A 144,179-nucleotide genomic window follows, 5' to 3' on the forward strand; every position below is an offset into this window, starting at 1 on the left:
AACGGGAATCTGAACCATAAAATAAATATCTCGCAGAAGTAGCTGAAAATCGTGGCAATCCAAGGTTTCCTCGAGCTGGATCCAACGAGCCCAACCTCATGACGATCCCACGCCCGTAGCTCCCACAACGAACAAAACAGTAAATCCTCATGAAGAGGATTTTGGGTTTTACTCTCCAACTTTCCAATTTGAAAGTGAGAAGTGAGGAATTAAATTCCTCTTTGGATACTTATTCACTTTTCGGGTGAATAATCAATTAGGGCATTTAACCAGCCAATCTAGTTAAACCTCGAATCGACCCAAACGAAAACAAGCTATTCCTATAAATAGAAATTCATCTATGGCAAAGCTGCCAGAAATTAAAATAAATCAAATAAAAAGCCCGAAAATCCAAAAATACAAAAATCACCTTAAACAACTTTCGCGACAATGCGAACCTCTAAATGCACAGACATGCTTACTGGTCTAATCACATAATGCAATGAGTTCGGATTTAATAATCACTGAAAGGTTTAAATTAAACATTTTAATAAAGGATACGTCGACCATACAAGGACGACATTGGTAAAATATGAAAGGTTGAATCACTAACTCCATGTGCCACTGCCAGGGATATAATCCTGTACACTAAACAACACAATCAAGTGCAATTGCATATAATAACATAACCGAAGCAATAAATGCATTAAATCACCTAATTTAACCATTTATTTAATTATATTAAAATAATCTATTTACATCACTCACGTTCGCATAAAGCATAACAATGCAGGAATGAAGTAAATAACCATAACATTAAATCCATCACATAACAAAATCAGAGGTATGTCCAAATACCAGATAACCAGATATCATCATAAAACACACTGTCATCTCAAAATGGCATCATAATGCAATATGATTTACTGAACAGCATAGTAGTCTAAAATCTATGATACTAGAATCAAGATGTAACATCTGACCCTCAGGTCCTCTCAATTATAAACATAACATGAGTAACAAATATCTCTCTAATCAGAAATGTAACAAGGTAAATGTCTGCAGCACATAACCAAATAATCTCACATGAACAATCCATTTAATTACTTACGCATTTAATAATGATTGATTACATTGCATTAAAAAAATAAAAAAAACACTTAAAACACATAAGCAAACACAGTCATAAACATGACTAACCACTGCTACAGGAACCTAGTCCCGTGTAGCATGCTAATAGAACATAGTGCAATCTCTACACGCATCTCAAGGTAATCACGGAACAACCTCATGATACCACATCGATCCTGGTAACCACTGGCACAAACCTCAGTGAACCAAAAATCACATCATAATCTCAAAGATCAGTCAAAAGCATAAACAAAGCAACTGATACAGAAACATAAACCCAAATACCTCAACGGTGTAGACCACTCAGGGTCACAATCATGATCCCATCACAACAAAAGATCATCAAAGTTGCATCCATCAGGACGACTTACAAAAATCAAATGGGAGAGGCACTACAGAGTAATGATCAAGGACTGATTAATCCCTTATTGTAGATTGGTGACTTATCATGTCTATTGGTCAAGTAATTACCATCTCTAATATTGATTAGGATTAGGGGTTACTTGAATAATATTTTTTTAATATTTATTGAGGCATGTCATGAGTCGATGTGGCTCCACTTTGTGGAGACATGTCCCCTCATGACAGGACTCTCAATTTAATATTTATACCCAAACCAGTCAGGTAGAAGAGTATCAAAATCAATCAATGCTCTGCCCTTTGGAGTTTGATCTCTGTCATTCATATTCATAAACCTTTCTAACTTCAACATGGTATCAGAATCATGTTAAGGAAGATCTGTGTAGATTTGAGAGTAGAGCTGATCTCAGAAACACATGGGCAGCAGAGAAGATAGAGGTCATCAAATAGAATGGAGGAGTATGTCATCAACTAGGGATTGCTCTCACAATCATGGCAATGGACACCTTACTGCATCCTTTAGAATGGTCACCTCACAAAACAAGGATATTTAGAATACATTCGTCAATCTTATTCGACTAGGTAGATAGGCAGAGATTTAATAAATCAATCACAATAAAAGACTGCTAGATAAGGAGTTCATCCCCAGGCCCAAAGCCTTTAGTCGAAGGCAACCTTGCACCAATAAATGAATTGCAGAGCTTAAAAGTAATCTATGGGAATTGTTCAAGCTTTGCAAATTCGACCCAAGCTCCAACACAAGTTGGGATATGATTCCAAACAATAAAACTCACAAACATAGCTATGTTCACGACACCAAGAGTATTGCCCTACCGTGCTCAAAAGAAAGTACATTGCTATTATATCAGTCTGTGTACATGATTGAGGAACCACATGGCATATACCATACACATAAGTCTTGGAAATTGGAGATACAAAGAAAAGGAAGCATCAATATTATTCAATACGAGTCAACCTAACCTTTGACTACAATACGTCAACTCAAAGATGAATCACTGAGTATGGAGACAAGCTCAACACTTGCCAGGTCATCCATAGTAATGATGGAACCTTCAGAAACAAAAATTGGTAAATACAGAAACAATGACTTCAAGTTACTGCATAGCACCCAGTGTGTAATGTTTTTAAAATTGCGCATGATTGGATCTAGTTCGGGATTTAAATCAGATGTTACCTTTAATCAAGCATGGAGGAACACAAATGAATGAGAACATTGTGGAATTCCTGATGCAAACTAAGTATTGAACTATATGTACACACTACTAGTGACCTCAGGAATAACAGAAGAATTGATCTACAAACCAAGTGACATATTTTTCGAGTCATCAGCAATTGGTTGATTCGTTAAAAACTTATGGATTGTCATGAATATATTGACATCATGAAGAGATTCTTGATGTGGAAGAATTGATTGTTGACAATGTGAAGAGTTGATAATTAGTGCACCAAATGCAAATAATGTTGGGTGATGCGACGCGCTCCCCTGCCCACAGGTGGTTAATTATGTGGTGTTCCATGTTCACTAACAGTCATGGCTTTTGGTGCAACGGCAAATGGGCCCAACAATTGGTATCATACCAGGTGCTTACACGGGTCGGGATGGCACCGGGGAGATTTGAACCCATGACCAAGCCAAAACCAAGATCTGATACCAATTGTAGGGCCCATTTGCCGTTGCACCAAAAGCCATGACTATTAGTGAACATGGAACACCGCATAATTAACCACCTGTGGGCAGGGGAGCGCGTCGCATCACCCAACAAATAATATGGGTGTGGAACAACCAGAGATGGGTCTAGAAGTTGCTTCATCGCTCTTCTCGCATTAGACGAGGAGGATGATTTACAGACCGATTTTGATCATACACTATAATGGTCATCGGGGAGAAGATTAGAGAGCAATCAATACTATGGGAGGATTAGTTTACTTACACTACATTAATCAATGGACACTGTAGAGAAGGAAACATATAGAAGGCATTTTCAGTTACATAATGAAATGGTGCAAAAAGGTTTGTCCACAAAGATAGGCAGTCGCGGTGCACCAATTCATGGACTTCATTAGCAATCTAGGACAAGGAAGCAAATCAACTCTTGTTCAAAATAATGTATGATGATCTGATTCCAAATGAAATCACCTATGATACTCTAGTGAACTATTGCTTAGACAAGAATTTGAAGAGTAATGTGGCACTTACTAAAGAATTATACATGGAAGGCAAAATTATTGGAGCGGGAAAAGTATTTGATGCAATGCTAGAGAAAAACTCAACTCCTGACGATGTTGCATACAATATCATGATCCATGGGCATTGTAAAGATGGAAATATGCACAAAAAAAAGGCTTATGGGTTAGGCAATGCAATGGTGCAGCTAGAAATTATACCTAACATTGTTATCATTGTGCTTATTAAAAGCCATTGCAATGAGGGAATGAGTAAGGAATCAAATCAGATTTTGCGAGGAGTCAGAAAAGGGTGTCTGGCTCCCGACGATATTTCACAAACAATAATAACTAATGTTTCATTCCAATTATTTGACAAATGCTTATATGGAGGCATTTTCTAATTTAATGCGTATGGACCTTCATTGGAGAAACTTGTAATCAAAAATGTTGACATGCAGATAAGTATTTATCTACTCACTGTAGTCTCTTTTATTTCTATATGTAGTATACGAGTTATTTTACCTCAAGTGATCTTTTCTTTTGTCTCTAGGGAAGTTCTTGTGGGAAATAAAGATTGGTGCATTAGGCATGCTACCAAATATTATGCAGGACTAAACCTTTTGTTCGAGGATTCATCAGTCATCGTATGATCATGCTAAGATAAAGAGACTCTTGAACCAAGATATCTTTGATGATTGAGATTATGAGTACCCTTCTATATCAAGAGGGAGACTGACATTTCATTAGAGGCAACTTTGGACGAAGAGTTCAAGTGGTTGATACATGTACTTAAGAGGACCACATTATCTTAATATTTGATGTTGTTGAGCATGACGATAAATCCATACTTGATTACATTCACTCATGTTACTATAAAATCAGCCAAGTACATTTGTGTACGAGAAACTAGTCCTACGAATAATGTTGTGATCAAAACAAAGAGAGTTGTCAGAAGATCTACCAAGTGGACCTTTGATCATAATGATTCAAAGGGAGTAGATCATGGAGATGGTTTTTAGAGAAATTGTATTATCACTGAAGTATAAATGGTTGATATTATTACAAATATCATGCCAAAGTAAAGTTTGTGCATCTGGAGACTAGCTTGGAGTTGTGAAGAATAAAGCCCTTGCTAAGAGGGAGCCTTAGCATGACTAATTTCTTGGAATGCATTATATTGATTTTTTCTCTATGAGATAGAGGCTTAAAGGAAAACCCTTGTTCCACCTCCTGGGAATAGTTATATTGGATTCACCTTTGATATGGTTCATGTAGGATGGCATGTGTGTGATGCCATGACAACACCACGTGAGAGAATCCATAGTGACTTCAATGTAAACTTTTGATGTCATGTGCGTGCCTCCATGACTTTAATGGGCCTGGCCCCCTGTGAACATTATTGAAAGGTGACGACTTTTCAAATAATCAACACTTCTATCTAATATTGTAAGTTGACAACTTTACAATGATTAGTTCACTATCATGGTGAATATAATGTGACTTGATATTCGTGGACATGTCATGATAGTCAATATCTCTTGAACGTATTGATAGATATCATGAGAATTGATATCGGTTGAAGATCATTATACTCCTTTAAGAGATAATCATGGTGGGTATTATGTGATGTAATATCCATGGATATGCCATGATTTGTTATGGTAGACATCATGAGACTTGGAGTCAGTGCAAATATCATAACTTGGATATATATATAAGAAGAATGTCACGTGACTTGATGTTCTTGAGCATATTATATCCTCTAATATCAAGAGCTAGGTGATATCTCTATTGTAATATAAACTTGATTATCTTCCCTAGCGAAGAGGGAGTGTTGAATAAATAGCAGCTTTGGTTAGATATAAGAATGATGATTGATTTAGCTCTGTATATATGCATGTGTCTGTGTGACAGTTCCTTGTATGCATTGGCATACGTACATCCATATTTCTTGTATTCACTAGAATCACTATTTCATATGTTTTCGAAATCAATATCGTTCTTGTATCAAATTGAACTCTATACATGCATGATCATTTTGAAGATAGATTGGCATCTATATCAAATCGAAACAAATCCAACTATATTGTAATTTGCACTAGCAGATTCTACTCTTGATTATTGTTTCTTCCCTTTCCAAGATCGTGTAAGGATTGAATGCATTAAAATTGATCAAGTCATGGTATAGATCAAGTAATTATCAAAGACTAATTAATCTCTTATTGCAAATTGGCAACTTATCATATATATTAGTCAAGTAATTACCATCTCTAATCCTGATTAGGATCGAGGGTTACTTGGATAACAATTTGTTTATATTTAAAGAGAGGTGTCATGAGGGGACTGTTAAGAATTCAACTTCACAAACTTCAAATTTCACTTGGGAAACAAGGAAACCAAGTAACAATTTTGCTCGACACAAGAGGGTGCCGAGTGACAAGCAGATGGTGTCGAGTGACTCGACACACGAAGAAGCCGAATAAGCTCGGCAATAAGGGCAACTCAACACAAGAGGATGCCAAGTGAGCTCGGTCACCGAAGGGAAGGTGGAGCTCGGCACAGTGGTTGCCAAGTGAGCTTGATCAACAAAGGGAAGGTGGAGCTCGGTAGGGTCAACACTCAACCAACACCATGAACCAAGTGGACTCAGTCAACGAAGGAACCGAGTGAACTCGGTAGGGACTACATAGTAGCTTGGTGGACTCATTAGAGACAACACATCTTACACAAAACGAGTTGACAAAAGAAGAACACGGCTGAGAAGTGAACCAAGTGAGATATTTAACAGACTTACAGTCTAAGCATTTCTACCATTAAAACACAGAGAGGACAACTACGAAACTTGCAAGTATGAACTTCTCAAATACTAAACATGTAATAGCGAATAGAAGGGGAACAACAATGAGCCAAGTGTACCTGCTTGCTTGCTTTCTATTCAACTAGGTTAAACTATTACAAAATCTAGGAGCATTCGGCTTCAACCAGAAATTACATAAAAACTTCAACTGATAAAACTTAAACTTAAACTTACAGCACTAAAGACTACATACAATATGCCTGGAGCAATCACTGATTCTCAAGACAAACAAAAATGAACTTACAGAATGACAGAGAGATTCAACACGTGTTGTGATACTGAACCTTCCTTTTGTCCTCTGAACTCTGAATATTCCTCTGACTTGATCTGTTGATCTTCTTCCTTCTTTGCTCTACTTGTCTCCTTTGTCTGCTCTCCTTCTTAACTCATCAAATGAATGAGATCATTCCTTTTGTCTCACACCAAAATGTTTCCCTCTCATTTTTGGATTTGAACTCACCAACCTACATTTATTGAATCTGATTGTTGCCTGCAGAACATCAGAGTTGGTAGGTGGGCATTTGGCTCAAGGGGCAACCATTCACACTTCAAATATTTAAACAGGGACATCTCAGTGGAGACATGTCCCCTCGTGACACAACTCTCAATTTAATATTTATATCCAAACCAATCGGGCAAGAAGGGTATCAAAATCACTTAATGCTCTGCCCTTCAGAGCTCAATCTATGCCATTCATATTCATAAATCTAACTAACTTTAACATCAATGATGGTGAGAATTTGTGTTTAGGTTTAGAAGTTTTATAGCTTCTAAAAAAAATTTGACATCCATCAACTTCTTGCAATAGATTTTGTGCAAAGATTACACAAATGCTTCGACACGGCGATAGGAAGAGTTGGGTTGAAGGCAATAAAGCTAACATGGAAAAACTTTTGCAGGCCAAGGGAAAAAGCAAATAACAAAACAGGCTAACATTTCTCCAGGCAAAAATAGCTTTGGGGTTTAAAAGCCTGCATAAAAAGCCTCTCAGCTAATTGACAGTTTGTTCTAATTGAAAACACACAAATTAAGTTCAAATTAAACTAAAGAATATTTGTAAACTCAAATATTTGTAAATTATCTCACAAAGCATAGGGATTTGAAACAACATTAATAATAACTACTCATAAATGAGGAAAATTCTATACTTATATAATCTGAAATGTGTTATTCAATTTCCAAAGGTCAACCTAATATATACAAAAGATAATAGAATTAGCATAAGAATTAGATGAGATAGTAAAGATTGATTGTGAGTTCTTCCCCCCTATTTTCATTTGATCAAAGTGTCTTTCTATTAATTTGAAGTGTTACCTTCCGTTTTTTATCCCATTCTCCACCTCCTCCATCTTTTCATTTTATATGCAGATTTTCTAAAAATAATTAAAAAACATATCCATGTTATAGATAAAACAAATTATCATTTTTTTTTATATAAACTATATATCCAACATTAGGAAGTCAAACCAAAATAAAACAATTTGCTCTAAACTAGTGGCCTTACACAATGTGTGAATGCATAAGAATTATATGAAATAGTAAAGATTGATTGTGAGTTCTTCCCTCCTATTTTCAGTTGATCAAAATATCTTTTTACCTCTGTTTTTTTATCCCATTCTGAACCTCCATCTTTTCATTTTATATGTAATTCCTAAAAATAATTCAAAAACATACCCACGTTATAAAAAACAAATGATCATTATATCTACATTATATTCTATATATGCAACATTAGAAAGTCAAACCAAAATAAAAGAACTTGTTCTAAACTGAAAATAGAACCTTGTCCCTCATTACTAGTGGCCTGACACATTGTGCGAATTGTAGTACAAGACTGTTCTACAAATTGTTTAATTTAGCATCGCCAATATTCTCGGGAGGAACATTATCCTTCTTTAAATTGATGGAAACAGTTAACATCTCACACAATGCACGAATTGTAGAGCAAGCCTGTTCTACAGATTGCTTCATTTAGCATCACCAATTGTCTCAGCAAGGGCGCTGCCCTTCTTTAAAATGATAGAAACTGTTTGCATCTTACATAATGCACTAAATGTAGTGCAAGCGTGTTCTACAAATTACTGCATTTAGCATCACCAGTAATCTTGGCAAGAACATTGTCCTCCTTTAAAATGATGGAAACGGTTTGCATCTCTCACAACAATTTCTCTTCCAACAATCTTAGTGATAAATTTTGTTGCAGTATGGCAATCAGCACATACTCTAAGGTTCTTAACAACTCTAATAGTTGTTCCAGAGGGTGTGTTTAACAAACCAAATGCAATAGCCAACTTCTCACTGTGGTGGCAGAGAAATAATTCTTTTTCCTCCTCCTCCACATCATTCAATGATTGTTTTGAATCTGGACAATAGCCTGCTGCCTTCATCTCCCATGACAATTTGTCCAGCTTTGCATAGATCTCCTGTGTCTGCGGGTGTGACCTATCTCCTACACAAAATGCATGTACCATTTTATGGCATTCGATCCAACTGCATCCAGGGATCTTCTTGATTACTCTTTCTCTCATCAATCTTCTTACCGTTTGAGCCTCACCCCATCTACCCACTTCTGCATAGATGTTTGAGAGAAGAACATAAGTTGCAGGATTCTTAGGATCCAAATCAAAAAGAAGCATCGCTGTAAATACTCCTAAGCCTACATTCAAATGTGATCTGCAGGCACCAAGTAAACACATCCACACAACCGCCACAGGTTTAACTGGCATTTTAACGATAAATTTTAAAGTATCCTCAATATGGCCAGCACGGGCAAGAAGGTCCACTACGCACACATAATGATCAACTGTAGGTGTAATGCAATAAAGATTACTCATATGATTGAAGTATGCACAGCCCTCATCCACCAAACTTGCATGGCTACATGCAAATAGAACACAACCAAAGCTTATAATGTCAGGATATGTTCCAGAGAGCCTCATTAATTCAAAGAATTTGAGAGCATCCTCGCAACATCCATTTTGTGCATATCCTCCAATCATAACATTCCATGAGACTACGTTTTTATGAGGCATTTTGTCAAATACACCACGTGCCTTGTCGATGCTTCCACATTTTGCATACATGTCTATCAGGGCATTCAGAATTTCCGCATCTGACAACTTTCCATTTTCAATTATGTTCAGATGGATGCCCATACCCTTTCTCAAAGCTCCCATTTTGGCACAGGCTGGAAGGACACTTGTGAAAGTTGTAGAATCTGGCTTTAGACCTGCCGACTGCATTTCTTTGAAAGTTTCTAAAGCCTTTTCAACAAACCCATTTTGTGCATATCCCACAATCATTGCAGTCCATGAGATCACATCTCTTTTAGGCATTCTGTAAAACAGTTTCCGCGCCTTGTATATGCTTCCGCATTTCGCGTACATGTCTAGCAGGGCACTTGCAACAACGACATCTGTCAAAAATCCACCCTCAATCAAGCTTTGATGGATGCTCATACCTGGTTCCAAAGCTCCAAATTGAGCACAGGCAGTGAGAATGCAGGCAAAGTTTGAGGAGTCTGACTTTACACTAGCCAGTTGCATGTGCCTAAAAGTTTCTAGTGCCTTTCCAAAAAATCCACTTTCCGCATAACCTACTATCATTGCTGTCCATGAGACCACATTTCTTTGAGGCATTTTGTCAAACAGTTCACGTGCCTTGTCTATCCTTCCACATTTTGCATACATGTCTACCAGGGCACTTGCAACTACAACATCCGACGAAAATCCCCCTTCCATTACGCTTTGATGAATGAGTATACCCTGTTCCAAAGCTCCCATTTTAGCACAGGCTGCGAGGACGCTGGCAAATGTGAACTGATCGAGTTGAAACCCTCTCTGTTGCATATGGTGGAAGAGTGTGACTGCCTCGCGAGGAAACCCATGTCTTCTGTACGCTGCAATGATCGTATTCCACGAGACGCTATCTCGTTCTCTCATACGATCAAACACTTTACGCGCATCTACCAAACTTCGGCACTTGACATACATGTTGATAAGGTTATTCTGAAAAGTTGTGCGTGTAGCAAATGCAAACCGCCTGTGAGCGATGAAAGAGTGGATTTTTTTCCCACGTGAAAGCGCGTTCTTGAAAATGCAGGTCTGCAATAATTGTAGATATATGGAGAAGTCTTCAGGGGGGTTGAGTGTCGTAAGCAGAATTTGCATAACCTCCTTCAACTGCCCTTCTTTACATAATGATGTAAGATTGAAATGAAAAGTGGATGGCACTGCCATTTTGTGATTGTGATTGTGATTGTGATTGGAACGAGGAAAATTGTGCAGTGATATTCAGTCCACAGATACCGAGATGAAATTGCCATTGGTAAGCTTGTGTGCATTTTCAGCAGAGAGAAAACATTGCTTGAGCAAGCGTATGATCTTCTCCACATTTGCCTCACACCAAACAAGAATTATTGAAGTTTCAGAAGGCTAATTGCTCGTCACCTCCCCTCACAATTGAGAGAATCTTCGCAATCGTATCTGAGCTCCCAGTTTGGTGTCATCTCTCTTTCCTTTTACGTGTGTTAATGTAGCGCAGGTTCCCACTATGTTTCATATATGCATGTTATATTTGTCTGCTCGTGATTCCTTTCGTCGGTTCAAACTCATTGACCCATGTTTCATGAGCAGTGATTCAACATGAATCCATCTCGAGAATAAATAGAACACTTAGCACTCATTGAATCTAAGTGATGCTCAGAAAGGTGAAGCATTGGGACTTCCCAGGAGGTCACCCATCCCAGTACTACTCCAACCTAAGCATTCTTAACTACAAAGTTTGTTCCATGGTTAAACCCAAAGCTTGCAACCCCATTTGTAAAACCTTCACCAAGTGTTGTGCCTTAGGAACCATTCATTGGAAAGCCCCTTAAGCTCATCAATTGATAAGTAGGAGATAATTTCCACAGCAAGTCAAATTGCAATATTACTATCAGGGTTTAACTGTGTGATTTTGAGTCAAACTCATTGACCCATGTTTCATGACTAGTGATTCAACATGAATCCATCTCTCATGAGAATAAATGGAACACTTAGCACTCATTGGATCTAGGTGATGCTCATAGGGGTGAAGCACCGGGACTTCTCGGGAGGTCACCCATCTCAATACTATTCCAGCTTGAGCGCACTTAACTACGAAGTTTCCTCCATGGTTAAACCCAAAGCTTGCAACCCCATAGCAATATCACAATTTGACTTGCTGTGGAAATTGTCTCCTACTTATCAATTGATGAGCTTAAGGGGCTTTCTAATGAATGGTGCATAAGGCACAACACTTAGTGAAGGTTTTGCAAATGGGGTTGCAAGTTTTGGGTTTAACCATGGAGGAAATTTCATAGTTAAGTGCACTCAGGCTGGAGTAGTATTGGGATGGGTGACCTCCCGGGAAGTCCCAGTGCTTCACCCCTGTGAGCATCACCTATATCCAATGAGTGCTAAGTGTTCCATTTATTCTCATGAGAGATGGATTCATGTTGAATCACTACTCATGAAACATGGGTCAATGAGTTTGACTCAAAATCACACAGTTAAATCCTGATAGCAATATCACAATTTGACTTGCTGTGGAAATTATCTCCTACTTATCAAGAATCTATCTATTTTCATATAATTTCATTTTTATGGATACACATTATATACTCACATTTTTATCTAGGTAGACTATCTACAATTTTGATTTCTCTCACATATGTGTGACACTAATATGTTGGGATCATATCATTCATTGATCATATATTGTGTGTGGTTCTTATGTTGTGATTACATCATTCATTGATAATATATTGATCATATATTGTGTTTGCCTCCTATGTTGGAATTATATCATTCATTGATCATACATTACATTTGTCCCCTGTACTTAGTTTATGTGTATGATGGGTAGGGAAATGGGGAAGGTGGGATAGGGAGTGAAGGGACTAGAGAAGGGGTATAGTACTATTGATCATTTCACATATTATATTTTAGGATCATATGTTTTTTTTTGCCCCCACACCACCTATATTTCATGGTTACATATCTTGGCTAGACTGGTCACCTTGGATCATACATTGCATATTACATTTCTTGTTTCTCATAGCTAAAGTGATCCCTTCTGATTGTAACCTGTGTAACATGACACTTTTATTACATTTTTTTTAAATGTCAATGCTTCATTTTGATTAAGATTTACGATTATGATTATGCTTACGAATATTAGCACCCTTTTTCAACTACTTTTACTATTTACTTGTTTCATCCTTTCTTGTTTTCCCATCCTCTTCATCATGATACAAAATATGCAAGATATGTAGGGTGGGGTTGCATATAATGTATAAGTTATGACTGATGATGAGAGTTAAAGTATATTTTCCTCTATTACGAGTTCTTTGTTCATTTTCTATATAGTTTGTTTGATGTAATTAAAACTCAATCTTGTATAATTCATGTAGATTTGCATTTAATCTCCTCATTTACAAGTTTCTCATGCTTTACACTTGATATTGCCTTTTTTGGGTGGCAACTTATTCAGAGAGGAAATTAAGTATTACTAATGAGTTTAAATGGTTAAGAGGAGCGACACAACACTTTGAGATATCATGTTTAATAAGTCACCCAGCTTGGTCCTAACCATCTTTCATCAATAGGACCACTCTTATGTAGTAAGTTTTCAATGTTGAGGTTTTTAAACCATTGTCACTAATTGTGGGTATTATTGAGTTGTATTTAATTAAATTGATTGAAGTTGTCTCTATTGCTTGTTAGAAGTAAAATACAAAGATTCAAATGATGAGATACTAAAACGTGATTTTCAATGAAGAAATGCTTTAAAAGTTTTAAAATTTTACTTGATAAAAGTTAAAAGATTCAACATTAGTAAAGTAATTTTAAAAGGGAGGTTTTGGAAAGTTCTCTAAAATAGATAACTAGGCATGCATTTGATATGTTGATTTTATTATATTTCTCTAATTGAAACCCTTTTGGTTGTAGAGTCTATACTTGATTCATTTCAACCCATAGATAATTAAGAGAATTTTAGAAGATTAGTTTTAGTGGTGAAAGATCAATCTCTAACTGGTGTTGTGTTCCACAACTCACCCCACACTTGGTCAATTAAACCATTAGGGCCCCCAATTTTGTCATTTTTTCTCTTATTTTATCTCTTCTCTTATTTTCCCTTCATGTTTCCTTTTTCCCTTGGTCTTTTTCTTTTTCTTGGTGTCCTTTAAATCTTTAAAATCATGGGCAATTAGGAAGGTCAAATAGAAGAGTAATCCCCAATACTTTGACTCGCCATGTTTGAGGCCCACCTTTATTGCTTTATTTATGGTTTCAAAGCATCAAGCATTTTGGATATTCAAAGACTCAAAATCATAAAAACCAAACACCTAAGACTTATGCCCTCTTTTGTGTTTTAGGAATCAAATCATTGGGCCATTGGGGGTGCCACACTAATAAAACACCCCTAATCCCCAACAATCTTCCCCCTGAAGACCAACCTTATACATGGAAACCTAAATAAGTGACGCGTTGCTAGAGTCACATGACCTTTTGGTTATAAATAAGGGCTTTCACCCCTCGTTTTATTACATTTCCTTTGATCAGCAATAAAGACTCCAACTTGTTGAGTTCTTCAATTCCAATAGTTTCTATCTTGTTGAAGAATATGTATGTTGTGTTAATCTAGGTAAATTTTATCGTCAGATGGATTTTTTTCTTTGTTATATGTGTTATGTCACTTTTTAGTTTTTTTTTTGTTGTTATAATTATTTAGCTTTTATTAATAATATAAGAAGTTGAATAGATTGGGAAATCCTTGTGTATGCTAGCTCTACATGTGAGTTTTTGTAATCAAGTGGAAACATTAATAAAATTAATGGTTATGGGGGTTTGGGAATTCACATTAATTAATATAATAAGGATTTATTATTGGAGTACTCGGAGAGAAGATATTCTATGTAGTAGGACAGTCTTAGACTCAGGGGAATCATCCCAACATTGCATGATCGTACATATCCTATTGGAGTACTCAAGGAGAAGACATTTTGTGTGAGAGGATGGTCTTTGGCTCAAGGGAAGGATCCCAACACTATAGGAATGTACTATGACACTAACCTAGATGTGGTTGAACTCCTCACTCCATTTTTGCCTCTGGTTGTTCATTTGCTTTATGATTTCATTTTGGGAATTTTGTTTTATGTGGCCTTATGTTACCTCTATACTTTGATTTTTGGTTATAAGCCTTAGATTACCTTAGAACCTATGCGGATCATGGTCTTATCTCCTAGCTTAGGGGAGTGGACTATTTATGGCTCCATATGGTTGAGTGGCAAAATATTTTGAAGTACTATTCGAGTGTTCATGGATGGCTTTATATGGATCCTTGTGGGGTAGCAGTCAAAGATCATTTCTTGAAGTCTATATGTTACATTTCTTTGAAAGAAACCTATGTGATATTGTAATGTAAACCCTTGAAGAAAGTAAAAGCTCATATGTGTATACCATGAAATGAAAAGCTACGTGAAAAGGGTAAAGGGTATCTCTAGGAGAAATAAAGGGAAATGTGAACATATTGTATTTTTTCAAGTGATGAATGAGGTTATGATGATGCCATGACATTATATATTTTGTTGTATTTAGATGAATGAATGATGAACACAAGAACCATGTACTCTTCATAATGTTATCAAATGAACAATCTATGATTTGGTTTACATGTGTAGTTGATAGTTTAAATCTATTTCATGTATCTTTATTGCATGTTAAGTAGATATATTTGATTATAATGATCAGGGAATTAGTTCCTTATTTGTAAATGGATGTTAGGATGGATAATGTATCAAATGATGAGTAGACATGAAAATAATAAATGGTTTACCTTAAGTAGTAAGGATAAAATATTAGGAAGAAAATAAAGTAATGTTATTTAAAGATGGTATTAGGGAACCTGTTAGGACCATTAGATATATGATATAGTAAGTGATGTTAAAGTATAGCTTCTGTAGAAGTGAAGTACACATCATGTTAAGTATATGTATGTATGTATGTATGTATATAGTACAATCCCTTAAAGTATATCAAAGTCATCATTTGTGTCAAGCTTTCTTTTATTTAACCGTCAGCTAGTCCCTATTTTAGTTAGGGTCATGATCCATGTAGGGACGTGAACTCCTCTATTAATACTAAGACCGTCGGCTGAGACAATCATCAATCATATCAATAATGTACTAATCTTTGACAATGGTTCACACTCAATATTAGTTATATCAGTTTCAAGATACATTTCAAAATACATAGTAAATATAATATACTATTATATATACAAGCACACACATTCAGTCTGAATTGAATTACACACAAACACACACACACAGATATATCATATTCGAATCATTAGTAATTTGTATTTACTGTAATATTCCCTATCAGGGATCCATATACCTGTACATGGAATCATATCTAGGTTGATAGAGAATTTTAGTTGGTTCTACATATATTTAAATATAGTAAACTATCTTGATATCTTCAATTTAAAATTATGGTGAATCATGTAAGACTATAAGATTGACTTGAAGGGGCCTCCAATTTTGCATCATGGAAGATACAAGGAATGATCATACTTTAAGAAATGGAATTAGAAGGGTACATAGAGGAAAATAAGTCTACACTTGAGAATGACTAGACAAAACAACCTGGGAAAGACATAACAATAAAGATATGGAGATCATTATAAATTTTGCCAAAGATCACATTCTGCCATCAATATCAAGCCTAAAAACAACTTATGAGATGTTCACCACTATTAAGAATACATTCAAAATTAATAATATCAGTAAAAAAATGACATTGAAGAAACAACTACTATACATCAAAATGAATAATGGAGAGTCTATTACATCTTATTTTTTAAGGATCTCAAAGTTAAAATATCAACTTGTGACTATCGGAAATCTTGTGGATGACAAAGAACTTTGTATCATAGCTCTAAAAGGATTACACTTATCTTGGGAGACATTTATTCATGGACTAGACTCTCGACCTAAACTTCCAAAGTTTGAGCAAAACAAAAAGAATGTACTCAATTAAAGTCAAGACTAATTTCAAGAGGAATCAATCTAAATCAAGAGGAAGATATTCAAGCCCTTCAAACCAATACCAACAATAAGGGAAAGAAAGGTAAATTCAAATGAAAAAGAAAGAAATTTAATAAAAGATACAAGAAAAGAGATTGGTCAAGAGTACAATGCTTCAAATGTGACAAATTTGGTCATACTCATAACGTCTATCTAGAACGGAAGAAAATTCAAGCAACCTTAACAGAAGTAAAAAATGAAAAGGATGAAAACTTTTCATTTTACTTAGCTCTCTCAAATGAACTCAACTCCAACAAAAATTCATGGATAATATAGTGTGGATCATCTCATCATATAAAGGCTTTAAAGATAAATTTGAAAGTTTTGAAGGATATTCCTCTGAAGAAGTAACTATTGGGTATAATTCTACATATTCGGTAAAAGGAATAGGGTCATGTTCAATACAACTGAAAACAGGTATCACACTTCAACTAAAGAATGTATTGTTTGTACCTGGCATATAAAGAAACTTGGTTTTCATCTTTGGACTTGTAGACCAAGGGTATCAAATCACATTCCAAGAAGATAAAGTTCTATCCTGACCCAAGAACTCCAACATTAAGAATGCAATAACCATCGGATTCAAAGATGGAAGCCTATACAAACTTTGTAACCATCAAAATCTTGCACTAAATCATGAAATCTCAAATACTAATGAAATGCAACATAGAAGACTTGGTCATCTTCATTTTAGTGCCTTACTGTCCATAGCAAAAATAGTAACTAGGTTGCCTAGTTTAAAACCTAATCATTCTGGAACTTGCAAATGATGTGCTTTAGGCAAAAATACAAAAGGGTCTTTTCCTAAGAGTGAACATAAATCCAAAACCACACTCAAAATTATTCACACTGACCTGTGTGGTCCAATGTTTGTGCCTTGTTTAAACAAATGTCTATACTATGTAATTTTTGTAGGCAACTTCTCTAGGAAAACTTGGATTTACTTTCTTAAACTTAAAATTGAAGTATTATAAAAATTTGAAGAGTTTAAATCCCTAGTTGAAAACTAAATTGGAAAGAAAATCAAGATTCAAAGGTCTGACAATGGGGGTGAATACATTTTGAAAAACTTTAGAGAGTATTGCATCTCTGTTGGGATTAAGAGAGAGTTTTATGTACCATATAATCCTAAATAAAATAGAGTTACAGAAAGAAAAAATAGATCTATTATGGATGTAATGCCCCGCCCTGAGATCCTTGGAAACAAGGATGAAATACAACCCAAGATTTTTTTTTTCACATCAACAAAACACCAAGCTAGGGTAAAATGCAAAATCCTAAAATTTGGCTAAGCCTAAAATCTTGAAGCCCTGAAAATTGGCTAAGTTTGGATTTCTGAAGCCCTGAAATTTCTTAGAATCTTTATCTTATCTCTGAGAGGTCTGAAACCTATCTCAAAGGATTCCTCGCATATATTAAAATATATCTTAAGTATAAGGAATTAAGGAATTAAGGAATTAAATATATGTCAACTTATACTTAAATGATATATTTTAAACCCCAAAGGACGAACTACGAAAAAGACACAATTGAAATTCAAATTGTGTCACCAAGGGATTGAAGAACACCTAAGAGGGTACCTCGAACCATCTCTAAAAAGTTTGGATCAGACCGAAAAGTGCCTGTTACCCACTCGCACAGGTTTCATAAAACCGTACAACACTTTATCAGCACCGTGCGATACTTTACCAATATCACACGACATTTCTCCAGAAGGAGGGCGACACAATCAGGGGTTGGGCGATACTTCTCTAAAGGGCGTGCGATACTGGAAGTGTATCATATGACATTTCTTCTAAGGGAGTCCAATACTGTGAAGTATCGCACGACAAAACTCCAAGAGGCGTGTGACACATTCAGGGTGTGCACGACAGAGTTCAAATGGGCATGCGACACTTTATTGTATCACACCATGTTGACACATGGTCACCCAGGAAAAGAAAAGAAGACTACAAAGGAAGAATGTTAAGCCAAATAGAGTTAGAACCTCCACACCGAGGAGTACCGGAACCACAATTCGAGGCAAGAACACAAGATAAAAGCTGAAAGATAGAAACTTGGAATCTAACCATCTAAACAAACATCAAAGGAAATGACATAATGAAACATCATAGTGAACTGAAAGCAACATCATAGTGTATAGAGATAATATCACGATAACAAAACAACCAAATTAAGTATGCGATTCCTCCCAACCGTTAATAGCATCATAAGACCATCATGGATCCTAGTTATCCCCCACGCGTAACATCCCAAACCACCGACCAAATTGTCAGTATTGTCGTAATAGGGACGTCACTACTAAAACATGCAACAATATAAGCATAAGGAAATCTAACATGCTAGTAGAAAAGCATAAGATAATCCTACAGTAGATAACATCACCTATCACATGCTAAACATCAATGAGCGATAGATATGCTACTACAGCAATTCACATCATCTAATCATATGCTAAACATCATAATATGGGAATGCATCAAATAAATTAACATCATCTAAACATGATATCCAAGCATTCCAATGGAAGCATAAATCACAAGAAAGCATACTCCGAAACCCAAAGTACTAAGTGAAAACATCCAAAAACGGTCGCACTAAGACAAAAGATAGTCTCTGTACACCGATCCCTAGTAGTGGTGAAGGTAGCTATGCCTCCCAACCACGTGGAACCTATAGGTCCACACCCGCTATGCTAATGGAGATAATGATCCAACCACAAACACACAAAAATAACATCCATGGCTAACACTCACGCCAGACAATATGATGGTTGTAACCAAGAACCTAAGACAATGCAAGGAGTACAGGTCCTGGTCAGACACTCAAAAGGCTACTAAGTAGGGGTTAACATCATGGAGAGTCGCTTGGCATCAAAAGGCCCAAGATCGGATCTGTGTAGATCAATTCCCTCAATGGAAGGCCAATACACAATAGTACCATTTTATTATCTTAAGTTTTATTACCATTCACACATTTTATTTAGTTATCACTTAATCAAAGCTCCTCTCAGCCATACCCATGGCATCATGATTGTTGGGCTATGAGATAGAAGCCCCCTCCATATGCTACCCTACCTTACCCATGCTCATCCTACGACAAGTGCCTATGGGCATGCATACATGCATACTCCCATCCCAAGCCTAATGATCATAACTTCCAGAAGTACCACGGAAGATCGAGCCTCGCAAGTCACCCGACAAATGTACGTGCACGTACTTGTGTATGGCGCACCACCATCACAAAGATCAAAGCACAAGGACATGATGAGAACACAATGCAGAAGAAAACACCCAATTGAAAGCAATAGAGAAAGGATGGATTCTACACGAATCCCAAAGCCAATAAAATCATACATCATGAAATCACTCAACTGGCCTCAATCCAATAGTATGGATTCTACACGAATCCCAGTGATGTAACAACACCAAAAGTCATGAACTCACTCCACTAGCCTCAATTCAAGAGTATGGATTCTACACGAATCCTAGTGTCCATGAAACAAAGCAAAGGTCCAAAAGAAACCATAGCAATAGGCATAAAATCACTCAACCGAACACAACATTAGGATTACAGATGCAACACGCATCCCAATGCAACATAAAAATGCAATAGTGGTTTGACTGATATCCAAACGGATCATCAAGGTCCACGACCCACATTATGCCAAGAAAACTTGAGAAAATAGGGCAGCACGCAAAATGAGGTAAAAACCTCAAATTTTGGAAAAATTGCAAAATTAAAACCCATTCGGCCTTTGGGCATAAAAACTCCCAAAAACCAAAAATAATCAAATTCGAACACCGTATGCAAAAACGGCCAGCATAACGGCGTAAAACCCCAAACCCTCATCTCGAAAAATAAGGAAATGTTTATACCTGCCCAACCGGGTAGAACTAACATACAAAAATAGAGGGGAACACTAATTCTCAACCTCCAAACAAATGACTACAAAAAACAGAAGCAGAAATAGAGTCAAAACAATAAAATGAGAAAGCCCTACCTCATAGCCAAAAGGGCAAAACGGGAATCTGAACCAAAAAATAAAACGCCTGCAGAAGTGGTCAAAAATCGCGGCAATCCAAGGTTTCCCCGAGCTGGATCCAACGAGCTCAACCTCACGATGATCCCACAACGAACAAAACAGTAAATCCTCATGAAGAGGATTTTGGGTTTTACTCTCCAACTTTCTAATTCAAAAGTGAGAAGTGAGGAATTAAATTCCTTTTTGGATACTTATTCACTTTTCGAGTGAATAATCGATTAGGGCAAATAAAAAGCCAACCTAGTTAAACCCTGAATTGACCCAAACAAAAACATGCTATTCCTATAAATAGAAATTCATCTATGGCAAAGCTGCCAGAAATTAAAATAAATCGATTAAAAAGCCCGAAAACCCAAAAACACATAAATTTCTTAATAACTTTCGTGACAATGCGAACCTCTAAATGCACAGACACGCGTACTGGTCTAATCATATAATGCAAATGAGTTCAAATTTAATAATCATGAAAAGGTTTAATTTAAACATTTAATTAAGGATACATCGACCATATAAGGACGACATTGGTAAAATATGAATGGTTGAATCACTAACTCCATGTGCCACTACCCGGGATATAAATCTTGCACACTAAACAACACGATCAAGTGCAATTGCATATAATAACATAATTGAAACAATAAATGCATTAAATCACCTAATTTAACCATTTATTTAATTATATTAAAATAATCTATTTACATCACTCACGTTCGCATAAAGCATAACAACATAGGAATGAAGTAAATAACCATAGCATTGAATCCATCGCCTAACATAATCAGAGGTATGTCCAAATACCAGATAACCAGATATCGTCATAAAACACACTGTCATCTCAAAATGGCATCATCATGCAATATGATTAACTGAACAACATAGAAGTCTAATATCTATGATACTGAAATCAAGGTATAACATTTGACCCTTAGGTCATCTCAAATGTAAATCATCACAAAGTAACACATAACTCTCAGATCAAAATATCACAAGGTAAATGTCCGCAACACATAACCAAATAATCCAATATGAATAATATATTTCTAATTACTTAATCATTAAATAATGATTGTTTAAAGAATCAACAAAAAAGCACTTTAAACACATAAGCAAACACAATCATAAACATGACTAATCACTGCTACATGAACCTAGTCTAGTGTAGCATGGTAAAAAGTACACAATGAAATCTCTGCACACATCTCAAGGTAATCACGAAACAACCTCATGATACCACATCGATCTTGGTAACCACTGGCACAAACCTCAGTGAACCAAAAATCACATCATAATCTCATAGACTAGTTAAAAGCATAATTAAAGCAATTGATATAGAAACATAAATCCAAACACCTCGACGATGTAGACCACTCAGGGTCACAATCATGATCCCATCACAATAAAAGATCAGCAAGGTTGCATCCATAAGGATGACTTACAAAAGTCAAATGGGAGAGGCACTACAATGGAATCTACCAAAGCCATGATGCATGACTAGAATCTCCACACCTCATTTTGGGCTGAAGCTTCTAATACCACAGTGTAAATCCAAAATAGATGCCCTCATTCAATATTAGAGAACATAACCCCTGAAGAAGTATTCGTAGGAAACAAACTAGACTCAAGTCATCTAAGAATATTTGGATGTCCTATACACTCATATACCCAAGGAGAAGAGAACTAAACTTGAACCATCGAGAAAGAAAGACAAATTAGAGGATACAATGAATCATTGAAAGGTTACAAAATTTATGTTCCTAGTCAAAGAACCATTGAAATCAATATAGATGTAAAATTTGAAGAAGATGTTGCTTTTAATCTCTCGAAGAACATTGATGAATCATACATAGAACCAACTAGTGAATTGGATGAGAATCTCACAATAGAGAATTTGAGGGAGAGTGATTCTGGAAGTCATACACTTCCAAATTCAAATACTGAAAAACCTAACAATAAAAAAGGTTACTCTGGGCAAGAAAAATGATATAAGAAAATCAAATAGAACATAATGAAGTATTCAAAGAAAGCAAGAGAACAAGGAGTCATTTATGCTATGGTGCACACATATTTGAACTCATCAAAATAGAACCTATAAGTGTTGAAGAAGCATTATCATGCTAACCTTGGAAAGATGCGATGGTTGAAGAATATCAATCCATATTAAAAAAATGATGTATGGGATCTTGTATCTACACCTAAAGATAAATCATTTGTCTCATCCAAATGGCTATTCAAAATAAAACATGAACCAGATGATAATATTGAAAAATACAAAGCTAGATTCGTAGCTCGCAGACTTTTGCAAAAGGAAGGAATAGATGTTAAAATTGCATTTCTAAACGGTGTAATTGAAGAAGAAGTATACATCAAATAACTAGAAGGATTTATTACCCATGATGAAAATTCCTATGTATGTAAACTGAACAAATCACTATATGATATTAAACAAGCTCCTAGGGCATGGTACAAAAGGATAGACAAGTACCTTTCAAAATTATGGTATTCCAAAAATGAAGCTAATCCTAATATATATCTCTAAATAATCAATGCTTATATGATTATTCTTCTACTGTATGTTGATGATTTACCAATAACAAGTGAAGAACATCTTACAGAAAAATGCAAACAATATTTGACAATAGAATTCAACATGAAAGATCTAGGGCTTCTCCATTATTTTCCAAGTCTAGAAGTATGGCAAAAGAAAAACTACATCTTTCTAAATCAAGGAAAATATACTATTGACATTTTGACTAAGTTTGGAATGGTGAACTACAAACCCTTAACTACTCCTATGGAACCAAATCTACATAAACTAAAGAGTGACATATTTGAATTAGAACCCATCGATCCCACTTACTATCAAGAAATTATTGGATCATTGATGTACTTGGTGAACACTCATCCTGATATTTGTTATGCAACCAATGCCTTAAGTCAATTCATGTGTGAACCGAAGAAGATCTATCTCATAGCAACCAAGCACATTTTATGATATTTACGTGGTACAATTGACATCAGCCTCAAATATGATCAAATTGAGATCAATCTTCATAGATATTCAAATTCTAATTGGGCATGCAACACTAATAATTGTAAGAGTACTACAAGATGTTGTTTCAGTCTCAGTTTAGCAATGATCTCTTGGTTTAGTAGAAAATAATCTTCAATTGCTTTAAGTTCTATTGAGGCAGAATACATAGTGTCATGTCCCCTTTTCAAATAATTAAAAAAATAATAATTTTTGCTAAGGCAGGCAGGCCCAAGAAAGTGAAGTTTCGGAAAAAAGGGGTTAATCTTTGAAAACCGTTGGACTAATAAATGAAAATTATTATTAAAATATGTTTCATTAACCTCTCTTGGACGTGATTTACAATTATGCCCTCTTTTAAGGGGTTTTGGAGGCATTTTGGGCGCATTCCAAAACTTGATTTTTGCTCATTCTTTGTTATTCTTCAGAGGCTGCCAAACCTGTGGAGAAGGAGACCCAAGAACGGGAGTTTGCAGGTTTCCAGGGAGACCCAAGAACGGGAGTTTGCAGGTTTCCAGGAAGGCTAAGGACGGGAGTTTGAAGCCATTCCATGTGCATGCTCATACAGAGTTTGCCTTTGTGCTGAACAGTGCAGATTTGTGAGTTTTCGGGTGTGTTTTTGTATGAGTTTGGTGTTTACAGTTGAGTATTTCATTTCAGTTTGGGTTGCTACTGTATATCAGACTTTTAAATGTTAAAATAGAGCTGAATATATATATTGGGACGTGATTAAACTTCTGAGATATATTATTAGTGTTTTTGTGGTGTTTTCGGGCATATTTTGTGCTATTTCGGGAGCCCGATGAGCATAGTTTTGGTCCTACATTTTCGAGCTGTTGTGTAAAGGCTATACGGATTTGGAAATGTCAATTTGTAGGCTGTTATGCTGCTGAAAGTTCTGTAAAAATTTCCATTTTCACATTTATTAATAATTTGTGAAGTTGTGAAGCTTTTAGCACTATTTTGAGCATACCCGATTTGGGGTTTCTTGAGGAATTTGGTGGATCTTTGGGATATTAGTTGTTTGATCTTAAAGATCTGATTAAAGGTTGGAAATATCATGCAAAAATAAGAAAAGGGACATTACAGTGGTATCAGAGCCATGATCTTGCCAGCCTGAGGGTTTGTAGAAGTTGCAGGTCAATTTTGACAACTACCCAGATCTTGCATGTCAATTTTGACAACTACCCAGATTTTGCATGTCATAATTTATGGTTGCATGTTTCTTCTAATCAGATGCATGTTAAAATTTATGGTTACATTCTACTTCTAATCATTTTCATGTTAGTTCTTGGTGAATTTGGTGGTTGTAGAAGTTTGCATTTCAGTTTTGACAAGTACCTAGATCTTGCATGTCAGTTTTGACAACTACCCAGATCTTGCATGTCATAATTTGGTGGTTGCATGTTGCTTATAATCAGTTGCATGTCCAAATCTATGGTTTCATGCTACTTCTAATCATTTGCATGTTAGTTCTTGGTGAATTTGGTGGTTGTAGAAGTTTGCATGTCAGTTTTGACAAGTACCCAAATCTTGCATGTTAGTTTTGACAACTACCTAGATCTTGCATGTCATAATTTGGTGGTTGCATGTTGCTTCTAATCAGTTGCATGTCCAAATCTATGGTTGCATGCTAATTCTAATCATTTGCATGTTAGTTCTTGGTGCTTGAAGAAGTTATATCCTATTGGGGTTACACTCTACTTTATCCAGAATGGACAAGTATAGTACAGAGTCTCAGAGGGAACGATCTTGGACAATTGATAGCCAGAGTCAAAATAGTAGAAAGGATGGTTATTTATACATTCGAGATAAACTTATGAAAATAAGCCATGACATGTCTAAACAGTTGGTTGAGCACCACCGTATAAATGACATGTTATCTGACCCAGCTAAGGTGGATAAGTTGACTGGATTTCTATTTGGCAGATTTTCTCACAGGACAGATGACACAATTCCCAAGAACTTGCATGAGGAGTTTGAGAAACTAGCTGATAGCCAGGTAGAGGTCTCAGATTCCACTCTGCTACAGGAGGTGTTGGGAAAGGATATCACACAGATTGATAGTAACAGTCAACTTGATACTCAAATTGAGACAATTGTTTACAGGTCGTCAAAGGGTGATGCCACAGGTATTCAAGATGGTATAGTTACAACAGGCAGTGACTACAGTGTAGTGGGTTCAAATGATGATTATGAGGATGTTGTTGTGCAGGATGGTAAGATACCTGGTAGAGATGAGCAGACATTGAGCATTCATGACTTTGCTGAGAAAGAGTACCAGGCACAGTTAGATGCTTCATCACATGAGGTTGAGGCTGGTAGTACTTCACATGATTTGTCCAGCCAGCTGAAGGTGAACCAAGATAGTATTGTGACTTCATTATCTCATCATGACAGGTATGTGGAGTTAGTTGGTATTGGTCATATTACTCAGGTGAGGAGTTTGCTTGAGTTACCAGTTGATTCTAGTTTACGGATATGGACTCGAGATTGTTATATTGGCATTTGGGATTCAGTTGACTGGAGATCTTTAACACTTTTTGGTAGCAGTGTTTGTTTGGGTGCTATCATGGATTTGATTAGCAGATTACACGGTGTTGTCTTTTCTTGTGCCAGTATCTTGTTTGATGTTGGTATTATTTTTTATACACCAATGTTGGGCTTTGTTCATATATCCAGTCGACCATACTTGCTGGAATGTGTTGATGATATTTCATATTTGGCAGTGTGTATAGATGAGTCCCAGGATCATATTGGCATTGATGACATCCAGGAGGATGTAGTGGGCAGTTTTGAAGACTTAGTTTCCTTGGGTACAGAGGAGTTGGACAGCAATGCTAATGTTTTTGATACTCCGTATGTTGATATGATCTTTAGATTTGATTCACAGGATATGGATGGTAATACTCTAGAGACTAGTAACTTTGAGGACACTCCTTCAGACAGTGCATCAGAGGAGGTTTGTAGGAGACAGTCAAACCAGTGCCATCATGTGTCTAATCAATTGAGAGTTAGTGACCAAGACATTGCTATCACTTGCCAACATTTCGATGCTGCTCGTCAGTTGTTAGCAGTTTATGGATGGGGTTTTCCTACTAGTGATGAATACGGAGGAAGTTATCTTTCCTTGACAGAGATCCACTCTTTATGGGAGGCTATTCGGATTTTGAGACAAAATTATATGCAGTTGGTAGCTGACAGAGATTATCTTATGGAGTGGGGCAGTACAACATATGATGCATTGTTGGCCAAGGAAGATGAGGTGAGTGAGCTTACTGAGCAGCTTGAGGTGACTTCTGAGATTCTTGAGAGTACACAGTTGGCTTTCAAGGAGTCATAGTTTCATTTTGCTAAGGTGACCATGGAGTTAGAGCGACTACAGTCTTTACCTAATTCTATACAGTCACAAGCTGTGGTGTTTGGTGATCCGAGGATGTCCATGGCCGAGATTGTTAGAGACAGTGGAGATGGGGATGCATCCATCCTTGATACTAACATTGGCATATCAGGTTCATTCCCACTAGAGTCAGGTTCAATTGAGTTGGGTGCTGTAGCATATTTTTGTGGTGTGCCTGACATGGTGGTGACCTCTAGTACTAATGGCACGAAGACTAGAGATGTTGTATCAAAGACCATGTGTGACGTTGGTGAGCTGATAGTTGGCATGGTTCCTACTAGTAATACTACTCCCTTCGCAATGTCTTCAGAGGTAGTAGTCAGTTCCAATTTGGTTAATGATCGATTGCAGTTAGTTACATCTGGATTGCAGTCTGAGCCACTGACTGAGATTGGTGCATTCTATCGGAATTACACTGTGAGGTATGCTCATCTATCTACCTTTGATGACCATGTTGATGAGCTGATGATACAGAGATGTACTTTGGTTCCTAGTGCTTATCATCAGTTATGGGATAGTTTGATGGCTCGAGATGAGAGTTGTGATGGGCATGACATGGTGATAGGTCCTGCAATTGACAGGTTGATAATACATGACTTAGAGCAGGAGTTTTGGAGTGATGCTTCAGCAGGTGTTGTTATTGATTCTACTCCTTTGGCTATGACATCTCTTGACTTAGTTGGTGATCAGTCACAGTGGGTTGTATCACTTCTTCATGGTGAGTTGTTGACTGAGGTTGGTTTTTTTTATCAACATTATATTGCAGGGTATGTACATCAGTTAGCATTTGATCCTTGTGCTGAGGAGTTGATGGCAGACAAATTTGGTTTGGATTCCATTTCTTACTCTTTATCTTGTAATGTCTATTCACCATCAGCAGTGTATGGGATTTATGGTTATGAGATAGTGGCCGATGATTTGCAGAGTTGTGTTGACTGCAAGAGTTGTACAGTGTGTGGATTCTCCATACTTGGTACAGTTTCATTCGAGACGGTTCACCATTGTTGCAGAGTTGGATTGTACATTCCATATAGGCCAGTGGGATGCGCTGATGGTATTTACTGTGTTGGTAGTTTGAATTGTCCACTTTACTTGGGTTCTGATGTTCTAAGAGTTTGTGTCTCATGGGTTTTTGACTGTGGTAGTGGTGATTTTGGAGTTTGGTTGAGCTATAATTGTTAGTTTGATTATGGATTCATCTTGGTCATATTGCAGAGGATATTGCAGGAGCCTGTGTTAATTGGTAGTAGTATAGTTCATGACTACATTTGGGATCTAGGTGGATTGATTGGTTTATTGTTCAGCCATTGCTTGAGGACAAGAAATGTTTGGGAGGGGAGGACTTGTCATGTCCCCTTTTCAAATAATTAAAAAAATAATAATTTTTGCTAAGGCAGGCAGGCCCAAGAAAGTGAAGTTTTAGAAAAAGGGGGTTAATCTTTGAAAACCGTTGGACTAATAAATGAAAATTATTATTAAAATATGTTTCATTAACCTCTCTTGGACGTGAGTTACAATTATGCCCTCTTTTAAGGGGTTTTGGAGGCATTTTGGGCGCATTCCAAAACTTGATTTTTGCTCATTCTTTGTTATTCTTCAGAGGCTGCCAAACCTGTGGAGAAGGAGACCCAAGAACGAGAGTTTGCAGGTTTCCAGGGAGACCCAAGAACGGGAGTTTGCAGGTTTCCAGGAAGGCTAAGGACGGGAGTTTGAAGCCATTCCATGTGCATGCTCATACAGAGTTTGCCTTTGTGCTGAACAGTGCAGATTTGTGAGTTTTCGGGTGTGTTTTTGTATGAGTTTGGTGTTTACAGTTGAGTATTTCATTTCAGTTTGGGTTGCTACTGTATATCAGACTTTTAAATGTTAAAATAGAGCTAAATATATATATTGGGACGTGATTAAACTTCTGAGATATATTATTAGTGTTTTTGTGGTATTTTCGGGCATATTTTGTGCTATTTCGGGAGCCCGATGAGCATAGTTTTGGTCCTACATTTTCGAGCTGTTGTGTAAAGGCTATACGGATTTGGAAATGTCAATTTGTAGGCTGTTATGCTGCTGAAAGTTCTGTAAAAATTTCCATTTTCAGATTTATTAATAATTTGTGAAGTTGTGAAGCTTTTAGCACTATTTTGAGCATACCCGATTTGGGGTTTCTTGAGGAATTTGGTGGATCTTTGGGATATTAGTTGTTTGATCTTAAAGATCTGATTAAAGGTTGGAAATATCATGCAAAAATAAGAAAAGGGACATTACACATAGCTTCCTCCATGGGAACCAAAGAAGTAGTATGGTTAAGAAAATTGCTACTTATATTGTTGGGAAACCTTGAAGCCTACAGTCATCCATCGTGACAATCAAAGTTGCATCAAGTTATCACTGAATCTAGTTTTTCACAATCAATCTAAGCATATTGAAATACCTTATCACTATATTAGAGATATGGTAGATCAGGATGTTCTCAAGCTAGAATACATAAGTACAAATGAACACACAACTAATGTACTCACTAAAGCTCTCTCCAAGTCCAAATTAGAATATTTCAAAGGTAAATTGGGTACATATTTTAAATCATGATTGTAAACATTGATTTCAGTTTTTGAAATATTTGTGTATTTTCATTATTGATTAAAATGCTACTATCTTATAGTTGCATATGATATGTAATGAAAGGTGACGATCTTTTATTGACATATATAAACAGATGTTAACCTTTCTAAGATGACAATTTTACAAGTGGTAGACTTGTTATCACAATAAGATTATATTGTTATTTTGGATAATTGGAAGTCATGATAACAAACATATTATGATCAAACTTCATTAAATTATTGTCTTGGAGTGCTAGAGATCATGATATTTGTCATGATAGAGTTCATGACATTGTGTTTTTGGTTATTTGATAGATTATTATTTCAAGTGTCTGAATCTAGTAACCTATTCTCCTGATAGGTATCATTGAGGTTGATACCAGTGCACATATCAATAGAATATGAGAAAATTTGATGTATCACTTCTCTCATGCCAAGAGGGAGTGTTAAAGTATAGCTTCTATAGAAGTGAAGTACACATCATGCTAAGTGTATGATATTGTGTTTTTCACACACACACTATTGACATTAAGGTCAAGTTTGTTTATTAGTGACTCACACTTAGTCAATTGGTTAACTTGCTATTGAGATTATATTTCAGTTTGTAGTGTTAACCGAGTGCTATAGTTACTATCGAGTAATATAGTTGTTACCAAGTTCTACAATTGCTACTGAGTTTTAGAATCTACATTCAGTTCACATTTAGTATCTATCGAGTTGATCAATGACAGTGCAAACTGAGCTTCACAGTATTGACCAAGTTGCACAATGTCAATCGTAGTCTCCAGTGTCTACCGAGCTCGCAGTTTCAATGATGTGAATCTAGTATTGACTGATCCAAAGAGTTTCAACCAAGTGATTCAGTTTATATTGAGCTTGTAGTGTTAGTGTTGACCGAGCCTTAAGTGTCAACCAAGTGATTCAATTTATATGTCGAGTTTCACAGTATTCACCGAGTCACCAATGTTGACCGAGTTCAAACTACTTTGAAGTGATTAGTATGACCTAAGCTTCTACGTCTACTAAGTGCATGATGATACTGAGTTTTGACATTGGTTGTTGAGTATTAGAACCTCACCAAGTTTGTCTTCAGAACCCTAGTGCTAGCAATTAAGCCGACTTTGTGATCTTATTAGAAATCTATATTGTAGCTGACTTTGATGTATTATGATTTGGATTGATATTTATATATATATATGTAGTGTATTATATCACATCCAAGTATGAGTAAGAAATGAAAATGATGTGAATATAAAGAACAAAAGTGCGAAGTGAAAAGGCTACAAGCAGTATAAGGAGCAACAAAGATTTATCTATCATAGCAAGGTGATCTTCATATTTCAAAGGAATCTCAACCAACAAATCAAAGTTGCAGATCAAAGATCAGCCATTGGTTCATCCTAATAGGTGTATCAGTTAAATCCTTTAACAAGGTAGACTTAACAATATTTTGCAAATCTCTTTACCAAGTGCATACTTCATTGTATGCTTTGTAAATCCTTTAACAAGGTGGACCTAGCAGTCCTTATTGCTTCTAACATGACAGATAATCAGAAGTGATCATTTGTAAGCCTTAACCAACCAACTTTATACTGAAGTACTAAAGTTTGTGGGTATCATCCCCACCATAATTTTACTTTCTATTTGGAAGGTTTCTGGGTCACAATATCTTGTGTGAAAGTGTTATGAATGTTTTACTACTTTTAGTTTTTTATGCATGCAATTAGATCATAATATATATGAAGGATTAATTGGTGAAATAGGATTAAGTTTTATTGGTTCCTAATTCACCCCTCCCCTCTTAGTAACCTAGCCTCTCCTATATTTCCAACAATTGGTATTAGAGATTTTGTGGTTCTCAGAGAAGAAGTTTAACAACTTGAGCAAAGATCAGAAGCAATGAAGGTATACAGGCTAGATAAGGCTATTGACAATGAAAAGATAGATTTGGAATTGGTTATTGGGCAACTAAAGAAAACAAAGGAGCAACTCTCTCAATCATTGAAAAGAAGAAAAGATCTTGCAGTACAAATAAATGACAATCTCTACACTGAAGAAAAAATTGAAGACATCTATCTAGAGAGAAATTCAAATAAAGTTGATGAAGCAATCAAAGATCTATTAGAAAAGAATTCCAATCTTCAAGAAGAAGTTAGAAAGTTGAAAAGAGAACAAGAAATTTAGTCAGTAAGATTATGTGAAGTCATGAAAGATAAAGACAAGGCCAAAGAAGAGATAGAAGAAAAGAATAATGAAATTTAGCATCTATCCCTTCAACAAGAAGACTTCATTGATCAACTTACTAATGCAAATGAAAAAATAATGAATCTAAGGTAAGAGAATGAAAGATTGCAGAATGATCCAAACACTGAAAAGCAAACCAATGAGAGAATGTTGAAATCTCAAGCAGACATGAATTAGTTGAATGAGCAAAGCCAATATAGACAGAAAAAGCAAAGTAGGAATAGGATACATAGAAGAAGGTGAATCATCCAAGCAAGGAGCTTAAAAGAACCAAAGGCCTACTTGCAATCATTGTGGTAAGTTAGGTCATACATTAAACAAATGTTGGAGTAATGGTAAAGAAAAATTCAATGGAAAGTGTTACAATTGTAATAAGCATGGTCATAGAGCAAGTGAATGAAAGGAGAAACCTAAGTTTGAAGGTAAATGTCACAAGTGCAAGAAACAAGGACACAAATATTCTGAACGCAAAACCAAGATATTGAACCCAGCAGAACAGATTGTGAAAGCTATATTTGGATGGGACTACAACACATGGTGTAGATGCCACTACTATGGAGAATTTGGGTGCATTGGAGAAAATTGTGTAAAACATCATATGAGGAAAAGAGACACCATTAGAAGATGTTTCATCTGTACAAAACTTGGACATCTTGCCAAGAACTGCATGAACATTGAAAGAATTGAAGACCAAAAGAAAGCAAGGGCTGATAATATTAGAAAGCAGCAATGGATTCTGAAATCTTCTGAGAATGCAAGTTCGAGTCATGAAGCAGATGTCACTCAAGAATTGGGTGACTCAAGCATTTCAACTTGATCTCCCACAGGATAATTGGAACCGAGACTCTAAAGCAAACATCTCACATTAGTTCCAGCCAGTAAGAAGGAAAGATCCATATCAACATTTAAGATGCAAAGGGATCACCAAGTAATTACAGAAATTCAAGACCTTACTGAGCTAGGTCGGGTTGCAAGACCTTGCTGAGAAAGGTCAGGATACATTGAGACATTGTGTGGACGCTGAGTAATGATAAGTTCACTGAGCTATGAATGACTCTACCGGTCATTAGGGTTGAACCAAGTGGAAGACAATTTGTCACTGAATGAGCGAATGTACCAAGCATTTATGGCAATTGAAAAGTGAAAATTTGTTAAAAGGAAGGAAATTGAATTCATTAATCATCGTGAATTTTTTAAGACCTGTTTCTAAAGAGTGATTTCTATGCTTCCAAGTGATTTGTGTGTCTGTTGTTGAAGATTTTCATGTTTTCATAAACCCTATTGAGCATGGCATCTTCTAACAACAAAACTAGGAAAGGATCTAAGACGTTGGTTTGAGGAGTAAATTGGAAGGCACCAAACTTCAAATTGAGTCCGACAATTGCAAAAATACTTGATCCAATTGGAGCTCAATCACAAATTCCACCCAAGGTATTACTCATTAACGATATCCATTCACATTTTTGTTGTTTGATATAATAAATTGGAACCCTAGAGATGGATGAGACTCTGGAAAAGTTATGTGTAAATGGTGTGTTGAAACCTGAGCATCAACATTTGGAGACCAAGGGTTTAACACATATTCCGCATATGCCCCAAGACTTTTAGATCAAATGGGTAAAGGTTATCCTCAGCTATGTACACAATGGGCACTTATAGTTGGAGCAAGCTATTCAAATCACAAAGAAAATGATTCATCAAATCACAAGGCTCCCAATGTTGAACAAAGCAAAGACTACCAAAATCCCGAGTTAGGTAGAACTAGAAACCAAGACTCTTGCCAGAATGGGAAAATGCTAAGAAAACTACAAAAGATATATTTGAACAGATTCTGAGGTAACTCATGCCAAATCTTAGTGACAAAGAGGTGAATGAATCCATGAAAAAAAATGAGGAAAAGCTCACTTTGAAATTTAACACTATCGTGATATTTGTAAATGACATTGAACATGTGGTGAAGACATCTACAACTACATGGAAGAATGTTTACAAACTTCATCAACTAGGTGATTTTGTTGTTCATGTTAGTGACATAGATGATGATGATGACAAGGAATATAATGATAATAATGATGAAGAAGATACAAAAATAGAAGATGTAGATATGGATGATGAGGAAGAAGAACAAGAAGCTACAGTAGAGAATCTCCCTAAGATTTAGAATATTGAGGAAACCGATGTAGAAAAGATTGCAGCAACAATAATGGCCTCATTTCGTCATTCTCCAAGAAAAGCTTTAATGCCATCAAGCTTAGAGAAAGCTTCTATTGAGTTGGTTGTCGCAACCACTACAACACCATGCACCCAACCAATCTTTGCACCTGTTCAGTTGAGTACCATATTAACTGAAGTGATCAACACTTCATTTATCGAGCTGCAAGTGCCACCATCATCAAATTTGGCTATACGACAACAAGGTATTTCTATTGTCAGTGCAATATCTACTTTTGTTGCTAGCCATTCTATTTCTACTATTATTACAATTCCAAATGTGTTAGTAACAAGTACAAGGATAGTTGGGAACAAGTCTCAACCGAGTACTAAAGTTTCAAATAAGGTTAAAGGTAAAGAAAAAAAAACATTGATCTAGATGAGGATATAGTTATCCTGAATTGGGATATCTCTACTCTAAATCCTGATCAAATGAACATTATGGGTGAATTATTGCAAAAGATAGCTAAGAAACAAAAGCTTAGAGAAGAAAAGAGCAGAGAAAACCAAGTGCTTGAAGATGTAAAGAACATATTTGTAGATGCACTAAGTATTGAGGTTGATAGTACACAACCTATTTTGGTTCAATTAGCAGAAGTTAGATCTAGAAATTCAATGAAGATCTGAATGGACAAGACAAGTTGCTACAAAGGGCAGAGAGGAAATTTGAGAAAAAATTATTAGAATAGGTAGCACTAAAAATTGCAATCAATCAAGTAGAATTGTCTACTACTCTCAGTTCATTGGAAACATCTGCAAATAATGTAACTTCATTATTTAGCAAGTTGTGTGATACATTTATCTTCACCTAGGGAATCAAAGATAAACTATCTAAGATAGATGAAGACTTTAAGGCAAGTGCACACCAATTGTCACTTGACCCGAGCTACAATTCTGCTCACTAATCAAAGATCAAATTTTTGATTAATTTGCAAGCACAATTATTAAGGGAAGAAGCCAAGATTAGGGCCACACTTGGAGACACCTAAGAAATGATTATTCTAAACATGGATGCATTGCAAAAACACATTGCACATGCCAAGACACTCATCCACGACGATAACTTCTACATAGTTGATCACATGATGGAGTTATTGATAGAAGTATAGATTGCATTGCATGCAACCAAGGTGTTACAGGAAAATTGGGACAAAATAATGGCATGAATTTTGAAGGTACATTATGACAGTTCGTCACTTTTTGGGATTAACATGTAGTATACACCTTTGGCATTTATGTCAAAAAGGGGGAGAAGATGACACACACACACACACACAAAAGAGGGAGATATATATATATATATATATATATATATATATATATATATATATATATATATATATATATATATATATATATATATATATATATATATATATATATATATATATATATATATATAGAAGAAAAGTATAATATGTGATATATGTATGGGAGAGCAGCATAATATTATACAAATACATGTATAGATGATCATAAAACATCTTTTACAAAAGCAAAATTTGAAAAATCTCAAAAATATAGTATGTTATTGAGTTGAAGACACATGATGGATATAAAAGAATGTTTTGGACTTGAAATTTTGAGCATTCAATTTTGGATTGACAAGTTTTTTTTATCACTAATGCCAAAGGGGGAGATTGTTAACATTAGGTTAAAGTTGGTTTATTAGTGACTCACACTTAGTTAATTGGTTAAGCTGCTACCGAGCTTATCTTTCAGTTTGCAGTCTTAACCGAGTGCTACAATTACTACAAAGTAATACAGTTGTTACCAAGTTCTACAGTTACTACCGAGTTGATTAGTGACACTGCAAACCAAGCTTCACAGTATTGACTGAGTTGTACAATGTCAACTGTAGTCTCTAGTGTCTACCAAGCTCATAGTTTCAGTGATGTGAATCTAGTGTTGACTGAGCCAAGGAGTGTCAACCAAGTGATTCAATTTATATTGAGCTCGCAGTGTTAGTGTTGACTGAGCCATTAAGTGTCAACCAAGTGATTCAATTTATATACCGAGTTTCACAGTGTTCACCGAGTCACCAATGCTGACCAACTTCAGACTACTTTGAAGTGATTAGTATGAACTAAGCTTCTATGTCTACCAAGTGCATGATGATGCTGAGCGTTGACATTGGTTGTCAAGTATTAAAACCTCACCAATTTTGTCTTTAGAGCCTAAGTGCCACCAGCTGAGCCAACTTTGTGATCTTATTGGAAATCTATGTTGTAATTGACTTTGATGTATTATGATTTGGATTGGATTGATATATGTAATTTATTATATCACATCCAAGTATGAGTAAGAAATGAAAGTGATGCAAATATAAAGAGTAGAAGTACAAAGTGAAAAGTGTATGAGCAGTATAACCTAAGCAACAAAGATTTATCTATCACATCAAGGTGATCTTCACATTTCAAAGGAATCTCAACTAGTAAATTAGAGTTGTAGATCAAAGATCAACCATTGGTTCATCCTAACAGTTGTATCAGTTAAATCCTTTAATAGGGTAGACTTGACAGTCTTTTGCAAATCTCTTTATCGAGTGCATACTTTCTTGTATGTTTTGTAAATCCTTTAACAAGGCGGACCTTAGCAATCCTTATTGCTCCTAATAGGGCAGATCATCAGAAGTGATCATTTGTAAGCCTTAACTGACAAACTTTACACGTATCATCCCCACCCCAGTTTTACTTTCTATTTGGAAGGTTTCAGGGTCACCATATCTTGTGTCAAAGTCTTATGAATGTTTTACTGCTTTCAGTCTTTCATGCATGCAATTATATCAAAATATATATGAAGGATTAATTGGTGAAATAAGATTAAGTTTTATTGGTTCCTGATTCACCCCTCCCCTCTTAGTAACCTAGCCTATCCTATATTTCCAACACACACACACACACACACACACACACACACCCTTAATCACTCTAAATATGATTCTAATGTATTTCATATACCTACAAATGGTTGTCTCAAAAGTTTATGCTTATACATACATACATATATAATAATAAAACATATTATAATCCCTTTAAGTATATCAAAGTCCTCATTTGTGTTAGGCTTGATTTTAATCAATCGTCGACTAGTTCCCATTTTAGTTAGGGTCATGATCCACATAGGGACATGTCCCTATGAGGACATGAACTCCTCTTTTAATACTAAGACTGCTGATTGAGTCAATCATCAATCAAATCGACAATGTAACGATCTTCAACAATGGTTCGCACTCAATATCAGTTATATTAGTTTCAAGATACATTTCAAAATACACAGTAAATATAATATACTATTACACACACACACACACACACATTCAGCCTGAACTGAATTATATATATAATATCTGAATCATTAGTAATTTGTATCCATTGTAATATTCTCTATCAGGGATCCATATGCTTTTACAAGTGAAAGTAATTCAAACAAAATAAAAAAATATTCACCAAAATTTGTATCAATTTGTCTTATCTTTTTGGTTTCATGTCTTCTCAAGACCCCATGATTTATGAGGAAATTATATTTTTAGACATTATACTTATGTCCTGGGCAACACTGAGGGTTTCCTTCCCCAATTTTCTTCCCCTGGTACCCACACTTTGACTGGGGTTAAAATTATAAAAATATAATTATTTGAAAATTATTAAAACAGGGCATTTGCCTTTTATCAATCAAAAAATTAAATAAAAAACATTCAATGGCATATTTACAAGAAGTATTGCATTGAGAATAGAGAGATGAATATGTAATATTTTCCATTCTACATATTTTGTATACTGAATCACAAGACATTATAGTAATAAATTATCTAAAGAAGGTTGTGTGTGCGTGTTTGCTTGGCTTAACTATGTAGTATAGACATTTGATTTTTGGATTGCATTCATATAGTTATTTCTTCACAATTTTTGCATGTCTTGAAGATAAATCAATGTAAATAAACAAAAGACAAAATAAAAGCAATTTTAAAAAAATGCTAAATTTTTAAATTCATTTTAATAAAGGTATATGTACAACTAAACATTAAGGTGACAAATGTAACATAAATGATTGCTTAAAAAATCATGCAAAAGATTAAAGCCGATCCAAATATAAAAGCTAATCAGATAAAAATAAACAATGTGCAATACCCATACAAGAATCAGTAACATGGTGTACAATATCAATCACGCTAATGTATCTCTGTACATATAAACATAAACCTTTTTAAGTCATTGATTATAAACGTTATACACAATCACCTATTGAATATTGAATAGGCATCCCATTTTACAAAGTCCAATACAATTTCTTATAATTAGAGGGTAATACTCTCCTTACAACTTTAGAAGATTGGGAATGACTTGCATTTAGTAGTTTTAAATTTTCTTCAATTTATAGCAAGTTAAGTGTTAATATTTGTTAGTATTTGGAATATGTTTATGGATAATGTAGTGGGATGGAATGTAATTAATTTTGTGTCTTAGTTTGAAATTCTGTTGGGTTATGTTAAATATTTGAATTATAAATATAATTTTTTTTGGTTGAGTTTATCTATTAGAATTTTGTAGTTTTTGTTGAAAAGGAGAAATGAACATAATTATTGAGTCAAGAATATGATCCTTTTTGAATTCATTTATTGTCTCACACTTTGAAATAGGTTACAATAGCACTAAAAATGTAAGTAGATCGATTCATGAAAATTATGGAAGAAGGATCTTCCCATATATTAAAGACAATATTCAAATTGTAGACTATTGGCCTCAAGACCTAAGAAAGATTCACAAGAAATTTCTTAATGATCTTTTGGATTTTGTAACGCCTCGCCAAGGGATCCAAAAGAATTAACCTAAAGTTTCACTAAGTTTGCTAAACATTTTTTTTTAAAAGTAAGAAAGTATAACATACACATCAAACACATAGTAGCGGAAGCAATAACATGTAATCATCGACAAACATACATTGCAAGTTACATTTCTTAAAGATCCCAAGACGTTGAGTCACGTTTAAATTTAATTAATTCTAAGTCTAACAAATACCACATAAATATGAAAGAATAATCAGAAGTCCCATGTCCATATTATACATTTGTTTCGAATGCCTCTTGGCAAATTAATTCGGAATGCTCAATCATCCACTGTACAAGTCACAGGGTATGAAAGGCTTAAAAGAATATACATATGTAAAGATCAAGATACAACATCCTCAAATCCATGATACAAAGTAAAGTAAAGTATATGAAACTATTCACCATACATGATACATCCATAATGATAAAACATCTATCATAAAATCTAACCCATCCATCATAATAATCCAAGAACATAGTGAAGGTAAATGCCAATCACGAAATCTCCAGCCACGGTGATCACGGAACGGATCTCAATGGTAAGAGTAAAAGCACACCACTCGACCGCGTGGAACCTAAATGGTCCACTCCCACTGCGCTGAGGAGATAGTCTCAAGTCCCAAATAGGATAACAAAACCTATAATCATAAATACTCTCTAAGTCCAGGAAATCCTATAAGTATGCTAACTCAAGGGTTCCTAAAAAGATCGACATCTAAATCCCAGAGGTACCACAAGACACGTAGGAAACCTAATATGCAAGCGGGAAAGTGTCATCGCAAAAGTCACGTAGAAGTTACCCGAGCAATCCCTTAGGAATCTCGGGTCCCTACTGATCCTGCGACCACTAGTATCCTCTCGTACTGATGAGGCCTACTATGGAATGCAAGGTCGTAACCAAGCGTCCTCTCTACCCCATCCTAGTATGTACTAGCACTCATGGTATGGGAGAGAACATACAATTATCTTGTTAGGTTCATTTTCTCTCATTTAGTGTAAATGTTTTCACTTATTAAAAATGACTTACAATGGGTTTCTCAAGGCAGCCTCTTAGGGCTCCGACCCCCATTGCAAGCCACTTCCCGACTCTTACACATAGATAACCTACCCTAGCTCATGAAATCATAAATCAAAGAATCATAATAAAACCACCTCAGTCCTATACAAGCAACTAAAAAACATCATAAAAGATAATCCACAAAATTACATCAGTTCTTCATGAGCAATAGATAATATCAAATAGTAATTATATGATCACGACAGTTCTTTATCAGCAACTGAAGGCATCAATGATAAGTCACAAAAACCAATGGTTCTCCAGTGAGCAACCAGAAAGTATCTCAATAGTAAATTATAATACTGATCGAAGACTCCAAATGGTCAAGTCAACACATGACATCATCAAGAATATAACAAACATTTCAGTCTAAGCAACCAGAAGGTAATACAAGTATAACTGATCGAGACTCAGAAATGGTTATCAAATATAACTAATCGAGACTCAAAAATGGTTAAGTTAGGTATCTCAAATACATACACCTCAGCTTCACACAAGGAAATTGGAAAGCAATAACAAACAGTAAATACATCCATCATAGAGCATACTATCACATTACCTTGGTTGGTTTGAAAAGATCGAGAACAAATCATCCTAGCCTCACATTCACAAACCCCGAGCCTCTGGTAACATCCTAAACTGGTCAAAGCTAAACCAACCCCATAACACTAAAAGCATAGACAATATATAGAAAACATCATAGTCTCTCAATTGGTGTTGATTTGAAAACATACAGATGAGTTTAACAATAAGGTTTCAGTTTTCAGTGTTTATATTCAAGTAGAAAGTTTTATAGTTCAATTTGATTGATAATATACTATTGAGTTAATGTGAGATTTCCATTTCCAGTTGAACGTATGTTTTAAACAGATAGAATCCATAGTTCACTTTTACAAATTATCCCGTTCCTAACTCCAAATGAAACACTTAATTACCCCTAGTTGATTTAAGTCAAAGTCCTAAAACAATCTAAGGGTAATATTTAAATTAATAATAATACTTGTTGATCTTTGATTATAATGATCTACACTTTTATTAAAAATAGTATTATAATATTAAACTTGCTTAAACAAATTTTTGATTTAATTAAATCTTAATTTAAATCAAACTTTAAATAAAGATTAATTAATAATACATAAAGGACCATATTACATTTATTAATAATTTATTTATTTATAAAATTATTAATAAATATTAATAAAATTTCAATATAATTTAAAATTTAATAAAGTTTAAATTAAATAATAATTATATTAATTAAAACAATTTTAAAACGTTTTAAAAAAAAATGATTAATAACAATTAAATCATTTTTATTTTTTTTTAAATAAAATATTCGCGTGTTTAAAGGCCCGCCGACCTGCCATACCCTGCGGCCGCAGGTGTTACTGCTGCCGCAGGCAGCAGTACCACCTGCCGCGGCAGCGTGGGTGTGGGGCGTGGGAAGTGGTGGCCCCGCCCCACTCCAATATATATATTTTTGTTTTAAATTTTCATCATTATTTAAAAAAACAAATTAAGTTTTATTTTTAATTAGTTTTGTTTAATTTTATATAAGAAAAACAATTTCCTCCAAAGGATATATATATATATATATATATATATATATATATATATATATATATATATGTTAATCTATAATTTTCAATTTCAAAACAAAACCCTTACCAAATTAAGTCTTAATTTCTTAATCTAGAAAACAAGGGTTTCTAATAACTCATCCAGTCTCCATGGATATAGAAATTGTTGAAGAGCAATTAATAAATTCACAATATTGAAAAGTTAAAACTTTCATCATAGAGAATTCAGATCTACAAACCCCAAACACGAAGAAGGCAGGAAAGGACAATTGCGTATTTAATGGATAATAAAAAACACAAGACCCTACCTGATCCTGATGCTATTATGCAATCTCTAGGAACTGTATGAGAATTCGCTCTTCTCAATAACCTTCCTCTAGAAAACTTTCTTGGTATCAACTTTCTGAAATTCGCTTCCAAAAATTATCTTCCAAAAATTTCCGTCCAACTTCGTATATCTCAAAAATGAACCCCCAAAGTTGTGATAAGCAATTTCTCCTCAAATCGGGGCACTAATTGTGCGTTTACCCGAGAAGACTCTTTGCACAACTCAGTTAACTCCAAATTAACCTTTATTATCTTTTCTTATTCTTTTGCATTCAACTTTCATGCACATTAAGTAGAATTATTAAATAACTTTATTTAATATTCCACTTGACTTCTATTCTTAATTAATTTATTACTTTAATCTTATGTGCACTTTTAAGAAATTAAAATAACATTATTAATTTTTATAATTTAATCTTTTAATTTAATTCTCATATTTAAACTCATGTTTAGATCATGCGATCTAGAATTCTTAATAATTTAATATCTTTCAACTTTTAATTTATTTTAGAACTTAATTGATAACATATTTAATTAATTTAAATAACAATAATATTTAGCATTTATTTAAAAATGAACTCCAAATATATTATTATTAAATTAAATAAATATTATCCTGTTCTAAATTTATCTTTGAACTTTAATCTCCAACTTTAATTCTTTTATTTAATTAATTAATTAATTAAATATAAAAATATCATAATAATTCTCTATTAAATTAAATCATTAATTAATCTTTTTAATTAGACTTAATTAATAGAAAATACACCAAGGACTCATAAAGCAACATACGAAAACCCATCATAGAAAAATACATACCATATCAAACAAAAGGGTTATAATCACGAAATTACATCATTTGATGCATTCGGAGGGTACTTAACTCAGATACTTGTCCTAATTATCAATTAGGACAATTGGCTAAAGGGTTTAGGATTTGGACTTAAGAGTTTATCTCCCCTCCCTTACCATTGAGACAGTGCGATAGGGTACGCTCATCCTGACAATTCAGGGAAGTCGATACCCGGTACCTGCAACCTGCATAAAATCCACGCATGTACAAACACAATATTCTAAGCTAAACAGACAATGGTAGGAAGTGGTGCATCGTGTAGATCCCGACTAGCAGGTGACTACGACTCCCTTTCTTAACCACATCAGAAACACCATACATAAATAAAACAAACGCACACCATACACATGTAGTATGGGGTAAGTATCCATAAGAAGCACATGGAATAATAAACCATCTAACTAATCATCATCGATAGCTGAAACCATTGAATAATCATCATACATGCATGAAATATAGAGTACCAAGTAATCTCATCATATAATAAACTGAGTGTAAAACAACATCTGATAGTATCTAAAATAATAATACTAATCATCAAACATAAATTGGCCTAAAAGAGTTTGGCAATGATATCAGAAATGTAGCTTGAAAATGTAAACTAGGGGCAGGCACTACAGATTTTTAGGTTGAATATTGTAAGGCACATCAATACTAGTTGAAAAAGGAACCAGTTAAAGAAGATTATGAAGATTATCTCCTACTTATCAAGATTATGAGCATCAAGTTAGCACAAACATTATTAAGGAAATGGGCATAATACGTCAAAGAAGATTATGAGCATAATGAATTAAGAGTAAAAAATATAATAACAATGAAAATATGTTTTTTCACTAATGTTTTTGCTATTATTTTATGATAAACTCTTTAGATCTCGGGTGATATAAACCCCACGATTAATTAATTAAGTCAGAGGCTTTCTACAACGACAACAATCTTTAATGTAAACATTTTCCATTTTGAAAAAAATTGACGTTCATTTACATGTCAAAAAAACAAAATAGAAATAAACTAAATATAATTATAATTAAAATCGTGAAAATTACAAAGAAGAAATGAAAGTAAAAATGAAGAAAATGTTTACATTGAAAAACAATTACTTAAAACAATCATATTTCTTAAAACTTAATTATGGATAAAAAAAACAATTACTTAAAACCTTAAAAAACACAACTTCAAAATTACGACGCAACTATTAGACCCTATCGGCTATGCATGTTCTTATAATTGTTGTTCTTTATAATAAGCTGAAGTCGTCCCTCCCAATTTCTTTATTTGTACCCGTCCTTTCCACATGTAATGTAACCCTAGGCGGGCGGATTTAGACTTTCGCGCCCGGGAAAATTACATTAACTAGGGTTTAGTTTATTTTAACCTTACGCCACGAAGAAACCCTGCTTAATTTTTTTCTGTATTATATTAGAAGCTTAAGAAAAAAAATATTCGAATTTCCTCACGACAAGCTGCGAATTCACGACTAGTATACAAAACAACGAAAATTATGATACTCATTTGAAAAATAAAAGAAATAAATTTGTGCTCCATGCTATTTAGGATTTGAATACGAGCGAAATCAAAGAATCCTGGTCGGCACTTGAAGGTAAGGGTTTCTACTGCTGTTTTGGTTAGTTTTTTCGTGACAATGTAGCACAGTAATATATTCTTTTGGTGATTCTTTGTGCAAATTCAGGCTAGGATTTTTTTATTTGAAAATAAATAAATTTTGTTTTGAATTCATAGTAAGATTTATTAATTTTTGTTTTGGAATTTAATAAAACAAAGAGAAATTCAATGTTTGGAGGCTTCCGTTTGGTGTTCATATTGTGCACTTGTACTTCTCGGATCACAGTGTGCTAGTTTTTTAAAACTCTGAAGGTCCGGAAATGAGCGAAAATGAAATGTATGCGATTTTAAAAATGTTTAAAGTTTTGATTGCTCGTTTGTGAGGTCACTGTGCACCGTGTTAGGATCTTTAATGTTCGAACTTCAAAACAGAAGAGAAATTTGGCAAGTGAGACACAAATGCACGGTGCTTCCATGAGTTTTATCAAGGACCGAGCCAATAATATATACTTATCTCATGCTCATTAACACCAATTTTGGGGAAAAAAGATTCCTTTATTTTGTTTATAAGGGGCTTCATGGTTCAACATTTCAAGACGCCATTTTTCTGGACTAATCTTGTTGAAATGTTTAGTAATTGGCATTCCTTTATGTCCTATCTTTCATGAGCAGATATTCAAAAGAGTGTAACATTTTTTATTATTTAGTGTTTTTTGACATCAAACTCTGGGTAAAGAATCATGTGTATTTTTTTTATGAAATAGCGAGGGACCTTCTGGGGCTTCCCCCTACAACAAAACGTAAATCCTTTGAATAGGAATGTTTTATTTGTTTAAAAATCACGTCAAATACAGATCATCAAAAAGACCAAGAGTAGAAGATTACTTAGAAGGCTTCCATTCATTAACACCAAAGCCAGAAGGAACATCCCAGCCAGGCACTTACTACATCACCAACCCATCTTGCTCTTAAGAGATTTTACCAGTCCCATCATCCCTTCCAATTACAGAGTGCAAGGAAGTTTATGCCCTGGAAAACCTCCCCACTTCTTTCATCTTGACAATGTTTCGGAATCCAAGGTCAGCATAGTCAGTATGTTAGATACTTGCAGACGCACCTCAGCATCAGTCACCATCAAGTTCACTGCAATTTTACCCAAATCAGAGCAGTTTGTTTATAACTCGTGTAGCTTCCTGTAAATTTTTATTTTTTCTATCTGTCCAGACTAATGTCCACCATAGTTGTCACCAAGGAGGGTCCAACCACGCACCTCAGCATCAGTCACCATCAAGTTCACTGCAATTTTACCCAAATCAGAGCAGTCCGTTTGTAACTCGTGTAGCTTCCTGTAAATTTTAATTTTATCTATCCGTCCAGACTAATGTCCACTATAGTTGTCACCAACCAAGGAGGGTCCAACCTCCTTTTCATCTTTCTCCTTTTGCTCCTTCATCACCAGTCCTGAATCAGAAGATTATTCTGGTAGAAAAAAAGTCTCGACCACCATGCCTATATCATCAGAGGTTTATTCCTGAACAAAATTCTCCAAGTGGAGATCTTTGACCTCAGACAGCAAGAATCACCCGCACTATCATTCCTCATCGCTGCTTTAACAAGCCTGAGGGCAGCCAAATCCTTGCACAGGAAGATATTTTTATGCATCTATCAGAGACCCTTCCGTCTAAATAAATGGGTACTCAAAATGGGTCTTGAGCGTCACCCTTTCACAACAATCACAAAATCTGCCAAGGACAACTCTAAAAGCCACCATGTGGCTTATGCAAGAATCAAAAGATTGCCTATGGTGTGGCTTTAAGGCTAACTATTCTCTGTTCTCTAAGGTCTGACCATCTAATGCCATCAAATCCATTCCCCTTACCAATGGGGGAAGACAATGACATATAAGAAGGACAAATGTCCTCGCCCCTCCCCAATAATGTGGAAGTTTCTAATTAGGATTATTGACTCTAGGGAGACCATTAATAACATTAAAAGAGTGTTTTTCAACCGGGAATTTTTTAAATCCAAGCGAAGAGGCCAAAGAAAACCTAAAATTTATAGCATCCCTCTCTGCTCCATTATTTGTTCAACAACCAAGATTAAGAAAACCACTGCTCATATCTAATTACTACCCGTCTCCAGCAAGATTTGGTTGCCTCTGCTGGCTCCATCAAAAGTTAATCCTTGGAAACCCTTCCGAAGGTCTCAACCATACAGAACTCTTTCTGCAAACTGTTTTGTCTCTCACCTAATTAACTGTGCAGAATCTCGTGTATTTTGCGGAAGAGATTTCTACAATTTGAATATGAACTGATATCATTTTTAACTTTTAAGTATTGACTATATTAAAGTATTTGGTATTGTTATTCTGTTAATGGCCCTTATTTCATGAATATTGATTTTTGAACAGTTTGGCATTGTTATATAGCTGATTTTTGAAAATTTCTTGCATCAGAGTCAATTCATCCTTTATCCAATGCATTTGATCTATCTTCTTGATCCCTTCTTGGTTTGTAACTTGTTTGATGTTGTGATAATTAAACATTTTTTGACCTAGCTATTTAGATTATATAATATGAGAGTTGTTTATTCATTGACCTAACTTTTATGATTAGTGATTCAGAAGAGTTTAACATTTTAAATATCATAATTTTGATCAAGTGCAAAGAGTATCTAGTACTTTGAGTGATTTCTTCAGTCATCGAGCTTTTATAGTTATATACAGGTGCTAGATCAATTGGGACTTATTGCATCAGGTGATGGCATTAGCTTTGGATGATTTGGACAGTCATCTTGATTTTCATAAAATTCCAGTCATAGATTTGCGATATTTGTCTCAAGATGAAATCAATTGTGCGGCACAATGTTCAGATGAGTATTTGGACCTGCGGGTTGATGATATTGTGATCCCTAAGATAGACCGGTCTATTTTTCATGAGAGTGCTGGTAGTCGGAAGCAAACTTATTCAAGGCTGCGTCTATCTCAGAGAAGAAAGCAGCAACTTGGTGGCATTACAAGACGGAGAGCAGGGCTTCTCAGTGTGTCGAGACCCTCAATTGGAGGTGGAAGGAACCATGAAGGTGCATCTGATCTAAATGCTAGTAATCATATTTTGCAGCTGCTGAGGCAGTTTTTAATGAAAGGAGAGCGTCCTTCTGTTTTTAAAATTACTGGACACCAAATCCAAGAAGATGCATTTGCTTTGCAGTCAACTCATCTTCCTTCCCTTAACTCAGCAAGTGCCAGCAATCCCTCTTCAAATAGTACTCTTGACCATGAATCTGATAATATATGCCCACCCAAAGTAGAGGACAGTTTACTGCTAGTTGAAAGTAACAATACCATTCAGGATATGCAGATTGAGAGTTCTATTGAAAGGATAGAAGATAAAATCTGTGATGATGCTAGTGTTATTTCGGATGCAAAGATGCAGCAGGCATCAAAGGCGACATGTCTGGATATGGACAGAAATAAGGTTATATTGGATGAATGTTTGGATAGACCCAAAAAGAAGCTGAGAACAAAAGAGGATGCAAGACGGAAGGGACAGCAAGTTAATGCAGAATACAAACTTGTGCTCAAAAAACCAGGGGATACACAGGATATTTCAATGAAAAACTGCAGCCCGATTACAACCATTTGGAATGTAACTTTTGAGAATGATAGAACAGCTGATGTCACCTCTGATACTATTAAAACAGTTGTGAGATGTATACAGGATGAAACTACAAGTAACTGCTCGCAGAGTGACCAAATATCAACAGATATGAATAATTGTGTGACACAAAATTCTGCTTATTGTAGTGACATTAAGCTTTTGGGTATGCGAGAACCATTTGTACCTCAACTGAAGAGAAGATTTCGAACCTTAGAAACAGAGGCAGATCTACAAGTGTTTTTTGAGAATCTGGGTGGGGAATGGGCATCCAAAAGAAAGAAACGTAAGATTGTGGAAGCTGAAGACTTTGTTCAAGGATTCCCTAAAGGTTGGAAGGTTCTGTTGGGTGTTAGAAAGAAAGATAGTCGTTTCATAATCGAATGCCGGAAGTATATAAGGTATCATTCTTCTTTCTCCTCACTATTCAGAGCTTGTGAAAAAAGTGAAGTACAAATGTGTATGCATAGGATGGAGTGGCATTTTAAAGATTTTTGAGTCTGGTATCTATGATTTTCTCCCTTTTTTGTCATAGGCAAACCTTACTTTACAAGCATGGTAATGTTTGCCTTTGTGAGAAGAGGCATTGCATAGTGGTATTATGATTTTAGCTGTATTTAAAAGGAGGCCCGACTCTGAAGTGCAATCTGTATGCCATATGTATTAGATTGGAATGCTAATTTAAATAATGTTTTTGCAAACAGATCTGCTGATTGCCATATAATTATTTTCTTTTAACAAATAATGTTCAATTAGATGAAAATTCATTGTGCTTCCTATAGTTTTCATTTTTGAAGATAAATTCTCTTGGTCTTTAAACAGCACCTTGAAAGACTTGCATCCACACAAATGTGTTTGACAGTAATAATGATAGATATCAGATTACAATATTGAATATTGATTTATAAATTGTCTGCGGCTAGTGTTGCTTCCACAGTTGGAGCAAAATACCTAAATAAGCAGTTGAATTAGATTGTTTCCACAGCTAATTTTGTTTTACAAGGATACACATATGGTGTGATTTTTAAAAGTAAAGGATATTTATCATATAACAGAATAAAATATTGTCTATGTTGGATGATAAATGGAGTGCCATGTGAAAGCACAAATTATCCAGTTGTAGGAAATATAACTCACATCAAGTGTAAACATCTATGATATATTAAGTTTGTCGGATAGAGATGGGAGGAGACAAGAGGATGTTCCTTGGGATGAATTTTTTATAAGGGTTTTTTTTAGGGCATGGCAGTTGATGACTGAAAAAATAGGGAAGATTGAAAGATTTAGGAAATTTGAAATATTCATATGACAATGATAAAGCATTTATCAGATATATTATAGAATTTTAAACATAAGATTAAGGCTGAATTGAGATTTCACATGAAAGTTGACAAGCAAATTAACAAAATTTAATTGTGCTCATTGCCAATGTGCATGTACTATATGAAAAATAAATAAAATGCCCGAAAGCTGCAAGTTTAAACTACAAATGACAAAGCAATAAAACATATGCTGCTCCTAATCAACACCTGCTAACACTGCATTGAAATTGGACTTTGGATCCGATTTACACCTATGGACATGTATTGAAGCATTATATCAATACTTTTCAAGATAAAGCCACTAAATCCATGTTATTTGATACCTGAGATGGTGTCTGAAATATCTTTCAATCCATATATTCACAATATTTATTTTCATATTGTTTAAGGTTGATAGCTATTGCTAGGAGTCAAGTTTGTGCTTGCAATCAACAAAGCTCTTGTTGAAACAAGCTAAGGAATTTATTATCCCTATCAATGATAATGAAATTTTAGGCAACCCACGAAGGCTAAATACCTCTCGGAAAAAGTCACACGTGGTGTCATATTCTTGGAAGATATAGCATAAAAATGAGCATACTTAGTGATTTTGTCAACTGTCACAAAGATACAATTCTTTTGGTGTGCATGTGGAAGGCTGATGATAATATCCATGAAAATACTCTCCTATTTCTAATGAGGAATGGGTAGGGGATGCATTATCTTGCTGGGAATGTTTATTTTCTTTTCTTTTGCTTGCATACCATATACTTTCTAATGTGCTTAACAACATCTTCCTGTAGTCCTTTTGTTCACAATCTCTTTTTGATTAGAACTGAGTAAGGGCTTTAATAGTTTTGTTGGCATAATATATTCTCCCTAATGTGCCTAAAAAACAGCTTAAATATCCTTTGGTCCATTTGTTCACAATCTGTTTTTGCTGATTTGTTTGACGATGATAGCTAGCGGTAGGAGTTTGTAATGTCCCCATCTTTCTAGCAACTCAGTGGAGTTCTTAGCCTTTACATTCTCTGAAGGCTAAGTGAAGAAATAAGGAGAAATTGATTAAATTAATTTCTTATAAAGTCATTAAAAAAAATTAAAATTAAAATTAAAATTGACTTTATATTTAATTAATTTAATTTTCTTGAAGCACAATTAATTATTGTATTGCAAGGGAGAAGTTTCTAGAGAGTGCATTTTCTAGAAATACAATTAATGATTGTATTGGAAAGGGGGAAGCTTCTAGAGAATGCAATTAAATAATATTTTATTTCCTTCTAGAAGGGTGAAGGAAAAGAATAAATAGAGGTGAGAGCTTCATTGTTAATCATCCGATTATTGTTAATTGCATTTGATATAAAGTTGGGAGAAGAAACTAAGGTTTCTGATTTCAATCAGCCATTGGAGAACGACAACTCGTCAGTGTTGCAGCCATTTGAGGTGGTGAAATATCCACTGAATTTGGTATTCAGGAGAGCTTCAATTTAGGAGTTCTATTTGTGCTTAAATTGAAGCATAATTTATTATTGGCTGCTACAGTATGCAAGAACGATGACGCGCTACAGTACTTATGCTTGATTCATCTCCATCCTTGGTCATCACTATTATCAGGTTCCTCTTGCAACTATTAGCAGTCAGCATTGTAATTTTTTAGGCATATGATTTTGCTGTGATAATTTAGAATCAGATTTTGGCATTACTGTAGTCATTATTGTAAAAGCCCATTTATCTTGGCAAACTCATAGCAACATTGTACATGAGAATGAATTCAATAAAGGAGATACATGTTGCATACCATTTGTTTGAGGAAATGTCCGATTAATAGCATATATGATCAGCGTAATAGTTGTATGTCAATTGTTTGTCAAAATGTCAGTTGGCTGTAGGTATGCATTCCATATCTAGTTTCCATGTATATGCATTGAAAGTACCAAAAGAATTGCACTTGCATATTAGTTCATTGTAAGAGGCATTGTAATATCCTTTGCAAATTTCTTAGCATTAAAAGGCAACATACAAGTGTTGGACAATATTCCTTGAGCGCAAGGGATATTACATTGGTATCAGAGCTAAATCCCGCCATCTCGAGGGTTTGGCAATCACAAACCACCTGGGGTTGGCTCTCACAGATTTTTCACTACTAGGCGAGCTTTGTTTGATAGGGAACAAGATTTTATCAGGCAACTAGATACCATGGGTGACAGATAAGAGCGTAGCCCACCAAGAGACAATAGGAATGAGGATCAGGAAATAAGGAAATTTTTTAGACCAATGGTTACAGGACAAGAGCGAATGGCTTAGGCTTTGCAGGCACTCACCACCATGGTTGAGTGCATGAACCCACAGGATAGACGGAAGTTGGAACAAGGGGATAACAAGAGTGCAGTGGGATCACTTAGAACTCATAGAACTCTTTCCAGAACAGCAGACAGACCCACTTTTGTTAGAGAGGAACCAATATAGGAACCATCAGAGGGAGTTGAGGATGAGACATTTACAAATATCCTTATGGCTGCAAATGATGAATGAGAATTATTGGCACTGTAGGTTCAAGAGAGGATGATCTTTGAACGCTTTGTAAATCAGAGGAGAGAACATTACAGGTCACTTAGACAGGATAGGAGGCCTAGGGGTCAAAATAGTGAGCTGAAGAGGGCTACAGGCAAGCTTACTATGCCTACATTTGATGGGAGTGGTAAGATGACAGCTCAAGCTTGGATTCATAAGTTTGACACATTCTTGGCACTGAGGCCAGTGATAGAGATTAAGCTATCAAATACACCACTTTGCATTTGGAGGGAGTAGCACATGACTAGTGGTACCATGGTATGGTAACACTTCAGCATAATCAGGTGACAGCATACTAGGACTTCGTGGATAGGTTGGTTGAAAGATTTGACAAGAAAGATCTGGAGGTTTACTTCCGGGAATCAGCACAACTAAAACAAACGTGCAACTTGGAGTATTTCATTGGTGAATTTCACCGGTTGGCAGTCATGGTGCCAAACATTTCAGAGCACAGATTGATAGTTTTTTTCATTAAGGGCCTATCCGAACCATTGAGAGGTTGGATAAAGGCATTTGATCCCATTTCTTTACAAGAAGCTATGAAAAAGGAAAGAAGTATGGAATATGCAGTCCCAACAAACAAATTTCAGTCCAAAGGAGCATCTTCCACAAAGGATAACAAACCATTTTATAAAAAACCAGAGGACTGATTTTAAAAAATGATTTTAAAGATAAAACTCTAGTACCTTTTGACAGGCAAATATTAAATGATTTGAGGAAGAAAAAATTATGTTTCTACTGTAAGGGACATTATGATGCAAACCATGACTGTCCTCTTAGACCAAAGGGCAAAGCTAACATAATTATGTGGGCATACTATGAGGAATCAGAATCAAATAATTCAGACCAGCAGTCTGATATAGAGGAAATAGATGGTGAAAAAAAGGAAGATAAGGCTGAAAACTTGTCTAAAATGGAGTCCGTAGATGGGGAAGGAGATGAGCAACTTAGGGAAGCTTGTCTCACTAGTATTAAGCAGGAAGGATCATTTCGAATGAGAGGAGTACTGGCTGGACAGCGAGTTATAACTTTGGTTGATATCGGTGCCACCCATAATTTCATTGATGCTAGGTTGGTGGAGAAGTGTGGCATACAAACAGAGGAGTTTGGGGGAATTATAGTGAGGTTAGCTGATGACTACATCCTCAATTGTGATCGTAAGATCACTGGACTCCCTTTGGAAGTTAATAATTATGCCTTTAAGGCAGATTTCTATGTTGTGCCTATGGGAGATACAGATATAGTCTTTGCGATGAGTTGGTTGCATGATATTGGTAAGTTCACTCTAAATCTCAAGGAGATGGAGATGAGGTTTAAAGTGAATGGGAATACACAGATTCTCAAGGCAATTAGGGACAATGATTTCAGAATGGTCTCGTTCTGGTGGATGGCTAGATTGATTCGACACGATCAGATAGAGTGGGCAGTAGAGTGTATGTTAATGCCATCACAGGAGGGACAACAGAAGATTGAATATCCTGTTGATATTCAAGAGCTTAGAGTTAAACACTCTAAGGTGTTCAGTGATATTCCACCAGGTAGACCACCAGACAGGGGTATTGAGCACATCATTGAGTTAGAGGAGGGGGCTAAGCCCATCATGATTACACCTTACAGGCATCCGAAGAGGTTGAAGGATGAAATTGAAAAAACCATAAAGGAGTTACTTGCTATGGGCCACATTAGACCAAGTAAGTCTCTTTTCGCTTCTTCAGTGGTGTTGGTGAAAAAGAAGGATGGGACATTGAGGATGTGCATTGATTATAAGGTGCTTAATAGGAAGAAAATTAAAAATAGGTACCCTATTTCCAGGATCGATGAGTTGATAGATGAGCTTCATGGAGCTTGCTTCTTCTCAAAGATAGATTTGAGATCAGGTTATCACCAGATCAGAGTTAGAGAGTAGGACATTGAGAAGACAACTTTTAGATGTCATTGTGGCCATTTTGAGTTTATAGTTATGCCAGTTGGGCTAACTAACACACTTGCTACTTTTTAGGCAACAATGAGTAGGGTTTTCCATCCTCAGTTGAGGAAATTCGTACTTGTCTTCTTCAATGATATCTTGGTGTACAGTAGATCTTGGAAGGAGCACTTGGTTTACCTTGATACGGTGTTGGATATATTGCGCAGAGAGTCCTTGTATGCAAAGGAGTCGAAATGTGATTTGGGTATGACAGAGTTTTATTTGGGTCACATCATCAGTGCAGAAGGTGTACACATGGACCTTGAAAAGATTCGTGCCACTGTGGAGTGGCCCTCACCAGTAAACCTTACACAGTTGAGGGACTTTCTAGGATTATGCGGTTTCTACAGGAGGTTTGTAGATGGATATTCCAGGCATGCATCACCCTTGACAAATTTGATGAGAAAGGGAGCTTTCTTGTAGATTCCTAAGGCATAGGAGTGTTTTGAGAAATTTAAGGAGTTGATGACTTCCTGTCCAGTGTTAACGTTACTTGATTTCAACAAACCTTTTGAGCTGCATTGTGATGCTTCCGAAGAGAGCATTAGAGTGGTGCTTATGCAGGAGAAGCACCCTATTGCTTATGAGAGCAGGGAATGAAGAGGGCCAGAGCGGAGCTTCAGCATATATGATAAGGAGATGTTAGCCATAATGCATGCTTTGGCTAAATTCAGGCAATATTTGGTAGGTAGCAAAATTTGTATTAAAATCGACTATAATAGCCTAAAACACTTCTTGGGGCAGCGAGATCTCAATGATAGGCAACAGAAGTGGGTGAGCAAGTTACAATCCTATGACTTTGATATTACATATTTTAAGGTGACATAGAATCTAGTTGCTGATTTTTTATCATGTAGGCCCCATTTGAGCTTATTGACAAATATATCGGAGGATTGGAGACACTTAATCCTTGCAGAGTATGCAAAGGATGCGTGGACAATCGGATTCATAGATGGAACTATTCATTACAACAGATACACCCTTGTGAATGAGCCCATCATTTATAAAGGGCGAATATTTTTGGTTCCAAGCTCAGCAGTGAGGAGGATGGTTCTGAAATTTTTTCATGATTCACCTATGGCAGGACATCCTGGTTTCTACAAGACATATTGGCAGATTAGATAGGGCTTCACATGGAAAGGGCTCAAAGCAGAAGTACTTCAGTATGTTATGGAATGTCCCTCTTGCCAACAGAATAAGGAGGAACACTTTACTACAACCACTTCCGATTCACGATTGGAAGTGATATTGTTTATCTATGGACTTCATCACAGGACTGCCTAGAGCCCAGGGCAGGGACTTCATATATGTGGTTGTGGATTGCCTTACGAAGTTTGGACACTTCTTTTCGATTACTCGTACATACACTGCTACACAGGTGGTAGAGTTGTTCTTCAGGGAGATATTTAGATTACATGGCTTACTTCGGAGCATTGTAAGTGATAGAGACAATAGGTTTATGAGTCACTTTTGATAGGAGCTATTTAGGTTGTGTGCGACAGAGCTCACTTCGAGTACTAGCCACCACCCTCAAACAGATTGTCAGACGGAGATGGTGAATAACTGGGTGGAGGGATATCTCATAAATTATATAGTAGGACAACAAAAGGCATGGGTAAAGTGGATTTATCTTTGTGAGTATTGCTACAATACCACTTATCACATGTCTATTCAGATGTCACCCTTTATGGCCCTGTATGGGTATGAGGCACCCAATTTTATGGATCTACTTTTGAGTGATAGTAGAGTGCCTAGTGTAGGTGATTTGTTACAGGAGAGTGAAGACATTGTTGAGACTCTCAAGGATAATATAACTAAGGCACAAAATCAACAAAAGCAGTATGTAGACCGGAAGAGGACTGAGCGGACTTTTGAGGTTGGAGATATGGTGTATCTTATGTTGCAGCCTTATCGTCAATCCACCCTCAAGAAGAGTGGTGCCGAGAAACTTAAGCCACTATACTATGGTCCATTCAGGATTATCAAGAAAGTGGGAAAGGGGGCTTATGAGTTAGATTTGCCGGCGGAGAGTAAGGTGCACAATGTTTTTCATGTGTCACGCCTCAAGAAGGTGCTAGGACATCATATTGTTCCTTTTGCAGTGCTTCCACCCTTGGATGATGAGGGAAAATTGGTATTGGTGCCGGAGGCTATCATTGATTTCAGGGAAAGAAACTTGAGGCGGCGTGCTATGAGGGAGTATTTGGTGAAATGGAAGGACTTGCCAGTAGACGATGCGACATGGGAGAATGAGGAGATTTTGCAATATTCGGACTTGAAGTTGCTCGATGACAAGCAATTTCGGGGAGGGCGGACTGTACTGTCTACATCTTTTTAGCAACTCAGTGGAGTTCTTAGCCTTTACATTCTCCAAAGGCTAAGTGAAGAAATAAGGAGAAATTGATTAAATTAATTTCTTATAAAGTCTTTTAAAAAAATTAAAATTCAAAGGTGACTTTATATTTAATTAATCTGATTTTCTAGAAGCACAAGTAATTATTGTATTGCAAGGGAGAAGCTTCTAGAGAGTGCATTTTCTAGAACTACAATTAATTATTGTATTGGAAAGGAGGAAGCTTCTAGAGAATGCAATTAAATAATATTTTATTTCTTTCTAGAAGGGTGAAGGAAAAGAATAAATAGAGGTGAGAGCTTCATTGTTAATCATCTGATTATTGTGAATTGCATTTGATATAAAGTTGGGAGAAGAGACTAAGGTTTCCAATTTCAGTCAGCCATTGGAGAATGGCAACTCTTTAGTGTTGCAAACATTTGAGGTGGTGAAATATCCACTGAATTTGGTATTCAGGAAAGCTTCAGTTCAGGAGTTCTATTTGTGCTTAAATTGGAGCATACATTTATTATTGGCTGCTACAGTATGCAAGAACGATGCCGCGCTACAATACTTATGCTTGATTCATCTCCATCCTTGGGCATCACTATCATCAGGTTCCTCTTGCAACTAAATAGTAGTTAGCATTGTAATTTTTTAGGCATATGATTTTGCTGTGATAATTCAGAATTAGATTTTGGCATTACTGTAGTCATTATTGTAAGCCCATTTGTCTTGGCAAACTCATAGCAACATTGTACATGAGAATGAATTCAATAAAGGAGATACATGTTGCATATCATTTGTTTGACGAAATGTCCAACTAATAGCATATATGATCAGCATAATAGTTGTATGTCAATTGTTTGTCAAAATGTTAGTTGGTTGTAGGTATGCATTCCATATCTAGTTTCCATGTATATGCATTGAAAGTACCAAAAGAATTGCACTAGCATATTAGTTCATTGTAAGAGGCATTGTAATATCATTTGCAAATTTCTTAGCATTAAAAGGCAGCATACAAGTGTTGGACAATATTCCTTGAGTGAAAGGGATATTACAGAGTCAATTTTCTGCTTGCCAATCAAAAGTGCTCTTGCTAAAACAAACTAAGGAACCTGTTGTCCATATCACCAGTAATGAATTTTTAGGCAACCCATAACGTCTAAACACCACTTCTAAATAAAAATTAAAGACTTGTGATGGTTTATACTTTGAACATATAGAATAAAAATGAGCATACTTAGTGAGCCTATTAACTACTATAAAATTGCAATTGTTGCCATGCACTTGTGGAAGAGCGATGATAAAATCCATGGAAGTCCTCTTCTATTGATAATTAGGATGTTGAGGGCTACAATAATCTTGTTGGAAATTCTTGTCTTTTTTTGTTTTGATGGTATCCCATACATTCCCTAATATACTTAAGAAATGTCTCTTGTTAGCAAATTTTCTTGCTACCTTTAGCACTAAGGAGAAACACAATACCAGAACATGGGATTGGAGATCCAGAACATGTAATCTGTGACTATCAACAAACTGAAGATAAGAAAGTGCAGAGAATAAGGTATGAAAAGCTTCTACACTCTGAGCTCCACCAAACTCTAGAGGGTAGTCCTAATTCACAGATCTGTAATACAAGATAAAATCATTTTAAAGAGCAATTTGCAGACCCCAGAGGTGGATGGTTCTCAAACTTAATGTAATGGGTGTTCATATTGCACCAATTCAATGCACAAGCCCTGTTAACTTTAAAATTACCGAGAACAATACTAATCTACACTTACACCTAACAACATGAAATTAAAATGATTTTGATTCCCCACTTAACTGTATCCCTTAAAAGTTAAAACATTCAAGACCATTGGCTATTCCATTGGGCAATAGAGTCAAATAAGATAAATCACATTCATTTTCCCCCAACAATGTAAAAACAATTCAAAATCAGATTACCATATAATGCCTTGCATTTACTTTAAATCCATATTGTCATAAATTCTTCTTACAGATCAAACTACATTGCCACACTCATTGTTAATTATTTTAAGCATTTAGTCCTTTCATGGAAAGAAAGCTAAATGGTTGACACAAATCCATAAACAACAGATAGATGAACTCAGATATTGAGCTCAAATGAAATGTTTGAGCATTATGACATATAACACCCCTTTGATGCAGACTTGTCTTTGTATTTGAAAATTCATACATTAGAATGCTTTAACTGTAACAGTCTAATTATAACCTCTATTCTATTTTGCTCTCTATAGATTACATTTTCAAAAGAAATAAACAGGGTCTGTGGATTTTCTTTAGAGGATAGAGAATGCAACAAGCTTCAAACCCTTTACAAGTCAAATCATAGCAGTAAAGGTTCTATCTCTATTTTAACTAATCTCCAGTGAGCGAAAGATACCTGCAGGATTGTTAATCCTGGATGCTTAAAAAAATAGAGAATCAAACACTGTACTAGTTGAAGAAGAAGTGGGAAATCCTGGTGATGTTTCGACAAACTGGATGAAGAACTTGAACAGGAAAACAAAGAAAGGCAGTTGGGAAATAGACAAAGGTACTGATCATATCGTGTCACCTTCAAACTGCTTTACAATTTGGCATAACCGAGTCTGGGCAAGGTATCCAATGTCAATAATTGTTCAACTGATTGAAGTATGTTAATAGCCTTGTCATCACAGATACAACCAATATAGCAAAGTCGAAATTTAAAAAATGTAATGCCATATTCAACTAACTTTTCTTCGTCAGAAACTCATTCTCCAATTCATCTACATCAAATTTATGGGACCATTAAAAACTCTATAGCTGTTCAACTTGACTAACAACCTCCCTCCATCTGGTATTAGTCACTACTCAATCATCTGAAATAAACATAGAATACCCAATTTCAAAGCTCACTATCCTTATCATTAATATTGTTAAACTGATCAATTTTAATCTCCCTATCACCAATAATTAAGGTCTGAACCATTGGGACAATAAGATCAAATTCATCTGTCCATCTCTCTCGACTCTTATTCTTCACCTTATCCACTAAAGCTGGTATAAGTGGCTGCTCTAGTTTTATCAATGTCTGGATTTCAGCTTTAACTGGTTGTTCTATTCCCTCATAAAAGGTAAGCAATGACACAACAATCTGTACTTTTGCCTTTATGCATGTGACAGTAAGGGGGCAAATCCCTAAATTAAGTCAGTCGCAATCAGTCTTTCATCACTGAATTTGGTTAAAGGAGCTTCCTTGAATATATTCATCTTGTCCTTAGTGATATCATTTAACTGCCACTGAAGTTTTCTTGTGGGTTGATCAATGTCATTATCATTGCCCTCACCTTTTACTGTCAGCAATTTTCTCTTCTGGAACAGAGTAACCTTTCTGTCGCTTGGCTTCAAGCTCATGTGTAGGGCTAGCCCTATGCATTGATATGGTATCATCTCTCTTCTCTTTAATAACAATCCCTTTTAGTTTTTGTTGCTATGGAGGGGATGGAGGTGAAGGTCTTCCCTCTTACCTGTGGGAGCTTTCTGCAACTCGTCATAATTCTGCATCATAGCTTCAATTCATTGAAGGGGATTCAAATTTGGAAAGAAACCAAGGAAGATGGGATCAAGATCCCTCATTAATTTTTCTCCTCAGATTAAATCTCTCCACTTCTTCCTTCTGGTCTGAACATGTGTCTTTGAGGATCAATCCCTGACAACATCCTCTTCATATAGCACATCATGTGGATAGGTAATTATTTTGTTAAGCAATCTAAACCATACAAGGCCAATGCAGACCTTTGGATCACAAAACCTATTTGCACTAGTCTCCAATTTATACTGTTTCAGAACAGTATTAATAGATTTGATGGCCTTGTGATCAATGCGACCTCATATATATTGATAAGTCAAGGCAAGAAAGCGCCTCTCTTCTGCTCTGCTAGATATTCTTTTAAAATGAACAACAATTGCCAAAACAACTCCATGACAACAACTCTCTGTGGAACAAATAGAGGCAGTTAATGGGGAGGCTGTGGGCATCGGGCATCCATAAATTCTGATGACAGCCTCATCATTGTAGAACCAATCCCCCCAGTTATGATAAAATTGCTGGTTGGGGACCTGTGCCTTTGGTCTCAGTATAGTCTTCACCAATACGGGCAACATATAAGAAATCTTCTACCCCTAAGCGCTTTAAAAGCACATAAACACACATTTTTTCAAACAAAACATAACTTAGCCTCAAACAATTCATATCCCACATGTGTCCAACACTGAATGGGAGCACTATTACCTGTGTCATAAATCTTTTGCAGCTTCCATCTTGGGTCTACATGTTCAGAATTGAAATATAAAATCAAATGACACAATAGTGAATAGTGCCTGAAACTAGCAACCCATGACTTGTTCTGGATTCTGACGAATCCCTCATATATCTCCTAAAAAAGATAGTCCACAAAATCATAATCAATGTTCACATCAAGGTTTTGAATTGTCACGGTCATACACATCAATCCAATAGGTATCCGTTTCTGCACATCAAAACCGTGGTATGTGCATTTAAAATAGAACTCAAATGAATCAATTTCCAGTGGCTCTTGTTCCATACCTGTGAGGGGAATCAGCTCAAGCTCACGGTTGTGTTGCTTAGGCCTATATCTAGGCTCTTCAGCTCGCCTAAGAGTAACACTACAAGTTTTGGAATTTTTTTTTCTCTATCTTCAGATCAATATCATTACATGTTGCACCAAAAACCATAAAGGCCTCTGATATGCTCTTCCTACAAATTTTGACCAAAGCCTTTCCATCTCCTCCTCTAGTGCTTCAAGATGTAGGGTGATATGCTTTTGCCAGTAATCTCAAGAATTCCACATCCATAAGACATCAATTACAATCAATTTGGCAAGGTTCAGGTTCCATGGATTACATACTGGTGTCGGCTTTATGCAGTTTTGATAGAAGAAGGGAAATAAAGCCCAACCTTTATTTATAGCTGTTGCTAGTATTGGCCTTGCTACAATCATGACAACCATCATTCCATGCAAACTCATTTACAAACTGCGTTGAGGTAGACCTTGCGAGAAATCTAAAAAATCTTGATGTTTGGCCCTTTTTTTGGTTTCTGATTAGTGCTAGAGGCAGCTGGTTTTTCCCCACTCATTTTTGATATACCCCAAACCCTCCAAAACTAGGGCAACAAGTTAAGTTTCCACAATTACCCTAGGAATAACCCTTAAACTTTCAATTTTTCGTGAACATTTCAAAGAAAAGTTCAAACTCGCTATTTTTGTGCTGATTCAAAACCCTTGAAAGCCTCTGAGAGTACTTCACCTACCACTAGTTCTTGTTCTTGCTTGGTTTGTGAGAATGCGAATGTAACATTTATGGCAAAAATCTTGTACTTATTCATCACCAACTTGCATTCCTTTGCACCATGTTTTCAAAATAAATTCACATGAATTGAACACTTCGTCATTGATTGTGCTATATCTCCTTTTAAATCTCAGCTGTTGATCCTTCTAGTGTGGTTTGCATGATGGATTCAAAATTCTTAGACTTCTTGTTAACATGGCATTCTGCCTAGCATGGCATTGATGTGGTAATAGTCCATTCATTTAACCCTTTTAAATTAGATAACAACTCAAAATACCTTGAGGTTGAAAAACCTTTTCTTTCATGTGTCCACTTAACACATCTCACCCAATTGCATATTGTGGGTACTTCCATCTATTGGATCCTTCACCTTGTGGTGCTATGAAATTTCATCTTCTCAACACATGATAGCATGTCACGACATCGCACCATCTCTACCTACTCACTCACCTTTTAGTATTGCGGAGGTGTCATCTTATGAAACCTGTCCCTAAACCACTTTCATTCTGTCAGACACATGTTATCCTTTGCGATATCACATTTACCTTCCATCATACGTTGTCAACCCCTACGATCATGCAATTTGAGTCTCTCTTGTAATCTTCCTCGACTACCTACAACATCTCACCAATCACCTTTTCCTTACTTTCGTTTGTTGGCCCACTTTACACACATGGTGTTCAATCACACCCTCACAGCTTGACAACTCCATTTGTTAGCATTACTTACGAATCTGAGATCATGTGACCTCCATTCTATTCCTTTAAAATGTGGGGCTGAAAGTGACGTGTTGCAAATCTTCGCATAATTACACCCTTTTTGTGTTGACATCATTCTTTGCTCTAATGGTGTGATCTTCATTCTTGACATGACACTTGGCAGCATCTCACAACATCTCAAGCAAACTGCAGATTGCTATTTTTAGTTGTGACCATGGGATTAGCATTTGTTATAACTTCTAATGATTTATTGCATAATTGCAGCCTCCTTTGACAGTTTCCTTTGTCATTTGCGATGATGTGATTTGACTTCTGTTAAGCAGTTAACAGTCCATCACAAGATTGGAAGCCTCTGCAATAGTTATGAGGGCTAATTGCACCTCCCCAAGGCTATTAACATGTCTAGGAGCTTCACATCTGGTGATGTTATCCAACGCATCAAAACTTGTAATTTGCACATCTCATTGGTTAAAAGGTGGTTGTCGTTAAGAAATGAGATTTACCTAACAAATTTGAACCATGCAACATTGAATTGACACTTAGGTTTTCGACCAATTAACCATGATCAAAGGCATAGACATAAAATGATTGATGAAAAAGGTAACTAATAAGAAAGAATGCATAAGACTCTAGGGAAAAATAAGATTGACAATTCAAAGAACCTAAAACTCTAATGTGAAATGTCTAAACAAAAGGTGCAAACTCTAGAAGCCATGACATTCAAACGAGTAATGGAAAGGTCTTCTAACACCCTAGACAAGATGTGGGAGGTACTTAGACTCAAGACCCTCCTTAAAGTTTCCTATGTCCTATGGTCTTTTAACACCTAAGACAAGATACATGAGGTACTTTGACTTATGCAAGACCCTCGCTACAATTTCTTGGGTCCTAGGTGTCATTGACGAGCTCTATCAAATAACGACTTGGACTCTAATGCCATAAACACCATCCAAAACTAACTCCAAATCTTTCAAAAGTTTCTTCAAGGGTTTTGTGACTCATCAAGCTTTGCAATGCAACTGTTATGAAGTCAAACAGATGCTTTGGACTTCCAGGATCCTCTCAAGACTAAACTGGAGTTAAGTTCACACAATTGCAAGGGATTGGCACCTTTGTTCACAGAAAAGAGTGCTTTGTTCACCAGAAAAGTTCTTTTGTTTAGGGCAGAAATGTGCTTTTTAAAGCATAGCCAACTCAAGCTAAACTTCTTGAATTCAAACATAACACACTCAACTACATTCCAATTGACAAAAAGACCAATTTGAGCACTATACAATGCTTGTTGGGTGTCTAGAATGAACCCATAATGACACCAAAACTTATGAATCCTTTCTAGATTCACTTGAACTCAACCAAGTTCACATGATAATAGTGAGAGGGAAACAAGACATGCAATGAAACTACAAGGCAACACCTATGATCATTTTATGCACAAAATGAAGTGTTCTTATGATAGCCTTCAAGGTACAACATGTGCATATTATGAAAGATTGCATAACAAGCGTGCTTAGTAGTAACACCGGTACACATGCATGTGTGACATGCTGAACCTTAACCAATTATATTCTTAATCAAATATTGATCATTTCATAGGAAATAAAGCTTTTCTATCAATTAACTTTTAACAAAAGTAACTATTTCCCTTTCACATTAATATGAAAAACTCTCATTGTTGAGGTTTACCGGGTCGCTGCAAATGTATTGACATTGCCTCTTCAGTATATGTTTTCCAGTAGTAGCGATCTCTCTTTTATATTGTGGAAAACACATGCAGAGACATGTCCTTTCATGGGACATATCTATTCAATATTATTTAATTAATATAACAAGTAATTATTTAACTATATATATATATATATATATATATATATATATATATATATATATATATATATATATATACATTTTTACTTTAGTCCTAGGGATTATGCAACTGAAGCTATCAAACATGAACACTCCCTCTTAGCTAGGGAGGATAAACACATATTATGCCATTGGTAATCTATGAAATAGCAAATTTTATGGAAATCTTTGACTAGAAGATTTCCACCCTTTTGATATCACATTTGATATCATGAGTATTGGCCTATTAGAATATGAACACATGATATTCACCCAATATTGTGAGTATTAGACTATCAGAATATCAACATATGATATTCATCAAGTACTCAATAAGGTAATGGCCTGCAAAATATCAACACATGATATTCACCAAGCACCTATCGTATATCTATACAAACAACTTATAGACTGTCAAGTGAATGACATCTAACACTTAGTTGTTGATTTACAAGAAATAATTTATCATGATCTATTTCAATATTTACATAAATTGTATCACAATTAAAGTTATTGTAAGATCGTCACCTTCCAATAACTTTTGCAAATACAAGTGATGATCATTCAGAAGTTGTCACTTCGCACAGGTGGTAGACCCATTAAAGTAATATAGTCACACACAATGACTTTCAAACTCCCTTTGAATACAATCATTTGAGCTCCTCATCCAAAGTTGCCTTTGAAGAAGTGTTAGCCTCCCTCTAAGTTTGATATCAATCTTCCCCTTTTTTTTCTATAGTAACATTCTCAGTGGAAAAGATCAAGACAAATAGCGTTTATAGTATGTATTGAAAATACAAATAAGAATATTAACATTAATTAAGATGTTTGTAATTTAACTCATGCTTATTACTAACAATAACATAAATAATTTTAACGAAACTCTATTTTATATTTCCAATAATAGAAGTAAGATAACATAATACTTAATCTTTACCTTTCATACACCCATAATGAATCTCTTTATATTTAACAAACTTCATGTCAAATTATTAAATATCATTTTGAATGAATGTATATAATTCATATGGCACATAGATTCTCAATTATAATATCTCATATAATATTTATTAAACATAAAAGAATATAAAATAAACATTGCCCATAAAACATACCTTACTATTTGCCATTATTGGCTCGGTAAACTCCCAATATTTTGTCCTCCCCACTAAAGCGGTTATCAATAATAATATTAATTCATTTCAATCTCTTATGGGGGGTGGCATTGGTTCGAGGCCCTTCCATTTGGTGAAAGTGTACCTTGTGGATATAGGGCTCTGAATATTATATGTTGAACATATAAACTTATTATTGCTAATATTTTCTATGGTCATTGAATGATCGAATCCCAACATTCCTTATTGAAATCTGTGCTAAAGACTTCTATCGGTCGGATGCTAAGTTGTCTCCATTTATGATAGTACATACTCCACAAGCCGATCTCTTCCTTCTAATGCTGAATAGCTATACACAATGTTGCAGGAGAACCAATCCTTTTCGGACGAGCTCTGTTTGGGTGCTAACTAAATTGTGTCATAGTTGGCAGCATATTCTTTGAATTTTATTAGGTTTCCACAATCCATTTTTGACATACATGATCTGTTTCTGGATTCAATTGTGTATATAATTATTGGTATTGATGTTTTAGATCACACTTTGTGATCCATCATTTCTTTGCAATCCATGTTAGATTAATAAAGTATTTTCTTATTTATTAAATCATATTGATTTAATTATTAAGTCACTTATTATCTCGAGTTTACTAAAGGTAAACTTTGAGTATATAATAATTAATTCTTTTATTAATTTTTATCATGCAACCTAGGTTAGATCCCTGTTAGGGTTTTGATCTCCTTTATAAGGATTGATCTCTCTTTGTAATTCATTCACATTCACTTTTGATAATAGCAATTTCTTTTTTCTCATTAGGAATGTCTCATCTATGGCTATGGGAATTCCAACCTCCATAGATTTTGCTTCTCTCTTTCTGTGACAAGTGTTTGCATGCAGGTGATTCTTGGGAGCTGTGGGGTTGATCTTTCATCAACTTCAACATGGTATCTGAGCTCTAGATCTTCATGCCCCTATTCTATTTATGAGAAGTTCGGCTTGACTTTTAGATCTGTCCTTTTTTTAGAGGCTTTCAGTTCTTCAGAGTAATTTTTTTGGGATTTGGGGGTTCATTGATTTTTAGGTCACTTTGAGCTCAAACGGACACCATCGTTGAGCTCAGAGCGCCCAAAAACCCCTATTGTCATAGAAAATTTGTCCAATTTGGATACAATTAAAATCTAAGGCAAAAAAAAATTGCTCCTAGATTGGGCACGTTTTTTGAGGCGGTGATTTTATGACTTTTTGGCACGGATCCTGAGGTGGTAATTTTTTTTTACTTTGCCCTTCCAACTCTTCTTTGACTTACATGTGGTTTTTTGGTCGTAACTTGCTCATTTAGACTCCATTTTTCGCAAACAAGATATCCGGACTTGAACTGTTGTGTATTCACTAATTTGCATCAAATTTGGGTCAGCCCTCTTTGCTCACGTAGACCCCCCTTAATTAGGCCCCAAATGCGCGTTATATTTTTGCAAACTTGCCTCCAATTATCACATGAATTGTTGCTCGATCCTAACCATGGGCTTCTTAGCTAGCCCCGTGACATGGTAGATAGATGTCCCCTATGCAAGTCATGAACAACTTGCATCCACCTTTGCGAAACATTGAAAACATGTGCTCCTTGTTGCTACGTTGAAACAATGCCCAAAATGTTTGAGTCAAACTGACTGTCATTGTCAACATGGCACATGCTAATCGAGCACATATTGCTTCATTTTTAAACTGCCCCTTCTTCAATTTGTTGGTGGCTTTCAAGACATTGTTTCATCCTTTTGTATCTACATTCATTGTTGTAAAAATTCTACATTTATATTATTCATAAAACTTCATAGGGTTGGTTGTATGTTAATCACGAGACATGTTTCCATGTTGAATTTTCTACCATGTTGAGGTTTTCAAGTTCGCTGCAAATGTAATGACATTGCCTCTTCAGTATATGATTTCCAAGTGCAATGATCTCTCTCTCTATTCAATATTATTTAATTAATATAATAATTTATTATTTAGCTATATATATATATATATCTCACATGTATAATATATATATCTTCAATTTAGTCTCAAGGTTTATCCAACTGAAGCTACCAAACATTAACATCCATAACTATTTAAACCAATATTAACGTAAAGGAAATTCAATATTTGAAAGAAATTTCTTTCATGTGACAATAGATAGCCAATAATATAAAACTGTTTCATTTGGAAAGAGGGAGAGCATTTTTAGAGGCTTTACCTCCCATCCATTGACATTTTGGTCTCCTGTGCAACTTCCTTTCAAAAGCGGTTTGGCCCTACACAAAAGATGTAAAACTGGGTTCGGACCTTATCATTGCCATCCAAGTCTTTGACATTTAAACACACAACAATCTTAGTTAGTCACAACCTATAGACTCCTCGCCTATGAGAGTCACCCCCCATGACTAGACGTGCACTTCTTGTCCATGTGGCTGATGGTCACTATACCATTGCATAGTGCCACCTTTGCCGAGGTTTACAAATGCAAGCACTGTATTTTGTGCTGTCCAACTTTGGCAATAATGGTCCAATGACCTTAGAGTGGCAATTCTTTGAGAAAATAGAACTTATATTGATGTAATACCCTATCACCCTTCCTTAGAGTGGTCTAGACCCATCCTTTTGCTATCATTATAGATTTCTTTGTTAAACCCTATCAGGGTCTTCTGTGAACACATGAGTTTTAGTGATCTTTGAAACGCAATACTTTGATATGTAGAGTAATTGATTATATCCGATAGTGATGATTACTTGCAACAATGATACTTTATATGTTCTTAGTGAGTGATTATAGTTACTTTCATGATGATGTCATATGATATGTCCTAAGATGATGCTTATTGTATCTTCATGATGATGATTTGCTTAAAGATCAAATATAATTAATAAAACTTTCATACATGTTATTCAACTTGAAGGAACCCTTGAGAAATGGAAACTGTATTTGTATGGCTTAAGGTGTATTTGATGTGTTTGTGTTATATTACTTCCACATTGTTATCTTGATGTTGCATACACTTTAGAAGAAAAGGTTCAGTCAAGGACTACTTAAGTGTAATGGGCACCCCTGGATGTCCCAAAAAACTAAACCAATTTGCTGAAAGGAATTTTGTCAAACAGTTTGCATTCAACCTCTTATTTCTCCGTTTAATGTTTTAAACCCCTTATAACTCCGGAAATCAAACGTTTATTTGTTTGTTGTGTTTTGTGCATGGAATTGGTATCATACAACATAAACAAGAAAGAAACTACAATTATATGCAAAGTGGAAATGAACTGCTGCTAATAAAATGTTATTTTCAGAATTCATAAAACCAAATACATGGCAGATTTATCAACTCACTAATTACTTCAGCAGTATTGACATAATACTTCAGCCCATGCTTTTGAACTTGCTGCTACAGTGCTTTGTCCTTCAATCAGTCCACTCCCTTCGTAATATCATTCCCTCAAAGCGGCATAAGCGTCGGAAAAGTAGTGAAGAAGATATGAGCAAAATACCAAATCTGCCTGTAGTTGGAAATGCAACTAAATTGCTTGATAATGAAGGTAGTAACAAAGAATTTCAAAGGCCAAACCCCAAGGGAATGACGTTTAGAATGTTACAAGAGAGGATAGACATCCTCAAATGCCAAAAACGGAGCTGCAACTCACACACCAATTTTTTCTCATATTCAATTTGGCTAATGAAGCCACAAATGCTTTCTTTTATTCTATTTCCAAGGGTCTGCTCAACTCATATGGGCAATGTGGGATAAAAGATGTGTAGTATATAAAACATATATTAAAATACCCCTTATGTCTCCCTTGGGTACACATCCCCATAAAATAAATATTAAAGTAACACTTTAATATTTTACAATTAAATTAGACGTTACTTTAATAAAACTTCAGGCATTAAAATGTATTAGCAATCGGACTCCGAATAATGCGAGTGATAGCTCATCGAAAAGCTCTCACTGAGGAGTATCAAATCCAATTACCAAAATTGACCTGCACTGTGTCTTGCCGACTTACTAAAAATGTAAGTATGCCTGAAACTGAGTAAATCAACTTTGTTTTGGCCCAAACTGGAAATGACTAGGCCAAAACACTCCAGGATCACATTAAACCCTTCGTTAGCCCTCGGGACCATGTAGAACAAGGCTAACGCACACACACTTGGTCAACTGCTAAAATGGGGACATTACAGTCCACCCCCCTTGAAATTGCTTGTCCTCAAGCAATCTCAGTCCAGCTTGTTGAATAATCTGCTCGCTCTCTCATGTAGAATCTTCCTCCGGCAGGTCTCTCCATCTGACCAAATACTCCTTCACTATCTTGTTTCTAAGCTTCCTCTCTCTGGTGTCCAGAATAGCCCCGGGTACTAACACAAGCTTCCCCTCCTCATCCAAAGGGGGTAAATCTGCAGAAGGCACTACATTCTAACCAATGGCTTTCTTAAGCCTAGACACATGAAACACATTGTGCACTCGATTGCCCTCTGGAAGCTCAAGCTCATAGGCGACTTTGCCCACTTTGTGAATCACCCTGTAGGGACCATAAAATCTAGGTTTCAACTTTTCAGCTCTGCTCTTCTTGAGCGATGACTCTCTATATGGTTGTAGCCTCAAATAAACCATATCCCCTACCTTGAAGCTATGCTCTATTCGGTGTTGATCAGCATACAATTTCTGTTGATTTTGGGCTTGTTGTATATTCTCTTTGAGCATTTTCAGGATGTCCTGACTATCCTGCAATAAGTTTTTGGCTTTGGGCACTCCACTGTCTCCCAAAACTAAATCCATGAAGCTAGGTGCTTCATAACCATAGAGTGCCATGAAAGGAGTCATCTTGATGGACATATGATAAGTTGTGTTAAAACAATACTCTCCCATATGCAACCATCTGATCCGAGCCTTTTGTTGTGTAGTTACATAGTTCCTCAAATATCCTTCCACCCATTTATTCACAATCTCTGTTTGCCCATCTGTTTGTGGATGATAACTAGTGCTAGGTGTAAGATCTGTACCACGCAACCTAAACAACTCTTTCCAAAAAACACTCATAAACTTACTATCCCGGTCGCTGATAATGAATCTGGGCAACCCATGTAACCTGAATATCTCTCTAAAGAAAAGATCTGTCACCTGTGCTGCTGTGTAAGTGGACGGAATAGCAAAGAAGTGAGCAAACTTCGTCAAGCGGTCCACCACCACATAGATGCAATCTCTTCCCTGCACTCGTGGTAAACCAGTGATGAAGTCCATCGAAATACTTTCCCATTTCCTATCAGGAATGGGCAAGGGCTGTAATAAACGTGCAGGAAATGTGTGCTCTCCCTTATTCTGTTGACAAACCACACACTCCCTGACATACCTCTGAACATCATCCTTGAGCCCTTTCCATGAAAACCGCTCTTGGATCTGCCTGTAGGTCTTGAAGACCCTCGGATGTCCAGCTGTGGGTGCATCATGAAATGCCTTCAGTATCGCCTCTCTCAAATGTGATGACGGAATCAAATAAATCTTGTCCTGAACTCTGATCAATCCATCTATCACCTCATAGTGATCATCCTGTATGGTACCTGAAATCAATCCAGAAGCCCAAGCATCTCCGACATACTCTGCTATAATCCGATCTCTCCAATCTCTTGAAATTTGTGCCAGAGCACGCAAGTGAGGTCTCCGAGATAAGGCATCAGCCACCACATTTTTCTTACCTTTGACAAACTTTATGTCAAAGTCATAAGCTTGCAATTTAGTCACCCATTTTTGTTGCCGGTCATTAAGATCATGCTGGCTCATGAAGTATTTAATACTGTTGTGATCAGTCTTAATCACAAAACGTCCACCTACCAAATATGATCGAAATTTGGCCAATGCATGCATTATGGCCAACATCTTCCGGTCATAGACAGAATAACTCTTCTCAACTCCCCGGAGCTTCCTACTCTCGAATGCAATGGGATGCTTCTCCTGCATCAATACTGCTCCAATCCCATCACCTGATGCATCACAATGAAGCTCAAAAGGCTTCGTGAAATCCGGTAGAGCCAGAACTGGACATGAAGACATTACCTGCTTGAAATGCTCAAAACACCTCTGTGCTGCCCCTGTCCACACGAAGGCTCCTTTCCTGGTAAGATTTGTCAAGGGTGTAGCAATCTGTGAGAATCCCTTAACAAACCTCCTATACAAACCACATAAACCAAAGAATCCCTTAAGCTGTGTAAGGTTTGTGGGAGTAGGCCACTCTACAATAGCTCTAATCTTTTCGGGATCAACTCGAACGCCATCTGCACTAATGATATGCCCAAGGTAAAGGAGCTCAGTCATGCCAAACTCACATTTAGATTCCTTGGCATACAATGACTCTCTCTCCAGAATAGATAACACCTCCTCCAGATGATGTAAGTGCTCCTCCCAAGTCTTACTGAAGACCAAGATGTCATCAAAGAAGATCAGGACAAATCTCCTCAGCTGCTTCTTGAATACTTGGTTCATACAACTTTGAAATGTAGCGGGTGCATTGGTTAGACCAAATGGCATAACCATGAACTCAAAGTGGCCATAGTGACATCGGAACGCTGTTTTCTCAATGTCCTTTGCTCTCATCCTGATCTGATGGTATCCGGATCGCAAATCAATTTTGGTGAAGAAGCATGCCCCATGCAACTCATCAATCAGCTCATCAATTCTAAGAATGGGATACCTGTTTTTAATTGTTTTCTTATTCAGTGCCCTGTAATCGATGCACATGCGCATCGTCCCATCCTTCTTCTTTACCAATACTACTGTTGAAGCAAAGGGGCTCTTACTGGGCCTAATATGCCCCATCTCCAACAAATCCTTAATTGCCTTCTCTATCTCATCCTTGTATTTCTTAGGATGACGATAGGGAGTAATCATAACTGGTTTGGCTCCCTCCTCGAGCTTAATAACATGTTCCATCCCTCTGTCAGGAGGAACCCCATGAGAAATATCGCTAAATACTTTAGCGTGTCTATCAAGTATCTTCTGGATATCTGGTGGATGACTCTTTTCTTGTGGCTCTGGTGAAGTTGGCATAATGTAACACTCTGCCGCCCACTCTATGTCATCATGACGAAAAAGTCTCTGCATTCTCCTCAAGGACACTACTCTGCAAACTCCATCTGAAAGACCTCTTAGTACCACAGTTCTGCCCTCATGCTGGAATCTCATCTCCAATTTCGCTAGGTTGAGTGTGAACTCCACTAGTGAAGCCATCCATGTCATGCTGAGGATGACATCATAATCTCCCATGTCCACAACATAGAACTCATCCTTCAACTCGTAGCCATCTCCAAACCTGATGTGAAGATTAGATATCTTCGGAGTGCATACTAATTTATCACTGTTAGCCACCATGACTCTAAACCCATCATGCTCCTCTGTCTGTAACCCTCTCCTAGCTACCAATTGTGCATCTATGAAGTTATGTGTAGCCCCAGTGTCAATAAGAGATATCACTTTCTGCCCTTGGATAGTACCCTTGACCTTAAATGTGATTGCCTTTTGGGCCCCTGTCAAGCGTGCCAACGATCTATCATCCTTAGGAATGCTGCTCTCCTCTATAGTGTTATCCTCATCTGAATCGGAGTGCTGATCCTCCTCCTCTGACTCTGAATCTTCTGCTGAAAAATACTCCATTTGATTTGCCTTAGCCTTGAGAGAACATTTATGAGATAAGTCCCAAGGCTCTCTACAATGGAAGCACAGCTTCTTCTTTCGAAGTTCATTCAAGGTTTCATTGTCTAGTCCTTTTGATCCTTCTTTGGGTTTGCTATACTCTTTCTGAAACGGTTTTTTGTCTTTGTCCTTGCGGTAGGAAGAATTAGTTGAATGGTTTTTTCCTTTGTATACCGAAGGGGCTAAATCTCATGCCTTTTTAGTTGCTTCAGCTAAGGTGAGTGGATCATGTCCCTTCACCCAACCTCGTAATGGATCAGCAAGACCATCACAAAATAACACCACCAATCTCCTAGGAGAGATATCAGTAACAAGTACAGACAAGCGCTGAAACTCGGCAATGTAAGCATCCACAGAACCTGACTGTTTTAACTGTGCTAGTTCCTTGAAATGTAACTCGGGATCCCTAGTGTCAAATCTCTCAATCAATGTTTCGGTGAATTCCTCATAGGATGTAATTTGATTATGCCCCAAAGTCACCATGCCATGATGCCACCATTCATGTGCAACGCCATCCAAGTGCATAGCCACATACTTGATAGCCTCCTCCTCAGGCATAGGATTTAGCTGCAAGTATGTATCTACCTTCTGCACCCAAGCTTGTGCAGTCATCTTCCCTGAAGCATCATAATAAGGTAAGGAAAGTTTTCCAACTTTCTTTCTCAGCTCAAAGTTTTGATTCCTCCTTCCTGCTCTAGGCATGTGTCTCATCCTCAAGTCCATATAATCTCTGAGGGAAATATCCGCCTGAAACTCCGGTCCACTAGCCTCCCAGTCCCTCCTGAACTGATCCTATAACTCGGTAATCTGCGGTTCGTTTACTGGATGAACCGGATCTCTGGGTGGGAAGGTGGGTAGAAGAGGTCTTGAGCTCGTAGTCCGCGCTGGGCGTGCAACGTGTCTAAAGTTATCAGCCTCATTCCCATTGTTGCCGTGTCCATTATTACCATTAATGTTATTCTCAGGACCATTGTTGTTGCCTTGGCCTCCATGGTTATTGTTTCCCCCATTGTTATTGTTTCCCTCATTGTTATCACCTGGATTAATATTGACACCCATCTGTCTAGCCATGAGCTGCAACATCATGTTTCATTCGCCTATTCTGCTCCTACTGCATATGTTGCCCTTGCTCTAATGTATCCAGTAATTGTCTGAACATTACGTCCCCTTGATCCGGACCGGCATTCCCGCCTCCGCCTAATCCTGTATTCCTGTCATCTCGATCACCCATATTGTTGTCCTGATCAAAGAATATCTCCTCTGTGTCTGTATGGCTGGATTCAATGTCTCCTTGCACGGATGTACTAGACTGTTTGCTTTGCAAGTCTGAAATCCTATTTTGTCTTGCTCTGGTATCGCGGAAATTATAAGGCCCTTGTTGCATGCTCAAACATAAATGCTTAGCCTGTGTTTTTTTTTAATTTTTGATTTTAGTGTTTTGACATTTCGTCAAACACTTTTCCCTCTATCCGGCTGTTCCAAATTCCCTATAAGACCTCCACAGGATGGCAGGACTTATAGCTCTGATACCACTGTAATGGGCACCCCTGGATGTCCCAAAAAACTAAACCAATTTGCTAAAAAGAATTTTGTCAAACAGTTTGCATTCAACCTCTTATTTCTCCGTTTAATGTTTTAAACCCCTTATAACTCCGGAAATCAAACGTTTATTTGTTTGTTGTGTTTTGTGCATGGAATTGGTATCATACAACATAAACAAGAAAGAAACTACAATAATATGCAAAGTGGAAATGAACTGCTGCTAATAAAATGTTATTTTCAGAATTCATAAGACCAAATACATGGCAGATTTATCAACTCACTAATTACTTCAGCAGTATTGACATAATACTCCAGCCCATGCTTTCGAACTTGCTGCTACAGTGCTTTGTCCTTCAATCATTCCACTCCCTTCGTAATATCATTCCCTCAAAGCGGCATAAGCGTCGGAAAAGTAGTGAAGAAGATATGAGCAAAATACCAAATCTGCTTGTAGCTGGAAATGCAACTAAATTGCCTGATAATGAAACCAATAACAAAGAATTTCAAAGGCCAAACCATAAGGGAATGATGTCTAGAATGTTACAAGAGAGGATAGACGTCCTCAAATGCCAAGAACGGAGCTGCAACTCACACACCAATTTCTTCTCATATTCAACTTGGCTAATGAAGCCACAAATGCTTTCTTTTATTCTATTTCCAAGGGTCTGCTCAACTCATATGGGCAATGTGGGATAAAAGATGTGTAGTATATAAAACATATATTAAAATACCCCTTATGTCTCCCTTGGGTACACATCCCCATAAAATAAATATTAAAGTAACACTTTAATATTTTACAATTAAATTAGACATTACTTTAATAAAACTTCAGGCATTAAAATGTATTAGCAAATCGGACTCCGAATAATGCGAGTGATAGCTCATCGGAAAGCTCTCACTGAGGAGTATCAAATCCAATCACCAAAATTGACCTGCACTGTGTCCTGCCGACTTACTAAAAATTTAAGTATGCCTGAAACTGAGTAAATCAACTTTGTTTTGGCCCAAACTGGAAATGACTAGGCCAAAACACTCCAGGATGCCATTAAACCCTTCGTTAGCCCTCGGGACCATGTAGAACAAGGCTAACGCACACACACTTGGTCAACTGCTAAAATGGGGACATTACATGAAGTCCCTAATTGGATTATGCATTACTTTCATAAGAGAACCATTTGACTTATGATATGTTAGCAACATTTTAGATGATTGAATGAGAAATATCACATTAGATGCATTGTAATAAAGTATGTCATGATTGCTAATAAGTAGGGCTAATAATTGCATGGGATTACACAAAAAATAGTAGTAATAATCATTGAAGATCTATCTGTTCATTTTGTTAAGTGCATTCTCTAATGCATGGTGGTGCAGTTACTCCCCAGAGTGTGGCCACCACAAGTCACCTTGTTATGTGAAACATGCTTTTATGGAAGTTTATTTTTATTCTTTGATGATTTGTTTGTGATGTGAATGGGCTAGCACTAAAATTTTGAACTTCTTATGCCTGGATTAGTCACCGTACTCTCTTTTCACTATCTATTTGTGACATTGGTTACACTTGAATTACTGTTGAAAAACACGGGTGTTCTTTTTATTTAGTGTTGAACTTGAGATTCACCCACTTGGGTTTTCCTTTTGAGTTCTACGGTGACTATTTGAATGTTTAATATTGCTGGCCTTGTTATGTGACAAGTATTGTTTCTAGTATGTTCATTATGGACCTGTGGTAGTATATATAAGGGAGGACACTGCAAGATTGCATTATGACTGCATGTGGAAGGAAAAGCATTTGGATCACATAGGTTGCACGAGTGCTACATTAATTATGATTGTGTAAATGTTGCATTAGCTAGGATTGCATGAGATTCTCAACTTATTCAATGTAGTAATAATTTTTTGATGTCGTTTATAGTGTTTATGGAATATGAATCTAAACCTTTTTAAGAAATTGTTAAAAGATGTATGTTTGATCAGTGTGGTTTTCAGTTTATGCTTAAACCAGAATCTTATTGCTCTTATTGGTTGGATGAGTATATTTAGTAAACTTGATTGTGTTAATTTCTTATTTGACCCTCTTGTATGACATTGTGGATATTAAATTTGACTCTTAATTAATTTAATAGTAATAGTTGGCTTTCAGGAGGAAGTCTATTTTAAGGGGAGAGGATGTAATACCTGTCCTTTTGCTATCATTATAGATTTCTCTGTTAAACCCTATCGGGCTCTTCTTTGAACATGTTAGTTTTAGTGATCTTTGAAATGCAATACTTTGATATGTAGAGTAAATGATTATATTTGATAGTGATGATTACTTGCAACAATGATACTTTATATTTTCTCAATGAGTGATTATAGTTAATTTCATGATGATGTCATAAAATACGTCTTCAGATGATGCTTATTGTATCTTCATGATGATGAGTTGCTTAAGATTACATATAATTAATAAATTGTTCATACATCTTATTCAACGTGAAGAAACCCTTGAGAAATGAAAACTGTATTTGTAATGCTTAAGGTGTATTTGAAGTGTTTGTTATTGCTTCTGCATTGTTATCTTGATGTTGCATGAACTTTAGAAAAAAAGGTTTAGTAAACATTGTAACATAACAGGTTACTTTCTCTTGGGTTCCCGAGCGGGACGTGGCAATCATTCTCATGGTTAATTACCAAGGGTTGTTCCTTATTATACACATCTTCTTTAATGTTTCACTGACTGGGAAGATCCATTACCTACATATGGATGGTTCAGCATCCCGATAGATGACTTTCTGTCAGACACATAATACAACTTAGTTTTGCTCACCCTAGGATCATTTGTATCTAAGAGTAATTCATTAATGTTGCATTGTTAAGCTATCAACAAACTTGGTAATTAATGGATGTTGTCAAGGCAAATGTGATAGCCTGAGCAAGTGAGGTTGCTGATTAATGAAAGGCTCAGTGTAACGGTCACTAGTTTCCTCCAAAAGTGATCACCTGTATGTTAATTTGATCTCATTGCAAAATCATCTGTGATTTATGGTTAATATGAAGGATACATAGGTTTATATACAAAACTAGAATTCACTTTAGAATATCCACAACAGTGAGGATATAAGATTTCATATACAGTTTCAGTTATTAAGATATATAGATCAACTTTCAGTGAAGCAAAGCATATGATATAAGATGCTATATTAGTTTGCGGAGACATGGATAGTCTGCAGATTATATGATGTAATGAACAAGATTTGCTGCTAAGCTTCTACGATAATGATCTAAACATTCTTTCATGCATTTCAATTCATGCATTGCAGATTAAAATAATTAGTATGGATTCCCTTTGCGTGATAGATACTGAGATGTGTGCTCTGTTGTAAAATCAGCTCCAAATGGACGCTAAAGCAGATCAATAGTAACTGAAAACTATTTTCAAATCATTTTTATCATATAGTAATGGAGACTATTTGCAGAATCAGTGCTAGTATCAATGAGAATAACCTCTCCAATGATAGTTGATTGGTTAATAAAATGGGTATTCCATCCATGCTCGGAGTGGATTGAGAAGCTAATTTCTTACAAGAAGGTAACTCTTTGTCACCTTGGTGGCAAGGAAGAGTTACCACAGACACCTTCAGGCAATTGAATATATGTCCCAATCATGAAGAGAGGAATTAAATTGAGTTGTGAGCATTATGATGGTTATTTATTTTCTAAAGATATTATATACATGCATGTTCACTGTATATATATGCCAATGTAGATGCTTGTTGTAGATGCATACATATATCCACTTAATATTTCACAACTATATGTCTCTCTGTATCTATGTAGTTCTATCATTTGCATTCATGCACTTATGGCAATTGGCATACAATGCATGCATGTAAATACATATGTACACACAGAGATATATATTATACAACATTTGTATATTTATGTATATATGAAATGGAGAGAATTATAGGAATGATCCATCAAAATCAGTGTAACATGGGGATGTGTCCCCCGTCCCCCCTCAAAAAAAAATATCCCAAGGTCTCCAAGATTGGGATGGGGGGATGTTGTTTCAGCATCTCCAGGGATGCCACCAGTCCACCTCTGTTCTAGTGGAGATGGTGGGATGCCCCGACGTCACCAGAGGAGACAAGGGGATGTCTTGGTGTCCCTTGAGGTGTTAGGGGTAAGAGAACAAGTCCCTTGACTCCTCCAAGGGATGGTTAGGTGTCCCCCGTCCAACCCAAAAAATAAAGTTTGTTTTAAAAAAAAAGCATTATTGTAATATTCTATTGGTTGTATTGAGTATCATATAATGCTGTTCAATGTAATCATTTTTATGATGAGATATGTTGATCTCTAAACCTATGTTGTCGATTAGTGTCCAAACACTTAGTCATTTACTAGGCAAGATTACAAGGTCATCACTGTGACCAAGTTAAAGGCTGAGCATATACTATTTATACCGAGCAGGATAGTGATTGCTGAGTATTCAGTAGTGACCGAGCAGATGTACAATCCGAGCAATATAGTTGGGACCGAGCATGTTGACAAGTTATCAAGTGCTGAGCAAACATGAATATAGAAGTCGAGTCACAACATGAAGAAGTATACATGACTGAGCATTAGAGCATTCAAGTGCCAAGTAGTTCAGTTTTGACATATAAATTTGTAATGGCACAAACACATGTAAACCGTTTTGGCCAATTTTTACATAACGTTTAATATTTGTAGAGCTAGCTAAGAAGTTGATCACACGTCATTTTAGAAGGTAATGATCCCAAGGCATGCAATTCAACCAATCAGAAAATAGGATAGAAATGACAAAAGGTGATAAAGTAAAAGCTGTCGATCAAGATCTAGAACCTTCACAAAACATCTATTTAAGGAGGATTCTAACCTTATAATCGTATATAGAGAGAAGAATGAGTATTCTTATGTGTGTGTGTGTGTGTGTGTAAATGCGTATGAGTGTATGCGCATGTGAAGGAGTGAAGAGGAAGTTTCATAGATAGGTCAAACATAGAGCAATCAGAGCAGTGAAGGACTGATCAAAATTATCAGATTACGAGATCAGATCAGAGAGATAGCAAAGAGGAGACCCAAGATCAGCTTATAGAGCAAACCGAGGGTCAGGTACTGAATCAGTTATTGTTAATTGAGATAGGGTAAAATCTCTTAACAGAGTGGTCTTAACAGACCTATGTAAACTTCCTAGTAGAGTCCTTACTTCATTGTGAGTGTAAAATCCTTTAACAAGGTGTGACCTAATAGTCTTAAGCTTATAACAGGGTAGACCCCTCACAAGGTAGATCATATCATATGATCAGACATTGTACCTTAACATGTTAACTTTATTGTTGCAACAGTAAAGATTTGTGGGTTTCATCCCCACCCTAGTTTTCCTTCATCTTGAAGTGTTTCTGGGTAACCAAATCATTGTTTTATGTGTTGCAATCTTTATGGATGTGATGCATTTCATTTATGTTTTAATGGTAGATCTGTTATATGAGATGAATTGGGTATGAATTTATGAAATTAGTTTTGAAGTCAAAAATTTAAGATCATGATTCACCCCCCTTGTTTCCCATATGCTATTTGCAACAATTGGTATTAGAGTTCAATTCTCTTATCAGGAAGCCTAACAACTTGAGAGGATCAGATCATGAAGATGGAAATGTATAAGATGGGAAAAATCATTGAAAATCAGAGGATTGAAACCTAGATCATATTGCAACAATTAGAAGCAACAAAAGAGGAGTTGAGGAAAACCCTAGTTAGAAGAAAATAGATAGCTATTCAGCTAAATGACACTCAATACAAAGAAGTTGACACAAATGGACTGTTTGACAGTGGAAAGACTGGTAACAATGTTGAAGCATTGACAAAATTGCTAGAGAAGAATAGTGCCCTAGCAAAAGAAGCAAAAGATCTCAAGATAGAACAAGAAATTCAATCAGTTACACTATGTGAAGCAATCAATCAATCAAAAGAAGAAGAAGACAAGCTCATGACTGAGAATGAGAAAACACAGATGGCTAGCAAACTTGAAGAGAGATCATTTGAAGTACAAAAGCTTACCAATAATCAGTTGGATATGATAAATCAACTAGTAATTGAAAAGTGAGTTAAGGCATGAAAAAGAACTGATAGAGAGAATTAATAAACCAAATGAAGCAATCAAACACTTTGAAGAAATGTTGAGGTCACCTAGAACAAAAGACACCTCTAAACTTGGATACAACAAGTACTCTTCATCTATTGAAGAAGGAGAATCATCCAAAAATGGTGAATAAAGGATCACAAAAACCAAAAACAAACCTATATGTTATCACTATGGGAAAATTGGTCACATAGCCAACATTTGTAGAAGCAAAACCAAGTGGTAATTGTTTTAATTGCAAGAAAGCAAGACATCAAGCACATGAATGTAGATCAAAGAAGAATGACTCAACTAGAAAGGGATCTAAATTTCAATGTCATTGCTACAATTGTCAAAAGTATAGACATAGAGCTCATGAGTGCAGATTCAAGAAAAAGTCAAACGAGTTACTTGAAAAACAAACTCATACATCAATGAAAGAAAATTTCTACAATTGGGATTACAATACATGGTACAGTTGTCACTATTATGGAGAATATGGACACATTCCAGAGAATTGCATCAAAACATATTCAGAGGAAATTACAAGAAATGGCTAAATGGAGAGATTGTATGTTTCAGTTATCTCAAAGTTGGACATATTAGTAGAAATTGCAAAACCAGAACACCGGCACCAACATCTAGTGTTGGAAGCGACAAATCTGAAGGAAAGAAAACATGAATAGAGATAGTAAGAGCTGGAAGTAGTAGAGTAGACGAAACTGTGATCACCTAATCTAACGGATCAAGTGATCACACCACATCTCACTGCAGAAAGAATGTATGTAGGAACTGTATACTCAATGTTATATTTTACATCAGATCCTAGCACATAAGTGATAAAAGTTCATATTTGCATAAGTAAAGATGCATAAAAAACAGTTAGAAAAAGAAAATCATAAAGTATCAAGCATCAATGGTACAGTCTATATTGACCGAGCTTTGTAGTATAGATTGAGTGATCAAGGAAGGTAATACATTGACTGAATGAATTAGTTATGGTTGAGTGAGTAACCTTGACCGAGCTAAAGTGGAGACCAAGCTAGCTGTCATACACCAACCAAGTACGAAGACATTAATTGCAAACCTAAAATGAAAGTTTGAAGGTATATATTGAATTTGGACATTCATTTTCATTCACCAAGTGATCAAAGAGCTTATGAGAAGATTTCAAGGTGATCGAAGCGATTTTAGCGACTAGAGCAAATGAATCACATTAGTTTGTCAGCGAATTTGTGAAACAAAGTATTATTCTCCTTGAGATAAGAAAACTGCACCTTGTCAATCAAGATTGGTATATATTTTTAAATTCAATACCATTGTATAATGACTGAGCCAAAATGACAAATGTAATGGCTGCAAATATATGTGCATAGATATTTAAAAACTATCTTTCCATTGCCAATGCCAGAATGATAGATGTATGGGTTGTGCATATTGATGCTTAAACATGTAGTTATCCTTTGTAATGCCAATGCCAGAATGGCAGATTCAAAGGTTGTGCATATAAATGCTTTAACATTCAAAGTTCCTTTATAATGATAAGGCTAGTTCGACAAATACATTTAATGTGATTACAATTGTTCATACATCCACTCGATGATTCATTGGTTGAGATGAAGGGTGTGAAGTAGCAATCATTGAACTATGGTTATTTCTGCATGATAAAAAGAAAAGAACCAGCAATAATTGAAGCAAGTAATATGATTTATTGAGAAATCCATGTCAATTCATGATAATCCTTAGCGTAGTCTTGTTGTCAAGTCGAGCGGTGGGTGATTGGGTACATAGTGCTCTCACAAACAATTAGCAGATAGGTATATGGAAGTTATCCTAAGCTTGGCTGACTGTTTAGTCGACGCTCTAATACCTGATACTCAGTGGCCGGATAGTGCTGTCCCAAGCCTAATTCCTAGGGTAGGGAGGACCTTTCTTGGTAGAGATTGTGTGGGGATACTTAAGGGTCCGTGGTTGGGAGGTTAAGCCCATGGTAATGCTTCTCCTCCCCTCCTATAGCCAAGGCTTGCACAACTCAAGGTCAAAGTTTTTATGTAACCATTTTAAATTCGGGTACTTTACTTCATATTTATGTTTTGCATTTTCAATTAAGTATTTTAGCTGGATGAAATAGTTAGCTTCTCTTTATTTAGATTAAGGCAGTTAATTCAGTTAATCATTTGATTGTTTATGTATAAATGGGAAGTACAACGATATCCATGGATAAGTAGTTATAACTGTCATTCATGTTACATTGCAAAGAAATGTTATTTTTTGGTATTTCTATTTCATTAAATTTGTGACATGCTGATTTTTCGTAATCTAATCAACCATTAATTAAATGAAATACCATTACAATCTTAACTGATAGAAAGGCATGCCGGTTATTTCAGTTACTCTACTCATTCACATCAAAAGGAAAATATGAGTTAACTATAACTTACAATTCATATAACTGAAAGGTAACTAACATTTCAACTTCTAGGTTGACATGAAAAGTAGTTATAACTACCATATTCTTTGCATTTCCATGAATCATAACGGAATAATAGAAATTGAATTCAAGTTTAATCATATACATATACATGAAATAGATATCCGAGAGATGCAAATATTGTACTTGAGTTGTGCAAGCCCTGGCATTCGGAAGAGAGGAGAAACATTGCCATGGGCTTAACCTCCCAACTGCGGACCTTTAAGTATCTCCACACAATCTCTACCGAGAAAGGCCTTCCCTACCCTAGGAAATAGGCTTGGGATACCACTATCCTACCACCGAGCATCATGGTGTGTAGTGTCAACTAGTCAACTGACAAGGTTGTGGATACCTTCCATCAACCTATCTTCTAATTGCTAGCACTCTGACCTCTGGTGAGCATCAACATTCATGCCACTAACCTGCCTTGGCCAAGGATTTCGGGTGGGCATCATGTATGCTCAATCACCCACCGCTTGACTTAACAACAAGAATATACACAAAGGATTACCATGAGATGACTTAGTTATTTTAGATTTGATTAATTGTTACTGATTCATGTTTACTTTATCTTGCATGGATATTCCCATTCACACCCTTCATCTCGACCATGTTAGTCCTCATGGATGAATTCTGGTGCGATTCCTTAAATGATATTTGATTCTTGGAAATATAAAGCATTGCCATCTTATCATACCCATACTGGCCTATGGCATTATAAACAAGATTTACAATCTGCTTTAAGATTATTCCATTACTATGTAGTTGTTGCTCTCATCTCAGAGGATATACTATAATATTGACAATACCCTTGTATGAAAATCGTCACTTTGACTGAGATTTATTAAGATTGAAAAAATCATATTCGATAAACATTACTTTCTATTATCATGTTGGCTGCTTAATTATATTAGTTCTTGGAAAAACAACAAAGGAATACGTAGGCTGAAAATACTTCAATCATGTAATAAGAAGAACAATGGAGTATTCTTTCACTGAAAATCGATTAATTTAAAACGTATTTTCAGAAGAATACAAAGATACTTAGATTACATATGCATGACCTGATGAAAGCTTGATTCACAAAATATTCATGCGGATCTGAGTGGGCTGACTCTCGTGTGATTTAGACTTATGGTTTTTCCTTGTATGTGGATGCTGCGTAGCTAATCCGAACTCAACTCACTTAGAGCAACGCTGATGATCAATTACTGGCTGAGATAGAACAAAAACTAAGGCGAAAATATGAATGGCTCTTGGCAAAAATTGCTCGAGTATTGCAGACCAAAGAGAAGCAATGATAATAATTCATCTATAGATGAGTGTAGATATGCTAGAAAAGCTCTCATGTGCATGCTCAGTTACACAAGAAAGTTTCTAGGTGGCAAAGTGCTCACAAGACCATCGATTGAAATATGAATATTTTATGATGAGCCATCCTTGAATATATAGTTCAACGGAATAAGAGAAATATTTCAAGGTTCAAGGCAAAATGTTAAGGCTATTGCCAAGATGAAAGAAAAATAATAACTCCAACCTCTTAATGTTTTAATACAAGGACATCTTCATACTTAGCTATACTCATAGGTGTATATACACATACATGCGTAAATCCCAAACACATATTTTATTGTATACTTTCAAAAGAATAGATGCATACATCTTAATTGACTTATGCATATATACACTACATGTATTTACATGTATGAGTATACCTAGAGGAATTATGGTATAGTTCTAGTAAAACATGCCATATGCAACAGAATGTTCACAAATTAAAAAGGTAACAATTTGCTATCCTTAGTGATTCTCCCTAATTATTTAATATTTTATGATAACTGGTTAGCTCATGGTCATCCTTTGTACATTCTTGCTTGCCTAGTCGTTTCATCCTTGATCAAGGTGGTTAGATTTCATACTTGATAATTGATAGTGGATTTGGGTGACCCATTCCTAACTCCTATTTTGGCAATATTGGCCCCCTTCATTGTAATAACATATTTCCATAATTTGAAATATCAATATATAATCATTTTGGGATCCTTCGTTTGCAGAGATGTGGGAATGGATATTTAATAAGATTAATGGTAAACATTTGAGATGGTAGACTCGCTCCCTTACATTGGCCGGGAGGGTTCAAGTGGTTCAGAAGGTCCTTTCTTCTCATCATATTTTCTTTGCTTCAGCCTGGTTGTTTACTAAGACTCAGTTTGGAATGCTTGAAAGGATCCTCAAAGATTTCTTATGGTCAGATGACTTGGGGACCAAAAAGAGACATTGTGTTAAGTGGGATTGGTGCTGTCTGCCCAAACAATTGGGGGGCCTTGGGATTAAGGATATTAAAACCCAAGGCATTGCTCTTGCAGCGAAGTGGATCTTCAAAGCTTTTTGGGGTAATGAACCTTGGAAAGTTCTGGTGAGATATAATGTTGAAAGGTCAATAATTAAAAAAGGTAAGCAGTGGGATAACATTCCTTTTTGGGATATTATTATGGGAGATTTTAAGATGAAAGTGTTTGGATCTAAAGTATTCTCCTCTTTGTGGTCTGCATGGACACAAGTGAGGGAGTTTATATCTTGTAGGTATGCCACTGGGGGTCCTCCTAAATACATTGTTACTGACAGGTCAATCTGGTGGGGGATTGTATGTGACTAGTAAGCCTCTTGCTTTGACTCAGGGTTGTTCGGCAAAAAAATGGAATGAAAAAGGTAATTCTCTTATCAATGATTTGATGGTTAATGATAGAATTGGGTCATGGGATGAGATTTCTAGGAAGTTTGACATCCCAAACTCTCAAAGGAAGATATATACTCTTCTGAGAAAAGCTTTATGCAATGAGAAAGGTGGGAAGTTTATGGATAGTAATTCTTTTATCAGAAATACAAAATGGAATAATGGTACTAGTATTGGTAATGCCTCCGTTAAGAAAATTTATGATATGTTTAAAAAAGATCAATCTGTGTTACAGCGTATAGTTAATTGTTGGGGTCTGAATTGTCCTTTTTCAAACTGGCACTTTTTCTTTGACTGCTTTTGGAAGGGTCCATTTGAGCCTAACGTTATTCATTTTTGATGGTTGTTGTTGCTTAAGAAACTTGCTATAGGGTCAATTTTGTCATCCATTAAAGTTGAGCTTGTGATTTGCAATTTATGCAATAAACTAGAGAGCTTTGAGCACGTTTTCTTTGAATGTATTTTTGCATCTAAAGTTTGGGCCATTTTTTTTGGTTATCCTATTGATTGGAATAAGAACAATGGTTTTTCCTGGTGTGAAATCTTGGCTGGTTATGTGAGATCTTTTGATCTATCTCTTAATAGATTTTGGTTTTCTCTTACTGGTGAAGTGCTGTGGTTTCTTTGGAAGGAAAGGAACAAGGAGATTTTTCAGAACGTGAGAAGGGCCCCTACTGAGTTTAATCTTAAACTCACACATCATGTCACAGGTTTCTCTTTGCTTGGAGATCACAAAGCCCAGATTCACGAAGCTGATGCATGATGGGATGTTGATGGTCTACAAAGATGAAGTTAAAGCTGCTCAATATATTGAAAGATATCAAAGTTTTCTTACCCAGACAAAAATTGAAGATTTGAGCAAACTCATGGAAAAATGTCATCTGGATGATGATAAGGAGTCAACTACAAGTGTTGGAAATTATTCAGCACATATTTATGAAACTGATCTGCCAGACTTGGGTCCTCGAATGTATTAATTTCCAGTATATATATTGTCTTCATAGATGTAGTGGTATATCATATATGGCCCTGGTTGTTCATATTAGAAACTTTATGTAAAAACTTTTTGCTGGGTAACTCCTCCCTCTAATTTTGTATAAGTATCGAGGTTTGGCTGTTTGTCAAAGTGTCAAAGTGTATTGGATGTAGTTTAAACTTTTTTAATAAAAAAATAAATATATAATCATTTTGAAAATTTCCATTTTTTCAATTTCCATAATATTCCTTTTCATTTTCTAGCATAACGACTAACTAACATGTCATATGAAATATTAACTAATATTTTTCACATGATCAAATATCTGAACAATTCTAACTAACTTCACATGAATTCTCAACGGCTAGGAGATTATTTTAATTTAAGAAAAAAATTGGGATGTAACTTACCCTCCCCCTCGTGTTTCATCGTCCTTGATGAACCTTGCAATACAAACAAAATATTCTAACTAAAAACATAAATCCACAACATATTTTAATCAGAGTTCTTTCTTAGTTCAAGTCTAGGAAAAAGACAAGGAAACTTTTGGAAGATCTCATCATAATCTTCCCAAGTGACATTTTCCTTAATATATTGGTCCACTGGACCTTGAATTGAGTTATGTCTCGATTCCGCAAGCAAAGCTTATGCACCTCAAGTCTTCTGAGTGGTTCTGTTTCAACCACCTCTAGGTCTCGCACTTGCAACATATTCTAGTCAATAACATGCTCTTGATGGGTTATATATATTTGTCAAGGTGTGACACATGAAACGCGTTATGCATTTTGGCAAGGGTTGGAGGTAGAGCAATTCTGGAGGCTATTGGGTTTATGACCTCTAACACTTCAAATGGTCACACATATCGTGGGGCTAGTTTTGAGTTTCTACCAAATTTGATAGCGCTTTTCTGTTGCTTAACCTTTAGGAAATTTTTTTCTCCTACTGAGAATTCTCTAGGGGTCCTCTTTGCATTTGCATAACTCTTTTGTCAGTCGTTTGCCTCCTTTAGCCTCTGACGGAACTAAACTACTTGTTCCTCCATCTCTAGAAGCATCTCGGGCTCGACAATGATCCAGTCTTCAATCATGTTCCAACTCATAGGGGTTATGCATTTACACCCACACATAGCTTTGAAGAGCGCCATTCTAATAACAAATTGGTAAGAATTGTTATATGCAATTTTCACTAATGGAAGATACATCTCTCACTGGTACTGCCGATCCATACAATATACTCTTAGGAGATCCTCTAATACTTGGTTCACCCTTTCTGTCTAACCATCGGTCTCAAGGTGGTAAGTGGAATTGATATTCAATTTGGTTCCCAAGATTGAGAATAAGGTTTGCCAAAATTTGGATGTTATTCTAATATCTCTATCTGATATAATCTTCTCTGGAACTCCATGGAGTTAGAAAATTTCACAAATTTGTGAGCAATTTCTGGTGCTCCATTTGTTAGGTTACTTGGTATAAAATGAGCCACCTTTTAGCTTGTATAAAACTATTGGGATGGTATTAAGTTCGTTTCGGGTCATGGGTATCCCTTGAATAAAGTTCATGGTGATTATATGCCATTTTCATTTCGGAACTTAATTTGGGTGTAGTAGCCTAGCTGGGTAATGGTGTTTCTCTCTTTATCCCTTTCCAAAAGTACAAAGGCTTCATATCAGCCAACATCTTAGTCACCCTGGGGTGTCCTGAATGTGGAGCAGCATGAATCTCACCTAAGATCATGCTTTGAATCTTTGGATCCTTGGGTATACACATTATTCCTTTATATCTCAAAAGTCCATCCTCTTCTAGTTGGTATCCTCCATATCTGGGGTCTTGAGGATCCCTCTGAAGTGCTTGACGGATCTTGTTATAAAGTTCATCTTTGGTAGATACTGTACTACTTGCTCCTTGAGCTTGGTATGTATTACCACCATAGCTGATATATGCCTTCGCCGGCTTAAAGCATCCACTACCTTATTTTCTTAACCTTTGATATAATGGATCTCAAAATCGTATTTTGCTAGAAACTCGAACTATCTTTTTTGACGTGCATTGAGGTTAGGTTGGGTAAATATGTACTTTAGTCCATGATGATCCGATCGGAGTTCAAAAGGTTTCCCAATTAGATAATGTCTTCACATCTGTAGAGCATGGACAATGATTGCAAATTTCAGATCATGTGGTGCATGGTTTTGTTCATAAATTTTTAATTTTTTGGATTCATAGGCAATAATATGGTCTTCTTCCATCAATACTCCTCCCAATCCTTTTCTCCTGATGCATCTATTATAACAATGAATTAACCCTTATGTTCAAGTACCTTAAGTACTGGTGCAATGGTTAATTAATCCTTGCTTGGCATTTTTCGAACCAGATAAACTTATTCCCTTTCCTTTGAAGTGAGGTGATGGGGTATGCAATTCTGGAGAAGTACTTTACAAACTTCTTGTAAAATTTTGTTAGGCCCATAAAGCTTTTGACTTCTGAGACATTCTTAGGTACTGACCATTTTCTGATTGGCTTGATCTTGGCAGTGTCTACTACTATTCCTTGGGCTGATATAATATCCCCTAGATACTGGATTTCCTTCTGATAAAATGAGCACTTGGATAGCTTCCCATACAACTTATGTTCTCGTAACCTTTGTAAGAGTATCTCTAGATGTTTCTGGCGTTCTTCCCCATTTCGGGAGTACATGAGAATATCATCAATAAAAACTAACACAAATTTATCTAGGCAATCTTTGAATATGCTATTCATGAGATTCATTAAGGCCGCCAGAGCGTTGGTCAACTCGTAGGGTAACACTGTGAACTTGTAGTGAGCATAATGAGTTCTGAAGGCAGTTTTGTGAGTGTCTTCTTCACTTATTCGAAGTTGGTGATAGCTTGATCTTAAATTGATCCTGGATAATATTGTTGCTCCCCTCATTTGATTAAATAGATCATCAATTCTGGGAAGTAGGTACCTATCCTTGATGGTGACCTTATTAAGCATCCTCTAATCTATGCACAACCTCATAGAACCATCCTTACTAACAAACAATATTGAAGCTCCCCAAGGTGAGATACTTGGTCGAATGAGTTTCTTATACAATAGATCTTGTAACTGTACTTGTAATTTCATTAATTTGGTAGTGGTCATACGATAAGGTGCTCTTGATATGGGCTTTGCCCCGGGTACCAAATATATAGTGAAATCGAATACCCTAGAAAGAGGTAGGCTGGGGAGTTCCTTTGGAAATACATCCTAGAATTTTTTGATGTATGGATATTTTTCTTCAAAAAATTCCTTTAATCTTTCTCTAATCTCCCATCTTTGAAGATATAGTCATCTTGATAAGTGGTTTCTTTCATATGTTCTATCTTTACGACAAAAATCTTGCAACCCTTTCTTCGACATCTTTTAAGTTGCATGGCTAAGATCTGTCGAGGTTTTACCTCATGCATTACTCCTTGAATGTTAACGGGGTTGCCCCAATCGTTTAGACACTCCACTGTTTTGGCAAGACAATCCACTTTTGCTTTGTGCTCACTTAGCAAATTTATCCCCATGATGATGTCATAAGACCCTATAAGTGCTACATACAAATTTACCTCAGTAGAGAAGTTAGGAAAGTCTACTCGAGCCTCAAACATACATTGCTCTACCTTAGCCCTTGTTTGGTTTGCATACTTGATTGTCCATAGTTTTGCCATAAATTTGGTTCTTTTAGGAAATCTACTCAATAGCTTTGGGGAGGTAAAGCATTTTGTTGCTCTTGTATCAATTAATATAGAAGTGGGGTTTTCGTAAATCTTACCTGGAGTTTCTATAGGGCCCAATTAATGTTCGGTTCGACGGTTGTCCAGCGTTGCATAAATCCTTTGGTTTTAAACTTGTCGGGTTGTTGATTGGCATGATGACCCCCGCCACATGTAAAACAACCTTTAGGTGGTCCTTTCTTTTCATTCCCTTTGCGGTTGCCATTATTACTGGAGTTACCTTTAAACTCTGTTCTACTGTTTCCCTTGAAATCTGGTGATTGGGCTTGAAGTTCTTAAAACTCTTTTTGTGGGGTCCTGTGCTTGAACTATCAACGTTCCAGCTAGTCTTCCTTTTATTATCTTGGATAGAATCATCCCTTTTGATTTTGTGCTCTTAGCAAATGGCTCTTTTGAAAGCTTCCTCCATGGTTCGCAGGGTGAGGATTTCCACAGCTCCCCCAATCCTATTGTTTAAGCCTACGATGAAGTTCCTAACTTTTAGATTTTTATCTTGTTGATAAGGTGGAACGTACTTTATTAAGCGGGTGAACTTCTCTCAGTAATTGTGCACAGTCAAATCCCCTTGCTTGAGATTCTAGAAGTCTAATTTGTTTCTAATCATAAAAAGTTTGAGGCAGCCATCGGTTTTTGAAAATCGAGACAAACTTGTCACAAGTGATTTTAGTGGTCTTAATGTTGAGCTCTATTTTGGTGTTCCCCCACCTAGTGGCTGTATACAATGATAGAAAACAAGACGAGTATTACATTCTCATCCCCTTACTATAGGAATACTATTGGAAGTCGACCATTACTACTAAGATAACCCAAAAAGTCATGTAAGAGGGATCAAATAATCAAATTTCCTATATATACACATTCTACCACTAAGAGCAATATGGTTTTGGTTTAAGCATAAATAAAAACCACTAAGATCAAGTATTCATTCTTTAACAATTCCCCATACTGCTTTGGATGATTCAATAAAATGCTGATTTTGAAATATTGTTCCATTTTGGTTAACTAGGCCTCAACATCTTCTCCAGACTCTGAGCCTGAGAACCTAGGGGGCTTGATTTTCTTAATCTAATCAACATGCTAATTTTTTGTAATCTAATCAACCATTAATTAAATGAAATACCATTACAATCTTAACCGAGAGAAAGGCATGATAGTATTTCAGTTGCTCTACTCATTCACATGAAAAGGAAAATGAGGAAACATGAAATTGATATCCGAGAGAATGCAAATATTACCCAAGTTGTGCAAGCCTTGGCATTTAGAAGAGAGAAGAAACATTGCCTAGGCTTAACCTCCCAACCGTAGACCTTTTAAGTATCCCCACACAATCTCTACTGAGAAAGGCCCTACTTAACCTAAGAAATAGGCCCGGGACACCACTATCCTACCACTAAGCATCGTGGTGTAGAGTGTCAACTAGTTAGCTGAAGAGGTTGTGGACACCTTCCATCAACCTATCTTTTAATTGCTAGCACTCTGACCTTTGGTGATCATAGTGACATTCATGCTACTAACCTACCTTGGCCAAGGATTTCGGGTGGGCATCATGTATGCCCGATCACCCACCGCTTGACTTGACAACAAGAATATACACAAAGGATTACAGTGAGATGACTTGGTTATTTTAGATTTGATTAATTGTTATTGATTCATGTTTACTTTATCTTGTTGGGATATTCCCATTTACATCCTTCATCTCGACCATGCTAGTCCTCATGGATGAATTCTGGTGCGATTCCTTAAATGATATTTGATTGTTGAAAATATAAAGCTTTGCCATCTTATCATGCCCATACTAGCCTATGGCATTATAAATGAGATTTACAATCTACTTTAAGATTATTCCATTACTATGTAGGTGTTGCTCTCATCTCAGAGGGTATATTGGTATACAAACAATACCCCTGTATGAAAACCGACACTTTGACTGAGATTTATTAAGATTGCAAAAAATCATATTCGATAAACATAACTTTCTTTTATCATGTTGTCTCCTTAATTATATCAGTTCTTGGAAGAACAACAAAGGAATATGCAGGCTGAAAATATTTCAATTCTGCAATGAGAAGAATAACGGACCTTGGAGCTCGGGTCCGGATCCGGATTCGTTTGTGTTCGGATTCATGCTTGGGTTTGGAGCCAGGTCTAGGCAGGGTCCCTAATTGGGACTGTGGGCCATAAAAGTGTTTCAAATTACATTAAAATATCATTTTTAAAAGTATTTTCAGTGTATGATTTTCTTTACAATATTAACATTGATTAATGAGCGAGTATTTAACATTTATCTTTGACATTTGGCATCGATCAATGATCAAGTAACATTGATATATACATACTATGAAATGATTTCGTAAGTTAGTTTTACAATTATGCATGTTTCTCTTTTTTTGCATATATATATATATATACACACACACTCATGAACCCACCCACGAACCCAAATGGGAAATTTTTTTTTGCCCGAACCCACGAACCCGAATCCGTGCTCGAACTTGAATCGACAACTTAGATATTTTCGAAAGGATGCAAAGAAATTCAAATTGTCAATGCTGGACTTGATGAAAGCTTGACTTACAAAATATTCAGGCGGAGCTGAGTGAGCCAGCTCTCTCGTGTAATCCAAACTTATGGTATCGCCCTTTGTGTGACATTGGATAGCTAATCCGAACTCGACTTATTCTGCAATGAGAAGAATAATGGAGTATTCCTTGACTGAGAATCGATTAATTTAAAACATATTTTCCGAAGGATGCAAAGAAATTCAGATTGTAAAGGCAGGACTTGATGAAAGCTTGACTCGCAAAATATTAAGGCAAAGCTGAGTGGGCTGGCTCTCTTGTGTGATCCAAACTTATGGTATCGCCTTGTATGTGGACGCCGGATAGCTAATCCGAACTCAACTCACGTAGAGCTACACTAATGATTGATTATTGGCTGAGATAGAACAAAAACTAAGGTGAAAATATGAATGGCCCTCGGCAAAAAATGCTCTAGTGTTGTAGACCAAAGAAAAGCAATGATAATAATCCATCCAACAGGTGAGTGTAATTATTCGAGAAAAGTTCCCGCATGCATGCTCAGTTACAGAAGAAACTTTTGAGTCGGCAAGGTGCTCACAAGACTAGGTTCAAATATGAATATTTTATGAGCCATCCTCAAATATAAAGTTCGATGGAATAAGATAAATATTTCAAGGTGGCCGATCAAGGTGAACATATTAAGGCTATCACCAAGATGAAAGAATAATAATAACTCCAATCTCTTAATATTTTAATACCTAGCTATACTCATAGGTGTATATGCACATACATGCATATACGCGTAAATCCCAAACACAAGTATTTTTATGTATACTTTTCAAAAGAAAGATGTATACATCTTAATTGACTTACACGTATATACACATACATGTATGTACATGTATGAGTATACATAGGTATTATGGTGTTCTAGTAAAACATGCCATATGTAACAGAAGGTTCACAAATTAAAAAGGTAACAATTTGCTATGCTTAGTGATTCTCCTTAGTCATTTAATATTTTATGATATCTGGTTAGCTCATGGTCATCCTTTGTATATTCTTGCTTGTCTAGTTGTTTCATCCTTGATACAGTGGATTTGGGTGCTCCATTCCTAATTCCCATTTTGGCAACACTTCCCCCCTTCATCGTGCTCTTGCGAAAGAAAAGATTCTAGAGTAATAAGATATTTTTATAATCCAAAATATCAATAAATAATCATTTCCAAAATCATCATTTTTCAATTTACATAATATTCACTTTCATTTTCCATCATAATGACTAACTAACATGTCATATGAAATATTAACCGGTAACCAAAATTCTATTTCACATGATCAAATATCTCAACAACTTCAACTAACTTTACATGAATTTTCAACAGCTAGAAGATTGTTTTAAATTTAAGCAAAAATTTGGGATGTAAGAAGATTAGTATGAATTTTAGTATGTTACATTGGATAGGTTGTGGGGCAATCTAAGTTGTAACTCTTGATTTGCTATGCGATGATGCTAGCAAGCATTCTTTGAAGGCTTGAGTATGACACTGGGCTTGGCGTGGCATTCGTGGAAGTCCTGCATTGGGGATTCTTGGGTATTTGCATTGAGGTAGTAGTTCTTGTAGGATTTGAGTAAGACTTGCATTGATGAAGCAATGACATCTAGGGCTAAGGGTTGTGCCAAGTATTCTTAAGAGAAGGGCTTGAGAGTGTTTTCTTGGGTTACCTTCTTGAATGATAAGCTATGTGTGGGTTGTTGCATCGGTAGTCTGAGAGAGTTGCGAATTTAGATTGATAACGTGTTCCTTGGAGTAGAGCATGAGGATGCATGTTGATGTTTGTTGGTATCAGATGTGTGAATCAATGTTCTGAAGTATAGTGTGGAGCTGTATTGTCCCATTAGAGTACTGAGGAACTGCTAATTGGTTTTCATGGAATGGTGATCGAAACTTGGGATTGTTGGGCTAGCTAGTTGCTCATAGTTGTGGTGTAGGCGAGGCTGTGTGTTGAGCCGAGATGTAATTTGGGGCTAGCATAATTGTGGCGTAGGATATTTTCTGGGATGTATCTAAGGTGTATTTTGAGACTGAGCTTCTGCAGAGCATTGGCAAGGTTGTGGTGTAGGGTCTTTTCAGGGACATGATCTGAGGTATAAACTTGGGCTGTAGTTTGACTTGGAGTTAGACTCATTGTGGCATAGGTGAGGCATGGAGGCAATTCGAGGAGTAATCAAATTGGTTTAGGATTGGAAGACTGGGACTTGCCATGAGAGATCATGACTAGGTTCATTGGTTGAGCTTAGATAGGCGAGTTGGCGGACAATGAGCTTATTTTAGAATTATGTTGGACCTTGAGACGCATTGGATGCAAGTACGTAGGAGGTACTCATGAGATTGGCTTGTGTAGATCAGAAGTCCACCCTAGACCCAAATCTACCTTGGCTTGGCTTGTGAGAGGTGATTCAAGGATGAGAAGTCTTGAAGCCACGTACTTAACTGTTTTGTTGGGTTGCAATGGTTTGAGCAAGCGGGTTTGTATTCTGCACAAGTCTATTCATGCTTGCTTGGTGAGGCAAAAGCCGAGGATTCAACTTGTGCACACTTGTGAAGTTGACAGATACGGGCTAATCATCGATGTTGCTCAGGTGGTTACTCAGGGCCTATGACATTTGGTATCATAGCAGGTCATTGTTCTAATTAGATTGACATGGTGATCTTGTACAAAGCAGTGTTGTGATTGGGATTCCAGATCAAGGATTTGGTATTATAGCAACTTCGATTGTGCGAGTAACATTGAGCTACACCAATTCGGGGAGTTCGAATATAGGAATAGGTTGCTTGCGATATTTGGGCCATACCAGATTGTTTATCTGGTAGCAGAGCGGTTCATGCAACATATCAGTTCGATTTGGCGATTTGGTAATAGAGCGGTTATGGAACTCATCAGTTCGATTTGGCGATTTGGTAATAAAGTGGTTCATGCAACTTATTAGTTCGATTTGACAATCTTGTAACAGAGCATGTTGTGAATGGGATTATAAATGTATTTGGCTAGCGGGGCACTAGATCGGAGATCTAGTTCAGTGCATGTTTTGCTACTTATTAGATTTGTTTTGGTGATCTAGATCGAAGTATATTTTATGGTTGGCTGGCTGTTGATCTACCATTAAGATAGGCTACAATTGATCAAGACTTGGATGATTTGATAAGAGAGTAGTTATGCTATATGAGGTGCAATGTTGGCGAGCCACTATTTTGAGAAGCTAAAACTGGTTGCAAGGTGACCACAAAGTGGTATGTTCTCTTGGTACTGGAGAGGTAAATCAAGTGGACTGGTTTGCAACATTCTCTCATACGTGGATGGGTTTCTAGCTAGAGCAAGGAGTTGAGGCATTGGGTTTGGGTGTTCGATTTCTAGTAGGAGCTGAGAGGTGTTTCTGGTCATCCTTATGGGGGGATGTTAAAGAGCAATGATTCATTCTTTGTATTCTGACATGTGCAATTCGAGTGTCCCTTATCCTATGTTGTCTACTCTTGTTCTTTGGCGTTGCTTATGTTTAACATGAGTAGTCCAGATTAGGGTACCAGGTGATGCGATCTTTAAAAGGAAGTGGTTTCTTGTGGTTATCAGATGGAATTTGAAATTGATGATGTTGCATTATTATGCATATGGATGGTAGCTTGGTTATGAGTATTGTGCTTAGCTTGTGGCATGAAATTTTCCAAGGAAGCTGACTAATTACTTAATGCTTGAGCAGCTAAGGATTGTGGCTAGATTGCTTAGTGCTGTGAGGCAAAGCGAGGATGTTACAACATGGAGATTAGAGTGGGATCCTTATGGTTATAAATCTTGTACTGGACGACAAGGACATTTAAAGAGCTTGAAGGACTGAGCTAACCCAGAGTTGGCTAAGGATGGAATTTCAAGTAAGATGTTCTTTGCGGAGCAAAATCTAGTTAAGGGCGATCATAGTAGATTGTAGAGATATGATACAGAGGAATGGTCTTGCATGAAGGTACTTCGTTACGATTGTCGAGGACGACGACCAAGTTAGGTGGGGGAGGATGTGACGCTCCTTAAGATGCGACCCTGGGTTAGAAGAATTTCTAAAGCGTGTTACTTGTCCCTAGCATTACTCTTTTAATTCCGATTTCCAAGTGTGCAGTGACTTGGATGCCTTGAATGGTGGATACCTGATTATAAACAAAGGTGGTTATTGGATTATGATGGAATCATGAGTTGGAAAGCAGTTCATCTTATGCATGAGCACTACGACAATGTGTGGTGCAATACATACTTCTTGATGGCTCTTTCGAGAAGGCTTAGTTAAGGCGAGGCAATTTGGAAAGTTGAGCTCGGATGGCCTGTGGGGGGACCTAAGTCGAAAGTCTTGCTTTGCTATGCAGTGATGTTAGAAGCATTCATTGAAGGCTTGAGTATGACATTGGTCTTGGCATGGCATTTGTGGAAGTCTTGCATTGGGGGTTCTTGGGCATTTGCATTGAGGCAAGAGTTCATGCACGATCTGAGTAACACTTGCATTGATGAAGTAATGGCTTCTAGGGCTAAGGGTTGTGCCAAGTATTCTTAAGAGTTGGGCTTGAGAGTGTTATCTTGGGTTACCTTCATGGATGATAAGCTATGCACAAGGTCTTGTATGTGTAGTTTGAGGTAGTTGTGTGAATATAGATCAACAACATGTTCTTTGGAGGAGAGCACAGGGATGCATGTTGATGTTAGTCGGTATTAGATGCGTGATGTATAGTGTAGAGCTATGTTGTCCCATCGGAGTATTGAGGAATTGCTAATTGGTTATCATGGAATGGTGGTCAAAACTTGGGAATGTTGGGTCGGCTAGTCGCTCATAGTTGTGGTGTAGGCGAGGTTGTGTTTTGAGCTGAGGTGTAATTTGTGGTGCTATGTGATTGTTTCAACTAGCATAGTTGTTGTGCAGGATATCATCTGGGATGTATCTGAGGTGTAATTTGGGACTTAGCTCGTGTATGGCATTGGCAAGGTTGTTGTGTAGGGTCTTGTCAGGGACATGTCTTGAGGTGTTAACTTGGGCTGTAGTCTTGCGTGGAGTTTGACTCAGTGTGTTGTAGGTGAGGCGTGGAGTCAATCTGAGCACTAATTAAAGTAGTTCACGATAGGAAGTCGAGGAATTTCTATGAGAGATCATGACTGGGTTCATTGGTTGAGCTTAGATAGGCATGTTGGTGGAGAGTGAGCTGATTTTAGAACTACGTTGGCCTTTGAGATGCATTGGATGCAAGTATGTAGGAAGTTTTCATGAGATTAGCTCGTGTAGATCACTAGTCCACCCTAGACCCAAATCTACCTTGGTTTGGCTTGGCTTGTGAGAGGTGATTCAGGGATCAAAGTCTTGAAGTCGAGTACTTAGATGTTTTGCTAGGTTGCAACAGTTAAGCGAGTGCACTTGTATTCCACACAAGTCTATTCATGCTTGCTTGTTGAGGTAGAAGCTTGGGATTCAACTCGTGTAGACTTGTGAAGTTGACGGATATAGGCTAATCATCGGTGCTACACGGGTTGTTACTGTGGGCCCGTGACAAGGGCTACAATGTTTCTGAGGAGGGGCTTGTCTTAATTCAATCAATAGTATTATTCCCAAGATAGGGTAGGGATCAATGTCCCTAAGAACCTTTCGAGCATAGTCCTTGATGGCTCGCATTTTCATCATTCCAAATTTCTAAGAGTCTACTGTGAAAATTTAGGTTAAATTGTTGAAATTAGGGTTTGCATAGTCTTGTTGCAAAGGCCTTGTTAGAAAAACCCTAATTGGATGTCAGTATACATTCTTCCTCATGTCTTAAGCCTTTTTCACGTGTTAAGCCTTTTTGTTTCCTATATATGTGCATGTCTTTTCATGCTTAAAAGAAAGACTATAATGATTAAGTTGCGAAGTCGCGACTCTAGCTTCATTGCCACATCTCTGGTTTGTTAAATCTTAGCCTTTTTTAAGTCATGATGATGCGACGTGGTTTGTTGCAAAGCTTCTGTAGCTTCTCCATGGTTAGTTGTGAACTGTTGGTTTGAGTAGCGAAAGCGTGACACGGTTAGCCAGATAGTCTTCGCGATGTCTCCACGGTTAAGTGTGATAGTCTAGCTAGACTCGCGATGATGCAAAATACCTTTTCATGCTAGATCCCCAGTGTTATGGTAGTCTTTAAGCATGCCACGTGGAGCAATTTGAGACATAGTATTGTGATGTAGCAAGTATGATTAAGTGGCGAAGCAGAGATCAATGCTAGAGAGAACCATGATGCTTCTTCTCTACTTAAATCTCTAAGTGGTAATGCTGCAGGGACATGTGGAGATTAACCTTGATCGTGAGTTCGCACGATTAAGACTACAGTTTAAACAAATAGTAGTGAAGCAACGAAAAGGTCAACATAATGTGAAAGCCTGGTGAATGCTGGATCTTGCGGTCAAAGGTATGAAGCAAATTAACAATTGTGAAGAAGAGATCAAGCACAAGCTAGCCATGTTCGCCACTTCTCCGGGTGTTTTGAAGGCATGAAAATAGAATGTAGAAGCAACGAACAGCCAGGTAATAAACCATGATGCCCCTTTGCGGGTTAAGGTTTCTAATGCTCTCATTAAGTGGAGAACACGAGATCAACTGTGTTCACAGCTTCCTGTTGTAAGGAACACAATTAAGACAAGCGACCGAGAATTAGCGATGAGGTTAGATGACATGAGGGCTGTGGTTAACACTTGGTCTCACGGCTAAGGATGTAAAGCGAATAAAGGCTCGCGAAACAATGGCGAAGGGATGCCAATTGTGATTTGCCACTTCGTGTGGTCAAAAGGCTAAGTATAAAGATGGGTCGTGAACTAGAGATAAAAGGTTTTGCACCATTGTTGGCTAATAAGGTGCTTAGATTGCAAACTGTGCGATGCCGTGAAAAGTTCAGGATGCAAAGGGTTCGCACCATCATGACTTTAATTGAATGACTGCTGATAATCAACGAGAACTAGAGATAAAGAGAGAATATGGTTACCTCTACTTCGTAGCTGCTTTAAAACATAAAGTACTATATGGAAAAAGGTACATCTTGAATGTTGGACTGGCACTACAAGCGTCGTAAAGCATGAATGCGATGTTTTTCTGAAAATTCGATAGATTTCATGTAGGTTTGCCTTAAATGTCATTAATTCTATTTTCAGTTCAGATGCCATTAAAAGGGTGATGTAATAGAATTCTTGGCGCCAATATTCACAGAGTTCATTGCTAAGGAGAGAATTGTGCATAGGATTGATCAGAGGTTTGATTTGCAGATAGTTCCTTGAGATTTTGAAGTGTGAAGATATGGCATAGGAAGAAGGAAAGCTAATTGCGTAGGTGAACATTGAGGAAGCTTCTCCTGGTACTGAACAAGATAAAACAATGGTGCCAAGTCCGTTCGTAGATGAATGGGTTTACTTTTTGCCAGGATCATCGAACTTTCAAAAGTCAAAAGAGTTTCTTTACTATCAAAGTCATGAGGAGACATATCCCTAAATCCAAAAAGGAGAAGGGTGAAATCCGCAAGAAGGTAGGAGACTCTATGCCTTTGGAATTTTTCAGAAGATACTTTCAATATACTATCTTTGGTTTGGACAAGGTGATAGGGCTGGATGGAACCATGAATGCTGCTGGTTTTATATATATGGCATATTGGATATACAAGATCTACATACCAATGTAGGGTATAATTTTGTCACCCACATAATCAATGTTATCCATAATGAAATCTTGGCTGCAGAAAAAGGGGAGATAGGGAATTTCAAGTTCCACCATTATCATTGTTAATGCACATAATCCTATATAAGAATATAGGATACATAAACCCTAATTTCATTGAAGGAATAAAGGAGATGGGAGAAATCCTTCTAGTGCAACGATGGACCAAGGTATGATAGAGATTCTACTCTTATTCTAATTCTTTTGCTTTTTACAATGATTTTGTACATCTGATTTCAAATATGTTAGGAGACATCACTGGGAGGGTCCCAAGGGGTGTAAGGAAATTGATTAAGCCCTCAGATGTTATGATGAGGGTAGGAAATTGGAACATGATTGGGGGAGTGTTTTTCTTTTTGAGAATTGTTCTATAATAATTTATGGGTGCCCTCAGCCACCTCATCTTCTACCCAGATACATCCCTGAGAGATTGGGAATTATTGAATTCTTCTAGCAGCTAATTCTGATGATTAGGGAATACTTGGGGCCAACCATTAGGAAGGGAACTTTTGTGTGTAGGAATTTCAAGGTGGGAGATTTCAACATAGGTAAAGATGTAGTAGAGGAATTAGATGAATTCATGAGGGAATTTAAATTGCCTTCTACCCCAACTAGAACCTATGATCCCAATGATGTTGTCAGACATGCTCTGAGAAAGATAAGGAAATATAATCTGCCCAATAGGAAATTGGTTTGGGAGGAAGATATGATTACAAATTGCTTGGAAATCGAAGAGTGCAGAGATAGAACCTTGAAGTGGAAGGAGATAATGGCCATTGAAGAGGAAATGAAGAGAATAGATCCTTCTTTCAAAGGTTTCTATCATGAGGAGATATACTTGAACATATACAATAAATGCATTCAAAACTATCAGGATATAGTATCTCAAGTACTCCCTGAGATAAGAAACAGATTGGAGCCTAAACCTCTTGAGCAAGATATTGTGCTCGGAGTTGATGAAGAAGAGGAGAAACCAGAAAGCTCATCTTGGGCTAAGGGTGGTAGAAAAAAGTATAAGTTAATTGAAATACTAGATAAAGCAAGAGAAAAGGCCCTCCAAATTTTGCCAAGAGGAAGCAAATATTTTGATGATCCGAGGTATAATTTTTTGATGAGGCAAGTCAATAAAAATGAGAGAATCCCTAAAAACTGCTTGAGGCTAAAATGATAGATGATAGGATCATACAAGCTCAAGAGTTTATGAAGGATGATGATTTCATTAATTTTGAGGAATTTAAAAGTTTTCTTTTCAAAGTAAAGTAGAATGAATTATCTTTGCAATTGCAACCAAGGCATTCAGATGAAAAAGTAGTAGAGTTGGTAAAAAGGTTGCAAGAATATGATACAAACAACAAGACCCTTACTGTGGATGAAGCTAGAGAGCTTGTAAAAAGAAGTGGAATGTTATTATTCCTTGGTTGGGAGATGAACTCATCTTTTCTATTGGACCAAATAAGAAGGCAAGAAAAATCCATCTCATTTGAGGAGGTTAATGTCACTGGAGAGTTACAAGGGACTGGTTTTAATGTTGATGCTTAGACAATGGCAGTTTGGAGCTTAGCTCCCGAATTGGACAAGCCAACATTAATGAAGGTTAGGGATTCTCCCTAGGGAAATGTAATATTTTGGAATGTAAATACCACATCCAATGACCAAATTTTCAACATGATGAATGCAATGTCGTTCATGGGAAAGAGCAAGATGGATTTTTTAGAATAATGGTTATATTAGACTTATAGAAGGAACATTGAAGCAAGGAAGCAATATGAGGAAGAAATCAAGAAAACATGTGTTAGAACAAAGAAATGCTGCTCTGGACAATGAGATCAAAACATTGAGAGCTGTTACAAGGCCTGTCACAGAGGTAAGAGACAAAGAAACCCAAACAGACATTGATATGGAAGACATGGGTGCAGATCAGCAAATGGATGTGGAAGAAGTGGAAATAGATAAGATGGAAGTAAGGACGATGGAGAACATGCTTGCTTATAAAATAAATGTCCTAAAGCTTATTTCACAAAATTTCCACAACAGTTACATTTCATTACAGGGTGCAAAGTACCAAGGCTCAGAAGCATTGTCTTTACTTTCTCCATTGTTTACCAAGTGGGCCCCGTACATACCATTCTTTGACAGGCTTGTTCCAATGTTGACACAAAAGAAGAAGTTACCAAAGGAGGTTATCATTCCCACGAGGAAAATGATAAGTAAAGTCAAGGAGTTAATGATAAATAACAAGATAAAAACCATTGCTGAAGGAACACCTGGCTTTATTCCAAAGATTGTTGATGATGAGAATAACCTAAGAGAATGGCAAGAATGGTCTAATTCCTTTGACATTATTTTGAAGCACGAGAGATTTATTGCCTATTTGTTGATGCGAGTTTTATATAACTTAGGGCCCGTTTGGTGAGCGGAATAGGAATACATATTCTGGAATACGTATTCCAGAATATGTATTCCGGAATAGAACGTATTCCTGTTCTCCGTTTGGTTCAGCTAATATTTGATGGGAATTCGCGGACTCGAAAATTTATGTTTTCTGAAATTAAAAAAAATGGAATAGGAATACGTATTCCAATACCACCTATTTGGATGGAATTGCAAAACTCCATTTTTGGGCCAAAATTGGAATACGTATTCCTCTTTTACCTCGTATTCCAATCCTTTTTGGTGCATCCAAACAAGGAATTCGAAATTTTTGGAATACGTATTCCTATTCCGCTCACCAAACGGGCCCTTACATAACATATTAGGATTTGAATATTCGATATGGGATATCAAACATGCAACTCCTCTCTTGAAAAGTTATTACTCATCAGATATGAGAATAGCTCTAATGTTCCTTACACTGTTGGATACTCACTCAGTTTATCGATGTGATTTGCTGGTAATCACGCAGGCGGCCTTACGCAAATTGTTGAGGATGACTTGGACTTCGATGGGATGAAGGTGATGGTGGTTCGGTTTGTGAAATGTGCAGAGGGAGATAATGTTGATGATGTAGGATGGGTTTGCCAGTGATGATGTTGATGGGAAAGCAATGGTTGTGGAAGGTGAATGGATGTGTTCTGACACTTGACTTCTCTAACTTCCTTCTCTAAGCTTCGACTACCCAGCTACTCACTATTCTACTCCTACTCCTATGAATGGAAGGTTAGCAAATGGATGGGGATCGAACCTAATGAGAGTTGACCAGCGGCCTCACTTCCACAGGTGCAATGATTTGAAGGAATAATAAACTAGTTTGCCACACAAAGCTTCCCAACTAGTCGCTAGGATGCTAGTGGTCTAGTATTGATCCCTATCAAACATTTACCAATGCTACCATACAACTATTCATCTACTTTACTCTTACCTAGCACCTTGAAATGCAACCAACTTTAACAACTTGAAAAAGAAATCTAATTATATGGAAGTAGAAAACATGCAATAACACCCAATGTTCTTAATCACCATGCAAGTCACAACAATGAAAAAGAAAGCAACTTTGGTATTATCTTAGCAACAATTTCTCCAACACTTTACAAATGAGAGCAAATGGTCTTATATAGGGACCAAAAATACAACGGATAGTGGAGATCAAAACAAGATCAACGATCCAGATTGGATCCTCAAAACCCTAATTAGGGTTGCCACCCCATCGGCCAATGAGAAGATGCCACCTCATCAACGGACCAATGAAAAAAGTGCAAAAAGTTGCAACCAATGAGAAGGCACCAAAATGCTGGCCAATCAGAAATAGACACTTGTTTTATTCTAGAAGAAAGAGAAATTTGCCACTTGGGCTTACATCAAATGATCTAATATAACTCTTCCCTTTTCTTTCATTTTCTTAGCTAAGGCAATGAACTTAGCTAGCCTTTCGTTAACTTCTTCCATAGGAGGACAAGGTGTGTGCTTTCTCGGAGTTCCGTTGACTTCGCCACGCTGCTCACTGCTTGTAGTATCTTTTCGTGGTCCTCATATTCCTCCGCAAATCCAATAAAAGCATTGGGAGAGGAAAGGGTGCCCAAATGCATTCTCTTGATAGCAACCTTTCCCAACTCATCCAACCTCGATCCAAAATCTGTCTCGTTGACATCCTCTTCTCTGATATCCTCAAAATCGAGTGCCACCCCAACGCTGCTTATCATGGTTGAAATAGAAGTGTCGATGCTTGGGCTGTCCTGTGCAATCTCATTATGTATTTCTTCAAGTGTTCTAAATCTGGTCGTCAATGCAACAAACCAAGATTCAACTATACTCAATCCTCTCTCATCAACCGACCTGGGCCTTTGCAAATATCCCTCTGGTAGCCCAATGAGCGCTTGTAGCCTAGGAATAGCCAAATCTTTGATGGGAAGGAAATCTTTCCACTCCTCTTTGAATAATCTGAACCTGTCTCTAACAACCACTAATGACTGGAATGTCGAGATGAAGGTAAAAAATTTCGCCCATCCTGGATTATATCATGGATCCAATCCTTGACTTCATGTAGCTGAGCCGATATCTCTTCTGAATTGCTCCTGCTATCTTGAGGAAGGGCTGCCTGGTGCAGTTGTTGGATGGACTGGCAATCTCTCCAATATTTGTTCTCGGCTTCTAACCTTACTATTCTTTCATTTGCCTTCCTCAACCTTTCTTTGATTGATGTTATACCTTTCTGGACCTCCTCACACTCCATATCATCAGTATTCCTTCCCAAGTTATGTTCTACTATCTCATATTCTTGGACCACAATTTCATCTACTGCTTTATTGACTGTTGGAATAACAATTTGAACCTTTCGGTGACCATCACTGTCGCTCCTGATTACCCTTGCCACCGTTTTTGCCATTTGTTTTTGGTTCTCACTATCACCCTTTTCCATTAACCCTTGGATGTCCTCAATTGTACAAGCAGTCACCACCTCGCCTCTTGGCATAAGCATTTGCCTTAACCATAGTGGTGCAATGCATCTCCCCAAATCTGGATTCGGTTCGACTAACAAAGCATCACCAACGACCTTGGGTGCATGACTTGTTGCCTCAATGTCGATTGGTCCGTCTTCTTCTCTACTATTTTTTGCCATATCATTTCCTTGTTGGTTCTCCGAGAAAGGGCAGTACCCAGTGCTTTCATTATAGCCACTTGATTCCGAATCAGAGCTCACCTCCACCGCGGCCCCTTTATCGCTTGAATTGACCTCTAGGCTTCTAGCCTCAATTATACTCTCTCTTGATGGTGCTGTGTGTTGTCTCTTGGCCGGAGGTTTTGGATGTTCTTTGCTCTTCTCTACCTCCAAAAAATTCTTCTTGCTGTTTCTAACCATCTCCTGTTGCTAGCCACTTCGTTCATTCCTTTGTTCGACTGATTCTTTTTGTCTCTCCTCTGGCCTCATCATCTCATAGGTAAGGGGAATCCTTTGCCTTTGCAGCTTCCTTAGTCTTTCATTATACCATGACTCAGTATGTAAATCTACTGCCCTTGTGACTGCCTCCAAGGAAGGATCTTGATGGTCATCCCAATCCATTGGATTCAATTTTGTTCCTTCTACTATATTGTAATCTTCTCTTAGCACATTTCCATCATCCTCCAGTTGATCCGAAATATCAAGGCCTCTCCATCTGATAGCCCTCATCATGTTCACCGACAGCCTTGAGAAAGCTCACATGAAAGTCATCTTTGGCGTTGGCCCAAAATTCTTCTATAGTGGGAACATGCTTCAATTCATTTTCATGAGATACCTTGAGAAGACCCTTAGGATCAAATCCTTGTCTTGCTCTGTACCATCCTAGATGATACCATTCCAATTCCTTCTCCGTAGCTTCAAAGGAGGCCCGATTTGGGCAACTATCATTACCAATTATGATTGAGAATGTAATGCCTGTTTTCCCTTCATTTCTCATCATTCTATCATATTGCTCAAGTTGCCTAGCCAATTCCATTAAAACTACTTTGTCGGGTGGGTACCTTGGAAGCCTCTTGGGACAAAATGTACTTCCTGCCACTCTGATGTATGTAAACTATGGGAATTGGATGAACCAACTCCCATACTTTCTAATTCTTGCTTCTACTTCCAGTGAAAGTCTCTTAGCAGGTGTCCCTTGTAATACCCTTACTGTCTTCATGGCGAAGGCATCACAAAATATCTTGTAATCCTTGTTGTTATGCAAATGGAGCTGGGGATAGCATTCGTGCACCAAATATTGCCCCGGCCCACTACCAACTTCTCCTAAGGCCTTTAGTCCCGACTCTTGTACAATCTAGCAATTAGGTAGAACAGATAGGAGCCCATGTAGAATTGCCTTTGGTTTTGTATGGTTCTGAGTTGCAATTCTAAGTTCTCGCTTATGATCTTAGCCCAATCAAATCTTCTTTTCCCCTTTTCAATCTCATCAATGAAGAAGTACATCCAGTTTTCAAATTGCATCCCTTGAGCTAAGCCCATGATTCGGCTGAGAAGAACAATGAGATCACCATATTCTAGTTTGAAATCTGCCATTGTGAACCTTGATGATCTGCTAACACCTTTCTTTCCCTCGTGAATCCAATTCTGCTTTAGATGCGTGAAATAGGCCTCTTGGTTATCTTGAAATGATTTGGTTGCTTGATCCATCATCACAACTGTCATGCCTTTGTATTGGGGAATGTTGAATGTTTCTTCGATTGCTTGTTCACCAATGTTGGCTAACACTCCCTTCCCTTCATAAAAAATGATGGATTTACTGTTTAGATCAAATTTGGATGCACATTCCATGATAAATTTCGGTCACGGCAATGTAGGAGGAAATGCTGCCGCATGTACGATTCCACTTTTGTATATCCTCTTTGCCAAGGGGGATTGTCCTTCCCTCGGTCTTTCCTTCATCCGTATCGTGTCCACTGTACTGATATTGGTGTTGGTTATTCTTTTCATTTTCGAGAAGAAGGGCGTTTTGGGCATCATATCCTCTTTGTCTTTCTTAGTGTTTGTCCGCTTGGGATTTTTACTTGCATTAACATCCTCCATACTCATCGCCCTATTACGGGATGGTAGAGTGGTGGACCACAAGGCAAGTAGAACCAAGGGAAGCAATCCTTAGACTAGAGCAAAAGAAGGATGTCAGCTTAAGGACCCCTTGCAACTCTAAATGATGAAAATTCACGTTAACCAATAATCTTACAGCGATTTGTTGGAATTAGGACTAGACCTTAAGAACTTCAAACCCTTTGCAAATCAGAAATTTAAACATCTAAAGCTATCCTCCACTTGTCCACAAAGCAAAAATCAGACTTTCTCATATATCCTCTCTCCCAACAAAAATCGCCCGAGTCTGATATGAAAAGTGCAGTCTTCAAATGGAGAAAATCAGACCTTCACACAAATCGCTCATGGCATACAAATCAGGTCTGCTCTAGCAGAAATTGCCAAATAATAGAAGAGATCTGCCCCTTTGCAAAGTCTCCTAACAACGAGAATTCTGTCCCAAGAGAAAAAAATTGCCAAGGAGTGGAGAAATCTGCCTTGAAATTAAATTGCTAATCACCAAAAATCTGCTCCTCAATAAAAATTCGCCTAAGCATGGAGAGGAAGAAATGAAATGTGAGGAGGAAATGGGAGAGAGGCCTCCTCTTATACCCAACTTCCTTCTCCCTCTAAGCCAGCCGACTTGGTCTTGGAGGAGAGAAAAAAATAAAATTAAAACAAAATTAAGGCCCACAATTAAATACTTAGCTTAAAATTTAATTTTGCCAAAAGGAAAATTGCATTTTTAAATTGCCATTCAGCTCCAAATTGCAAAAAGAAATTAAATGATGCCTTGGAGATGTTAAATATTTCCATTTAATGAGGATTTAGTAATTAATACGTCATTAAAATTGGATTTTGGCTAACCAAAAGCCATTTTTCAATAATTAAATTACCAATTTCATTAAAGGCAAAAAGTTTTCAAGGCAATTTAAATCTATTAAAGCCAATTTTTTGCAATTTTTTCTCCAAATCGATTTTGCTATGCCATTTAAAATTTTATGACAAAATAAAATTGCCTCTAGAGTCAAAAATCGATTTTGCAATTTAGCCTCATTTGAACAAAATTAAAAATTTCACCAAAGCAAAATTTGAGATTTTCCAGAACTTAAGTCTAAGAAAATTTTCCTTTTGAAAGATTGTTCAAATTTTCACAGTTATATCCGGATTTTCAAAAGAAAACGTCTGAGTACAAATTTACAATTTTATCCTGCCAAATATTGTTCTTTAAAATTTTGTTCGGCCTAAGGATGAAATTGGTGGCTCTGGAAAATCAAGTTGAAACTGGGTGAAACTAAGCTTAAGCCTCTCCCACATTTGGCCTGAAGGTGCCAAGGCGTGAAATTTTCAAAACTCAAATTTTTTTTGGACAACCCAAAAATTTGCCGAGGCGATCAAAAAAGGGGGGTCCCCAAAGAATTTGGGGCGATGGTGTGAGAACCTCACAACACTATTGTAACGGTGAAATTGATCTTTCTACAATATATGATATGATTGATATTATGTATAAGATTGAAGCCGACACAATCAAACAGTTGCAGAGGTTCGAGCCATAACAAATGCAAAATGGAACAAATGTCTAATTGAACTGAATGCTGTTAGAGAAGCCACCTGGCCAGATGGAGACACTGATATTACTATTTGGAAGGTTATGGCTGACATCAAGGCATTACCATCTAGAGATAGCGACTGAACAAGCCGGGAGAAGTTGAAATAACAAGAAAAGGAAGGACAACTATTTCAACGAGAGACCTTATCTTTGTGGTTCACTTGCTGTGTGGGTAGTCTCACTTTACAAGTAATGAAGTTGACCCTGAACACCTAGAATGGCAGCTGTTCAATTTTGGCTATCTCCAGCCTTTTCTCATGTAACTATTTTGTCTTGTGTAGATCAACATTGTTACAACTGATCTTTTGCATGTGTAAGCTCTTCCAGCCTTAATCTTGTTGCAATACTTTTTCTATAAAAGGATTTCCAAGGCTTGGTAAAGGGGTCCAAATGCTACTCTTGTATTTTCTCATATCAATTGGAGTCGGTCCCAAGTTTTGTGTTAAGTTTTGATGTATCTAGCTTGTTTTATAGAAGGTTGGGAGTTAATGAAGGCCTGGTTTTAGATATACATCTTTGTCAAATTTCATATCTAAGTTGTGTATTATCTTCAAAGAAATTAATAAAAACAAGCTTGGCAAGGTATTTGTGTCTTATAATTCTTCATCCTATTTCATATTTTTATGGTCTTGAAAATGAATGAGCAAGTTTCATTTTATTCAAATGCAATTTGATAAATTGTATGTCGTTTTAGAAGTTGCTTTTAATTCAAAGAATTATGTAAATGCTTCTACTAGTGATAGGATCATATGGGGTATGTAGAGGATTTGATAAGTATGAGATTTGAAGACTCGCAGCTGATACATTTAATTGCATGTCAATTAAATAGATCAAATTGAGAGCTGATATGACTCTATTTGACTACGGATTAAGGAACTGGTCTTTATGATTAAGAAATCAAGCAATATTAATCTTATCTTAGCATGAGCATACTTTATAAACCAAAATCATTAAACTTACTGTCATAATAGAATGTAAAGTTGGTCAACACTTATTGCATAATTCTGTCAAGTTCATTTGTAGCTCTAATTAGCTTGTTATTTGTCTTGCAATTTCAAGAAGATTTTAAGACCAAATCTGCTGGTTAGAGATTTGTATTACAGAGCATTATCCATAAAAGATGGTCAAATCCTCAGGTTATCACCTTGGTTTAGCAGAACCTAAAGTGTAGAAAGCATTATTGCTTTGTTAAGTTGGTCTAGGACTAAATAGATTATGCCAAGCATGGGAGTAGCTAAACCCTAGGTATTGTACTATTTGTTGTTCCCTGGTTTTATATGCAAATCTGTTAAATCAGAAACCAACAGTCCCAAGATAGGATAAGGACTTGGATCTATAAGCTTTGAGGGAGCCTATTGTAATTGGTCTCTAGGCACCTTTGTTACATGCCTAATCCTTCTTTCATTGAGATGAAGTAGTAATAAGGACAATGTGTATTTAATAATATATTCAGATAACTTTGTCTAGCAAAATAAATGAATAATTTATTTTACTTTGAATGTTTTAAGACTGAATCATTATATCTTTATCCATTTAGGTTTGGACATAAAATATTAAATAGTTCTTGTTGCAGAAGAGGAATTTCGAGTCTAAAGAGGTGAGAATTCACTAGTGAATTACAAAATGGAATATTTCAAGTTGGAAAATAAAAATCCTTATTAAATCACGAGTTTCAAGCTTGAGTCCTTGGTTAAACAAAGAATTCTTGAGTTAAAGAGAGGAAATCCTTATTGGAAGGGCAAAAAAATAAAAGAAAATCCTCCCAAATGTGAAATTGCGCAATTTACTCAAGAAAATCCATCTCAAAAGTGAATTTTTGCCCAAGGAATCATGCATTTCTAGCTCAAGCTTGCATTAGTGGCAGTGCCCATCGTAGCGAGGTCATTTCTACCTGACTTGTGAATTAGCACCCACCTTGTCTTAGCAAAGTCCACCTCAAACGTGGAATCCCACTCTAAAAAGAATGAATATCTAGCAAATCATTGTGCCTAGTAGGTCAGCCACCTTGGACTGAATTGCAACCAACATGAACATTCTTGAAAGTGGATTTAAATGCTTGAAATATGAGGCATTAGTAAGGTTGGCTCTCTTGGAGGTGTTTAAATCGCAAGCCTTCATCAAACCTCTTGAGCACTATATAAGAAAGACTAAGTTAAAGAGAGCCATTTCAAAACATCATCTATGGGCATGGGTTTGGCACTAGGATCCTTATGGGTACATTGTTCATAGGGATCTAGGGACAGCAAGGTCATGCCTTGTGTAGAGAGGCCAGTCCTAGTTGAAACTGTGCAAATCTTTTTAAAATGTCCAAAATAGCAAAATCTTACCATTTCAGCCGTAGTTGTAAAATAAATGAAACATTGAATGATTACAACTCTGTTTTTGGATTTGGATTTGTGAGACAATGAGTGGAGAAAAAATACAGAATTGAACATTGCAAGATCCCATGGGAAAGAATGTGGAATTGATGATTTGACTTGTCCATGCCTTTGTTGGTAGGAGATATGAGATTGAAATCCATCTTGCCGTGTTTCCAAATTGTTGATATATTTATATTGTTATGTATTTTTTATTATACTAGTTAAAATAATTATATATATATATTTGATCGGTAACAGGCTTAATGGCCTATGAATATTATATAGTAAAAACTTTTACAAATGTTTTTTCCACGTTCAAAGTGTAGGCACTGGGTGAAAAAGAACGGGGAAGAAAACTACGAGTGTTGCTTGGGACATTTAGTGACCTGTATGTATGTAGATACATTTGCCTTTGATGCAGGTCAAAGGTCTTTGAGAGGGCATACACTCCCTTACATTTTCTTTCCATACATATTTGAAGGATTAGGAAGGCATTCCTTCTTTTACACAATGATCGATTAATTATTAAAAAATATATTTTGAAATTTAAGTGGTATATACAAGTTAAAATAATTTTATTGTTATGTATTATTTATTTTTAATTTTTACAACCGGACCTACATCACCAAACCCAATAAGAATATTTGCCATATTGGCTATGCTGAAGCCCTAACCTACATCCAAACTATCATGTGGAAGCTCCTAAGCACTACAAAAAAACCCTGATTACTCACTTGATCCTATTTATCTGTATTTTGAGAAATGATAGTTGTTTGAGCATAAAGATGTTGAGTTGACAATATGTCTTGCTGTAGTCTATTTTGTTGAGTAGAATTCCTATGGATCTGACTTGATAGTTTGTTATATTACCAGAAGTTTAAGGTAAGCTCACTAATTTGATTTACTAATTTTCTTGTAGGTAGAAAATACCCCTCAGTTGCTGCAAGAACAACCAAACATACCCCTTTTCCACTTTAGGGGAAAAAACCTTTAAGATAAAATAGAAAAAAAAAAATGTTGCTAGGATAGATCATTTAGTTAAGATCATGTAAACCTTAGAAGCTGAAGCAGGCATCCTGGGCCTAGAGGTTGATTCTGAGGTGGATGCTTGTGGAGGTGGATTCCAAGGTGGATGCCTGTGGAAGCCACGTGGAAGTGCTTCCTGAGCATCCGGGTGGCTTCCACAGGCATATGCTTTTATTATTTGGTTATAATTTAAGATTTATATCCATTTTGGGCTTGCAGAGAAGAAAGAAATCAGAATTGCTAAATCTCAAGGTTGACAATTATTGGTTATTCTGCGTATGGAGGGGATTTGCAGAGCATTGTCTTTTGTAACAGGCAGAAAATGTGTCCGAGGGTTTGTGTGGCAGCAGATATAAATTGAGAGATCAATTTCTACTATGTTTGTTAATTTCTCCATGCCCGGTGTCTTCCATTACAAATGTTATGGAGATAATAGATAAGACTAAAGATGTGATCCTATCTAATGCTGTTTACAGTTCAGGAGATTTGTGGTTTTTGACTGAGGATTTTGGCAATATCTGTGAATCTGTGATCCTAGAACAATCCATTTATTCAATATTCAAGGTTAATGAAAATGCATTTCTTTGCATTTAAATAACATGTGTGCGTGTGTGTGAACACATCCGCATCCCCCCTCCAAAAAGAATTCTCGCACCGGCTTCTCACATCATCTGCATTTAGATCTGCACCCGAATCAGTAGCTTAGATGTAAACTGATCTCACAATGATATGGCCTTATATTTTTGGGTCATCTAAGGCAATTTAGGAAAGCATCCAATCTTTAATCCTTGTCAACTTGCACTAATAAAATAGAGTTCTTTATTTTGGCTTGTGTAATGGGGTTCATAAAAACACAATTCTATAGTATTTGATTAATTGAGGAGTTCATAGAGATATTATTTTGACAGGTGTAAAGATGAAGGATTGAAGTGGCCTCTGTCATAAATCCCCTCCTTCTAGTCTAACAATATGGTTTGTGCCAAAACTTGTTACAATTTCCGACCTAATGTTTTTATTTTATTCCCTATTTATATTTTGAATGCTCACAATTGCATAGAACTACCACAAAGCTTTATTTGGATTCCTATTTATGTGGGCTGAACCATCGAACAACCATGGTTCAAGTACACAATTGTAACAAAATTATAGTGGTCACAACAACACAGGCGCACACACACCACACACACACATGCACACGCACCACACACACACATACACACTGAGTTAAATAAGTACTCCCAAGGGGAAACAGATTGGGACATGGCAATTTCTGCTTGCACAAGAGATTAGCCATTGGAAGCTTTTAATGTAGTAATTTGGCACCCACAGTTTGCATCACCCATGAAACACCCACCTTGCCTAAATTATAGTAATAGATTTCTGCCTATGTACCATATCAAGTGAGCATGTCGGGGCAGATACGCTAATTGAAATATTTATAAGATGTCTGTGAATGAGTGGATTAAATGTCTGGATGCCTAGCTCCAACTGTATCTGAAAATGAGATTACTGATTTAGAGATTTTCTTTTTCACAATGAATTCCTTTTCATTCTTATCTGATTTGACTGCCAAGCAAGATTATGACAATGAGGGAGGCTCTAGTAGCTTAAATCAATGTTTTTTCTCATGTTATCAGTAATAAGCCTACAAGTAGCTAATTCCTCTTGTCAAATTTGCTCATTGAACTCATTTCAGATGCTTAGTTGGGCAATCCTTTTTGACAGCTTAACATCTCTGTCTCAAGCATCCTGGCTTGGAAAAACAGCTCCCTTCCATCTGGGGAAATTATTAAAAATTTAAAGCTTCCATGTCCAGAATAATTATCAAGAATTATTTTAACAGTAATAATGTTATAGACTTTTCGGGTCTTCTTTGAGATCCATCATAAAGATGGGAATGATGAAAGATTGCTCAGATTGAGAGAACCTTGTCTCTTATAATTATATCTTTGCCCTAAACCCAAATGTTTGTTCAGAACAGAGTGGAAATAGTAAATGGCCACTTACTACCATCAAGGTGAAATGAGATTGGATTATTGCAACTCCAGTGATGACAAATTATCGATTAATCACCATTTATTGCAATTGATAAATAGAACACAATTTATATGACATGCCTTCAAAAGCGTACCCTGAATCAAGGCCATCATCGTAGCTGACTTGTCTAGTAACGATCTCAGTAGCTACCCTTAGATTCTGTTTTGTCAGTTGATTTTCTGGCAACAACTATTGCATTTGTAGTATAAACCTTATGAGGTGAGAATGAATGCTTCAGCAAGTTGAAGTTACCACCTTAAATATTTCTATTGCATGCTCTCAGAAGCTGTGTTGGACCGACCTTGTTTCTCCTGCATGTGACCATTCACATGACCATGGAGTTAGGTACATCCTGTTTGTCTACCTAAGAGCAATTGAATTGTTAGTTAATTTAGTACCTTCACTATAGTTTTCTTAAGAACGAATTGTATTGTCTTTACTTGTTTTTAGGATCTTGGTTATGTAGGGCATGGAATTTGGGGATGTGCATAAGATCTCTCTTAGTTAATTTAGTAACTTCAACATAGTTTTCTAAAGAACAAATTGTACGCTTTTAGGATCTTGGTTATGTTATTTAATAGTTTATATACCTTAATGCAGGGCATGAAATCTGGGGATGTTTGCATAAGATATCTCTTAGTTAATTTAGCACTGTCACTATAGTTTTCTAGTTGTACGGACTTTACCTGTTCTTAGGATCTTGGTTATGTTATTTAATATATTATATTTTATATACCTTCAATAAAGGGCACGAAATCTGGGGATGTTTGCATAAGAACTGTCTTAGTTAATTTAGTTCCTTCACTACAGTTAGACTTAACCTGTTTTTAGGATCTTGGTTATGTTATTTAATGTAGGGCATGAAATCTGAGGGTGTAAATCTGGGGGTGTTTGCATAAGATCTCTTTAAGTATGATAAAATCCATGGCAATTTTTCTATCCTTGAAATCATTAAATTTAAACGCTTTGAGAGATGCTCTATCTTACTAGAAATGATGATTATCTGATATTCTCAGGCTCTTGAAGCAAGTGTTTTGAGGACACCTGCTTTTTGAGATGGATGGTGATTGACTAAGCATTACAAATATAGATTCGTATGACACACTTTTCAGTGCAGTAACCTAGCTCTAGAATCATCACTTATCTGCTTAAACAGGACATTTAGTAAATGCATGCAATTATTTGTTTTAACAATATAGCAAAGGTATTCAACTATGCTTCTATATCCACAGTTCGAACATAAGACAAGTAGAAAGTTGATTTTAATCTTTCATACAGATCAGATTTAGCTATTTGGAAAGTTGGTATTCAAAGTTTAATTCTGTTAAATGGTTCCTTGGCTTAATAAGAATCATATTAAACCAAGATCTATACACTAGAAGTTTTTACCTCAAGTATATAGTGCAACAGGTTGGGAATTATTTTTCAGCTCTATATTTGTGTCTTGATGTTTTACTTTTCAACATTCCATTTTTCAGCCCAGATGGTCAGCAATTAGCTTCCTGTCGCGAAGTTTCTGCCTACATGCTTTCAGCTCATGGACAGTGCCCTGTGGTTGTACCTTCAGATACACCTTCTTGCCACTCTTCCAAAAATGTACAGGATATGGTATGCTTCAAGTCATTTTGTTTCTCTGATTGACAGTATACAAGCTCTATGCAATTAGCATCAAATGAATTTCTGATTTTGTGTGCAGCCTTCTAACTTAGTGGACCCAGTGGACTCTGGTGGAGGGTGTTCTGAACATTACTCTCCAGGGTCAAGTGACCTTGCCTTTATTGACAATGAGCATAAACAGACATCACAAAAAAATGCTTCAAATGTAACTCAAAACATATCTAGCAAGGATCATGATTTGCCAACTCAAAATATGCCTGTTAAATGTTCAAAATCCAACATAAGCTTCAGTGACATGAGCACTCTAACTGCACATATGGCTGTTCATCATGGACAAAAGGAAAAGAAAACACGCAGTGGTAAGTCCAGCATTTCCGATGGCGTAATCATGGTAGATGGTAAATATGAATGTCAGATATGTCATAAAGTTTTCAGCGAGCGTCATCGCTACACTGGTCATGTTGGTATTCATGTGAGAAATGCAAAAAGGCCTCAAGATTTATTGGGTGAAATTTCTAATGCAGCAGGCAACTCAAATCCTAGTCTTCATGATATTAATGATAATAGGTCTGCAGAGGATACCAATTTTGATTCCTCTGTGATTTCAGTTTCCAAACATTGCAATCAGGAGGAAAAGGCAGGTTCTGATCTTCATGATATCTGTGATAATAGCTTTACTGAGCACGCTAATATTGATGCAACCATGACTGAAGTTTCAAATGACTGTAATCAGCAGAAGCAAAATGCGAATTCTAATCTTCTTGATGTCTGTGGTAGTAAGTTTACAGAGGACACAACTTTTGTTGGTTGTGTAACTTCAATTGCTGATTGCTGTAATCAGCAGGAGCAAAATGCAAATTCTAATCTTCTTGATGTCTGTGGTAGCAAGTTTACAGAGGACTCAAATTTTGATGGTTGTGTAAAGCAGGAACAAAATAAGGATGCTAATCTTCATGGTATCTGTGATAGTAAGCACACAGAGAATCCCAATCATGATGCTACTGTGAGTTCAGTTTCTGAACACCAAAATCTGCAAGAGCAAAATGGAGATCCTAATCTTCATGATAGCTGTATCAACAAGCGTCTGGAGGAGACCAATCTCGATGATACAGTAACTTCCACTTTTGAACAATGTAGTAAGCAAGAGCAAATTGCAGATATATTTTTGAAAGCAGTGCCTGAATCGTCATTACCCTCAGGAAACGACTTTTCATCTTCCCATGAAGGACAAATATTCAGTGCATTTGATGCAGCATCAGTAAAGGTATTTTGTTTTAGCGGAATTCATTTAGTCTATTGTTCACATTTGTGTGTTCAAATCATGATATTTGGAACTTGATATTTTTACAGGATGAGCTGGACTATAAATCTGCAGACCATAAAATTGACAGCTTAACAAGCTTTGAGCAGTTCCAGATAGAGTATATGCCAAAGTTCTCGTTTGAAACAAGTCAAGGAGCAAACAGTCCAATCAATGAGCCAATGGACTTGGGTTTAGAATCTTCTGTTTTGCAGCAGGAAATGGAGACCCCAGGTCAATTTGAGTGGGAAGAGGTTTTAGCCAAGATTGAAAACAGTAATCAGCATTTTGTTTGTGTATGGTGTAACGAAGAGTTCAGATATGATGGACTTGACAATGATCTGCAAGCAGATTCTGTAGGCTTCATATGCCCAAACTGCAAGGCTAAGATTGGACAAGTTCAAATTTGACATGCTACTAAGTAGCAAATATTCAATTTGCAATGGAATAAAGTGATCTGTATATTATGTGATCCATTGCTTTCTTTTTTGAACAAATACATGGCAATTCTTTTTTGATCGTGACGATACTATTAGAAATTTGAAGAAATTTTCTGTTCTAGGGCAGCTTATATCTGCAGAAGTGGAGGTGAAAGTGCTATGTTTACATTAACTCGCTTTTTTGTCCAACTTCACAATTCACTCTGCTTTTCCGTTGAGTTTGGAAATGTTGTACAACGGACTCGGAACTTTTGTTTCAGCATAAGCCTAAAGTGAACTAGTTCTGCATTAAAACTCTGATCTTGGGGAAGTTACAACATTGTTTTCCTTTTCGAGAGAGTGATATATCCTATCATTTCGTTTCTTTGGATATGTTTTCCTTGTTCATGGATTTTAGAATCCTTGTTTAAGTGTTTGTACAATTCTGGTTCATTCTATCTGTTTTCTCTGGTTGATTTTTTGTTTCTATGAGCATTGGGTATTCAAGCAGAAGTCTTTGATCTACATCATTTTGTAAAGTCATTCCAATACTAACCATCATTTTGTAAAGCCATTTCAATATTAACCGAAACTATATGATTAAAAAATGCAAATGAACTTCGACATATGCACAATGTAAATGAAGAAATTACATTTTTGAGAGTATCTTGACAATCACTATTTATATTGTGCATGCATTTACCCTTATCTACAATGATAATTTCTTTTCAATAATTATTACCATGGTCAATAATATATTACAATGGGTGACAAATTTACTCTCTTTTGATTATTTTCAAGAGTATTATAGCGAGTGAGAGCGGTAGAATAAGAAACCCTATTGAGAGACCAGATGGAAGTTGGCCGGCTCCACGAGGATATAAAAGTAATGTGTTCCCTAAATTGCCTGAAATAACCGGACGATGTACAAACTACTATTTCAGTCTCTTCAAGGAAGTTCAAAGTGCCTTAACTCTTCGACTAATGTGGTGCTTACATTTAAATTTAGCAGTAACAACTGTAGATATATTCAATAGACATTATGGTTGCATGGATATCTTGTCATTTCCTTAGGTAATGCTAAGAGCTAATTTTACGTTTTGCTAGTGATAGACAACAAAAGCTATTCAGCCGCAAAAAGCTACACGGTAAAAGACTGATAGCATATCCCATATCCATTCCCATATATATGCAGTACCATCCATTGGTTGGAGTGGAGAAAGCAATGCACAATGGCAACACAATGGAAGATATTTTTTTAGAAGTAATAAATTGGAAGATTTTTTCTGAAATCAATAGCATGCCCACAATTTAAATTTGTTAAAATTCGTAAAACCCACATCCACAGCCAGGAAATTTCAAAATTGGTTTGGGGTTGAAGAATAAAGCTCAGTCTAGACCCTGCAATTTGAAGTTTGTCCCAATTTGGTTTTGCCTCCAGAAGAATATGGAACTTCTGTTATTCGTTCTTGTCTGCATGTATTTGATTCTTGGATTTTTGGTTTGCTGTTTCAAACTCCACAAGAGAGTCTTCACATTCAGAATGTGCTCCCACATTGTTCCTCATCGTTTCTCATTTCACTTGGTAAATTCATCATGTCCGTTGTGCATCATTGCTAAATTCAAACAAGATGGAACAAATATATTTCACCGTATCTCCATTATAAACATGCAATTCATATGTAGTCTTGCCTTCCATTACAATTCCGTTTGCTTGCAGCACAGTCATTCAATGGTTTCAATATATTAATATTTTCTCATTGCGATGGTACCACCATATTAGTGTTGATGTTTTTGCTCTGCTGCCATAGGAGTCCGGGAAAGTATTCCTGGGTTGAAGTATTTTTGGGTTCCCGAGATTGTTGATTTTATTATGTGATATATACCATGCTCTAGAAATCTGTAAAATTCACCTCTTACTATGTATTTCAAGTTTTACCTCAAGTTTCAAGTTTCCGAAATTATAGATAAGAATAGGATAGTTGCAGATTTCTATATGTGATTTTTGTATATTTGAAGTGATTGATAGGAAGAGTGCATAGTGGGGAACGGGGCATCAGATTAAGACGCAAGAAAATAGATTTGTGTGGGAATGGTGGCAATACGCAACAGGAGTATATTATGGCGTGGAGGGGTTTTATATATATTTTTTATAGATTTTCTATCTACCTTAGTTTTTTAATCTCTGTTTATGTAAATGCATAATTTATGGATTTCACTTTTTATTTCTATATTCTTCAACATTTTTTTGTTTCTCAGAAATGTTGACAATTATTATAGATATATAAACTGAAATGAATCATTACAAGAAATGCGGGCACATTATTAACTGAAATCAATCATACTTTCCTAACTCTCATTCCCAAAAAAGCGGATGCTGAGGAACCAGGCCAATTTAGATCTACAGCCCTCTGCAATACAATATACAAAATCTTCTTGAAAGCCCTTGCCCTCAGACTTAAACGAGTACCTCCCAAACTAATATCAGAAGAGCAAACAGGTTTTGTACCTAGTAGATCTATTCTAGAGGGTATTATTACTCTTCAAGAAACCATTCATTCAACTATTAATAATAAAGAAGCATGCATGCTTCTGAAATTAGATGTATAAAAAACTTACGATATGGTAGATTAGAGATTTTTGTGTAAATCCATAGAAGCTTTCGGTTTTTTTTTTGTTTTTTTTTTAAATTTGTAACATTATTATTTATTGAACAATTGTGATTACATCTGGGGGACTCCATCCCCTTAGTAGTACATTACATTTCTATTATCTATTGTGCAGACAAGCATATTCTTTGCTCTAAACAACTCCAAACCAATCCCAGACCATCATCGACGAAGACAAATATCTCCTTATATCTCCCAAATAACTCCCTTATCTCTCCAATCTCCTTATATCTCGCGGCATCATCCTTATCACTCCAAACTCCTTATACCTCCCTTGCCTCCCATCGTTGACGACTAAGAGTGGTAAGATCAATGGAATAGAGCAACAAGTGCCAACACCTCCATGAGTAAACATCACAAGTGGATAGGTAGGTGAGTCCACCATTCAACAACATCGATGAGGCACATGGAAATTGCACACCAAACACATCATCGACGGAGAAGAACACGGGCATCAACACCCTCAGATAACACATGAATCGAGCAAGCGAACAAGAATCGAAACTAAGACCTCATACTACCGAGGTTCGTGACATTACTGTCATGTTGCGGGGTCATCTCTAGAAGCTTTCGATTTTTCACACCAATGGATTAATCTTATTTTTAATTGCATTTTGACTCCAAAGATCTTTGTCCTAATCAATGGTACCCTAGAAGGCTTCTTCACTATATGGAGAGGTATTAGACAAGGGAACCCCATCTTTCCTTCCTATTCATCATAATGGAAGAAGCCTTTGGGAGATCTATAGAAAAATTTCAAGAAGAGGGAAGTATTATAGGAATAAAGGTAACAAAAAACGCCCCTAATATTACTTATCAATAATTTGTAGATGATACTATCTTGCCAGGCACCAACTCCATTACAGAAGCCCTTAATTTTAAACGAGTTATCTTAGAATACACAAAACTTCTGGCCAAAAGGTAAATACTGATAAATATGAAATATTCTTTTAGCATTTCTTGACACTGACCCCTACACAACGCATCACCTCCTTTTTCACTCCTATGGTTCTTGCTTGGGGGTCGAAGTGGTCTTTCTATACTATCTCGAACTACACTAAATCTATGAGACCTCGTGGAGATCACACTTGACAACGCCTCCCCACTACTGCTTCTTGCAGGCCTCACAAGTGACCTCATAGAGCACCTCATCGTCCTAGAGCATACCTTTCCATTCTTGCCTACTTGTCTGTGAGGAGCACTTAACTCTTTCTTTATTTGGTTTTCTATTGTTTTGCTTTTACCCTCTTTTCGCAGACATTGTTTGGTGCTACCCCTTGCTGGCGTTTGTCCTTTGTACTGTTTCTAGTCCCTTAATAAATTTATCTTATCTTATCCTCAATACTTGATCTAATCTAGAAACCAATATCTGCAACATTATGGGATATAAGAAAGGTGACTTCCCATGTAAATATCTAGGCATCCATTTTAAGGAAAAATACTAGGACCCCATAGCATAGAAATAATTATTAGACAAATTAGACCATCAAATTGACAATTGGAAAGGGAAGTGGCTTACCAAAGCAGGTAAAGCCACAAAAATTATGGCTGTCTTCTCAGCTTTACCCTCTTACCAAATTTCATGTCTGCCCCTTCCTATAGGAGTTAGTAAAAAACTTGAAAGTAAGCAACAAAAGAAACTAGCCCTAACTACATGGGATAAGCTTTGCCGACCTAAAGAACAAGGGGGCTTAGGCTTCAAAAATCTAAGTTGACAAAACAAAGCCTTTGGGATAAAACTCATATGGTGCATGTTTTAGGAAAAGGATAGTAAATGGGCTAAGATCCTTTACCACAAATATTTAGGAGGAACAATCTGTTCTTACTTTTCTGAGTCAAAGATTCTTCGAATGGTTCCAACACATGAAATTTCATGCTTTAATTGTTGACCTTTGATTAATTTTTCTTAACTTTGGGTGTCGAGAATGGAGAAGAGGCTTTATTTTGGGAAGACTGATGGGATGGTCTTCCCCCTCCTGACAACTATCATTTATCACTCAATATAAAAATACTTTATCCCAATTATGGGGGACGAAGATAGCCAATTATAAATATATTTCAAGCCTAAATGAAGTAACCATATTTGAGTGGAGATTCTTAGAAAACACAAGATTATCCATATCTAAAAGAGAAGAACTTTCAAACTTTTTAAACCAAAGGTCAACTTGCTACAAGGATAGACATGATAAATTAATTTGGGGACCATCAAAGGATGGAACCTACAAAGTCAAGCTAGGTTATGAGACTTATAGCCTTACCCGTCTTGAAGTAGAAACCTATATCCCCCTCAACCTATGTTGGGATCTAGCCTGCCTTCCAAAAGCAGGTTTCTTCTTATGGGCAGCCATACAAAATAGGATACTTATCACAGATAGATTTATCAAATTAGGCTTGGAAGGTTCCTCCAGATGTAATCTTTGCAAATCCCACATAGAAGATGAACAACACTTACTCTTTCAATGCCCATATTCTATTCAATGTTCTATTCAATGCTGGGAATGGCTGCAACAAAAAATCTATTAGTATGCACCCCTTCACTACAACCTTGAACTTCATCTAAAATGTTGGCCAAATATCAATAAAAAAACCATATATTGTAAATTGTGGAACATTTCCCCATCCATACTATTATGGGAAATCTGGAAAGAAAGAAATAGAAGACTCTTCAACAATCTAGAATTAGATATACCCTCTATCCTCAATAAAGTGGAAGCTAGCATGCAAGAGGTTATGAATAATTATCTAAGGAAATCAACACAAGAAGAAGGAACCTTCACAGATTGGGGTGTGGAAATGAGGAAAAAATGGACAAACCTAATCAATCCCCGATTGCAATATTCTAAGAAAAACCTTCAAGTATGTAAGGAATGTAAATGGGAACCTCCACCATTAGGATGGACAAAATTTTTGACGAAGCATTGAAAGGAAATCTAGACATAGTAGGAATAGGATGTATCCTACACACAAATAATGGAAATTGGATTATTAAAAGATAAAAACCTATTGGTAAAACAACTAACAATATAATAGAAGTAGAAGCTCTTAAAGAAGGATTGAAGCTAAGTATAGACTGAAACATTAGGAAACTTATTGTTGAAGGTGACTCACAAATTGTCATCAATGCGTCAAGAAAAAGATCTACCCCAAACTGGCAGATCAATTCTAAACTTGAAACAATATTACCATTACAAGTTTTGTTCAAAGAACTCAAATTCCAACATATCTTTCGAGAAGGCAACAATGAAGCAAACTTATTAGCTAATAATGACATATTAGGATTAGATACTATTATAGTTCCCTAAGTTCTTGACCTCTCGTTTTTATTCTTTCCCACTCTTTTTATACCTTCCCTAAGCTGGCATACTCCCATCTTTTAGCTGCAATTGATTAAATACTAGATAGTTATTAATTTTCATTTCATGTCCTTTCCCTTTCCTTCTTTTAGCTTCGATCAGTCATCGACTAAGATGCAATAGTTGAACTCTTCCATTTATCAAATTACCCTTTGACAAGTTTCTTTTAATAAGTGATCATTACCCTGAAATTCATAATTTATATTTGTATATATGAATACCGACATAACACATGTAAACATATATGTAATAGCATCAAAACAACTATCCTAATAATAGGTGGAATTAAATAGTATCGACTTATAATGACTACTATCTAGATAGGTAACAAGGATTGCATTTGATCATTATCTGAAAATGTCAATATCATAGAAATATCTAATTGAGCAAAAAAAAAATATAAAATTAGCACTATAATGTTATTAAACAAGATAACATATTTTGGATTTCTAACCTTACTAATGATTTAAATGAGTTTGAGATTCATGACAATAAACAGGAGGAGGAAGGCTAATATTATATCTCTCAAAATATGACATTTTTCTTGAACCAATTGATGAAAAAGAATAGGACGAAAGTCTCGGGTAAGACTGAAGGTATTTTCTCCGTTCTTTCCTACCAATCCCTATTTGAATGAAGATAATACAATGCAATTTTCTTCTTTTAATATATATATTATATGGCTTATACCTTTTACTGATCAAAGAAAAAGAAGAAGGTGCAATGGTTTAGCCCATAGAAAGATATGCCTTGTGTAATATCTTAGATCTAAAAAATCTCAACAAATTAAACTATTCTTGTTTGGGACTAAAGAATTTAAAACAAATTAATGTGGGCAAGAAATTTAAAATTTAAGGGTTCTTGGCTAATAGTACCCCTTACAATTTCTTTAAAATAAATAAATAAATTATAAGTTGACAAGTACTTTTATTAATTGTCAAAGGAAGAAAATAAAGTGCAAATTCTACTAAAGTAGATTTTTAAAAAAATGAAAATTTGATTTTAGGTGGCTTATGTTTTTTTTTTTCAAGGAAAACATTTGGAGATCATGACAACAAATTCACAATCACATTTCCTTATCTTTGAAATCAATAGATTCTATAATTGAACAAGTAAGGCCAAGATGTCAATTTAATTGCATCTAAAGAGATAATATATGTGAACCAAATTATTATATCATATAGTGTCAAGATGACAATACCTAAAAGATGTCAGTAAAAGAAAAATATTTGAAAAAAATAAAACAACATTATTATTAATAAATTTTGACACATTTATAATAATAAAATATTAATTAAAAGATTGATTGTACTTTATCTAAATTGTAGGTTGCTTTTATATATATTTTGGTTATAATACAATTTAGTTGAGAGGATATTTTATATTTTATATTTTATATGAAAACTAATTTTATAATGAATTGAGTTTTAAATTTTTTTTTTTTGACAAATCATACCGAATTTTGCATTATTAATTTTTATTTTTTCAACACTTTCTTTTCCCCCACTTAAATACCTTTATAGAATGTATTTTTTAAATGTTTAAACAAAACGTTATATTTTTAAAATCAAAACTACTGAATCTCTAAAGAAATTAGCTCTATATTTTTAAAAGCCAAATGTGCTTGGACAATTATAAAATACTTCAGAATTGTTTGATTACATGTAATGCGCATAGATTTAAGTGTGCACATGCAATCCCACAATATAATAGAAATCATGATACAATAAGGATGTAGTAGTTTGTCTATATTATACACATTTATTATATTTTATAAAATTTGAACATAAAAAAGTTAAACAATTTTTCACAAAATAAAATTTAAAGAGGCTCCAATATACTAAGAAATTTAATATCTTAATATTTTATGATGCATTAATTTATTATATAAGTTTGAGAAAATTTATAAATTTAATGACTAATTAAATATCTCACATATACATGTATAAGGCTAAACATATAGCTGGTGCCAAAGTTGATAAATTATAGCTCACTTTTTAAGTTTTTTTTGAACATACTTTATTGTTTTAGCCATGGAGTTTTAACAAGCATGTTCAATTATTGTTTTAGCCTAAACCAATAATTATTATACATTATTGTTTTAACTTATGTATATGTAATATATGTTATTATGTGCACGCGTGTGTGTGTTGATGGATTTATGTTGATCTCCTTAAAAATGTCATTCCAAGAATATCACATTGAGATGATATATCTCCATATGCTTGAGAGCATAATGTGTTCCATAACAAATCCTCCCTAGCTAAGAGGGAGTGTTAAGATTATAGCTCCAATAGGACTGATTTAATCATAAGATAGAATGTTGATATATATATATATATATATATATATATATATATATATATAAACTAATAATGATTAATCATAGAGACATGTTTCTTGATTAGACATGTCTCCTACTCTTATATTTATAAGGGACTAAGATTTGCATTTGGAAAATACCTATAGCGATGGCAGTATAATTACATTTATAGAAATCGATTCATGTTACTTAACATGGTATGAGAGTCAACTACAAATGTAAACAAGACACATTGAATAAGTGACTATTTGATAACCAAAACAAAAAACACAAGAGAGATATACACAAGGATAAAAATAATCCTAAAATGCAATCTGTACTTAAAATGAATTTGTGGGAGGACAGAGACTGAAGGATTATTGAACAAAAACAGAGAGATTTTAACACAGCAAAAGACTCAGGAAATGAGCGCTGAAAAACTCCAGGCCCAGCCAGTCTATTTATAGCTGAATGTACAGAGCATTCTAGAGAAGAGTTTGGTAATGTTTTTAATGAGAGTAGTTGGCAGTTGGAAGGATGGCCGCCTCTAGAAACATCTTGGTCGGTGCCGACCATACTGTGTGTCGGAATTAATTTACGTTGACATCCTCCCTAAATTAATTACAATAGCTATACTAAATATCTACTATCTAAATATCCCCCCATAATCTACATATGATGGGTCCTGGCCTAAGGCCTTGTTAGGTACCCATTTACAATCTGTTTATTTCCTAAATACAATGGTTGGAATTCATAAGAATCCCCCCTGAATGAAAACCATGAGACAATTATGTCATTGCTCTTAAGCCCAAAAGATGTCGAAGAGATACAAACTTGGCTTCACTTAAAGCCTTGGTGAATAAGTCAGCAATCTGGTCCTCTGTCTTGCAATATTGAAGATGAATCACCTGTTGTTGGAGGAGATGCCTGATATAATGATGATAAACTTCAATATGTTTGGTGCGAGCATGGAACACAGGATTCTTAGACAATGATATGGCACTTTGATTGTCACAATGAAGTAGAGAAGGCCCTGCATGATGTTGCCTAAGGACTGATAAGATAGCTCGTAGCCAAGTGATTTCTTTTGCTGCTTCGTTTGCCGCAGTATATTCAGCTTCTGTAGTGGATAGAGCTATGGTAGATTGCTTTTTACTGCACCAAGAAACGGGACCTACACCAAGATAGACAACATAACCTGTAGTGGACTTACGATCATCCAGGCATCCTGCCCAATCAGAATCTGAATAGCCAACAAGGGAAATATCTCCATGAAATGAATAATAAATGCCCATCGTTAAAGTCCCTTTCACATATCTTAGTATTCTTTTAGCAGCTATCCAATGTGGGACTTTAGGTGAGCTCAAAAATCTGAAAACCACACTAACTGCAAAAGAAATATCAGGACGAGTGTGTGTTAAATATACAAGACTACCAACCAATTGCCTATATAAGGTAGGGTCAACATCTTCACCTTCCATGTCCTTGCTTAATTTCAACCCCGAAGCAATTGGAGTAGATACACTTTTACAGTCTGTCATTCCAAACCTCTTCAATATGTTTAGGGCATACTTAGTTTGAGAAAGATAAAATCCATCATCCTTTTGCCATACTTCTATACCAAGAAAATAGTGTAGAAAACCAAGATCTGTCATCTCAAATGTATTTTGCAAGCTTAACTTTATCTTACTAATTTTATCCATGCTATGTCCTGTGATAATAAGATCATCAACATAAAGCACAATGATTATGATATCACCACTAGCAAATTCTTTCACATACAAATTTGGATCATGTGGACTATTATGGAAGCCTTGAATTTGAAAATATTCATCAATTCTAGCATACCAAGCCCTTGGAGCCTGTTTGAGACCATATAAAGACTTCCTTAATTTGCAAACCAAATGTTCTTTCCCTTGGATTTCAAATCCTTGTGGCTGAGTCATATAGATCTCTTCATCAATTTCACCATTCAAAAATGCATTTTTAACATCCATTTGGTGTAGAGGCCACTTAAAATGAGCTGCTAATGCTATAATAACTCTAACAGTACTAATCTTTGCTACTGGGGCAAAAGTTTCAGTGTAATCAATCCCTTCTTTTTGTGAATACCCTTTGGCTACTAGTCTTGCCTTATGTTTTTCAATACTCCCATCTGACTTGAACTTGGTCTTATATACCCACTTATTGTTAACCATATTCTTACCTTTTGGCAACTCTACCAATTCCCAAGTGTTGTTTTTTATCAAAGAATCATACTCATTTTTCATAGCTTCTTCCCATTCATGTTTTCCTTTGGCTTCTTCATATGTTTGAGGATCATTAGTTTTCATTATGGTGGTCATTAAAGCATAATTAATTTGATGAGTCCTTAGATAAATTACTTGAATACTCTTGGTCTTTGGGGAAGGACTAGATTCTTCATCCATGTCAAAGGGTTCCTTAGAACTTTCACCAGTTTCAAAATCATTAGGATCTTCATGATTCTTAATGGTCACGTGCGAAATAGGAGTGGATATTGGCATATCGTCAAACCCTTCATTAAACTTGACATCCCTACTTGTAAACACATCTTCCACACTAGGATCATATAACCTATATCCTTTCCTTTGGTCATCATACCCCACAAAGATGCACTTAATGCTTTTCTTATCAAATTTCTTTTCTCTAATCTCATCTGGCACATGGGCATAGGCTTCACATCCAAACACTCTAAAATACTTAACATTAGGTTTTCTTCCACTCCAAGCTTCTTCAGGAGTAATGTTTTGCAAAACATTTGTGGGAGATCTATTCAAAACATGAGATGCAGTATTAATAGCTTCAGCCCATAAAAACAAAGGAAGATTCTTAGGTTGTAGCATACAACGTGCCATTTCCACTAAAGTCCTATTCTTCCTTTCAGCAATACCATTTTGTTGAGGAGTATATCTATTAGTCATCTCTCTTTTGATCCCATGATGATCACAAAATGATTTGAACCTATTGTTTACATATTCTCCACCATTGTCAGTTCTAATTCTCTTGATCTTATTTCCACTTTCATTTTCCACAAGAGCTTTAAATATTTCAAATTTGTTAAACACTTCATCCTTTTGTTTCAAGAAATAAACCCAAATTTTCCTTGAAAAATCATCAATAAATGTCAAGATATACCTAGCTCCTCCCTTTGATGTTGGATTCATAGGACCGCACAAATCACTATGGATAAGTTCTAGACTTCTCTTTGCTCTCCATGTAGACCTCTCAAAAGTGTCTCTATGTTGTTTACCAACCATGCATCCTTCACACACATTTGTATTTAATTTTATCAAGGGCAATCTATCAACCATATTCATCTTTGAAAGCATAGCCAAACTTTGATAATTTAAATGACCATACCTTTGATGCCATAACTCACTTAAGGATGATCTTGTAGTGATATAAGCCTTCTTAGCAACACTAGCTTGAAATTTATATAATCCATCATTCTCAACTCCTCTAGCAACTATTTTGTATCCATCATTAATATTCTTGATTAAACACTTATCTGAATAAAACTCCACCTTATATCCATGTTGAGTTATTTGACTCACTGATAGAAGATTTTTAGCCAATCTAGGTACAAAATTCACATTAGTTATCTCTAAATTTTTACCATCATTACCTTTCATTGAAATTGTACCTATTCCTTCTATGTCATGTGAACTATCATCACCAAGAAATATTTTTGCACCTCTTGTTGCTTCTAAAGAGCTAAAAATATCTTTGTTGTGAGTTAGATGTTGGCTAGCTCCTGAATCAATATACCATGCATTACTTGAATCACCTTGAGCAGCCAAAGAAGCTATCATTATATGATGATCACCCTCTTCTTGAACAAAATTTGATTGCCTTCTTTGATTAAATCTCTTTTGCCATTTCTTAAAACATTGATCACTTTTATGCCCTTCTTTTCCACACTTGAAACATTTGATAGTATTTGCTCCTTTGAGATTATTATTGTAATTTCTCCCTTCATTTTGTGGCCTTTGATAATTTTGCCTATTTTGATTATCTCTTTGTTGAGACCATTGTCTTTGATAATTTCTATATTGATTCCCTTGATTAGGTCTTTGATTTTGATATGTTCTTTCTTGATTATAATTCTTGTATTTCCCTCTAGCTACAAATGCTTGACTCTTACTAGAATCACTTGTAAACTTGTGAAGCCTTTCTTCTTCATTTAACAAAGCACCATAGACTTCTTGCAATTTTATATTTTGAAAATTTTCAGTTAATTCTAAAGTGCGAATGAAATTATTATACTCCTCTGGAAGACTTTCAATTAAAAATTCTATGATTTCATCATCTTTGTACTCAACCTTCATCATTGCAAGCTGATTTCTTAAGTTTTTCAATCTAGCAATATGATCATTCATGCTATCTCCTTCTTTCATTTTCAAATGAGTTAATTGTCTCTTAATATCCATTGCTTTTAACTTACTTGTTCTTTCATACATTGTTTGTAAAGTTTCCCATATTGCCTTTGTTGTTTTTAAACCTTGAACATGAGGCCTAATCCCTGGACTAATTTGCCACAAAAGTGTAGCACGTGCATTCATATCTTTTTTATTCCATTTATTAAGTTTATCTTGATCCTCAGGTTCTTCTTCTATGACTAGTTCCCATAAATCTTTCATTTGTAAAATTAACTCCATCTCACATTTCCAATTAGCATAATTTGAACCATCCAATTTTTCACTAACCACAAGATTAGACATCTCACCAGCCATAGTTAGATTTCAATCAAATACCAAAAGACCACCCTTGATATTGGCCTTCTTATGAACTAATCAAACAAGGACTTTTAAATAAAAATCTTTATCAAATTTGTCTTTTCCACACAAAGGTACCCACTTTCTATTCTTATCAATCTCTTCACGATAAATCTTTAATAACACTTCTTAATCACATACATCCACACACCTTGAAACATACATAATTTGTATCTTCCAAAAGATACGCTCACTTCTCAATCATACAAACATATCTAAACAAACAAAGGATTAGTGCATCTTCTAAATCACAAGAGCATTCAACACTTCAACTGTACTTGAAAAATCACAGTAAGATAGATAACCATAATAATATAAATGGCACCCAATTCTGTCCCACATAGCAACTTAATCCTTCAATATTTCAAATAACTCTTCATCAACACCACTACCATGAACAAACTTACTCAGTTTCTTTGAAATAACCAAATGGTCATTAACAACTTCAGATTTAAAAAAACATTCGATAGTTCATTGCTTATTTCAGTGGCACAATATAATAGAGAAAGCTCTATATTAAAACAATAAGCATTACAGCCCCACACAACACTATTCTCTTTTATCTTTCAATACGTACCTCTTAGATATTCAAATGTACTCTTTGACCAACAATAATTTCTGCTCCTCCAGGAATGGCTGCAACAGATCTGCTTTCTTCAGCACATTATCTTTCTTCTCTCAGACAATGCCAATGCTAACAGTTCAAAGAAACACTTCAACTCCAACAGCAGCTTGTAGATTGTAACAGCAATCTCCTTCAGTTCACACAGCAAAACAAAACATTCACCAATCATTAATCATGGCTCTGATACCATGAACAAAAACAGAGAGATTTTAACACAGCAAAAGACTCAGGAAATGAGCGCTGAAAAACTCCAGGCCCAGCCAGTCTATTTATAGCTGAATGTACAGAGCATTCTAGAGAAGAGTTTGGTAATGTTTTTAATGAGAGTAGTTGGCAGTTGGAAGGATGGCCGCCTCTAGAAACATCTTGGTCGGTGCCGACCATACTATGTGTCGGAATTAATTTACGTAGACAATTATCGCGTATTGTAGAAGAGTAATCTGGTTGTCCAAAAGAGAAATTATTTTCAATGGGTAAAGAGGAAGATATAAAGATTCTAGTATTTACGTTTTGGTGATCAAGATATAACTCCATAGAAATTTACAATAAGGCTATACAAGGCGCTAAATTGTAGGAAGATCACAAAATACTAAAAGAGAGTGTCAACATAGTATAAAGCACCCTTAAAAATCCACATTCGGTTGGTCATCGAAAAATAATAATTTTATATAGATAATATAGAGGTGTAGATACAAAAGAATATATAAGTATGGAGCATACTTTAGTCGCCAGAAAAATGTAATAAAGGAAAATAAGATGCGAAGAAATTGAAACAGGAATTAGAAGATAATTTAAAGTCATCTAATAAGAAGAAATTAGGGAGTGAAGTAGCCCACTGAATATAAGGAATGATAATATAAGTTCTACCATTACATTGGAATGGAATTTGGAAAATTGGATAATTAACACCATTTAATACGGGTGCAACGATCATTGGAGACAATAAAAAGGCCGTAAGGTAGAAAGATTTAAATGAGATATAAAGAGCATGGATGGAAGTAAAGCTTAGGAATTCACATTCAGAAGTGACAGGATTGTTGAAGGAGCAATTAACAAATACACAATGAGATGAGGTACGATAGGGTCATCTTACTATTACAGGTTGAATTACACAATAAAAGTGGAAGAAGATTTAATATTGTTCGAGTGTACAACAAATGAAAATGAAATAGAGGGCAAATAACATTAGCGAAGGAGAATATGTTACTTGTTTCACTCCATGCAAAGTCGGCTATTGATAATGGTAACAGGGTAGAACAATGTGATAAAAGTTATTACAAATTCAAGCATACAAGGTGGGTGTGAAGTCCAAACTCAAGAAGACAAGCTTCGACAATCCAACTTATATCAATGTTCATCTAGTCATGGAAATGGCCCATCCAGTGTCCAAATATTATCAAGCAATCGTAGCCATTTAACAGTGGATGATATATAGCAAAAATGAGTTGGAGGCCGAAAATTATTGTATTCTAGAATATTCATCCAACGTAAAATCTGTAATTGGTAGACAACATACATTCAAATAACAAAATATATGTTAAAAAGTCAACTCATTAATTGACACACTACTACATTTGGACCCGAATTGCGATGGCAGGCCTAAGCGATGGTACCAAAAATTGGCTCCTGCCAGACGGCATTGGACTTTTGGCATTGTACATTATGACGAAAAGATCTTCGATCGCAATTGTGACACGAATAGTGTCGGAATTTGGTAGATGGCAATACTAATAGGTCATCGTCACATTATCATCATTGCAACAGGTAGGCATCACAAGTACGATGCCTTACAGTTCAATTTTGCTATCACCATAGCAACGCCTGCACTCTATGGCCGACAGTCATCCATCAGATTCTCCATCACAAGTGCAGCAACGGTGCTGTGGATGTGACAGAAATCCATCAGATTTAGCCATCGCAAGTGCGATGGACATGCGCCGACACTGTTGTTGGTCCAACGATGTTCCGTCGGGTCTGCTGTCGCAATTGCGACAATCTGCTGAAATTTTAATTTTTTTTTTCACTCACGCTATAAATACATTCATATAACAAGATATATATTATTTCAAATTACACAAGTATTTCCTACTTATTTTGGTTTCTAGTTTGCCCATTAGAAAATTAATGGCCAATCTTGATCAGATCAAAAGAGTGTATGAAATTATAGATGAGAATGTTGATGGGGTATTGGTGAAATTAGTGGTTTCTTATCCAAACTTGGAATACCAATTTTGGAACAAGATCTCACACGTATGTTCACTTCTCTCTACAAAGTTGAAGACATGAATTGTAGGTACGTCTAGTTTGAAAAATTTGTGCAACTATATTAGTCAATCTTCACTAATGAAGATGAAGAGAGAGAAGACGAGTCGAAGTACAGGAGGGAAGCATTCAGAGTGTTTGATAGGAATGAAGATGTATCCATATCTTCGACTGAGCTGCAACAGGTGTTGTCTTTGCTTGGTTTGATCGCGCAAGGTCAATAGCGTGAGAGTATGATTTGCAGATTTGATTTAGATTCCAAATGGTCCAATAGGTGTGTGTTCTTGACAGTCAATCATACGTAAACTTTTCTTCTTTTGGTGGCTTTACACCATGTGATATGGAGAATGGTTTTCCATTGGAAGACTGCATGCCGGTGAAAAAAATCTGAAGACGTTATAGACGAACGATTAAAGTGGAATTCTAGGTCAGAGTGATTTTACATGAAAGGAAATTTCTTGTATTCATGCTTGCATGAAAGGAAACACTTTACATCCAAAACATAAATCTAATTCTAAAATCGACAAAACAACAAATTTTGCCCTTCTTGTAATTACATGTAAATAAATAAGAACTAGAAGAAAAATAAGTATATAAAAGTAATGATTGAATAAACTAACTTTTCTTATTGCTTTCAGGCCAAAAAATGAATGCTTTTATATTACAATTTGTTCGCTACTTGCTGATCTTGATTCTAGTGCTTGGATGAAGGAATTGGTTTTTTAAACTCCTTAGCTCTCTTGCATTCTAATAACAAAATAATTCTTTCCATAATTAAATTCAAAAACTGTTAAACATTGTAACACATTTTCAAATCAATTGAAACAATAACAAATGCAGATGACAAAAAAATAGTGTTTAAGAAGAAATGTGAAGTAGACCCATTGAAGAGCTTTAAAAGCTAATAAAATGGGAATCCTAGCAACACAAAGAGAAAAATACCCGGTGCCAAAAGAACCCTAAGATAGCATGATATGCTCGTTTTAGTACAAGGACTTCTTGTAATCAAATTGAGGGGTTTAAATTAAAGACAAGGTGATGAATGTACATTCGTGCAGAGGATCAGTTGAAGTGTGGAAAATTAATTAACAGGACATGAGTCATGATGAGATCTTGGTTTCAATTAACAAACAAGCAATAATTGTTGTCAGTGTCAGATCTGACAAGACATTAACAACTATTTAAAAATTTATTTAAGAGTGACTTTAATATGCATACTGGAATTCTCTCTCTCTCTCTCTCTCTCTCTCTCTCTCTCTCTCTATAATTTGTTATTATTATCTATATAATGTTTGAATATAGTAATGATCACATTGTGATATTGCTATCAGGATTTAATTGTGTGATTTTGAGTCAAACTCATTGACCCATGTTTCATGAGCAGTGATTCAACGTGAATCCATCTGTCATGAGAATAAATGGAACACTTAACACTCATTGGATCTAGGTGATGCTCACAGGGGTGAAGCACCGAGACTTCCTGGAAGGTCACCCATCCTAGTACTAATCCAGCCTAAGCATGCTTAACTACGAAGTTTCCTCCATGGTTAAATCCAAAGCTTTCAACCCCATTTTCTAGATTAGTATTGGGATGGGTGATCTCTTGGGAAGTCCCGATGCTTAACCCTTATGAGCATCACCTAGATCCAATGAGTGATAAGTGTTCCATTTATTCTTGTGAGAGATGGATTCATTTAGAATCACTACTCATGAAACATGGGTCAATGAGTTTGACTCAAAATCACACAGTTAAATCCTAATAGAAATATCACAATTTGACTTGCTGTGGAGATTATCTCCTACTTATCAATGATCACATTCATTAAATTTTTACATCTATATGAATCTTGTAATAGTTATTAGGTAAAAAAAGTGAATAATTCTTTTGTTTGGAATTAAAAAATAATTTTTCTATACTTCTATCGATTTCCTTATTTTAATTATTGTCCCTTACCATCCTCCCCATCCCAAAAACTTGGGGGATAAAAAGAAATATTGGACGAAGGTTTGTGTGAGATCAAAGATGCATTTTTTTTACAATGGCAACAACACAAGGAGTTATTTCTTGTTCTTGTAAATATATTAATGCACAAAATAAAACAATATAAATGTTAAACACTAAAAATCTAGTAGTCTATAATTTCTACATTACCAGGAAAAGGAATTTCCCTCCTCAATAGAGCCTCAACTTGAAATCTTCAAGAGTTAAAAACTTATATAGATTTGTTCAGTATAGATTAAAATCCCAATGGGAAGCAAACAAAAGGAGCTTCCCTATTAATATAGCATAAATATACAAGGAACACAAGACGAGAGAAATATCAAGTAAAATTATAAAAAATAATCTTACATCTTCTATTTGCTACAACAATTGGTGATAAAAATACCTTACGTATTCTGTTTGCTGCAACAATTGGTCGAGTGTGGAGATGAATCAAGATAATAAAAATACATTTGCAAACCTAGATTGAAATGCAGAATGCAAGTTGAAATCCTAATACCTTATTTTGTTGACAGAAAGGGTACAATCATTTCTAAGAACACAAATTGAATAGGAAGATGTATTTTAATACACTAAGCATTCATGCATAAAGCCACTCCATCACTGACATGCTTCCATTTGTCATTATGCATTCATGCATAAGTGGCATGCCTCCTATTTCTACATAAGGCCACACTCCATCTACGAAGATGGATTTCCTTCCAATATTTTGTGGAGAAAAAATGAAAGACTACCAGCAAAATGGTTAGGAGCCAATGAGAAGGCTGAAAATTTTATTGTGAAAATAACATTTAATAGAAAAAGAGAACTTTTCATATTTTGATGGGATTATTTTCCCGTTTTCACTATTCTCCATACAAGATTAACACTAGTTTGATCATTTGGAAAAGTTGTTTAAACAGATGGTTGATAATGTGGGTAACCTCTTGAAGTGGCTTAAGCATGGCAAAGGGCAGGACTCCCCTCCAGTGGCAAAGAATTAGGGCCCCAACAAACGCACTGAGCTCATTCTAAGAAGAATGAGGAAGTGAGTAAAATGGATGAGGTGAAAGCCATTGCTGAAAATATGCATATTTTGGCAGATCAAGTTGTTGACCTGATAAAGACTTCTTAGCTGGTCGGTTGCTATTTTTGTGCTATTCTTTTGCTGTCTTTTCTAGCTTTGTGTTGGGTGACCTCATGGCTATTCTTTTTGGAGGTCTATCTCATGTTGTCCTATGCTATTTACTTCTCTTGTTTATCTCTAGACTTTTGGTTTTATGTAAAAGGTTTCGGGTCCTTTAAAACCTATTTTTACTTAATCAAAACACTAGTTTGATCATTTGAAATGGAGCATTTAGGCACCTCAAGAATTCCTTGCTAACTCAACTTCGTCTTATATAATTGTAGTGTATCTACATGCTAGAATATTTTTATGAAATATGTTCGGCGCAAGAATAATGCATTTGTTTCCTTAGAAATGCATCTCATATCATGCCTAGCTCTGGCTTGGATGAATGGAACTACAATCTGCCCAGCCTGATGAACAATTAAAATAAACAAAAATTCAAAAATAGAAAACCAAGGGCACATGCATAGTCATAAAAAATACCACGCAACTTGTTACATGTCATCATCTCCTTGCCAGTGCTGGTTGTAGGGTTAGTAGAAACTTCTAGAGAAATAAAGATAAATGGTGTCGAGAAAATGGAAAACATATAATGTAACCATATGATGAAATCTATCCTTTAGAGGACCTTGTAATGGGCACATGCAAGACATGTGTCCTTTGAAGAGTTATCTTGAAATAGCCACACAGAAGAAAACTATACTAGCTTGAATTTTGACAATTTCTTTTTAGAAAAATGAAAAAGACTACTCGCTAAGATTGAAACAATGAATGAGAAAATAACAGTAAATTATGGAAAATAGACTTAAATTAAAATGTTGGTGGAAATTTTAGATTAAGTGAGTTATATACATTTTCCTAGAAATTGATTAATACAAGAAAGCTCAATGAAAACTATAGTCTCCTGCTTAAAAGAAAGGGACTAACAAATGATTTCACCCTATGCCAAAAGGATGCATTTGAGATGAGAACAAATAGACAATTGGGTAGAAACAAAGAAAGAATGATGTGAAAACACTAGAAGCAAATTGGAAAATATAACGGTGAACAATCAATAAAAAACTAAAAATAAGTTCCAGTGAGAATGTAAATACAAGATGAAGAATCTAGTGATCTATTTCTATCAGAAGTTAATGGAAGTTGGACCAAATTATAAGTATATCAGTAACACTTATTTGATAACACTTCTTCACATGTAATACAACATAATATAAAGGTTTTGACCAACAATGAAAACATATAAAAATCATACAATCAAGGGTATAGGATTTTGTCCTTAGTAATAGAGATGTCCAATGAATATTTTCAATAGTAGCTTACAGAGCAAGTTGGTCCTAAATCTGCAAATCAGGCCTAATCTTGCTCAATCTAGGTGAAGGGAGTTAGGGAGAAAAAAACCAAATTTCCATTCTTTGATACTATTTCATAGTCTTAAAAGAGTTTCTAAATATGCAATTTAATTTGGGGGTCATTTAGGATTTGTTGGGAAAAAAACTCAAATACCTCATTAGGAGGGCTAATTTTATCATGTCTCTTTTAGCCCTTACTGCAACAAATTGGATTGTGGGTTTTTTCATGGACAAGAACCAAAGTATCTATTGTTATATGTTGGGTCTAAGTAACATATAAACACATTCATTCTCGATGAGAAATTCTAATTTGATTATATCCTAGTTAGTAAAGTGCTTGTGGAAAGGTAGTCCTTGGGAAGGAATACTATTCAAGGTTTGTTTGGTTGAAGAGTTTTTAAATCTACCAAGAATTGTTGGATTGTCTTGTTAGATACCTTAGGAAGGCCACTAATGAGTACACTATTGGATGGTCATCAAGACCTTGTTAAGAAAAAATGTGTTTGGTTAGTAAAATCGCAATCCCCTCTGCATCATAGTGGTATCAAATCCATTATTGTTGTGATCGGTTTGGTATATGTTAGTAAAAAAATAATCATTATTTCTAGAAATATCAGAGGCCATCACAATGAATACATATCAGAATGCAATACTCTTATTTCAATACTTAGCCAATGGAGAAAGTGGTATCCCAAGGACTAAAAATGTCTAAATTATCATATGGAAAGGGCACAAGTACAATGTTGGGCATCTCTCTTCAAGCTTATACATATATGATGTATGAAAAAGTAGCATGTAAAGCACCACTCTTTGTTTAGTCTTCTCCAATATGTGCCTAGAAAATTCTACAAAATTCTGTTGGCTAAGCAAGGAATAAAAGAGATTCTTTTATTTTGTAATAGATCTATGTTGTGTTATATAATTATTTGTTTATTTTATGTTTAAGATTCTTTTATGTTCTAATAGAGCTTCAACCACATTTATTTTTTAGACAAGTCCCATAAATGCTATTTGGGAGGGGATAAAAATATTACTGATTGCTATCCTTTATTTGTAACATATTGAGTAATGATCTGATATTCATGCATAGAATCGGTCAAGAAAGGATCGAATACAATAATGTTGATACATGAAAGCAATTGGGTATATTATGACAATGCTTATCTTCCAACAGTAAATAATAACAGGTCATTGATGTCAACACTGCCAAGTAAATGTTTACGATAGTTTGTGAAGCGTGATAGTCTTGTAGCATTCTAATATTATTCTTGGCTAAGCACCAATTCAATGAGGACTTCACCACAATCCCTAAAAAATATTTGAGACTTTGAAGTTTAAACATTGGCCAAAGTTTCTTAAAACATTCATTAGTGTTACAACATTCTTGTGATCAAGATGTTTAATGAGCATGGACAATAGAAAATGACTAGAATGGCCTACAAATTGAAATATTCAAGTATAAATTATAATTTAACTAAATCATTTTGAAAGTAAAACCCAAAATTTAAATCAATAGATATCATATATATATCTAGCTAGAGATGTAGCCAATAAAGTTTGACTTTTGCATATTGTAATTTGCAACGTGGATTATAAATTGTGAAGTTATAAATGTTATCTTCTTTCTCCATTAAGCGTTGCATGTCACATAGAACACATAGTGCGAGTCGATTATGAAGGGACTAGTCTTTCCCACTATCAAAAAAATGAAACATAGGTTCAAGTACATGGCGTATTGTGGTGGCCTCCTTTGCTAATTTGGCCATGTTTTGAAGATAAATCTTTGACTAGACTTTAGGATCCTCTGCTTCCTCCCTATAATATTATTCAACATATCACCACACTCAAAATAAATAATGAGAATAGTTCATGAATAAATGTATACTTTAGAATGATCTAATATCATTTGTTTCCACAATTCAAATTCTTCTTCATGTCTCCCAATTTACAACAAAAGTTATCAAATGCAATTAAACATGATTGCAGATAAATAAAAACAATAGAATACCTTAGAGAGGAATAATTTGAGGCAATCCCATAGTAAGCCATTCTTTCAAAACTTCATACACTGCAACTAAATTTCATAAATAAATGAGTTTGAGTATGGTGTCCTTTTGTATTGCCTGAAACCAAGAGATTCACATAGTTAGTTGTCATGCAATCATAGGTCAATGTTGAGCTTCACTTGGTTTCAAGAACAGTTTAATATTCTCTACTAATCAGGGTCAACAATGTGAAGGTGGAAGCTCATCCCTCCCAACATCTAAATCCCTTGTTAACATCTAAAATTCAATCATCTTATTAATAAAAAGTAATATTCATGAATTATCACGTGATAGCATTTAATAACACATTAATTTCATTAGAGCATTCACATTAACATGGAAAGATAAGATTCATTAGAACATTCACATGAACATTCAATAGAACATAAATAAAACATCTATACATAAACATCAATCATTATCAAATAAGTTACATGAATCATTTGTTTTTGTTCCCTATATTGTTGCAGAGGCATATCCATGTTGTCATCGATATTTCTTCTCACCTATGAATGTGCACTCGCCATCCTTTGCAAGGGAACATCCTTTGCAATAACAAATAAAAGGGTTAAATTTAAAAAAATTGAGTCTTTAAAGATTTTAAAGAACATTGTAGAACTGTTTACCTTGTCCAACCACACCATCTTTCCCGTCGGCTTGGACCTCATCACGCTCATCAGGAACAATCTTTGCATCCCTTGCAACTGCAATACAAGATATTTTTTAAATCCCAAAACATATTATAGTTAAATTTGCATTACTACAATTTAAAATGTTTACTTGTATTAATAATTCAGAATTCAAATATTGAATATAAAATATATACCTTGAGTACTAGGATCCACATTCGAATCATCGCCTACACAATGCTCAACTAATGTATCACGATTGGCAGGCTGCAATCCAATGTAAATAATTAATGCATTTATCAACAATTTATACATATAAATATAGGACAAATACTGAGAAGTCTTAATCATTCCTTTTAATATGTATAAATATATTCACTTTAAAGTTTTAAACAAATATATAATCATTGTTTCCTTACTTTAAACAAATATAATGAGTTATATTTTTGGATGTTAATATCAAATATAGTAATTGCTAAAGTATTCAATTTGAAATAAAAATTGATTAACTTATTTACCTCATTGATCAATCCAACAAAAGAACCTTGTGCACTCATTCCACATAGTCATTTAGCCACTATAGTATATCCTTTTGTGTAGCCTAATTTCTTGTCATCTTTAGAGATTGCTTTAAAAAACCATACGACCTACATTTGTGTTTGGTATCATGAATTTTTTTCGTAATCAATTTCATCAAGACCAAAGTTTTTATAATTTATAAATATTTTCATATAATTTTTGATTTACTTATACTTACAACTCGTGCAACAAGTTTTGAGTATCCACCCGAGCCGAGCTTGTGCTGCTCGTACTTCAATTTTCTTGCTTTGATTGCCTTCGATGTGTTAGGAAACCTATGTGAAGTTTGAAATATGCTAGATCACATAAGTATTAAGAGTAATTATTACATAATTTCATTCTTAATATTATGACATACCTTCTTTCCTCGGGTGGTATTGTTTCTCCATCTTCTCTTACTTTTATCTCAGTGGCATCCTTTATAAGATTCTCCCACTCAATAATGGGAATATATAGAGCCGCTGATAACAAGGTTTTTTTTTTTTTTTTTCATTTGGGTCTTGTAGTTGAACCTAATATACTTCAAATCTTGGCTCACTTTCTCAAGGAGCCTAAGTCTTTGAATGACATTGGGTCCAAAAAGTGATGTCATGGCATCAATGAGTTGGTCCTTTAACTCTTTTGCATGTAAATTCCACCTTTAAAAAAAATAAAAAAACTGTTAGATTCATAAATGAACTAAAGCTACCTTTTAATTTTCTTGATGAAATTGATCAAATCAAGGAAACATGATCTAGCAATGAAATCAAAATATGATACCCTATGTGTATGATCGACCCAAAAATGCTCTAACATTCATCATTAAGTTTTTCATAAAATATATTATTCTCTGCAAAATAATAATACGATTAGTAGTTATTGCAAGGGACTGCATGGGAGGTTAGTGCATTTGATTATGAGTATAAGATTGTATAGTAAAAGAAAGGATAGATCTTTAAAGTACCTAGAAGTTGGGGCACTTTTAGGGGAATACCATCTTCATTGCTAGTGAGCAATTGATCACAATTCTTTAATCTTCCCGTACATCTAACACAGGAACACCCAAGAGAGTCCTCATTACCTCCTGTGTAAAATGAATCCAGTATTGCAAAATCCCCCCTAAGAAATAATAGTTCAAGTGAAATAAACACATGAAAAATGAGAGAAAAAAAGAGGAATTGACTTACCAATAAATGGTGCCACCACATCTATCACCGAGCTACAGGCTGCCAAATTTGCAGTTGGCAATGCCTCTTTGGTTTTGTTCCTTGTAGCAGGCAACATAGTGAACAAAGGATCAACAATAGGAGATGAAAAATGAGATTGTTAGAGCTATTAAAAAAAAATTTTGTTCAAGCAAAAAACAAGTGTAGGCTAGAACATGTGATGTACTTGAACGACCTAAAGTATCATCCTCTAGGGGATCGCCCCTTAACATCCTTACTATCCTCTAAAAAAATAACACATGCATTTTATTTAATGACATAAATAAAAGAGTATACTATAAATTTTTTTATTGAACTTTTATTATAATTAAAAACTACATTAATACTTATTGTATATGTGTGAACTATGGTCAACAACCTATCAATCTTATCTTGTGTTGTAGGAGTTTGAGGTTGAGTTAATGAAAATTTTGATAATTTTTTCCCTATATCATTAATCAAATTTTTCAATACAACCACATGAACAAGGGTTGAATTAAAATCAATAGTAAATTTAGCCAGCTCATCGTGGCATGACTCCTCATCCTTGTGGACTACTTTTTCCTTTCCCTTGTCTTGATCAACACTCATTTACGAGAGCAATATTATTAGCTCTATATTTAAAATTAATCCAAAATAGTGGTGAAGAATAAAACATAATTAAAAATACACATTAACATATTTCTTGTATCTAATTTGTACAACAATGATTTTTTCTTGTTAGGAAGAAGAACTATTGCTGCCGTGCGTATCCTGTGGTTGTTGATCCATATTGTAGCCCTAAATTAAAAAAATCATTGAGACATGTTAAAACACATATGTTATTATTCTAATTTAACAAAAAAATTCAAATTTAATGGTGTGTTTATCTTCATTGCTTGGAGTTGATTTTAAATGTGCATAGTACGTACCACCTCGCCCATGATAATGGCTTTGTTTGTATCTATGCGATTCAAATTATAATCAATAAGAAGCTCTTTGCCTCCACATATTGATTTCATCAAACATACAAAGTACACAATTTCCCTCACACAACTCAAATATGCAATTTGGTCACTTCTTAGTTGATGCAGGTCATGTACAATTTATAAAACCTACAATATTCCTTGATGCTTTTGGCCTTCCGTCAATGTAT

At 35.9% G+C, this 144,179-nt stretch overlaps 1 protein-coding gene and 2 pseudogenes across 4 annotated transcripts; 1 reads left to right on the forward strand and 2 right to left on the reverse strand.

Annotated features, from left to right (window-relative positions):
• Positions 1–8,193: 8,193 nt before the first annotated feature.
• On the reverse strand, positions 8,194–11,048 carry LOC149573186 (pentatricopeptide repeat-containing protein DOT4, chloroplastic pseudogene; annotated as a pseudogene). The gene has a single exon (XR_016360047.1). The product of XR_016360047.1 is annotated as a pentatricopeptide repeat-containing protein DOT4, chloroplastic pseudogene (transcript).
• Positions 11,049–44,051: 33,003 nt separating this feature from the next.
• Positions 44,052–118,534, forward strand: LOC149573187 (uncharacterized). Of its 3 annotated transcripts, none has more exons than XM_089814364.1 (5): positions 44,052–44,395; positions 47,084–48,415; positions 116,284–116,413; positions 116,502–117,686; positions 117,773–118,534. In XM_089814364.1, exons 2-5 carry the CDS (start codon positions 47,118–47,120, stop codon positions 118,130–118,132), a joined length of 2,973 nt encoding a protein of 990 aa, XP_089670490.1. In that variant the 5' UTR covers positions 44,052–44,395; positions 47,084–47,117; the 3' UTR covers positions 118,133–118,534. The 3 variants fall into 3 exon arrangements, with proteins under 3 accessions (XP_089670490.1, XP_089670491.1, XP_089670492.1); XM_089814365.1 differs by having other exon boundaries at positions 44,099–44,395; positions 47,074–48,415; XM_089814366.1 differs by having other exon boundaries at positions 44,261–44,395; positions 47,115–48,415.
• Positions 118,535–127,253: 8,719 nt separating this feature from the next.
• On the reverse strand, positions 127,254–128,006 carry LOC149573188 (secreted RxLR effector protein 161 pseudogene; annotated as a pseudogene).
• Between the last annotated feature and the right edge of the window lie 16,173 nt (positions 128,007–144,179).

Source organism: Cupressus sempervirens, chromosome 2 (assembly GCF_028749045.1).
Source record: "Cupressus sempervirens isolate cs-2001-9-10 chromosome 2, ASM2874904v1, whole genome shotgun sequence".
In the NCBI taxonomy this organism is placed as follows: Eukaryota; Viridiplantae; Streptophyta; class Pinopsida; order Cupressales; family Cupressaceae; genus Cupressus; species Cupressus sempervirens.

Bases quoted from the DNA above. Each gene is read 5' to 3' on its own strand.
- LOC149573187 (XM_089814364.1), top strand. From the start codon at position 47,118: ATGGCATTAGCTTTGGATGATTTGGACAGTCATCTTGATTTTCATAAA. The intron at 48,416-116,283 runs GTATCATTCTTC...TCCATTTTTCAG, and splicing joins GAATGCCGGAAGTATATAAG to CCCAGATGGTCAGCAATTAG. The intron at 117,687-117,772 runs GTATTTTGTTTT...ATATTTTTACAG, and splicing joins TTGATGCAGCATCAGTAAAG to GATGAGCTGGACTATAAATC.